The 144,179-nt window shown below is 38.3% G+C and overlaps 1 protein-coding gene across 5 annotated transcripts; it reads left to right on the top strand.

The window, feature by feature from the left end:
- Positions 1-56,096: 56,096 nt before the first annotated feature.
- USP25 (ubiquitin specific peptidase 25) lies at positions 56,097-134,604 on the top strand. Of its 5 annotated transcripts, none has more exons than XM_063305479.1 (26): positions 56,097-56,260; positions 78,499-78,576; positions 80,587-80,731; positions 84,142-84,265; positions 85,304-85,466; positions 89,912-89,998; positions 91,575-91,712; positions 95,416-95,492; positions 96,614-96,687; positions 97,317-97,465; positions 102,369-102,496; positions 105,520-105,615; positions 106,631-106,792; positions 108,015-108,220; positions 109,133-109,203; positions 110,032-110,260; positions 110,971-111,165; positions 111,488-111,615; positions 114,424-114,537; positions 117,307-117,402; positions 119,863-120,041; positions 123,180-123,258; positions 123,651-123,730; positions 130,335-130,458; positions 131,347-131,542; positions 132,282-134,604. In XM_063305479.1, exons 1-26 carry the CDS (start codon positions 56,216-56,218, stop codon positions 132,452-132,454), a joined length of 3,336 nt encoding a protein of 1,111 aa, XP_063161549.1. In that variant the 5' UTR covers positions 56,097-56,215; the 3' UTR covers positions 132,455-134,604. The 5 variants fall into 5 exon arrangements, with proteins under 5 accessions (XP_063161549.1, XP_063161546.1, XP_063161550.1 ...); XM_063305476.1 differs by having other exon boundaries at positions 111,485-111,615; XM_063305477.1 differs by having other exon boundaries at positions 56,126-56,260; positions 78,483-78,576; positions 111,485-111,615.
- The last annotated feature ends 9,575 nt before the right edge of the window (positions 134,605-144,179 follow it).

Genomic DNA, 144,179 nt, shown 5'->3' with positions numbered 1-144,179 from the left:
TGGAATGAAGAGATGTATAATCAGTGAGTTTACAGCCAGTCAGAGAGTCAACATGAGGTCACTATTAGTCAAAGAGATGATAAATTTTAGGAGGGATGTTTAATACTGCAACCTTTTGACTTTTCAAGAAATCAAATAGCAGGCAATCAGGAGTTTCATCAAATAAGTGAAATGGGGAAAGCAGAAAACAAGGCTTCTTGCTTGACCTATTTGTTAAGGGCTCTTTCCCTTTGCACAGATGGCATGGCAGAAGCCTTGAAATGAGATTATTTGCTTTGTAAATACAGCCAGCATCTTGTTGTGCCCATCAAAAGGGCTTGATAAATATATTGAGATTATGTAGGAGACACATCATTTGACCAGGAAATTACCTATGAGGTAATGTACAGTAAGTAGAGCAAAGATGTTAGGGAAGAGGACTTTATTAAAGGGAATAATGTGATTCAGTGTTCAGTGATTCAGCATTTTATAAAGTGTTCCTCAGAGAGACAGAAATTTTCAGTACAATGAGGGACAGCTGTATTGCCTCATCACCAATTCCCAGCTATGAAACACTGTTTTCTGATAGTTTTTTAAGGGGAGGGGAGACACCTTTCCAGTACAATTATGAAGTAGCCTTTAACCAAGAATGATAATATATAGAAATTAAAAAGCTCCATGCATGGCACTTAGTTATTTAATTTGTAGTCATAAATGGCAAACCACTTCTGAAATCTTGCCAATAAAACTGCAGGGACTAGTCCAGGCAGTCACCCAGAGTCAAGACTGACTTGAAGGCATCAAAAAATAAAGTCTGGATTGTAATGAAATTTCAGTGATCAGACATGGAACGTTGTTTCTTAAAAAAACAACAACTTGCTTGTTTTTCTTCTTTGAACATACATAAGCTTGTGTTTGAACCATCTCTGTACCTCCATTAAACATACTGTGCATATGTCTATTTGTGTATGCTGGTACTGACAGTTTTAACACTGAAGTCAAATGGAAATAGTTGCCAAATTTTTTGGCTCTAAGTTATGGTCACAAATGAAAAGAACAATTCATTTTTAAATGTATAATGAAAAGGTGTGGGAAACACTATATACATTATTGAGTATGAAGTAAAAGGAGGCAGAGCAGAAATAGGTAACCTGGTGAACCACAGCTCCCTCAATTCCTTACCATTTATTATGCTAAATAAAGTTGATAGGATCTGAATAACTTAGTAATATCAAGTTTGTCTTGGTGGAGACAACATGCTTTTACAAGAAATGCAGTACTAAGTGGATTATTTGTTTGTTTGTTTGTTTGTCGTATTTCTTTACTGCCCATCTCGTAACAATGACTCCATAAAGAAATTGTATATTTATTTACCAAAGATGTGGAATATACATGATACAATATACAGAGTATATTCCTGTTCAGAACTCATGAACCCCAGTTTATGGACTAGAAAGAAAATTAGCATAAGTAATATCCTATTTTCTTTATATATCAATTTACTGTTCTATGTGTCAGCACATATTTCTTCTCAAAGCTTTTAGGGCAGCTAAAAGTAGCTGAGTATATAGATAACAGAATATTATATTCTTGGAACAGAGCTGGGAATTTTTGACCTTGTGTACAAGATGTATACTACCATCATTCATAAATAGGTTCTCTGTGCTTCTTATAGTTAAATTTGTAAAAAATGTTAAGCAAAAGGATTTTCTTTCAATAGTTTGATGTGATTTCATTTCCAGAAGAGAACTGGGAGAAGCTTGATGATGTGTTCCGCTCAGTATTTAGATGCACATGGTTTGAAGAAACCAGGCTTGGATTATTGTTATGCAGTGTTTTTACAATAGAATTCATTAGAGTTTTCTTGCTTTGTAGTTCTAGGTTTGCTATAGATTACGTACTTCAGTTCCTAGAGCTATACTTGTCCATTAATTTTTTCTTAAATCAGGAGTAGGGAAGACGTAGTCTTATATATCTGATAGAATTAAAATTCCCAGGAGCCTTCGGAAGCATGGCCAACAGTGATGGATGCTGGGAGTTCTGGAAGGTCAGTGCTTACATATCCCTGTCTTAAAAGATCTATTTCTTTTTACTACTTTCCCTATTGAAAATGATAAAAAGAAAGGAAAGGGAGGCTGACAAGCTGAGAAAGAGGGACAAAAAGTTTCAAGTTCTCATGCCCCTGTCATTTTAATATTTGGTTTGGCCATTTTCCACTAAAAATTCTGATGATCATGAATTCGTTTGCATATGACATTATTCTCCTCCACAGTGATAGAAAGATTTGTTCAGTCTGGCTGGAGTTTGATCTTTAGAGTTCCAAAAAGGATTGTGAGAGATGAGAGAATGTGAAGAGCTCATTGCCAATGACTCTTGATAGAACAGAATCAAAGTACAGTCTGATCTCTGATTCACGGTCAGCAAGGAGCGTGCTGTTCAGCATATACTGCACACTACAGACATTTTAAACATTCAGTGTTGCAAAGGGAGGAAAATAGAACTTACTCAATTGTATAAAGTGCATTAGTACTCATGCATCTTCTACATGTTTATTTCTAGATGTGTTGGAGAATTCTTAGAGCAGATTTGGTGGTGTGAAATGAGAGGAGAAAGGGTGTGTCTCTTGGAGGAACTGCTTGCGCAACTGCTTGTGCAACTTGAGATGTCTCAGCCCTCACACCATACACCATTCAGTGCTATTTGTGTGTGTGTGTGTGCAATGACATTAGCATTTTACCTGCTGATAGTATAAGATAGCTATATTTTTAAATCTGGAAACTTTGAATTAAAATGGCCTCCTAAAGATCATGTGTGGGTGTATTAGGCTACATTTGATCTTTGATGTTGAAAGTTACTTCAGCTTTACCAGAACTGGTTTTGTATGTGCCTCTTTAAATTAAATTTAAAATTGTTTAATTACATAATGAAACATATTAAAGTTAATATGTTTGATATGTTTAATATGTTTCATTATGTAATTAATTATACATTATATGCTTCATTATATAAGTCTGCTTTGTAAAACAGCTTGTATGCTACAAGTGGAAAGAGAAGACAGTTTAGACTTTTATATCAATAAATAAACTTTTGGGTAGCCTGCTTCTGATTTCTTCAGTTTCCTAATATGTAAGAGGTAACAATGTGAAAAAATTACCCTAAACTGTTGCTCCTTTGAGACATTGTCCTGCTTGCCCTTTAATTGTGATTATAAACAGCAGGCAAATACTACAATGAAAGACTAACATCTACCTGTCCAATATGAACCGTAAAACCCATGTGAAAGAATCCTCTCAATTTATTTATGAATGCTGTAAATAAAATTAGAGTATGTTTTTGAAATCCAGTTCTAATTCAGAAACATAAAACTGGAAGCATAGTCATTCCATACTTCTGTACAGATACTCACAGAGTTTAAGAACTGCAGAAATAGATCGTATATGAATGGTTATATTATCTACATTAAACTGGAATGGACAACTGTTCCTAGCAAGAGATAAAAGACTGTGACAAAGGTCACAAAATTTTGCTTACAACAAAGTCCAGTGGAATACATAAGAATAAATTACCTCAATAATTTTAACAAGTTTGCTAAAATTAGTGAGATTTTTCAAGGGGCAAACAGTGGAAACAGCTTCGAAACCCCCATACAGGTTCTTTATTAGGATTTTATAAGAATTAGGCTAGTAGTGGTTCTGAATAAAGCTTGTTGCCTATAGGTTTACATCTGAGTAGACATAACTAACATTGCCCTGTTTTCTTATTAAAAGTGTATGTTGTTTCCTTCTGAACATTATGAACTACCCAACTCCTTTTTAGAAAATCCTGCTCAGAAAATCAATTAGTGAATGGTTTTGGAATCTGATATATAAAGCAGAAACATAGTAACTAGAAGAAAGCAAGGGGAGGAAGGAATAGAATTCTCCTCTCTCTCTCTCTCTCTCTGTCTCTCCCTCTCTCTCTCACACACACACATGCACACACGCAAACAGACACACATAGAACAAGAGGCCAGACACATGGAAAATTTTAAAACCTGTAGAGAAAGACATGTTAAATACCTAATTAAAATGTGCATCTAAAATCATAAATAACGTGGACTATACATAGGGTATAGGTCAAATTTCTCCAAATGTGCTGATTTCCTTTTGGGGAAGAGTCAAACATACAAGATACTTTCCCTGTTTAGTTCAGTTTGCTTTTCCTAATTAGAAGCCATATTATATTTTCATTGCAGCAATTAACAGTGGAGGATCCTGCCAGACAACCTTGTAATGATTCAGAATAACCATCCAACTTTGCAGAAGGCAAGGGTGTTCTAGTATCTCTTTGTTATTGATGAAAGTTCATGTTTCAGCCAAGAACAAATTACTCCCTGATGCCATTATTCTAGCCTTATTTAGAGAACATATTGTGCAGTATATTATTATCCTAGCAATAAACAAAACGATGGCTCTCACTCAAATGTGTTTGAAATAAAAGATAGGCAGCTAGCTGCTAACAGTATGAATAAACTTACAGTGACATCAACATAATCAGTATAGAGTATCACACTCTTTAGCTCTAGGAACAGGATTATTTTCTGATAGTATAATCTGCTTATGTTTTTAAAATTCATCATTTCATTAATATGGCAAAATTATTTATATTTTTATCACTGCCCATCTCCCTCACACGGGGGACCCTGGGCGGTACACAATAAAACAATTTAAAATTCAATAAAAGCCTAAATAATATCAGTAATTGACAAATAAATACAGTCAAGTCCAAGTAACGGCAGATCTAATTCAGCCCATAAGGCAATAAGACCAGTCCCAGACAGGACTAGGGAACCAACCAGCCCCAAAAATGGCTCTCTCTCTCCCCACTCCAAGTGTGGTGGCAAAACCAGGTCTTCAATTGTTTTCTGAAGTCCAGGAGGGAGGAGGCCAACCTCACTTCTGGGGGAAGGATGTTCCAAAAGGTGGGAGCTACTGCAGAGAAGGCCCACCTCCTGGACCCCTCCAGATGGACTTCTCTAACAGACAGGGTCCATAGCATGCCCTCTCTGCATGACCAGGTGGGACGGGTTGATGTAACGGGGATGAGACGGTCCCTTAGGTAACCTGGACCCATGCTATGTAGGGCTTTAAAGGTGATAACCAACACCTTGAATTGGACCTGGAAGCAAATTGGCACCCAATGCAGCTCGCAGAGCAAAGGTATGTGTGCTGATCTTGAAGCACCTAAAATCGCCCGCACAGCCACATACTCTACCAGCTGAAGCTTCTGGATACTCTTCAAGGATAGCCCCATGTAGAGTGCATTACAATAGTCTATATGGGAGATGACCAGGGCATGAGTGACCATTCAAAGGGCCTCTCACTCCAGAAAGGGGAGTAACTGTTCAGACTATGCAACCAGGCAGAATAATATCAAAAATACTCTTTATTAAATAACTATTTACAATAAATAAGTCCTTGATATACGAAGACTTGGGTTCAACGAGCCCAACTGGGCCACAACAAGGCAGCAGAACAGGACTTCTAACTGAAACTGTTGGCTGGATGAGACTGGAACACAATGTCCTGATGAAGCTGAAGGCAACAGGTCTTGAACTGGAACAATACTGGAGCTGCTCTGGCTATGGATTACTGGATCACTGAAGACTTATGTTGGACTGAAAACAGCGCCTCCTTAAAGGCCGCTGGAAACACCCCCTCCTGCAGGATGTATTTACCATCGAGTGGACCCAACCACACATCACGTCCTGAGCTTCCTTCACCAGCCAGGAGGGACATGGATCTAATTGACAGGTGGTGGCATTTACAGTCTGGAGGATCCTGTCCACTTCCTCAGGTACAACAGGATCAAACTGTTCCCAGATAACTGGGTATGTTCCCCAGGCATCTCCACAGACCCTGTCTCATGCTTAATCATGGCTCTAGTTTGTGTCTGGTCATATTCAGTCTTTGTCTTTCTCCAGCAGTGCTCTAGACATCTCTTAACCCTCCTCAGAACCCTTAACACCTCTGTGAACCACAGGGAGTATCAGGTTTGATGGGATAAGAGAGGCCACACAGGCGTGATTCTGTCCAAGGCCCCAGCTGCCTACCTATTCCAGGCAGCAGCCAAGGCCTCCGCTGGACCATGCTGCAGGTCCTCAGGTATAACCCCCAGCTTCCTCTGAGACCCCATAGGGTCCATCAGTCACCAGGGGTGGACAGATCAAATAGGTCCTGCTTCCTTGAGACCTGTTAGAAAATATACATACTGCCAATTTTCAAAACCTTGCCTTACAAAAATAATGTTTTGGTGCCCATGGGCATTTTCTATCACATCTGTTAGAGGATCAGAATGGGACCTTCTTTCATTATCCACTAAACCTTTTTGGGGTAATTGAAATTCTGTAATTCCAGGGGAGGGTACTGCATCAAAATACATTAGCATACTACCTAAGCTAATCAGGGTATCTTGACTGTTTTGTGCACAAAGTCTAATGTACAAGAGATAGTGACTATTTCAGAATAGAGTATTCTACACAAAAATATGACTACAGTTAAAATAATTGCTTCACTGATTAAACACAAGGGTGAAAAAAGTGTGCCATACACTCCATGTGGTCCACCAACACCACTTTTGAAGCCCACAGAGCTCCTCCAACTTAAGTGGGATAAAAATATTGGCCTTTTTTTGTATTTTGGTGATACTGGAAACATTTAAGTAGTAAAATGGAAATCCTAAATTTTGCAGGAGCTTCAGAGATCTATTTTAGATCTTAAAAACTCCAACCTACCACCAAAGAAAAGCAGATCTGCCTCTTTCAGTTTTGGGATTATGTCCCTCAATGTGCCATATGACTCTGATGTGACCCTTTACCTGATGGAAATTGTACACTCTTGCCCAGAGAGGAGACCTATACTAAATATCATGAGCCAATTTCAACATGCTGTGCCTGGGGATAATCTTGAAACCTGTCTGGAAATTGCACTTGATACAAAATATGGCAGCTAGGATGCTGTTTTAAGTCATTTGGATCATATAAAGCTTGTACTGAAAAGTGGATTGTTTGCCAACCGCTTACCAGGTACAACTTAGGTGTTCATCTGGACTTTAAAGTCTGATTGCTGACTATCTACATGATTACCTCTCACATTATAAATCAGATTTAAGGGAGTCTCTTTTGAAGAAGACCCTGCTATCAGAGGTCCATCTTTCTAGTATGCAGGATAGGCCTTCTCCCCTAGTACGGAATGCACTGTTTTGATCTCTACTGTCTTACTGTTTAGTTGCTAGGCTTTTCACTGTTAAATAATTTTAGTACCGTGAATTTTAAGCTGTATATAAAACTTTTTACATTTTGTTATTGCTTTTAATTATTATGAGCCACCTTGAGTACTCAGCAGAGCGGAAAGGCAGGTTATAAACCAATAAACAAGCAGGCAAGCATTCTGTCTTAGAGATCACATCCAATATTGTTCATTCCTAAGGATCTTGTGTAAGAAGATTCTTTTCCCAGTCAGTATAAATCCATAGCCGTCTCTGTGACAAAATCTCAGGTTTTGTAAGAATAATTAAAATGATCCATTTATTTAGAATACTGTTTTTAAATACAAAGACTGAAGGAAATAGCCTTAAGGACAATTACAGACTCAAAAAAAGGAGGAAAAAATAAAAGAAAATGGATTAAAAGTTTTAACAAGTGGGCTAGAAAGAGCATAGGTCTCAGTATGGCAAGATTCCAAAGATGGTAGTAAGACACTTTAATTACATGATTGATGTGGACTTCAAAAGAAAGCACAGAATCCACAATGACCCTCAGGTCACAAGCATTAACTGAAGAATAAAAAGAACCACCACAAATGGAAACTACCAGTGATGACACCTGAGACCTCTGCCTCAGTGAACTAATCGATAACTACTCTGTTTTGTCTATATTAAGTTTAACAAAATCTGAAGCTATCCATTACTGAATATCACAGAAGCAATTATGCAAAACATTACACTTCTTTAAGCTCTGCAAGGACCTGGCGGGTATGGAAATAACTGCTGCATAAAAATGGCCTTGCAGACAATTGTCTATGATCCATGACCCATTTACGTACACTGAAGCTTACTCTCCAAAGCCAATATAACTATTTTAGAATAAAGGGGTTTTAAATTGGATCTTCTGAGGCTGCTGAAAAGTTTGTTTTTTTAAATAATAAAAACACATGAAGTCAGTAGATAACAATTGATACAATATCACAGGTAACATAGAAATCTTAAGAGGCAACATCAGTTAAGAATAAAAATGCAATAATTTTTTAAAATAAAAATCTCAGTTTGTAGATCATATTAAATTCATATGTTTCTGCCTATACTATATACTGCCATGCTCCTATTCCCTTCTACTGGAAGGAAGGGAACATTAAAATGAATGTGAGCTGTATCCTTGAGGAAACACATGGACCTTTGAATGCCTTCCATGAATGAGGCTGTCTCAAGAACAGAGGTACCATATCTGCAAAAAATCTGCATACCCAGATGAATTGTTGCTATATTTTTCTGCATTTCTTTGCTGCCATATAATGTTTCTATGGATTTTTGCAGCCCAGAGCTCATAGTCCTACCCAAGAACCAAGAATCTGCAAGGGAGGTTGTGCCCTTTGATAAAATGACAGGAATTCCTTTAGCTAGTCCTCATTCAGAGGCTTTGCTGAGCCTTTATGATTGACCTCAGGACCCATAGCCAAGGTATAGAGTACATTTTTGCAAAGGAAAATTCCTTGGCAGTAAAGTCTTCTTAAGAACAATTGGAAATATCTTTGAAATTGCTCTGTTACAGGAGACTTGTAGTAATTGACAGACGAAAAGACATGAAAGGGAAGTTCTGATTAGACTTTACAGGTTATACAGAACTCGGTATGGAGCTTTTAATTCAGATGGAGATCCATGTCAAACCTCTCATAGAATGAAGGCCTCCTGAAATGTAGATTAAGAGTGTTTCAGATTAAGGATTACACCCTGATTAAATGGGAAATATACGCAGAGTTATTTTAACTCTTGCAAGTGAGTAATTTTGACATTTTGGGCAAGTTTCCAGCAATAAACTTTTACATTTCAGAATAGGCTGATGAAGTTGATAAGATGGAGAAAATATATGGCATTCAGAAAAAGAACAAGACACTGAGGCAAATGCAAAATTGCACCTTAAGCTACTCATGGCCCCCCTCCCCCCAAAAAAGATACAAAAAGTGGCTGGCCTGCAAAAGCTCTGGACTAGATCCAGTGTTAAGCAAGTAGAAAAAAAATGTCTGTTTAATTTTGCTTATCTAGAACATAACAAAATTTGACCAAAGCATAGCAAAATGTTGTCAGGACCTGTTTCAGATAGACTGTGCTAATTTTCTGCTTGGTGGATGTACATCTTCACAATCTGTTGTAATTGATTCTCTTCAAAAGCCTGATCATGACCATGTGCTGCCAGCAACCAGGAATGTAAAAGCTCAGGAATATAAACATGGTCATTTTCATATTATTCCCAGATCTACCTTCCAGGTCGGCACACATGCATCAAAAGGGTTTATCCCTTGATACTGATGTGAGGAAAGTCTGTGACCTAGAAATGGCTATTAACTATCTCAAGCAATGGATAGATACTTAGCTTGCTGCAGATGTTCTATGGCAGTCCCAAAAGAAATGATTTATTGGTCTGGTGGGTTGTTAGGAAGATATTAGCAGGGTGCCACTCTCTCCCTTCATTTTTATCCCCCCTTTTTTATCTTCATGCCTCCCCCTTTTTAAAATGTTGCTCTTAGAAGGGAGTGAGAGTGAGATACAGTATCTGTGATTTTGGCATGCCCCCTCCCAGAATCTGATTCACAGTTTTTTTTTTAACGTTAGCTTTAATGAGATTTTTTTTTCTTTTGTGTTTTCTAGCTTTTTTATTGGTTTCTTTTGAGTTGGAATAGATACTTTAGTTTATATTTATAACTATGGTACTTTTCCTTAGAATTCTGCTCATTTTAGTTTTTTGCTTTTGACATTAATTATTATATGGTTTTTATAAGTTACTGATTGAGTTCTTTAATTAACAATAAATATAATAGCTTAACATCAAGTTTTTTTTTCCGTTTTTGAATGCTTGCAGTTAGACCTCAGTTCCACTCTGATCACTATTTTGAGAAACAATTATTTATTCTTAAATAATAATCATGTACGTGACTAAAACATTAAACTCTGAAAGCATAACTAAATGCAGGAATGTTTTGATTGCTGAACAAGAGATTTTGGTTTTTGAAGGATGAGAAAGAAAGAGATGTTTATGGCCTAACCAAGGATAAAGCTTGTATTTTACTTAATTGTTTTGCTAATCCCTGTATGACATAGGGCCTGGATATCTGAGAGACTGCTTGTCTCCAATAAGTTCTGTCCTCCCAGTATGTTCCAGCAGAGTGGCTGCTTTCCATGCCCCCTCCATTAAATTTGGTCATCTTGTGGGACCCAGGAAGTGTGCCTTCTCTGTTGCAGCCCCCACCCTCTGAAATAGCATCCCCCCCAAAGATAAGGATGACACTCTCTCACCTGGGGTTCCGTAAAGCTTTGAAAACCTGGCTTTGGTCCCAGGCCTAGGGTTGATGTTTATGATTCTTTTAAGGGCCCTGTTTTGTTTTGTTCATGTTGTTATTTATCAGATCATTTTAGTCTGGGCTGTCTGTCCAATTTTGTTTTTAGCTGTTTTTATGTTTTTTTCTTGTTTTGTACATTACCCAGAGTCCACTGGAGTTGGGCAGCCAATAAATTTAAACAAGCAAACAAACAAACAAATAATAACCAGACTTTTAGCCATGGCTGGCTCTACCATTAGGCTCTACCAAGATAGCAAATACTAAAGAGCTTTATTATTTGCTGTGTTAGCCATACCTCTTGACCTCAGTCATTCCCTTCTGATGGAGAACAAGACTTGGCCTGTTTGCTACCTTCTAAATTTACCTGCTGTCCCCTATCCAACATGGAAGAAAAATTAATCTGATTATTCTGAATGTAGAAATATTTGTCCCTTAATGACATTTCAACCAGTGCCTTTGCAATCAGTTTCTTCCTTCTTCCTTCAGTACAGCTGCCAAAAAAACTGACAACACAAACAGTATGCAGTAGATTTTAATTTAGAAATGGTAGATTCCACCAAGTGTAGGTATTTAACTAAATTTAATGGATTTACTATCATTGCCACTGGAATTTTCATCCAAAATAATTAACAGATAATCCAAAATAATTAATAATGTCATACTAAAAATTCATACTGACATTTCATTAGTATTATGAAAATAATGAGGTATCTTTATTTATTGCAATTATAGAATTGTTGGATTTTTTTAAAAAAAGTATTTGTAGGTACATGATTTAAAGCACACCAATAGCATATTGTCTGGTTCATAAGAAACTGGATGTACTTCCATTGTAGATCAACATCTTTCTGAAACTCTCAGAAAGATGGTAAATCCCAGAAAGCCAGATAAAAACTCAACTGAAAAGCTAAAAACAGAAAAAAAAATAATAATAAGACAGCATCCCATAGGTGGGACAATTTCCAGCCATAATTGTCAGGCAAAAAGAGTGAGCCATTAGAAACAATGTTAAACTTGAGAATTAATAGTGATTTGTTACTGAAAGAACTGACATTACTTAAAATGATTTAGCAGCATTCTTAGCATCTGAAGTTGATGTTACTGCAGAAAGCTGAAAATAGAATTCAAATTATACAAATATGTCTGTCTGTTCACAGTTCTTTCAGTAAAAGAGTGCTAGTGCTTCTTTTATATGTGGGCTGCTAGAACATTGTATCATTTGCACTGTACCATTTGTTAGAGAAGTAACATCCAGCATGTTTTAATAATCTAAGTATAAAAATTGTTTGCAACTGATTCATGGCTTCATAAGGTCAAAAGGCCTAGCTAAATGATATTCTGTGTCACAAGGTACATATCTGTGGCATTGGCACATGAGCATTCTCCTTTTCCGCAGCTACCAATTGGTATTTCAGGCATTTTTTTAAAAAAAAATAATTGGAACTAATGTACTGAAAAGGAGAGGTGAGTTGCATTGTACCCCACAACCAATGACTATACAATGAAGTGGATACTGAACTTGGGATGCCTATGCACAGAGATTTCTGTATATGTTGGCTTCTCTATATTCAACAAATGGATTGCAAAAGAGAAACTGCATGATGTCAAGGATAGAGCAAGTGTCAAAGCTGTCCTGCCCCTTGAATACATAGTTTCCCTTGGTTTGTAGAAAGTATGAAAGAGGCTAGTAAGTGTTTAATGTTAGGCACAATAAAATTACAACTTGAATAAGTTAGACATTTGCAGAGACAAAATGTGTGCAATATTCCTTTCTTTTTAATTCCTGTGGGATATTCATAAAACCACTGTCAATGCTTTTCTGAAAGTTCAGTTTGAACAATAATGTGACATGTTTACATCACACAAAATATCACTAAGAATAGCAAAACAGATATTACTCTCATTACCGTGTGGTGCCTGGTGATCTGCAGGACCGCATCTCCTCACTAGGGTTGGCCCAACCACTCCATTCATGCAAGGAGAAGCAGCTGGTTGTCCCCCGTTTTGGGGAGGTTAAGGGGGCAAAGCACAGAAGTGCTGTTTTTCAGACCTCAGGAATGACCTCCCATTGCAGATTCATTTGTACCCAATATTGTCTGCCTTTTGGAAACAGTTGAAGACAGTAGAAAGTAAGCTAAAAAAGAAAAATCCCTGGCAATTTCTCTGTTGCAAGTATTTCCATTTATTTTAAAAAATCCTCTTAGGTGTGCTAATTGCTAAAGGTTTGTTTGTTTGTTTGTTTGTTTTAATAGTCCCATGTTTGTAATTTGACTTCCTTATGCATAGCATCATTGAAAAAATGTGGCACATGAATAATAGAATAAAGACGATTTATGCAGCCATTCTTTTCTTATGAGTCCTACAAACAAAACAAAACCTTGAAGGGACTTAATTTTGTTATAGCAAACCAACTATTTGGCTGACTGGATTTTAGCTGATGCACAGATTCTTTCAAACAGTGGTAAGAGGCTTTTGGCATGACTTACCTACAAGCTTTGTTCATGACTTACCTACAAGCTTCTGAGCTATATATAATATACCCTGTTCTTATCTCCAGTGCTTCTCTGTCTAACACAACCTTTTATCATGAAGCAGGTTTAGACATCACACCAGATGCAAGACCGGTTCATAGCTTACATGGTTTATATGATCGCTTTCATAGTTTACTCAATAAGGTAAGCTAAAATCAAATAAAACAAATTATGGCTTAGGGTGATATGTGAACTCAATTCTGAGCTTACTCCTCTCTGTGGTCATAACTAATCTTCAGTTACACTATTTATTTTCACTTGTATTACTAATATTGATATTGATGGCCAATGTCTACATGAAAGCTGAATCATGACAAATGTCTTGACATGTTCAGAAGCTAAAAAAGATTCACATTGCAGACACCTCTGCATTCTTTTCTTATCAGTTAATGGAATGGCATTATCACCAGTTCACCCAGGGACTGTAAGAGCCTGATCAATTCTCCATCTTAATTAGCTGGAAAGTAAGTTGGATTCTGAAAGTGAAAGCTACCAAGTTGCTGAGATTTTTTAACTTTACCCTGTTGTCTGTTAATAAATCTTGTTAAAAATAAAGCTAGGAAATTCCTGCTTTCTTCTTAGAAGTCTGCCAAGGTCTTGAGATCAAACCCTTTTCCAAACCATAAAATACTGGTTTATGCAGTAGGACTATCTGTGGGCTGCAAAAATCCAGATGTCAACTAGATAGCAACACAGAATACAGGAATGCCTTTGTTCTTATCTTTTGGTCATTTGGATTTTAACAGCCCAGATTTGGTAGCCCTATTTTTATTTGTTTTTGCTTGCTTTGGATTGTACGATAATACCTGAAGTTTCCTGGTAATTAACAACTGAGTTAAAACATCCACAGCAACTCATACACAGGAGGTTGCTCACAGAACAAATTCCTTGCAGGATCATCTCCTCCTCAGAGCCATTTGCTCTGAGGTAATTGCACTATTGAAAGAATACACTCAAATACACTGCTGAACAAAGACATTCCCTGCAAAGGTTCATCACATAGGCTAGCACACATTTTGTGTTTGTCCTAAAGTTTATATGGGAAATACTATTAGAACTCTTTTAAGTCCAAAATTTGGGAACATTCAGATGATATAAGAAAACACAGAGTAGGAGATGTTCTAGGAAAGAAACATTGCATCTCAGAATTGCATTTTTGAGTCAAAGAACACTATGGAAGTCTTACCAGAAAGCATGATATTCATATTCTTTATCTTATCCTAATGGGATTGTCTTAGCTTTCACATTTTATTTCTTTTATAATTCTATGGATGTAAAATGTTCTAACAACGTTCATGTCTTTTGTAGTTATTTTTGTGCTCAGTATAGCAATATTCTTGTCTGTGACAAATAAGCCAAACATAGTGACATACCAACACTGCTACTCATAAATACATCTGTAGTGATATACCAGCATTGTTTCTCATAAATACATCTGTTTGTTTGCAAAGTTAAACAGAATTTAAACATCCACAGTGAATAATACAGAATAAGATAGACAGCAAGAAAACTATTTGATCAATAATAAAAAGTGATGGTGTTCCCTAATTAATCCCCAAATACACTCTGGAAAAACTCCATTTTAAACAATTTCCAGAGGGCTAATTGGGTTGGAGCTAATATAAATTCCAAAGGAATTTATTCCACAACATAGGCCCATTATTGGCAAGCTGGGGCAATGTAAACTAAGGTGTTTCCTCAGACTTGCTAACAGAAGAAGCCTCTTACAAACAATCATATCAAGTGCCTGAGTTACAGAATTAAGTCAGGCACTCAGTGTGGCATTGATAGTCCTGTAAGACATTAGAAACGGGCTATTTTTTTTAAACAAAAAAGCTACTGCATTTTGAAGTTAACTATGCTTGAAGCAATCATTATGATAATGTTTCCTTCTCCTGTGTTTTAACTTAGAACATTTCCACAAAAGAACTGCATTAATTCCAAGTCTCTGAGATCCCACAGTGTTGGCTGTATTTGACAGTTGAACCTATACATTTCTGATTCAGCAGTCCTGTGTCTGGAACCATAATATAAGTCTTTTTGTTTTTTTAAAAAGGATACAGCTTTGTGAAGCTAATAGCTTCATTTGGAAGAATGTTTGCCTCACCTCAGCTTCTGGCTCTTGGGCTTGATCTTTTCTAGCAGGTTTTTCAAGGGAAAAGGAACTTGATAGGTTTGTATTTATTCATTCATTCATTCATTCATTCGTTCATTTTCTATAGCCACCCATCTCAGCAAGTGACTCTGGGTGGCTTACAACGATGAAAACCATAAAACAATTAAACAATTACAATTAAAACGTAGGTTCCACTACTCGTAGGTTCCACTACTAACAATTGTTTCTTCTTGTTGTTTTATATTACCAAATAAAAGTGTACATGAAGCAAGGATGTGGATAGGATGTATATAGTAGAATATAGATTCTTTGCTCCATGTCCTCAGTACTGTCAGATCAGCATAAGAGAAGGTAATTGCAAATCATCTTCAAACTGATTTTAAAAACTGGAGAGTAAAATTGGTGGTGGTGTGGAAGTCCAAGTTATGCCATATTTTGCAGCTGTGAAATTTGCAGAGTTTTAATCTGAAAAAGGAACCAAAGACTGAATGAATTTATCACTGGTGCAAATTCAAATCATATATAGCAACAAAGAGATAAAAAAGTAATAGTTGACTTCCTATTTTTGGAAACATTAAGGCCACTTGTTTCTCACATATTTCTCTTTCTTGGACAAATCTCATAGATGACATATAGGAAAAGGTGTGAGAGGAGACCTAATGGCTGCCACATGGGAGAAGCGCACATGCCACCATTGTGTGTAATCAATTGTGGAAGACCCCATGTTGTCTTTGTGGATTGGAAGTATTTTTGATTTTTATATCTAAGACCTTTTTTATTTATGTCTTATGAGTTATAGTGCTGGATTAGGTCTATTCATATGTATTGCTTTGTTGAAGTTCATATTAAGTGATCCCTGTTTACGTATGCATTTACCCCTTGCCACTATGAGGATTTGTAACTCTTTTGTATGCATTTGTGTTTTAACTTGTTATAGTTGTTGCTGTTCATCTGATATGTCTGAACAGTGTAAGGAAGAAGTTGCATACACAGAAATGTTTATATAACAATTAACCTTCAATGCCAAACATTTTTAGGAAGTCCTATAACAGTGTGACTTACTGCCTAATAAACACACATAATAAACACAGTCCATGAAGTAATTATCAGCTGCATTAAAATGAACAATCAGCATAATAAAATAAAGTTGCTTCATTATAGCTATACCACCCATAAAATGGGGCTGCATATTATTCATTTTCAGTGCTTTAAAGAGAACCCAATATATGATATTTTGGCTCTACAGCTGCAAAAGCAGAACACTTTGTAGAAACCAGCTTGACTTAAACAAATAAGATTAATGGGATGCCTTTTATCATTTTGGTTAAATTAACAACTGCACTACTTGAGGAATGATGGCCAAGTGGCTGAACTCGTTAAAAATAAATCATTGATTTCACTTTTAATAATACTCAGCCTACTTACTGTAACCCATAACTCAATTATCCCTTTAGTCAGCAGTATTTATTTAATGTATATATCTGGCATGCTGTTGTTTTTTATTACTTACGTAAGAAGCCTGTTCATAGTGTAAAAATACTGGCTCAAAATTACATTTTTTAAAAAAAGCTAAACTTGCCATAAAAGAGGAAATATTTTGTTATGTAAATCAATTTATGTTCTGAAAGTACCACCTAATATGCCCCCAACTGGAATTTCAACAATCAATATTTTGATTCATTTTGAATATTTGTCCCATTATTCTGAGCCTCTAAACTGTACTAAGTTGAATGAAGGATCTAAGAGGTTTTAGGTGATCAAATCACCAGAGTTGTTTAAGATAGGCAGCCATACAAATCTTTTAAACAAATAAATAAATAAATATCAGAGACAGCATCCATCAGTGGCCATTATCTTCTGTCAGCAAGTAAAGACATTTTTATTCATGCAAGCTCTTGAAGGCTAGAGCTGATTTGGCTGTTCAGATTAATTTTAAGTGGATGCTACCTTTAATTGTTTAATATTTGCATGTTAATTTTCTTTTACCTCCATTTTAAATTAATCAATATAATAATTATTCTATTTTCTACTGTCTTGAATGCCATTTTGGTGGAAAGGTAGCATACAGGTTTACAAACTTCAGGCATGTTAAAATAGTTCACAGTGCCAGTCAGTGTAAATTATTAATCTTTGTTTTGCTTAGCCCAGGAAGAAAAAAATAACAGCCATCTTGTTTTTATTTATACCAGGGGGCCCCAAACTCTTCAGCTCATCAACCCCTTCATGAAGTTTCAGATTGTTTATTGACCCTCAAACATTTATTATATGAAAATAATTTAATAAATACTATTTTAACTAATAGTACTACAAATAATGATAATAGATAATAATGATGACTTCATAAAAATAGGTAATATTTAAGATACGAAAAATATATAAGATTTTACATATTTACTGAAACTATTGATATCATTAATGGGAAGGATGCATCTGATGGGCATCAAGAGCACTGATATTTGGTTGGAGATTGGTGAGTTTTAGTTGTAAGTCAACATACTCTTCCAGGTTCAGCCTGTTCCTATTGACCCCCAGACTTTTATCAACCCCTTGCATAGCCCCGTCGACCCTTGGGGATCGATACTGACCACTTTGGTGAACCCTGATTTATACTAAGTTAGGAGCTCCAGTGATGCTACTTTTAGAATAGAATGTTGTTTCATTGTGGAAAGAGGAGTAGTGTTTGGAACTGTTGAAATCACCTTTTTAAAGAAGCCCAGAGGAAAGATCACATACTCTTTTAGTATTGTAGAATAATTTAAAACTGATGTGTTGACCAAGTAGAGTGCAAAGCAAAGTAGCAGTAAGGTATCAGCCAAATGCATTTCTAATATTTACTTTTTAACATAATTTCTCTTAGATAGAGAAGTAGATTCTGTTTTGAGTACCCAAACCATCAGACCTCTGGCTTTTTTTTTTTCCATTTCCAACTTCTTATTTGATACCATTTGCTGAAAATCTCCTGAAGTTTCCTTAATCGCTAAACATTTCCTTTAAATTATTTGGATCAGAGTTGCTGGTAAAAGAATTATCCAATTTGGAAAGAAAAGCTTCTTGGCTTGCTACTGTGGATATCTTCTATGTTTGTGCCAGCTGAACAATAAACCTTTCAGAAGTGTGCAAGTGATTATAAAGGGCTCAGCATAATCTTAAAGCCAATATTAGCTCAGATCATGGTTTGGCAGGGAAGTCAAATATGAAATTAAAATTCCTGGTATTAGAAATACTTTCCCAGCTTTTCATAAGACCAAGCAAAAGATTTCTGGCCATATTAGACATCCTGTATCCTCATTAATATCTTGTGCTATATAGTACAAAGTGGGTGCTACCTTTTCAATTTTAATTGCTTAATAATGTGTTTGAAGCCTGGTGTCCTTAGCCAGAATTGCACAGCCTCTTGCATCAGACAATAAGTTTGCAACTTTGCAGAAAATATTGGTAACCAGTTTTACCAAAATACAAGTTTATTTCTGAGACAGAATAGACACATGGAAAGAAGCAGTGATGTTTTCATAATGTCAATGTCTATTCATTCAAAATGTTTAAAATTGGCAAAAAGCAGGAGAATAGTTTAATATCTTGAGTGGCTAACCATTATGAACAGGTAAAAGGATGTTTTGCCACAGCCCATAGGGTGAAAGATGAGAAGTCTCAGCCTTCCTTTCCCCAAAGCCTATTGGTTTTCAGATACCCTGGCCTGCCTTCTTCCTTTGTGTAGCTGCTTTGTAACTGCCATCTTCTTGAGAAATACTTTACTTGGTGTCTTCCCTCTTAATCTTGGTGTATAAGAGAGCTATGATTCCCATAGCCTACAGTCTTTCTTGTGGGGAAAAAAGAAAACAAAAGGATTATTAAAAAAAAAAAACTCAGATAGGTAGACTCACATAAGAAATAATCAGTGGGGATGTAAAAATATAGAATTGTCCCAAAACACAGCAATTTTAAAAAGAATTTCCCATAGAAAAATATACAGAACAATATAATCTAAAGAAACCCTGAGATGATGCTGGTTTTTTTCCTCTGTGAAAGCACTCTGGTGTAAAAAGGTTTAATTTGCATAAATCATGCAAGGATTCAGCATGTACAGAGAACATCAGAGACAAGAAATTAACCTTAAATATGCAGAGAACCAAAGAATAACCTAGTGCAATGTTAACTAGACATTTATCTCTGCCTAGCCAAGTAACAGTTCCTGGAATCTGAAGTCCCTTTCTGATTCAGTTTTATCTATACTTGCTTTCTGGTTTTCTGGAAATTTAAAGCTAGAATCTGAGGTTAGATTGGCTCTTTGTCTTTCTCCCCCACCTCAGCACTCAGCTTCTTCCTCTTCTTTCCCTAAGTTATCTCTTTGTAAGACTTGGGTTTAAAAGGTCCAAAAACCTATTTATCTAGAGAAGGGTGTAAGGGCTCTTCCTGTATATGTACAGCAGAGCAAGCATCCTCTTTCCCCCTCAGTGAGGTACATTCAAGCCTGGATGAATGTGGATTTCCTATCTGGGACACATCTTTTAATCCTGCGATTGCATAATTGAGGTGTCATTATACCAGCTGATTTTTTTAAAGAAAGAAAGGAAAAGTAGATACCTTGTGTGTATGCTCCATCTGCTATGCAGCTGTGAAGAACTGATGCATAACTTAAAAGCCTCCACTCTCCCTCCAGAAATCCTTTACGTTTAGATGTGATTGGATTATACAAAAGTTGAAATACTGGAATATCCTCTGATCTCATTTAAATTAAAGAACTATTATTTATAAAGCAAGATATAAGGCCATCATAATGAGAGCTAGACAAGGTATTAAATTAAATAAAAGGTATTAAATTAAATTTGGGGGAGGGGCACATCCAAAATCATGGCATAAATTGATACATTATACTTTTTTTAAAAGTAATTTTTATTAAAGAAGTTTTCAGCAGAATAAAAACAATTCAAATTTTGAATTGAAGAAAAGAATAGGGAAAAGTAATAAGAAAAAGAAATAGAAAGAAAAAGAAAAAGAATAAAGAAGTGGCTTTCAATCTTCTTAACAGCAGTTATAATATTTACATTTATATTTTACCCTCTCTGTCTATGGTTACATCATACTTTCATTCTTTCCATAATCTACCCTTTCTAACCATTAAATCTGTAAATCACCAGTTCATTTATTTTCTTTTTCAGCAAAAAGTCCACAAGGGGTTTCCAATCACATGGTACATTTTTAAAGAATTAACTAAATGATTATCAATATCTGATCTATAATTCCTGTACAAACTACAACAACTCATGAAATGTATTTCCATAAACAGTACTGGGGGGATAAATGTTTGGATAGATATATGGCTTTCTAGGTCTAATCCAAAATAAATCTTCTATCATTAGAGGAGAAGCAAAGGAGGAGATGCAGAGCCATTGTTTATAAATGACCTGAGTTCAAGATTATCAAGCAGCTATATGTATTTTTAATAGGGAAGCAGTAGTTTCAGTTAATTTCAGTACAGATTTTATACGAGATATGAAGATACCTGGTTATGTTATGAAAGTTAAACATGTTTGTCAGTTTGTCTATAATACATAACTCTTCTGTCAAAAGTTTTTAGGTTGGTAAAATTCAATACTGCATTCTTCTGTACGCAAATATTGGTAACATACAATGAAGAATTTTTAATTAAATTATATTATCACTGTTATTGTTAATCAGGTTTTATTCACTGCAGTAGGATGCCTTCAGATGTTGCAACACACTAGAGATTACTGTGACTCATACTTTTATTTTTGTGCTTCTAATTGAACATTCCAAAACAAATAAATAAATAAAAAAAGACTCCTCACATCTGTAGGGTTGCTGTGAAAATAGCTTGCACATCTTCATTTATAATATAGTGTAATGTAATCTTGACTCGGTGCTCGCACAGGGGACTTTTTACTTCACACAGTCTTAGAGCCAGTTCAGTGTAGTGCTTAAGGCATCAGGCTAGAAACTGGGAGACCACAAGTTCTAGTCCCGCTTTAGGCCCACAGCCACTGGATGACCTTGGGCCAGTCACTTTCTCTCAGCCCTAGGAAGAAGGCAATGGCAAACTGCTTCTGAAAAACCTTGCCAGGAAAACTGCAGGGACTTGTCCAGGCAGTCTCCAAGAACTGGACATGACTGAATGGATGTTTTTTAAAAATGTAATCTTATACAATGCATAGCAGAAGACTAGCTGTGTATGCAAGAAGAAATGTTTTGTTAGAATCCAAGTAAGAACATTCCATTCCAGGAGTTTTTGTCAGCCATTGCACAGATTGCCTGTGCCATGGCAGAAACAAAATCCCAAGCATTTTGCCTATTTCAAACTTCAGCATAAATAAAAACCTGAAATCACTTTGAAGGTTTCAGCCATGTTTTTATTTTCCAGTTTCTATATTATTTCAGTGCCTCGGTTTTCTGATATAGGTTTTATTTTCGAACTCTTATTGTTGTACTGTGTCTAAATAGAAACCCCAGCAAAAATATTCTGAAACCTCACTCTGCTCCTCATGTCCTGCAGAGGCAGGTACAAAAATGAAATAAAACATGTATGCCTATTCATGGGGAATTCATAATGCAAACATAGGACAAATATGGAAAATCAGGAAAGTTTAAATTCCTTCTGATTGCTCATGAGTGTTTAATCCAATTTGCACAGGTTCATGCAAGTGCAATGGATGCACAATTATTTTTTTCTAGATCTGCACTGGAACAGATTTTGCAATTTTTGATGACTGAAAGTTTCAGTAAATCAGCAGTTAGTTCTGTTACTGACATGTATTTCTTTGTTGGGTTTATACAAAGACTTGTTCCATAATGGGTAAGATTGCTTTAGATTCTATTATTCATGTCTTCTCCTAAGGGAATTCTCCTCTCAATGCCTGAAAGAAAGAATATGTGCAAGGGAGGAGAAATAAATAATAAAGTGTACCACATGAAGAACGGCTGCATGATCAAAATGTGCTGATGCAAGCACAGGCCGCTAATAATTTCTCAAGATCAGGAATAATGACATCATCTTCTACCCATCCCCAGCCTACTTGGAAGGAAATTTTTGCCTATTTGTTCTTGCCACAGATTAAAAGTCGTGTTTTCTGGCTTGTGCTGACCACAAGCAGTGCTCTTTGGCTGTGGTCTACTGCACTTGTTTCACTGTAGGCAGATATCTCCACTTCAGTTAATTATAGTGCACTGCAGCAGGAACCATCTCCAGTCATTGGTTGCTGTCCTCTGTAGTCATTGCATTCTGGATGCTGGGCTACCTGCCTCATTCTGAAGGGACCTTGACAGGTGAACCTTCCCCCTCCCCACACATTTTTTTTCAAGTTCCCTGATGGAACAGTGAAAGGCTGTTTTGTTTTTAAAAAATATAGGTAAAATTGACAAGAGCTCTGTTAGTTTCACTCCTCTAGTTCAAGTGATATGAAGAATAGTGGTATATCTTTCTTTATTGGTCTACTGGTGAACCAAAAGTCCAAAGTTTAAGAGAGAGTCAATGAGAAAGAATTATACAAAAAGTCAACCAGTGGAAACTATGTGTCCTCAAACATCTGTTCAGAGAAAGAAAAGTGATTAGTGCTTGCTTTGCCAACATGGATTGAGTTTTTAAAGTTGTCTTTAAAAGACAGTTTACACATGAGAGTCAAGCAGTTTACACATTTAGACAATTTACACATGAGAGTCAAGCAGTTTAAAGCTGCAGTGCAGAAAAACCCATTGTTTGATATATTGGATAAATCACATGATTGACAATTTATGGCAAAAATAGCAACCAAGCATCAAAACCATAAATAGCTCATTGCAGTGCTGAATGAAAATCAAAGACCAATAGAAGAGTTGGCTTTCAAAGCAGGTGTCTTGGCATTTTATCCTAGCACTGGTTTTGAGCTGATTGAGAATTTTAAAATTCTATAAGAATATGAATTTCCAGAGTCCACTTTATCACAAAAAATGCTTGAGATTAAACGACCTATAGTCATTCTTTGATCATGTGTGGGCAAGCATGTGTCCTACAACTCTTGAAGTTATTATAGATGCCCTTATCAATCAAAAATTAATCTTATGAAGAATAATTCAATCAAATAATATATGCTGGGCCACTTTGTAGTGAGCAGAAGATTTGGGTGATATTATCTCCTTGCTGAAATCCATCAGATGGATTGCTGTTACAGCTACTTCTTGACATAGGGTATGGACCCACCGCTTCTTGACCTCTTGGCTAAGATCAAATGTGTGTGTAGGGTATGAATCCAGTGTTTTTCTGTGTCTTCAGATCTTTGAAGTCTACAGGTTCCCTGCATCCCCCACTTCCCCATAGCATTATGCATGTTAGAGAAAAAAAGCTTCTTTTAGTGTGGGATTGCTTTTATTGGATTGGAACAATAATAGTAAGAGAATGCAGCATTTTTAATTTCACTTCTCTAGTTGCTTAAATAGCAGCGTTATATACACACAGAAAATTTAAGAACTCCGCAATTCCCTAGAAGAGTATATTTCATAATTAAGTGACATTCAGGTTTAATTTGAAACCTAATCTCTATATAGCTAAATTAGAAGAAACTGCTGGTAGGCATACTAAAAAAAATAGAGTTGATTATATACTTCATTGGTGTCTGATTAACATTTGCTTTCTGGGAATGGCAAATATTACATATTTCAATTGCATTTCATTTTTTATTCATTTCATAAGTGTTCCTGCTTTTTCTTATTTCCTACATAACATTGAGATGTTTACTGTGTTCTCGAATAGTACAGAGGTGAAATAGATTTTGTTTAAAACATTATAATGACATTACAAAAATGGTATTTCTTTATATAGCGTTTTAATTTTATTTTTCCAGTTTCATCCATTGCCCTGCCATAATGAGGCATTGAAAAGCAAATAATTAGGTACTATACAGTAATAATAAAAATATATATCAAGGAAGAGTGAATGGGTCAAGAGATAGGGAAAGGCTGAGAAAATCATGGTTGTTTAGAGTTAATGAGATCCCCAAAAAGAGAGAAGTGAAAAGTTTTAAAGAACAAAAGACAATGTATGAAAATGGTATATGGACATGGTGAAAGCAAGGATAGAAAGGTATGGAGAGGTAAGTGAATAATATTGATATAAATTATTTGTATCTGTTTCATTTTCTTTTCTTTTTTATCTCAGGCCTTTAATTTCTCTGGCTTAGCATGTCCTACACATTTTCTGTACTCTGAAGAAACTTGCTTATTCTGAAGGGAAACAGTGGAATTAGTATGCCTGTGTCAACACAAAATATTAATTAATTGGATCAACATCATTATTTTATGATTTGCAAAATGTTCTTGAGAAAAATAATAATCATTTGGTGTGGTTTTTTTTAAATAGTGCTGTGCAAAAAAAAACCCAACAACCCTCCTCTTGCTTTTTTTCAAAGAAGGTCTCATTCAATTAGGGACAAGATCATTTGTTTCAAAATGTGTTTCAAAAAAGAACAGAAAGTCATTGTGGACAGCAGTGTTCTTGCATTTATTTAGTTGTAAGGTGGCCAAGAGGTGCATATCTTCTTATCCACAGCAGAATGATCTTGTGAGCAGTCTGCAGTCTCTTGATTTTTCATACTTCTGCTTAGTCCTGAAAAGACATCATACAGTAAATAATTCCTCTCACTGGAAGTGTGAGCAGCCACTGACTTAAGTGTGATCAAAAGATGTGCAACACAAAACAGTAGCAGTTATATGTGTCCTGATAAGGATCAGTAATTCACATAAGTGGCTGAACTGATGGTTGTCCTCTTACAAGTAGGTTAGTTTTAATATCTACCTTTATCAAAGACATTGCCTCGAAACTGAGCAGCCAAAATTTAGAATATCAGTTGGGCAAAGCAGACTATGTGATAAAATTTAAACACGTTGTGTAGTGGTTAAAACCTCAGAGAGATGGGAGACTGTGAATTCTAGTCCTGCCTTGAGCACAAAGCCAGCTGGGTTACCTTGGGCCAGTTACTCTCTCTCAGCCCTAGGAAGCAGGCAATGGCAAACAACTTCTGAAAAACCTTGCCAAGAAAACTGCAGGGACTAGTCCAGGCAGTCGCCAAGAATTGGACATGACTGACAGAAAAAAAAAAAAAGGTGTAAGACCTGTTCCCAGAAGTCCAAACCAGAATGGTAATGGTAGTGGAATCTGGGATCTGAAGTTGAACAGCCTGTGGGTCACAGGTCTCCTCTCTGCTATAAAAGCCTTGAAGTTAAGGTTGTTCTTTCCCCTAAAAAGTACATGTGCAGTGTGGAAACCCTTGGGCTCCCAGCCAAGAAGATCAGAAAAGAACCGCTTTAGTGTTCTGGAGTTTTTCCATTAGAGTTTAGTAGTTTGGTTTCAGTTTGGCAGGATTCTGTCTATAGGGTAGAACAATAAATACTATGGGAACCATAGACATTACTAAAATCAAGGACCTGATATATAATGGAAGTCATGGGTTGGATCTCATTTTTGTCTCCGGGCACTAGCAATGTGATCTGGAGTTAGAGGAATAGGTTTATTTCTCTTGTTATGCACAGATCATGCTTTGATTGCATTGAAGTTCCCTGCCATAGGGTAAAAGAACCCATTTGAATTACCCATATCAGATGCCTGAAACATCCACAGGGTTTTATGTGGCACTTGGCCAAATTCCTGAGGATCTGATGCACAATTTGACAGAGGATTTAGCCTCCTTTTATGAGAAGGTGGTTCCAGCCTTGAATCAGATTGTGTCTGTTCAGCCTCTCTTGGTATGTGGATCCCAGAAGGTCACCTAGTTTTCAGAGGAACTTTGAGAGATAAACTGCAGAAGAGACGTGTATAGCACCACTGAAGGAAGGCAAAGAGTGAATCTGACTAAACAGTTCACCATAATGTAGGTATTTTTCTGCTCTTATTGTATCCATAAACTGTTATCTTGTAACCTGTTCCTCCTAGGGAGGATGGGTCAGAGTGTCATCCTGTGAGTGCTGTGGGAATTTTTCAAGGCATCTTTTATTTGTCTTGAGTTGGACTCCAGGTGTTGAGGTTCTTTTGAATTGAATAAGGCATGGTCTGACCTAGTTATTTGGGTAGAGTTTGACCTTGACCCTCTTGGTCGACAGGAAGTGGACATGGTCCTTGGAGCTGTGAGCATGACTACCTGTTTATTAGATCCATGTCTATCCTGATCGGTTATGGTTTCCAGGGAATGAAGTGTGGCTGGGTCCATGTGGGGGTGAATTTATCCTTGAGGGAGGTAGTGGTTCCACATGCACTTAAGGAAGCAATTTGTTCTCTCCTCAAAAAGCCATCACTGGACCTTAGAGTTGGATAATTTCTAACCTGCTTTCAACCTTCTCTTTCAGGGAAAGATTGTGGATAATGTTGTGGAGAAGGGAGTCAGACTGCAGCTTCAGAAAGTTTGGAAAAATGGATAATTCCAATCCTTTCAATAAGGTTTTAGGCCTGAGTATAGTGCTAAGACAGCAGTGATTGTGCTTATGAATGATTTGTGACAGGACTGGTATTGGGGTGGTGCACCCATCCTGGCCATGTTTGGCAGCTTTTGATACCATCAATCATGGTATTTTTCTCAACCAGCTCAAAGATGGGAATTGGAGGCATGGTGTTGTAGTCATTCTTCTCCTTCCTCTAGGGCCAGTTTCAGTAGTTGTTGATAGGATGCAAGAGGTCCAGCCCTTAACCTTTGCTTTGCGGAATGCCTCAGGGCTTAATTTTCTCCCTGTCCTGTTTAACATCTCTATAAGGCCATTGAATGAATCATGTTTTCAGCATGGGGTTAGATATCATCAGCACACTGATGATATCCACTTATATATCTCATCCCTACTTGCCCAAGCAAGCTGTCAGAGTTCTGATTCTGTGTCTTGAGGCTGTGGGGATTAGATGTGGAGGGACAGACTCAGTGTCAACCATAGCAAGACTGAGTGGCTGTTGATTCTGAGGCCTCCTGGACACAGTGATAATCCATGTTTGGTTCTGAATGGAGTTACCCTCCCTCAGACAAATCCAATGAGAAATTTGGAAGTTCTATATTCATGACTCCTGCTTGTAGAGCAGATGGCAACCATGGATCACAGAGCCTTTGCACGAATCTATCCTGTTGTAATGGTTGCCTAATCCCAAATACTCAGTCTCACAAGCTCGGGCTTAAAGATAACTGATTTATTAAAGGAATAGTATGCAAATACAGAGAAAGCTGAGAATGAGCAAAAGCGCGCCAAATACAAACTTAAAAGCATTGCCTGTGAGCAAGTTCCGCCCCCATCCCTTGTCAGTGCATACCCCCTCCCAGGTGCTAGGAACCGTTAGACGCGCCTGGGAAAGTAACCTTGAGCAGGAGCGCAAACCCAAACATACATTCCAAACCCTCAAAACAACGGAGGGCGGAGGAATGGAAAAAGCCTGCATGGGCGAAGTAACACGGAACAGAAGATGACATGTGAAACGTTACAATGTTAACAGAACACTGAAATGGGTAACATGACATATCGCCCCCTCTCCAAAAGAATGCTATGGAGCAGGTTTATCAGGATAGGCAGAGTGAAATTGGGCTACTAGGCGAGGTGAGAGTACGTCAGGAGCAGCGACCCATTCAGGATGAGGGAAATGTTTCCAACGAACGAGGTACTGCAAAGTGGAGCGCTGGCGGCGAGAGGCTAGGATAGATGTCACCTCGAAATGTTGCTGGTTATCAATCATGAGAGGAGGTGGTGGAACGGGTTGAGGATGCCAGCGGTCCGACGGCAGGTAGGGCTTGAGTAAACTACAATGGAAAACAGGATGTAAACGTTTGAGGTTGTGAGGCAAAGCAAGTTTAAAAGTAACAGGGTTAATTTGTGCCACAATTGGAAAAGGACCCATGAACTTAGGGCCAAGTTTTTTAAAAGGTTGTGGGAACTTGAGAAATTTGGTTGATAAGTAGACTCTATCCCCGACAGTAAACGATGGTTCAGGCGAGTGCTTGGCATCGGCATGGCATTTGTAAGTAGTCTGGGCATGGAGGAGAGCTTGTTGAATGTTAAGCCATGAGTGTTTGAGAGAGTCGGCCCAGTCAGTGAGGGAAGCTGGCAGAGGTTGTGGATGGGGAAGGTCCGGAATAGGAACGAAATCGCGGCCGAAAACTGTTTTAAAAGGAACTTGACCAGTGCTTTGATGAACAGCATTGTTATAGGCGACTTCTGCAAAAGGGAGTAAGTCGACCCAATTGTCTTGCTGGTAATTAACAAAAGCTCGGAGATATTGTTCCAGTGTAGAGTTAACCACCTCTGTAGAGCCGTCCGTCTCTGGATGCCATGCGGTGGATAGGGCTTGCTTGGTGCCCAGGAGTTTCAAAAATGCCCGCCAGAACTGTGACGTAAATTGTGTGCCTCTGTCACTCACCAAACGGGCAGGGATACCGTGGAGGCGGTACATGTGGACAAGGAAGAGGCGTGCCAGCTGTTGTGCGGTGGGGATAGAAGCGCATGGGATGAAATGGGCTTGCTTCGAGAAAAAATCTTTGACCACCCAAATGACTGTTTTAGGTTGACTAGGAGGTAGATCAACGATAAAATCCATGGATATGTCCTGCCAGGGGACAGATGGGGTGGCGACGGGTTGAAGGAGACCCTGAGGTTTGCCCGTTTTGCGCTTTGTTGCTGCACAAACAGGGCACGATGTGACATAAGCTTTAATGTCTTTAAGCAATGTTGGCCACCAGAATTGCCGGCGAACAAGGTGAAGAGTTTTTAAATAGCCAAAATGTCCAGCCAGCTTGTCATCGTGGCAGCGCTGGAGTATAATTTTTCGCAAAGCATCGGGTACATAGAGACGATCGTTGTGCCAGGCCAGATCGTCGGTGAAAGTTAGAGTGTTTCGATTAGTTTGTAACCAAGTATCTGTTTTAAGGTGGAGAAGCAACTGTTGTTGCAAATCTGAGGGAATTGACAAGCTTGGCGAGCGGCTGGGAGGTGGAGCGGCTGGAGGCTATGTTTGCTGCGCTTGCGTCTGACTGCGCGTCACCGCTGCCAAACTTAATTGTTTTTCGGTCCAGACGGTTCCTTGGACCGTTGGCCCTGGGCCAGCATCTTGGGGTCGGCGGGAGAGCGCATCAGCTAAGAAGTTTTTCTTGCCTGGTATGAATTTAAGGGTGAAGTCAAAGCGGCTGAAAAACTCAGCCCAGCGAAGCTGTTTGGGGCTAAGTTTGCGACTGGTGCTTAGGGCTTCCAGGTTTTTGTGGTCAGTCCAGACTTCAAAAGGGTTGGAAGTCCCTTCTAATAAGTGTCGCCACGTTTCTAAAGCAGTTTTTACAGCAAAAGCCTCTTTTTCCCAAACATGCCATCTCCTCTCTGTTTCGGTGAATTTGCGGGAGAGGTAAGCACAGGGTTTTAAGGCGCCAGAGTGGTCAGATTGTAGCAAGAGTGCTCCAATGGAAAAATCAGAGGCATCCACTTGTACAACGAATGGTTTAGAGGGGTCTGGATGCTGTAAAATTGGCTCTGTGGTGAAGATTTGTTTGAGCACTTCGAACGCCTGTTGACAGGTCGGAGTCCATTTAAGGAGCGCTCCTGGGTTCTTTGAACGTCGCGTATCCCCCTGTCCTTTGGTTTTTAACAGTTCAGTAAGGGGGAGGGCGATTTCGGCAAAATTTTGGGCAAATGCCCGGTAAAAATTGGCGAATCCGAGGAAACTTTGTAATTGTCTCCTGGTACGGGGAGGCTCCCATGCCACAATAGCTTCCACTTTTGCAGGGTCCATTTCAATGCCCTTAGCGGAAATTCGATACCCTAGATAATCAATTTGTGACTGATGGAAGGCACATTTTGATAGTTTAGCATACAACTCTGCTTTTTTCAATTTAGCCAGCACCTGACGCACCAAGTGGATATGTTCTGACATGGTTTCAGTATAAATCAATACATCATCCAAATATACCAGTACCCCCTTAAATAGGTGGTCATGCAAGACCTCATTGATTAGTTGCATAAAAACCCCAGGTGCTCCCGATAAACCAAAGGGTAAGACTTTGTATTGGAAAGCCCCGAGAGGACAGTTAAACGCTGTTTTCCACTCATCCCCTTCCCTTATACGAATACGAAAATAGGCTTCTCTCAAATCCAGTTTTGAGAAGATTTTGCCTCTGGCCAGATGTGATAACATATCTTTGATCAGGGGCAAAGGATATTTATTTAATATTGAGACCGCATTGAGCCCGCGAAAATCGGTACAAAGCCTTAATGACCCATCCTTTTTTGGCCTGAATAGGACAGGGGCTCCTACCGGGGAGTTAGCAGGCTCAATGAAACCTCTAGCCAGGTTTTTGTCAATGAACTCCCTTAGCGTAGTGAGCTCTTTGGGAGACATGGGGTATATTTTTGGGTGAGGTAACTTTACATTTGGTAAGAATTCAATGGCACAGTCCGTTTTTCAGTTGGGTGGCAAGCGATCTGCTTCCTTTTCCCCAAATACCTCAGCAAGATCCTGATACTGACTGGGCAGTCCCTCAAGTGGTTGAAGCATTTGTACAGTAGTATACGCTACCCCTCCACCCTCCATGTCGTCCAGTAGATCTTTTTCGGGTACCTTGTAAAATCCATCCGCAAAAGTCACAGTTCTATGTAGCCAGTTGATAAAAGGATTTTGTTGTACAAACCAGGGCATACCTAATATAACCAGAGGACCCCCCACTGGAGCTACAACAAAGGGCAGTTTTTCCTGATGGGATTCCATCTGCAAGGCGACTAGCCCCGTGGAATGAGTGACTGCTTTCCCTCCCGCCGTAGTTCCATCCAATTGGGTGAAGATCATAGGTCTTGGCAAAGGAAACGTGGGCAGTTCCAGAGCCGCTACGACATCAGGGTGCATAAGGGAATGGGAGCAGCCTGAGTCGAGCATGGCCCAAACTTCTACAGTTTTGGTTTTTGATCCCAGTTTAACTTTTACAGTCAGTGTAGGGAAGTTTCCACTCACCGAATCATGGTTACGCCCGGTTTCTTCCACCTGCCCTAGGGCGCCCTTCAGGGCAGGTGGTAGGCTTTTCCCGCCGGCTGTTCAAATTGCAATTCTTCTTCCTCTTCTCCGAAGGGTAGTCCTGGTGGGTCCAGTTCTGTGACGGCAGCTTTCAGTTTCCACGGCAGAGCAGGCGACTTCCCTGCAGGTTTCGTCTGTCGTTCTTCTGGACGGCGTCTGGGGCACGACGTGGCTCGATGCCCTTCTTTTCCACATCTCAGGCATTGATCTTTGGAGAACCGTCGTTCCCTTTCCTCTTCCCAGGCTTTTGGTTTGGGGCGGCTGGCAAGTCCAGTCGTGCGCGCTCCTCTGGCAAGTCAGGATTGTCTAAGCTCTTTGGTATGGGCATAGGTTTGCAGGGCATTTTCTGCGCTGCCTGCCAACTGAATCCACCCGTATAGCGTCTTAGGATCGTCTCTTCCTAGTGCCCAATGAAGGATTTCTGGTTCTAGCCCCTGCTTAAACATTTCAATTAAAGTTGGCTCAGACCAGTCTTCTACCTTCCCTGATAAAGCTTTAAATTCCAGTGCATAATTGGCAACTGAGAGGGACCCTTGGTAGAGCTTCCTCAGGGCGTTTTTAGCTGTCTCTTGGGCTAGAGGGTCTTCGAAATGCTGTTTAAGTGCCCACAAAAAGTCATCGAAGTCCTCTAACTCTGTTGCCTTGGTCTGGCACAGTTGCACATACCAATCAGCTGCCCTCCCTCTCAGTTTGTTGGCAATAAAATTGATTTTGCCGTGTTCTGACCGAAAGTTCCGGCCCCAATCCTCCATATAATGCTTAGCATTAGTGATAAAGAAGGAGAGTGTAGTGGGATCCCCATCGAACTTCACTCCAAACGGTGGGAAGTTTCTTACCGGCTCAGCTGGCTGTGGCGGTTCCATGAATGTCAGCGTACGCCGAGCCCCCATGGGTGGCCGATCCCTAGGAGGTCTTGCCTCTCGCGCCCCCACCTGATGGGATGATCGAGTCTTGCTTCTTCCCCTGGGTGGCAGGGTGCTATGCCTTGGGTACTGTGGCGGCTCTTCCTCCCAATCTTCCGGGGTGGGCTCTGCACCCCTGGGGAGATCCTTAAGGATTGTCACTATTAGATCCATTTTGTCCTCTAATGCTCTCATACGAGCAGGAGTGACCGGCTCTTCCAGGGGTTGGTTGGTTACCACCACCCTCGGTGACAAGGGGATTTCGGGCTCCCAGGATAGTTGTGGAGACCCCCTCCCAGGTGCTCTTTCCATTACAGTTTTGTGTTCACTCCTGAGGCTCTCCTGCATGGATATCAGCAACTTATCTAATTGGACATCCCGCATCTCCCGACGTGCCGCTCTTTGCGCTCTCGAGGTTAGAGCTGGCTGGATCCTTGCTGACTCCTGCTCTTCCTCGCTCCCTTCACTTGCGCGAAGCTGATGTTCGGTCATCGCTAGTGTTCCCTCTTATCCAACGATTGGATGGGGCTAGCGGAAGATGGTTGAAATGATTCTCAGCTTTATGTAATGGTTGCCTAATTCCAAATACTCAGTCTCACAAGCTCGGGCTTAAAGATAACTGATTTATTAAAGGAATAGTATGCAAATACAGAGAAAGCTGAGAATGAGCAAAAGCGCGCCAAATACAAACTTAAAAGCATTGCCTGTGAGCAAGTTCCGCCCCCATCCCTTGTCAGTGCATACCCCCTCCCAGGTGCTAGGAACCGTTAGACGCGCCTGGGAAAGTAACCTTGAGCAGGAGCGCAAACCCAAACATACATTCCAAACCCTCAAAACAACGGAGGGCGGAGGAATGGAAAAAGCCTGCATGGGCGAAGTAACACGGAACAGAAGATGACATGTGAAACATTACAATGTTAACAGAACACTGAAATGGGTAACATGACACCTGTGTGCTAATTACATTCCTGGATTGGGTGGCCCTAGTCACTGTCACTGTCACTTATGTGTTGGTCATTATCATTGGGATTACTGCAATGAGTTCTACATGGGGCTGCCCATGAAGACAACTCAGAAGCTACAACTGGTCCAGAATCCAATGAAGGTAGTTATGGCCACTCCATGGAATGCCCATGTAACACCACTACTTTGTGAGTTGCACTGATCACCAGTGAACTTTTGCATGCAATTCAAGATGCTGGTTACCCAGCAGGGGGGTAACAAAGGGATTGATGATTTGGAGAACCACCTGTTGCTGGTTATCTCTACCCATCTGATAATATCTGACATGTTAGCATGCTCTGGGATCCATCACTCTGCAGTGTCATGTGGTAGGATCCTTCTCTGTTGCTATCTATGTCTGCTGTTTACTGTCCTATGGAATAGTATTTCCCTGATATTTGGATGGCCTGACTCTGCCAGGTCTGTCTTGAAGACCTGGCTGTTTCTCCAGCCATTCAGCCAGGAGATTTTGTGAACCTATCTGGATTTACTGTTCTTGGTTGTTGAATTGCTTCTGGCATAATATGCATTATGTCTTCTTACATGTTATGATATTTTATTTTTATATTGTTATCTGCTGTTTTAACTGTATGTCACCCTGAGTCACATGTCAAGTGGGTGGATATATAAACTGACTAAAGAAATAAATGTGACTCCAGTACTAAAAAGAGAGTTTTCAGGAGCAATTCCTAGCAATCATTTCCCTTCTTTTAATGCATTGTCTTATAATGAGTTTTATCACATTCTTTCTTTAACAAGATTATTTTAGGTCATTGCCACCTCCTTGTTTGACATGTCTACTAATAAATGTGATAATGAGTGAGAGCATCTATTCAAGGTATGTGTGAAAGTAGGCCTGAAATGACATTATTTCTAACTGGAAAATGTGTCTTAGCATAGAGTCATACTCACTAAAAAAACCCTACCCAAATCTTATGAACAGAAAATCTCTCTCTTTTGTTGGTAATCTATTCTTATCCTAAACCATATCTGGCTGTGCATTCTAACTGAAGATGCTAGAAGGAAAACCTAAGGCAGAAGAGTCAAATATTCAGAGACATACTCAGTCCATTACTGGCAGGGCAGAGTATGGAAAGTTGATATTTTTTCACTTTTCAAAATCTGATAATTCTAGGGCTTACATGCTGTCCCTCTGTCATTCTGGGATCTTACTGGGTAAATGGGAGCATTTGGAATCTTTTATTCCTAAAATCAGTACCAATCCCTGGTCCAAGATCCACATAAGCATGCCCTGATTTTGACCATCAGAGCATCCAGGTAGCCTAGAAATTTCAGTATTTCCCAACCAAGTACCTTGGGAATTGTAATTCCCAATATATCTGGAGGGCTCTAGATTGCACAAGTCTCTCTTGCCTCAGACATCTTTCTAGATACCTGTGGGTTTAGTGGCCAGACTAGCTGCCGCATGCTGGTGTGACTCAGGAAAAGAAGAACCAATGGGAGCAGCAGCTCAGGTATGGCCTTGGAGTGCAGCTGTGCTATCACGAGGGTAGATGAACTGTTCTGGCAGTTAGCCAGGCCTGTTGTGGCATGGATGGAGGCAGCATTTTATTTATTTATTTATTTATTTATTTTTCGATTTTTTATCACCGACCATCTCCCCCCAAAATTTTGATTAATAAAGCCTAGTATACAGGTATTGGGGTCTTAATCCTGTGAGGGAAACTCACCACCACAATTGCTGGGGGGAATTGCTGCTATTACTGTAAATAAGCCATAAAGGAGAGATAGATAGAGAGAAGAAAAATTAAGACACATATTGCCACATTTGTGTGGTGCTTTGAGACATTGAGGCCATAAGTGCCTTTGGAGAGACTATGCAGGAAGTTGGTGGTTAGAGAGAGACATCACTGTGAGTGTCCTGGGCCATTGGAGTGTGCAGGTGCTGATCTTGGCCCCAGAGGGAGGTGAGGGTGAAGACTTTGGCTGGAGGCTTCCCTGGAAGAGGCAACTGGAGACCCAGACAGAGGGTCAGGTTTCATCCCAAACTTAACAGATGGGACAGAGGAAGGTGACTGCCTGCAGAGGGATACCTGGAGACCTCAGGGAAGCCCCAGTCCAAGAAGGGCTGGGCAGAAAACCCAGAGGGAGGTGCATCATGCAATGTCAATGTAGAGGAATGACTGTTGAGGTCCAAAAAAGTACAAACAAAGCCTTTGAGCACACAACAGATTAAATCAGCCAATTCCCTTCTTATCTCTCTCTTTGTGAAAAACTGAGGGGAGAGAAGAGGAAAAAGGGGATGCTGGTGGCTACAAGATGGAGCAGGTGGTTGCTAATCAGTAGCTTTGGGACCGGGAGAGAAAGTTGGTAGTTTGAGAGACAGGATGGAGAAAGAAACTTTCTACTGGGAAGTTTGGACATACTGCTGTAAATTGTCCTGTTTTTCCCTAATTCCTGTAAATGTACTTGTACATAGTAAAGGAAACAAAAAAGCCTCCATAGTCTTTCTCTGTGAAGCAGTTGTTCTTCTTAAAGTCACACATATCCTCAGCCATAAAAGAACCATCAGTCATGTTGTGACAGAACCAGAGGAGTGCAGTTGTACTGTCATTTTAAGCAGGTACAGTATATTAAATCCCTGGAGTTTCTCACTCAACTACTTATATATTTCAACTAATGGCAATAATCAGTGGAGCTACTCTATGATTGTTCAGGGACAAGTTGGTTTAAGAATCAAAGGAAATAAACCAGGATAGCTTTTCATCTGAGTAAGTTTGTTATTTTAAGAAAAGGATCCTTTCAGTCAAAAGGACACACTGATACTGTATTGTTGCCATGAAACTGGGCACTGTCCACCAAAACAATTATGGTTATCACTTGCTGTTTGTACCATAACAGAAACAAATATCTGAAAAATAGAAATAAGTTTTGAGATCTTCTCAGCCTCATAATAATCTGTAAAATCAACTGGTGTTTTAGCTTTTTTTCCCCCTCCAACAGCCATTATAGTTAGTTTGATGGAGACAAATCTTGGTGAAATTCTTGCATTTGTTTTATCTCCAGTCTTTCACTGTACAATGATCTCACCAAAGGTCTTCAGCTTTGGTGGCTTTCAATGAATCAGTTTAATTCCAAGAGAGAGCCTTACATCACAACTCTCTCATGAGATGAGTTCAAATCAGGAAGTAGGTGGGCCAGGCTGCTGCAAAGAACTGGGAAGATGTATTAAGAGAAAACTGAAAACAACACCTACCCTCTGTACCACTTCACACAATGGAAAAGTAAGCTCAAAAAGAGCATTAAAAATTGATGGTAGTATTCTCCTCCTTCAAGGGCTGGCTCTACCTTTGCTCTGTGGACTGCCTCAGGCCTTGATTCACTACCTGCTCCTGGATTGGGAGACTCTCTCCTCTAAACTCCAGGGCTTGATTCTCTGCCCTTTCAGAATCAATTCCAACACCTGAAGAGGAGCCATTGTAGACTGGACTATGAATGTGAAAGTCCACCAGTGATTGAACCAGCAGTAGGAGCAGGATAAGGCCATTATGGAGAGGAACTTGTAGTAGCTGGGGCAAGATCTGGGAGGCAACAGGATTTTTGTCTTTTATTTTGCCCCGGTGGGAGTCAGTTAATCTTAGATGTATTTGAACATTTAATGGGTAGTTTCTTAGTACTGATAATGGTGGAGCAGAGACTTGAATATCTTCTGTAGGTAATGGACAATTTGATCAATCTCTCAAAGAAATGAACAGGTGGTCAGACCATTTTTGGTTATAGTAGGAAGCCTTGAGGAACCAAGGGAAGGGGGTAGAGGGTGAGTTACAACCATTTAAGAATCTGCCATCTTTAACTCTTCCTCCCAGAAAGAAGTACATGAATAAAAAGAAACACTGCAATGGGACTGCTTAGTAAATGCCTCTCAGTGCTCTAGGGCATGACCTTCACAAAGGCAAAAGAGACAAAGTATGTGGCTATCCAAGGGCAAACGTTTGCTCTTGCATTGTTGGCATTTCCCAATGGGAACCTTAGAATCATTAGGATAAAAGCCAAATGCTTGAAACAGGAGGATAAAATGTCCTGACAAACAATTCTAAGGAGTTCTGAGGAAGAGAGAGGTTGAGGCAAGATTTTAAAAGTAAAATTAAGAGTTTTATTAAAGCAGAAAGATGAGTAGCTTATCAGCCAATGCACTAATGAAAATGTGGAAATGGAAAATAAACTAAAGGGGATTGGCAGGAACTGCACTTAATTGTGTAATGTTTGTCGAGGGGGAAGGGCCCCCACAAAATAATCATAATCCTGAAGTTGTAATGTCTGTATCAGTTGAAGTTCTGACTGCACAATCTTAAAAGGTGAACATCCATGAAACTATTTTTCCCTAGTTAGAAATGTGGATTTGTTTAATGCCTACCGTGTCTGTCAGATGTTTATGGATTTACTTCACAACTCTCTTAAAACTACCTTGACTCTGAAGGTGTTTTGCTATCTGGTGGAGAAAGTGGTATTTTTCCTTTTCAATTAAACACTGAAAGGCAAGCTTTCTCTGCAACTCCTCTCTAGCACTAGATAGTTTTACCTCTGAAATAAACTTTTACTTGGTCATCTTAGAAACTTTTCACTATACAATATCTGATTTTTTTTAGACTTCTTTTTTACTCAGATTGTTGGGTAAGGCACAAATACACTAAAGATAGTGTGGGAGGCCACGTGCAAAGGCTCTGCTTACATTCACATTGCTAGCCCTTTGCTATGAAGAGCAAAGCCAAGAACACTAGATTTTGAAATGAATACCCTTTCCCTTGGGCAAGCATGATCTAATACTTGATCTTTTAGATAGCTGTACCCAAGACTAAAACTGATAGCACTAAAGCATATGGCATAGAAACATATGCTCACAATTCCATTAATCAAGAAGTACCATTGTGTCCTCTGGCTTGTAGTTCCTGTTCTCTGCTTTCCAAGTAAAGATAGAGTGTTCTGTTCTTTAGACAAATATTTTGTGTGCTACTTCAAAAAGATTCCATTATGTGAACATTCATCTAAATAAGAAATCCCTCAGTACTCTGAAATAGCACAATTTGAATGAACTATTAATGCAGCCTTCCCCAGACTGGAACCCTTCAGATGTGTTGAATTCCTGGATTTTCAAGCCAGCATGTTGGCTAGGAGTTGTAGCTCCATCCTATTCAGATGGTACCAAGCTGAGGAATGCTGCATAATCTTATTTTATGAGCAAACAATATTATTACTATTACTATTACTACTACTATTGTTATTAGGCTTCCCAGTCATCCCAGACTCTGTTGCTGGCAAAAAGATTCTGTAATTCCTTCTACCCTGTTATCATATTTAGTTTAGTTTGCCAAGTTACAAAGAGAACACATCTGCCAACCAAACATTTTAACCTGATCCTAAGATTGTTGTTGTTGTTTATTCATTTAGTCGCTTCCGACTCTTCGTGACTTCATGGACCAGCCCACGCCAGAGCTTCCTGTCGGTCGTCAACACTCCCAGGTCCCCCAGGGACAAGTCCGTCACCTCTAGAATATCATCCATCCACCTTGCCCTTGGTCGGCCCCTTTTCCTTTTGCCTTCCACTCTCCCGAGCATCAGCATCTTCTCCAGGGTATCCTGTCTTCTCATTATGTGGCCAAAGTATTTCAGTTTTGCCTTTAATATCATTTCCTCAAGTGAGCAGTCTGGCTTTATTTCCTGGAGGATGGACTGGTTTGATCTTCTTGCAGTCCAAGGCACTCTCAGAATTTTCCTCCAACACCACAGTGTCATGTTCTCTCAGCCTTCCTTATGGTCCAGCTCTTGCAGCCATATGTTACTACGGGGAACACCATTGCTTTAACTATGCGGACCTTTGTTGCCAGTGTGATGTCTCTGCTGTTGACTATTTTATCGAGATTTGTCATTGCTCTTCTCCCAAGGATTAAGTGTCTTCTGATTTCCTGACTGCAGTCAGCATCTGCAGTAATCTTCGCACCTAGAAATACAAAGTCTTTCACTGCTTCTACATTTTCTCCCTCTATTTGCCAGTTATCAATCAAGCTGGTTACCATAATCTTGGTTTTTTTGAGGTTTAGCTGCAAGCCAGCTTTTGCACTTTCTTCTTTCACCTTCATCATAAGGCTCCTCAGTTCCTCTTTGCTTTCAGCCATCAAAGTGGTATCATCTGCATATCTGAGATTGTTAATGTTTCTTCCAGCAATTTTAACTCCAGCCATGGATTCCTCAAGCCCAGCACCTCACATGATGTGTTCTGCATACAAGTTGAATAGGTAGGGTGAGAGTATACAGCCCTGCCATACTCCTTTCCCAATCTTAAACCAGTCTGTTATTCCATGGTCTGTTCTCACTGTTGCTACTTGGTCATTATACAGATTCCTCAGGAGGCATACAAGATGACTTGGTATCCCATACCACTGAGAACTTGCCACAAATTGTTATGGTCCACACAGTCAAAGGCTTTAGAATAGTCAATAAAACAGAAATAGATGTTTTTCTGAAACTCCCTGGCTTTTTCCATTATCCATCAGATATTGGCAATTTGGTCCCTGGTTCCTCTGCCTTTTCTAAACCCAGCTTGTGCATCTGGCAATTCTCGCTCCATGAATTGCTGAAGTCTACCTTGCAGGATCTTGAGCATTACCTTACTGGCATGTGAAATGAGTGCCACTGTTCGATAGTTTGAACATTCTTTAGTGTTTCCCTTTTTTGGTATGGGGATATAAGTTGATTTTTTCCAATCAGATGGCCATTCTTGTGTTTTCCAAATTTGCTGGCATATAGCATGCATTACCTTGACAGCATCATCTTGCAAGATTTTGAACAGTTCTGCTGGGATGCTGTCGTCTCCTGCTACCTTGTTATTAGCAATGCTTCTTAAGGCCCATTCAACCTCACTCTTCAGGATGTCTGGCTCTAGCTCACTGACCACACCGTCAAAGCTATCCCCAATATTGTTATCCTTCCTATACAGGTTGTCTGTATATTCTTGCCACCTTTTCTTGATCTCTTCTTCTTCTGTTAGGTCCTTGCCATCTTTGTTTTTGATCATACCCATTTTGGCCTGGAATTTACCTCCAATGTTTCTAATTTTCTGGAAGAGGTCTCTTGTCCTTCCTTTCTATTGTCTTCTTCCACTTCCGCGCATTGCTTGTTTAAAAATAATTCCTCATCTCTTCTGGCTAACCTCTGGAATTTTGCATTTAATTGGGTATATCTCCCCCTATCACTGTTGCCTTTTGCTTTCCTTCTTTCTTGGGCTACTTCTAGTGTCTCAGCAGACAGCCATTTTGCCTTCTTGGTTTTCTCTTTCTTTGGGATGTATTTTGTTGCCGCCTCCTGAACAATGTTGCGAACTTCTGTCCATAGTTCTTCCGGGACCCTATCTACTAAGTCCAGTCCCTTAAATCGATTCTTCACCTCCACTGCATATTCCTTAGGAATATTAGTGAGCTCATATCTAGCTGATCTGTGGGTGTTCCCTAGTCTCTTTAGTCTGATCCTAAATTGTGCAATAAGAAGTTCGTGATCGGAACTACAGTCAGCTCCAGGTCTTGTTTTTACCAACTGTATAGATGTCCGCCACCTTTGGCTGCAAAGGATGTAGTCAATCTGATTTCGGTGTTGTCCATCTGGTGAAGTCCATGTATAAAGCCGTCTCTTAGGTTGCTGGAAGAGTGTTTGTTATGCAGAGTGAGTTGTCTTGGCAAAATTCTATCAGCCTGTGTCCTGCTTCATTTTGTTCTCCCAGGCATTGCTTACCTGTCATTCTAGGTGTCATTTGGCTGCCCACCTTAGCATTCCAGTCTCCCGTGATGAAAATAACATCTGTTAGGCATGTTGTCCAGTAGGTGCTGCAGATCCTCATAGAACTGCTCTACTTCAGCTTCTTCAGCATCTGTGGTTGGGGCGTATATTTGGATCACTGTGATGTTAGATGGTTTGCCCTGAATTCAAATTGAGATCATTCTATAATTTTTTGGATTGTATCCAAGCACTGCTTTAGCCACTTCACTATTAATTATGAAGGCTACTCCATTGCTTCTGTGGTCCTCTTGTCCACAGTAGTAGATCTGGTGGTCATTTGATGTGAAGTGGCCCATTCCAGTCCATTTCAGTTTGCTGATGCCCAAAATGTCTATCTTTAATCTTGACATCTCACCAATAACCACATCCAATTTGCCCTGGCTCATAGATCTTACATTCCAGGTTCCAATGGTGTGTTGATCCTCAGAACATCGGATTCGCCGTTCACCACCAGCACCGTCGGCCGCTAGCCATCCTTTCGGCTTTGAGCTAGCTGAGTCATCACGTCTGGGGCTAGTTGAACTCATCCTCTGTTCCTCCCCAGTAGCATTTTGACCATCTTCCGACCTGGAGGTCTCATCTTCCGATGGTATACCGACATATCTCTGGTTGTACTGATCCATTTAGTGTTCACGCAAGAATACTGGGGTGGGTTGCCATTACCATCATCCTAAGATATTTACCACAATCATGCAAACAACGATAAACACATGACAATGTACTGATATATGCATCACAATATTATACCACTCTTTGTTATTACTGTCTTAGGAATACATTAAATACTTCCTTTCTGCATTTCATTACTCATCTGATGTTCTGAGCCATTTTAATTTTTATATCTACTTTCCTTTCTGAACGTTTACATACGTTTATCACATTTAAAGCCCTATATGGAAGGGGGCCAGGTTTTTGCAGGGCCTGCCTCTCCCTGACATATCTGCCCATCCCACTAGGTCAGATAGGGTGGGCACACTCCAAGTCCCTTCCCTAAAGTACTGTCATTCTGCAGGAGTTAGGAAGTGTGACTTTTCTGCCCTTTGGAATATCCTCCTGCTTGAAATCCAGCAGGCCCTATCTCTTAGCCTTCTGGAAGGCTTTAAAAAGCTGGATCTTTCCCCAAGCTTTGGGCTAAAGAAAGCTAAGAGCCAAGATATGAATATTCAGGTATGGAGGAGTCTTGTTTTGGGTTGCCAAGGGTTGCTTTTACATTGGTTGTTTGGTTATGTTTTGTTATGTTTCATTTTGCCCTTGTGAGCCACCCAGGGTAACTGTTCATAAGATGGGCAGTCATATAAGTCTTCTAAAATAAATAAACAAACAATTTGAACAGTATATAGCTTTGATTCATTGAGGTAAGTGTGTGTTTGTATGTGTGCGTGTGTGTATCTTGTCTCTTCAGAGAGAGATAAAAATAGATTAGATCCAGACAGACTGGCAGGTACTAGCCAATCAACCAGACATTGTGGTAGTAGACAAGGACCAGAAGACAGTGGTGGTGATAGATGTAGTAGTGCCAAGTGACCGCAACATCAGGAAGAAGGAGTATGAGAAGCTGGAGAAGTACCTGAAGGAGGAATTAGAGAGAATGTGGAAAGTAAAGGCCAAAGTGGTCCCAGTGGTGGTAGAAGCACTTAGGGCTGTGACTCCTAAGCTGGTAGAGTGGCTCCAGTGGATCCCAGGAATAACCTCAGAGCTCTCTGTCTAGAAGAGTACAGTGCTAGGAACAGCTAAGATACTGTGCAGAACCCTCAAACTCCCAGACCTCTGGTAGAGGACCTGAAACTGTGGAAGACACATACCACCCATAGGGGAGAGAGAGGATGGAGGATGGATAGATGGATGGATAGATCTACAATATAGGGAAAATGCCCATTCTATCAGACATATATAATTTTCTCTCACACTCTTCTTTTGCTTATAGTAGCTAATATGGGCTATATCTATGGATGAGCAGAACAGCATAAGAACCAAATTTCTTTGCTTCATTTATATCCAATGTTACACTGATGATGAGACGTAGCAAGCAAGCCTTCACGCTAAAGAAAAATCAGCTCCTAGGTATTATTAGTGGAACGATGTTATCTCCAGGAAAAAACAACAACAACTGGAGTATATTATAAGAAAAGAGGTAAGGGATCATCAGTGAAGTTGTAATCCTATTCTCCCCATGTATTGCACTTCCTTCTCCAGTAATACAAAGATGAACACATAAAAGAGGCATTGTTAATTAAAAATAAGCCATTAATGCAAGCATGGCTACAAACAGTGCATATAAAAAAAGCAGAGAAGAAAAATCTCAGGGAATCTTTAATGAAAGTTCTTTGCCTGCTTATCTAAGTATCTCAGGACTGTAGGGCAGTCCAATACTTATTACTGTTCCCTTGGAACAGTCAAAACTATATGTTGTGTTATTTCTTAGAGGGTTCTTACCACAAACTCAAAAGCAAGTTGCAAATTAGAATTCTTTATTATAAAATATTTTTAGGCACAGCACTCTCACAGTTCTCCATTTTGACTTACACTCCACTCCTCTCTTAAGTCCTTCCTATTCTAATCTGCTTCAATGTCTCCTAGGACTTGTAATCCTACACTACGCTATATACTGGCTTAACTAACACACACATATACATAGCTCCATATATATTTGTAGAATATTTTCATTCAATTATTGCCACAAGAAAAGAGTATAGTGTGGCATTTTTGCTTACCTATATTGAATTAGAACAACAACAAAAAATGGCTTCTCCAAATAAAGTACTACTAAAGTTCCTATAGTTTAAAATTTGACTAAATTTATTGATTATCTGTTATAGTTATTAATACTTGTTTCAAACTGTCTTTTAAACTGCTATCTACTGCCAATAAAGTTAAAATGTAACTCAGGATAGACAAAGCTTTAACAACTATCACAAGAACCGAGTGTTTGAATAAAGAAGCCAGAATAACCCTGAAGTTAATTTCTTACAGTATATTCTGTGTAATTCAATCTTATCACATTCAACATTTTTTTTAACAGTAACATTATCAGTGCATAAATGTTTGGTAAGACAGATTAGTTAATTGAACCAAAAACATCTACATTCAAAATTCATTAAGAAATGCATTAATTCGGATCTGCCCATATTTAAATGGTTTTCCGTACCTTTTTCTTTCCAATTTTGAAATTGCTTTAAGTACGTAGCATTTCTTCCTAAAAATCTTGTTTTAATCTTTTAAGATGCGGGGGACACCTAGCGGTGAATTGCATATGTATTTTTGATATGTGGGAAAAATATAAATCCAAGATATTGGATTGGTTTCATATATCAGAGATAATTATCTTTGCTAATTGTACTTTTAATAGTTCCTTTAAATTTCAGTGAATATAAATGCACATATTTTAGAGCTGAAGAGCTAGTTCTGGACTTTGTTCACCATAATAAAATTGCATATACTTTTAAGAACTTCTTTCAAAATTTGTACGGCTTGACTAGTGTTCAAATCAGAACACTATTGCTGAATGTCCAGAAGATGTCAGCATTCACCTGCAAAACAGACCTTTTAATATTTAATCATGCTGTGCTAATGATGTTTTTTGAACAAAAGTTCCCCTTTGCTAATCTATCCTAACCTGATGCTTCTAAAAGATCTGAGACTGCAAATCTGAGGATTTCTAGCTAATGTCCCTGAAGTCCTAAAACATATGACAGGTGCCAAGGTAGGGAAGACTATGTACCAAAAACAATTTCTCAGCTTTGCTCTTGCCCTTTAAAATTGCTCCTTATGGTGTTCCATGGAAGAAAACAACAACAGTATTTTTGTGGCTTCTAAAAGATGTTAGGTGCATTCAGCCTTTATTAGTGCTCACTCTAATTGAAAGTGTTCACTTTAGTTAAAAGAGTCAAAACAAATTTCAGGGAGACCAGCCAGAACAGGAAGATTCTTAATAATATGAAATGGGATAGTCCCTATAAAGCAAGGTTGGGAAACCTATAGTTCTCAAAACATTCCTAAACTACATTTTTTCTGAGCACACAATTAAGAGTGACAAAAAGTCTAGACCATAGCTTTGCCCCTTGCTACAACTATTAAGGCTACCCAGATAATCTGTTTACCGGCTTGACGTATCAGATTTTCTTTCTCTATGTTGAAGTATCTACCTTTTCACTCCCCCTTTTCATCCACCCACTGGCTCTTACTTCCCACAACTGGACCTGAAAATTTCTCTAGTTTAAATGGTATGTATTTTCATACACCAATAGAAAATTTATATTTACTGTGTACTTAGAAAAGCCAGTTTTAGAAGATGGTTTCAAACATAGTTTTACTGATATTTCAATAGATTTTTCCCAAGTACTTGATTATTTCTCTAAACCAGTGTTTCTCAATCTCAGCAACTTTAAGATGGCTGGCATGGGAATTCTGGGAGTTGAAGTTCACACATCTTAAAGTTGCTGAGGTTGAGAAACACTGCTCTAAACAATAGATATGAAATATAGAATCTTGCTGATTTTGTCATTGAATGTCATTTATTGAAATGTCTTCTTCTTGGATTGTATATAATTAACAGTTTGAAAATGTTCCATTGTCTTATTGTAATTGTGGAATTACAAAATAACACCATATTTAATTGTACAAATGTTTACAAACTCTAAATGCAAATGCTTCAGTTCAGAATATTATCTTACTAGCTTGATGAGCAGGAACTCCAGAATGTCTTTTGCACTGGTTGTGAAACCACACATTGCTTTCAATCTAAGAATAGTTGGGGTTGTAAATATTGCTGAAACCCAATAACCATAATATGTCAGCTCTCTAGAACAACGTTGCCAAGTAATCTGTCTCCTCTAAGTTTCCTAGACTAAGGAACAAATCAACAATGATAAACTAATTAACAAAAGAAAAGAAAAATACATGCAACAATATTAATGAAATAATAAAACTTCAAACTTAATAGTTATAAATAAAAATTCAACCAGCAATAATAGTTTAAAGTGAGGAGAGAAATAAATGGAAAAAGATCTGGAAAATTATTTTATAAACAGAACTCCAAAACTGTATGTTTGAAAGTCTTCTTCCTTGATCCTTTGCCAAACACCTAACAGTCCTTTGCTGAAAATCAGGTGTTGATTTCTTTTTCTAGTACTGTATATAATAGTAAGTTTTAGAATAAAGTATTGTCAATTTCTGAATTTGACCTGTTAATTCAGACTGGCAATTGCAGCCTTCTAGACAGAAGGCCAAAAAAAAAGATAAACAAAAGCCTCTTAGTGTAGACTTTGTAAATAATGTTTTCCTAGTTCTTGTGGATTTCTGCTTGTTCTTCAGTTGTGATATCTAGCATGATCTCTTGGTTCCTACTTCCTGCCCCTTTCTTGCTGCTCTCCAACCTTGAGAAGTCACTTTATGGAGATAATTGGCACTCTCAGATTTAAAGATGATAATTATCTATATGTTTGTATATTATTAATAAAATAACAATATTATATTGATCTCTGTAATTCAGGTTGCTAGAATAATAATAATAATAATAATAATAATAATAATAATAATAATAATACCACCAATTTGAATTATATAGCTTTTCATATATTAAAAGTGATAAGATGGAAATAAGGCTAACCATGGAAGAATTTCCTCTATCTGGGGAATGAATGGGAAGAGAGCAAGTTATAGGCATTATGAAAAATCTGGGTCTGAAGGAAGCAGGACCCACTACCCTATAAACCCCCAAAGAAAATAGTTTGAGAAGAAAATGTATAATCATGACTAGGGCAGCAAGAATTTGATCAGTCTCATGAAGACTACTGTTTGTAAGATATATCAAGGGATCTACATCATGAATCATTTTAAAAATAAGGAGGAAGTATTTGTGCTGTATATGGAAATAGTCCAGAAGGCAGGGCTTTGAGAGAGAAAAGGCCTGAAATAATGTTTGAACATCCTAGTGAAAGCAGACTGGCAGATTGTGGTAAAGGGAAAACACCAGCCTTTGGGGAGGACTAAGCCTCATAATCAGGGAGTATTTTCAGACTTGGTGTCTGAAGCCTGGGAGAAGAGGACTTTTGAGAAGAAGGAAAAGGAAGGACAAAGGTAGTGGCAAATACAAGCTGGTGGAAGAAACTCCTGCTGGACTTTGCTACTTGGGCTTGTAAAACTGCCCCAACCCTTCCAAGAAGCCTGAACCTTTCTCTAAGGGAGAATTGAACAGATCCCTCAGAGAAGAGCACTAGGTGGGAAGTAAAGGAGTTGTTACTATAAAGGAAAAGGACTGTCTACATTCCCTCAGTTGAGGCTGGTAATCCAGATTTGCCTGTTGGAGAGGGAAAGATAACAGAATATAAACTACTACTGCCAAAACAGCTTATCTCTTTCATTGGACATGTTACTAGCTTGAGAGACTGAAGCATCAAAGAAGGCTATATTTGTTTTATAGCCCTGTCCCTGAAACCTAAAAGAGATAAATTAATTATTAGAATGTTCCATTTTGAAGCAGTGCCTTCATGCAGAAGAACAAAGTGCTTTGCTTTGAAATCTGCATTTCAAATCTGCATCTGAAATCTGCACTTGGGAGCAACTGACTTTTCTACAACTGAAATGTCTTCTGCACATCTATACCCGCCTAAAATTGAAGTAGTGTTTGTTTTGCAGAGCACCATCAAAGGGGCACTTCATCAAGACTTCTTTAAGGCTTCAAGGATTTGCACAAGCCTAATTATTATACCATAAGGATATGCTAGTCTGAAAGGAGGGATAAATAAAGGAGAGGAGTTCAGCAAGACACAGACAGGTTTCTTAAGTCAGGGAAGTTGAGAGTAGGTGCATCTTCAGATGGCCACTGGAGCACAATTGGGCAATTTAAGGGCCTGGGCTTTTATTGTCCAATCATGTTCACCATTTTGAATTTAGTGACCATTGCTGCAGCCCCCTGGTTGAGGGGAAGCTTCTGTGGGTGAAAAATGAAGAAAAACTCTATCCACATCATCAAGATCTACAGTTGGAAAGAAATCTATGAAAGGACAGAAGTATGACACAGCATTCCTGTGACCAAATGTGCATATTGTATGAAATGTTGCTAAAGATGATAAACAAAAGTAATGAAATAATGAAATTTGCTCCATTTTAATGTAAGCATAGCTTTTTCCCCAAGTCAGGTGGCAGAAATATCCAGTGCAAAATGCTTAAGTGAACTCTCATTTGAAATCCAGGGGGAAAAATATTGATTAAACTAAGGAAATAAATAGACTTCTTTTTTTCATACACCTATTACTACTAATTTAACTTTTCTAGGAAATTAATATCAAGCTTAAGAAAGGAATTTTTAATGAACATGGAAAGATTTTCACTTCAAAGATGCGTTAAAAATGCATACATTCTGAGTCTCTAACATAGAGCTAATGTGCTGAATAACACTCTTCTTGGTGCATACCATGCCCTATCTTTTTTAAAAGCATAAACAAAATTAAATAGGATGGTAGAATGTGCAAAGCAAAAGACAAGGCTCCATTATTTATTTCCAGGAATGCTTCTGGATTCCTGATTGTATTTAGTGGGGAAATGCTAGTGGCTATAGCTCAATGTTTTTTTAATTAATTAATTAATTTATGTATGTATGTATTTATTTATCAATCATATTTTTATTACCACCCATCTCCCCCACTCAGGGGACCATTTTATTTGGAACTGTATCCACTTAATCAGAAAAAAAAGATCTTAAAATGAGGGAATAAAAGAATTGGGATGAGCAAGATTCTTTGGGTGCTTATTGATTAGTGGTGGAAAGTTTGGGAACAAAATGTAGGAATTCATTCTGGTTCTGGTTCTGGCTCTGCTGTTAGTGAGACACTGAACAAAGACCAGGAATGATGTGAGGCACATAAGACTCAACAGTTGCTGAAGGAACTGTTTAGTATATACCTGCTTCCTGCAAAGAAGATTGCACATTAGTTTGGTGAGGGTTTTATGTCTATGTATGCCCATGTGTCTTCTTGATATTGACTTTAGGGGTGCATGAAAGAAACCAGATAAGCTTTATGTGTTGATATGGATACTGGTGGTACACATTTACTTACTTTTTTTTTTTTTATCAACTGGTGTATTGTTGACAGAAGCTGTCAAAATAGTAACAGTGATGGTAGGTGCTGTTGATTTTTGTCCTATTGTAATGTTAATGAATGCTTCCTGCAATTGATCAATGCCAGCCACTTTTTAAAAGCAGTACATGCAATGTTATAAAATACTTGGAAGTATTTAAAAAACTCCATAATGTAATAATAGATGGAACATTCAATCTGGGAGGTGCTAATTGCTAATTAAATAATAGTGATAAAAAGACTAGCTGTTGTGTCCAGCACTTCAAGCTAAGAACAGAGTTTCTTTGTTTTGTCAGTTAAAGGTGTCTGTAACTAATAAATATTCCCCATTTGCCAACTTTTTCTAAGTTAGTTGGCTGGTAGCTGTCACTAGGCACTGCTACCCTATCTACTCTTGTATGTTGTGTTGGGATGAAAAATGAGAGTAAGGAATTGATACCAATGCCTATTGCTTCCTAAGGCCAGAAGCTCAGAACATGTAACACTTGAACTATTTGCTTCACTGCAATGTAGCCCATGGAAAATTCCAGATGGGGATACCTTATTCTAAGCTCAAAATAAAACACTTCTATTTTTATCATTTCATGAACAAACATAGCAAAGAACACTGTGGGAAGTAGTATTAGCAGTTTGTGTTCTAGTAAATTAGGGCTATCTAATCCAGGCTGCAAAAATCTGGGCTACCATAAGATGACGGCAAAGAGATGTGGCAGCTCAGATTTGGTGGCCCTAAGTAAAGAGTGTTTTGTGAGTACAAGATCTTCTATGGCAATTATTTTGTTTATCTGTTTGTCTCCAAACTTTGGGACTCCTGACAATTAATACTTATGATACAGAGATTTTATCTCTGTATCATAAGGATAGAGAGCCAGTTTGGTGCGGTGGTTAAGGCACCAGGTTAGAAATGGGGAGACTGTAAGTTCTAGTTCTGCCTTAGGCACAAAACTGGCTGGGTGACCTTGGGCCAGACACTCTCTCTCAGCCTTAGGAAGAAGGCAATGGCAAATTAATTTCAAAATCTTGCCAAGAAAATTGCAGGGACTTGTCCAGGCACTTGCCAGGAGTCAACACTGACTCAAAGGCACCTCCCCACCTCCAAAATAAGGATCTATATAGTACATGTGATAATTCCTGATCTCATAATGAAACATTTCTGTCCTAGTCTTCAGTATTTTTTACCAAAGTTTTATCCCACTGTGTTGGTTCAGACATCACACTAAGCCATCATGTAGCTTGTCTGTTTTTTGGTTAGTGTTACATTTCGTTGTGTTTATAAACTATGGTTGTGTATTCATCATATTATGTGAATATACCTACAGTAACTGGGTATGTTAAATAAACTGTCATGAGTAAGGATGGCGAGCAGCATTTCTTGGTTTTCTGAAGACATTTCTAAACGTATCTCCTTAATTGCTTGTTCCTCCCTCTTTCGATGGGAGTAGGAGTTTGTTAGGATTGATGTCCTAACAACCAGGAAACACACTGAGACAAGGAACTGGTCTCTAATATTTATTGCTAGTCCTTAACAGGAATCCTAACAAACTGAAGAAGCGTGGGGAAAACCCAGCCATATAACCCCCAAGGGTTAAGGCGGTCCCAATCTGTGTCTCTTTGAATAGCTGAACAATTCATCAGTGTTACGCATGCGCTTGACAGTCTGGATGGGAGCCCCCTGCTCGCCATCCTTACTCATGACATAAACTGTGCTTAAACAAACCATGAATTAGTGTAAGAGAGAAGTCAACTACAGAGTTCAGTGAGATTGAATGATATGGAATAGATTATATATTTGTGATATCATTTAGCAAACACTCAGATTTTTATTTTATTTATAAATAAATAAATAGTAGCCATGGAAGTGTGTCTGTTGTTGTTTTTTTCACAGTTTTACCACCAAAATTTATTATTCTCCAAGTTTCTATTTGGCCTCCAAATGTCATTGCAACAAATTACAAATCTTATTTCTATTTAAGTAATCTTATAAGTGCAGTCATAAAATCATTATTTAATAAAGCGATTACAATTAATACTTTGATGAAGAAGTTCCTGACTTGGCATCTTGAGAAAGCTATCAACCAGTATATTATTTAACTGTATAGTTAGCGGAGCATGAAACAGAAGATCAAGAAAATGACGTGTTACTGCATCTGACACTTCAACACATTATTTGGAATTAATTATCTTTAAAATGTCCTTAGTAGGTAATTCCAGAAGAGTCCATGGGATTACCATTTGTCAAGTTACTATTACATTATGAGCTTTCTATAAGTTATTTCAAATTTGCTCTAGTAGATTTTGGATGGAAATTGTAGTCATTTTGAAGATATGAACAGATAGAAGCTACAGATATATGCACACTTAATAAGAGTACGTTCCTTTGAACATAGCAGAAATTGCTTGTGATTAAATATGCAAACTATTGTTTGACAAAAATATAAATATTAGAACTATGTAAAATGGGTGAAGGAGGTGTTTTGCAAATAAAGTACAAATAAAGCACCTATCTTTTAATCATTACGGCAGCTGCATTTTTTACAAGGCTTGTATGCCTGATTCAAAAGCTGTTCCTAGTTGTGTCTCTACTTGTATCCACATGTAGCATTTCTTTTGCTGGCAGATGTATTCAATGTGCATGCATGCTGTGGTTACCTTTTGAAGGAACCGTGTGACCTTGCAAAATGTAAGGTTTTTTAAATTATTTTTTTAAAAAATATATTTTTGTGGAAAAAGTACAAATAAAGTCTTTAACTGCTATTGACTTAATGGAAATATCCATGCAGTTTTCTTGGCATCGGCATGAAAGTAGTTTGCCATTGACTTCTACCATTTTATTTTATTTTTCTTGCTTCTCAGTCTGGTCCGCAGTCAGAGGTTTCCATGGTTTGTGTGTATGTGTGTTCAAATGACAATTGCATTATGCTGCCTTTGTTACAGGCTCCTCTCCTTTTGACATACGTTGCAATGCTGTATATATATACAAAAGGTATAGAATTTGCTTCCCAATCTTGCAGTATCTCTGGAATTCCCAGCACTCTCCCATCCATGTACTAAGCAGGCATAACACTGCTTATCTTCTAAGCCAGGTGCCATCATATGTGGCAGATTGATCTAATTAACAACTTGAAGTACTTAATTCATGCAAATGAATTGCCAAGCACCTATTTTGTTGCCAAGCACCTATGTTGCCAAGCACCTATTTTGAATACTTTGCACAGTTGTAATTAAGATGTTGTTACTAATATTTTATTATTATATTGGTATTGGGGCCTGAAAACCCACAAAGTGGTGTATAAGACCCACAAAGAAAATTAAAGAAAAAATCACCAACCATTGGAAAAGGTTCCATTAATCACCCCTACAGAATCTGTATTAGTGTTTGTATGATTCATGAAATCCAGCCGTCATCTCCATCTCTTCCTCCTCCCCCTCTTCCTCCCAGAATTATCAATGTATTGACCACTGCATGGAAGCAAAGAGAGTTTTCTGTTACTCTCAGCTGACATCTAGTGGACATCCATATCTGTTCAGGCTAGATGCACCACTAGTAATTGTTATTGAACAGCAATAGTTTAAGGAAGGAGTTTTGGTCTGTATGAAAGACATGTTAATTTCTATGATTGCAGATATGTCAACTCCCATTCTGAACAGCACCTATTCTGTAGCTCAGTAAACTGATATTCCTATCAAAACACAGCAAATAAAGCAACTGCAAAAGCTGGGGTATTAGTCTCTCTCACAGCCAAAACAGCATTGCAGAACAGGAACATTGCCCAGCAACCAGACAGGAGGACATTTTCCCATAGCCGACCTGCCAAGCCATCTGGAGATGAGCAACTTGCTGCTTATCACAAGGATTTTTCTCCATGTCCCTAGATCATCTACAAAGGAAGTCTTGTGCGGGGATAAGAGGGAAAATAACACTTCCACACCAGATCAGCTGAAGATGATTTAGAGCTTCCTCACTGGTTGGCTAGCAAAAAATGGAAGCAACACTGTGAGGATATTTCCTCTAAAAATGTGGCAGGGCATCTTCATGCCACACATGGGTGGGTGAATAAGCCTATAACAGTCACAACAAGATTAATAGTCTTTACTGACTAGTAAAGAAAAGATGGAAGTATACCTCCCCCCACAAAAAAATCCAGAATTTAGGAGCTGACAGCTGACATTCTTAATGCTCTCCAAATGGCTTGCTTACCATGGCACAAACAAATACTACTAACTCTTTCTAGAGGACTTGTCTTCTCAATATTGCCCATCTTGTCACTAGCTCACCAGGCAGCTTGAAGTTGGCTTAGGTGATTCAGTTTAAAAGTGGTATTTTCCCTCTTACCATAAAATTTCCCAAGCAGAAAATACAGTGCACGTTAATGAAGTGCCCTGGGACAAGAGGATCACTAATCTGCTCAGATAAAATTAGCCCAGCAGGTCTGCTGTGGACCTGCCCTCTCCGATCCTATTGCTGGGAACTGACCTCCATAGTTATCTGAGTATTGCTTAACCTGTGAGAAAATCGCTCTTCACCTGCTCAGCCTATATCTACTTATGGGGGGGTGGGGAGGTGGTGGTGGACATAGGAATATTAGTTGAATGTGGATCTACTCTTCCCTTGGTGTTGGTGTATTTTGATACAGGTGTTTTGATTTTCTGTTTTTTCTGGCAGGCCTATCAGTACCCCAGGAGACTGACACTACTTTGAAAGCTTTCACAGATGCTGCCATCTTTTGATCACCCAGATTACTGCATATTGTAATCAGAACTCAGAATTCCAACTGTCAGAATCTTGCCATTGGAGACAGCACACAATAAAAATTACAGCTAAATCAATAAACAATTTAACCAAGGCTTGACTCCCCAACCTCAACACAGTCAGGAGAGCCAGAGTTATTGGTGGGTGATCCCCACTAGTAGGTGAAATTGAATGGTAGGAGTAAGATGGAAGGAAATCTACCAATCGCTGCTGTGAAACACATTAAATTGGGCAAGGACAGCAACTCTGATTAGCCTTATGGCTGACTTAATGGTTAAGCTATGGGGACAATACAAACCGCAACATCATGTGACCGTGTCACTTATTGATGGCAATCCTGGCATTCTCCATTACTATCATTAAGTGAGGACCTCCTCGCAACTTCCTGCCGGCTTCCAACAAGCAAAGTCAGCAGGGAAGCTGGCAGGAAGCTGCAAGTCCCAAGCAGCTTGTAAGCAGGCTGGTGGGCAGGTAAGTGGCTGCTGTCAGGTGCGGGAGGGTATGCGAGGGGCTGGCATGGCCTGAGTGTGGCAGGGTTTGGGGTGGCTCAGCAGGGTGCAGGCGGGTGAAGGAGGGGCTGGTGTGGTGCAAGCACAGCAGGGCTTGTGGTGGCTGCTGCAGGGTGCATGAGGGACTGAATGGTATGAGTGCGGCAGGACATTGGGTGGCTGCTGCAACATGTGCAAGGGTCCGGTGCAGTGCGAGTGCAGAGGGCTGGGGGTGGTTTCTGCAGGGTGGGGGAGACTTATCTGAGCAACTTGTGACCCCTGCCGGCTTTCCCATTGACTTTGCTTGTGGAAAACTGTCAGGGAAAGTCACAAATAGCGATCATGTGGCCGTGGGATGCTGCAACAGCTGGAACTTCTAGGACTGGTTGTAAGTACTTGTTTAGTGCCATCGTAACTTTGAACGGTCGCTGAATGATTGGTGGTTAACTGGGGACTACCTGTATACAAAAAGCCTGAGGGGCAGCAGAGGACAATGTCTATGGGCCCAACTTTTGATGACTGTGGCATATGGAAATTGCCTGCCTTTTTTTCTCCCTCTCTCCGACAACCAATCCCATTTATTTATTTATTTATGTACAGGACTTACATGGCCGCTTATCTCATACGATGACTTTAGACGGCTCACAACAATCCATAAAAATCATAGTTAAAAACAAAAGTACTACTGCTACTTTGCTTACTACTGCTTATTTCTTTTCTGCACATTACATAACATTGCCAACTAGAAAAGGAATAGACTAATAGGTGTGCATGTTTTGTAAGTCTTGGTCCATTCCTTACACATTCAGGATTACAACAGAACTTTTAATGCCCTTTTTCATAATTTCTCTCTAGGTAGTGCAGCATTGCTGGCCATTCATACAAAGCAGAACTCTTACCCCTCATCCACTTATGCTTCTCCTTAGGATGATAAAATGATAGGGATTTGGGCCCTTATGCTTAGGGGTTGTGCAAAACCAGGCAATTCAGTAGACAATTATTCAGTTCATCATAAATATCAAGCTGAGTGACTCTTCTAGCTTCTCAAGTTATGGCTGCATCTTCTGATTGCTTGTCAATGGGTGGCTGTATCTGCTTGCACAGGATGGTTCAGTGCAGAATCCTCCAGAAAGCAGAATTAAGCAAAACAAGTCTTTTTTTGGAGGAACAGCACCACCTTCATACTGTCACTCATCAGCCTTTCTCTGACCATGTTTGCATGACATAAAACAATCCAGCCCTCTGGTCAATTTCTTCCGCTTTGAGTGCCTGAAGCACATGATCAAATCAGACCTTTATGTGATGAAAGGGGGAGTTTGTTGCTCTGTTAACATTCACGTGATGGGTTAACTGGCCATTTCCTTATTTTAAAAAGTGGGCAAGCACTTATAAGAACTCGAAGAGGGATGAGAGAAAAGAGCTTATAGTTGGGCTGAAGAAAAGAACAGGAAAAAAAGGAAATTGCCACTATATTTAATTCCAGAAAAAGGGAAAAAAGAGGCTAACCTGGTACAAACTAAGTTCAGAGGAATTTTCTTGATATATCTGTTTAAAAGGAAACTACTCATCACATCTTATGCTATCTGTTCATGTAATGGTACTTTTAAATAAAGTTCCAATTATTCACTATCCGAGTAGCTCTGGTCAGGACCGCGCTCTAAGACGTAAGGAAGAGAAGCAGCGGAGAAATGGGAGGAGCCGAAATTCCCATTGCAGGGCCGGGCAGGTTTGGTTGAGGCCGCGGCGCCGTTGGCGCGTCTACCGCTCAGCAGGCGTAGGGCCGGCCCCGGCGCGCCCGGCTCTTCCCCGGAGTTGTTGCTGCTTGTTTGGGCGGCGCGTCACGTCACGGCTGCGTTGACTCAGCGGCAGCCTCCTCGCCCTCCTCCTTTTCCTCTTGGGTCCGCTCAGGCCTGGCGCTCGTTTCAGTTCTCTCAGCCTCCCCTCGCCAGCGCCCCGTCTTCTTCGTCACTCCCTTAGGCCGGCGGGGAGGGAAGCCGAAGCTGGGAAAGGGCCATGACTGTGGAGCAGAATGTGCTGCAGCAGAGCAACTCCCAGAAGGTAAGGAAAGAGCCGGCCGAGAAGGAGGAGAGCGACAGGGGCGGAGAGACCCCGCTTCGCTTAGGCCGCTGCAGCGGGCCGTTCAGCTGCGCGAGGGCCTCTCTTTCTGGAGCCTCCACCAAGGCAGGTCTGCGTCCTTCTTTTTCTGCTGACTCCGTGACCTTTGCGTATGGAGGGGGAGCTGTCGTGGGCTGGGTTGTTCTTTCCGACTTGGTTAGAGAAGGGGAAGGTAGTTGGGGCTTTGGAATAAACTGCTTTGGGCAGAGTTCCCTTCTGTAGTGATTACTTTTTTCTTCCTCTTCGTCGTCATCTTCGAGTGCTGTGAAGCTCTCCTTGTCCCTTATTTGTTCCGTTTCCCCACTCCTACTTAACCTTGTCAGAAGTGCCCATGGGTATCTCCCAGAGTATTGACCAATTGGGCATTTCTGTCCCGTCTCCGTGCTCACTATGCTATCTTCTTTCTCCAAAGTGACACTGTTTCTAAACATAAGAATTGACACCCATCCACATCCTCCACCAGGTCTTGTATCCTGAGACCGACCTCCTGCAAGTTCTGTAATACTTACAGACATGTGGTAAACATGACAGATATGTATTTAAAGTTTTTATTTGGGCTCTGAAAGGTACTAGCAATGTGTATGTTGAGAGAAGATGGTATTAAAGCAATCACTTTCTGTTTTGTTTCTTAACTGGAAAATCAAGTTGTTAGATGAAAGTGGAAGTTGGTTAGACTCAGGACTTCTAATCAGGAATTTTCCAAAAGAACATAGTTTAAGATGAGGCTTTTTGTTAGTAAAAAATATGGTCCAAATTAATAAATATCGGTTGCATCCTGGTTCATTTTTGGTGAAGTTTCTTAACAGGATCAAAGGTATTGGAAACAAAATTGTCTCAAACACAGCTGTCTATTTGCAAGAATAATTCTTTGTGATTGACAGGAATTTTTGGTTAAGGTAAAGGTCTACCTTTGAATTTTATTCTTCTTAAGAGATGTAGGACAGTTTATATGGTTTTGTTGCTACTTGTACTTCCATTTCATTTTTATAAAATTGTTGTGAAGTAGATCAGGTTGTGAAAGAACAGCTCTCCCAAGCTAACTCCAGCTGAACTTAGCTTTGAATCTGACCTTGATCAAAGCCTGGGAATTCTCTGCTTTATCATACTTAATATGATAGGGAGTAATTCATTGTATGATGTATGTATGTTATACACACACACACACACACACACACACACTCAGAATTCTTTTGTGATTTGGACTTGTTATGAGGACAGTTGTGATCCCATATAATAATTTGGTAATGGTATGGAATCTACATAAATTGGCACTTGGATGAGCTAATGTATGTTACGGTCACTGGTAAAATGGGTACTGAGCATTTTTTGAAGTAATGTGAAAAATAGAGGGAAGTCCATGATCCAGCTGGCTTTATAAATAATGTAATCCTGCACTATAAATTAGGCTACTAGCAATGCATTCCCTTCTATTGACTTCTACTGTCACAATTCTTTGTTTTATACTTTGTTCCCTTTTTGTAGATATCCTTAATTCCAAAAATGCCACATAAAAATAAAATACTTACACTAAAACAGAGAGTGCACCCTAACAAGGTTTAGAAATATATATTTTTTAAATCTTTAATAACTTGATCAAAATCCACTTTTGTGGTGTTCACCAAGTTCACTTAGTGTTCACACCAAGGACTCCACTGTTCACACTTTATTATTCTAGGCAGAATTTAATTATTGTTATCCATTTTTGCATCTTATACATCAGTGCTGTTTGTATTATTATCTCATAGTCCTATATATTAGAAATAGGGCATGTGTGATTTTGTAGGACCTGAATTCTCTTTACCAGTTTTTACAGAAATGTTTAGGACATTTGGACATTTATTCAGAATTCTACTATCTAGGAATTGGATTCTCACAATCATTACTACATTTAGAAGCAGAATTTTTTCATGCAGATGGTTGGTTTATAATGCAAGAGTAGGGTTATACACATTTACACTCTGTGCTTTCTTTGCATGCTATTGTTGATGGTAATTCTTGTCACCTGCAATATTAGTTGCCCCCACATTGGGCCCTTACTGGGAGTTCTTATATGCAGTTACAGAAAGCTTTCACCAAGGATTGTTGTTCCCTTCTATCATGTGGTTTCCCAGAGACCAACATTCTTCTCTCTCTGGGGGTCAGATGTGCCATTGCAACTGGTGCATGCTGATGGACTAATGAAACTAAGGTTTCCTTCAGCTGGTCTTGGAGTGAAATAGAGAGGAGCTGATTATCAGCCACAGCTGTCTAATGTACTGCTGCATTGTTCATAGTTTAGGGAGAAAAGGCTTTGAATGCAATTGCATATCTGGAAGAAAGTTAAGAGGCTGCAGGTAGAATTTTACAATCTCTTCCTGAAGCATGAGGGGAGACTGCCACTTGTATGTAAATCCTCTTGAAAAAGGTATGAGTAGATGATGAAATATCACATTGGAGAGATACAACTTGGTTGGTATGCATTCCTCTCTGCCCCAGTATCCACAGGCAAGGGTTGCTTTCCAAGGTTATATAGCAGTGGGCAACTACTGATTGGGGGGAAACCTAGCCCATGTTCAGTGCTTCAGATCAAGCAGCTCTGCTTCTCCTTCTCCTTCTCCTTCTCCTTTTTCTCCTCCTCCTCCTCCTCCTCCTCCTCCTCCTCGCTAACACATTCCTGTCTCTACTCGTACCCATATGGCAGGAGAGTGCAGTGGTCCTGCAGTTTGGACAGTGAGACTTCCAGTACAGCACAGGGGGAGGTTTTGATGTTCTCTTCCTGACTTTTTCCCATGCATGCTTATCTGACACACTGCAGTCCACACACAATAGAAGCTCAATGTGGTCTTGATCTCCCTTTTGGTAATAGAGCAGATTAGCATGTAGTTGGCAGACAAGTTCCATAATTATATTGGGCCACAAAACTGACAGCCTGTCTTTCATCCACTTTCAGAGTAGTTTAAGAAATAGTAGCTACCACAACTCTATCACAGCCAGGAGTCAACTGGTACCTGGGCATTGGGACAGTGCCTTGTTGCATGTAGTTCTGCAGCTGCACATTGGCAGGGCTGCGGGAATTAACACTGGGCTTTAACAGTGCCATCCTGCAGTTTCTGGTCAAGTGGTGTAGATAGACCCATTAATGGCAGCTCAGCCTTAAAACATTTAGAAGGCCACAAAGTCCTGTTAGGTTTGGAAAAGATAATCAAGGATTTCTTGGCATTCTAAACTTTTTATGGCTGAGCTGATGACCTTCTAGGACCAAACCAGGGAAAGAAAAATGCTGTGATAAGTATAACTGTACAAATGTAAATCAGAAACAAAATGCAATGTGAAATCTGTTACCTATTCAGGCATCAGAATCCCATGTTTGGAAGTAAATATTAAAGAGCTCCTGGGATTTTCTTTTGAGGATAGTGCAGTGACATGGGATAGCATTCCAGCAAGGAAGTAGTGCCGTTAAATGCCACTCCACTAGCATCTCTTTTGTATTACTTGGATCAGGGTAGTGAAATATTATAGTGCAGCTGGGGTTCGGGGGCGGGCTGGGAGTCCCAGCTTGAGACATTGTTCCTCCCTCTATTGCAAGAGTGGATACCTTGAAGGCTCTAAGAAACCTGCATGCCCATGCCCTTGACATGATGGCAGAAGCCAATCCAATGATTCTGCCTGTTCAAAGACCACCCAATTCTGTGGATAGACTTTCACCTTGCATGTTCCTTATATATATGCACACTCTCCCCCTTCCTTTTGCAGTATCCACTTCCCTCTGACATTGCAACTCAGGGTCACCCTCTCTCACCTAGTCTGGCGGTCCTGGCTGTGTTTCAGCAGTGGATCAAAAAGCAGAGGGGAGGTATTCAGTGTCAATCTTGCAGAAGTGAGAAGCTTTGCCTACTTTTATTAGTCTGGTATTGGACTCATGCAGGTGCAGGCCAATGCTGGCTCTGTTGCAAGGCACACAAATGCAAACAGTGATACAGTCTACAGCATGCATTATGCGTCAGGACCAAAGAGTACCTGTGACACTACTGCGTTTGGGGCCTACACAAGAAGACTGCAGTGTGCCTGCAAGTAATAATTGACAACAATACTGTGGATATGTTTACCGTTAGATGGTCTCTAGTCAGCCTGAAAAGGAGGCAAGGAAACATTTTTTTTAGTTGTAGATATACTAGACACATGGGAATTGGGTGGAGGGGTGCTCGGGATCCACATCATAGCCTGAGGTTCCCTACATTGATGGCTGACACTTTGGTTCTGTCATCATGACACTTTGAAGCTGACTAGCATGGCTGAAAGTTTGCAGTTGAGCAAAACAGGATAGATGTGGCAGCAGGCTGATCCATGGCTGATGGCTGTTCAAAGTTCTTGAAGCTCTTGCAGCAGAGAGATGGGTTGTGGATAATATGGGGCTGGTTGTAGAGGCAAGACCTGTGCACAGTGCTCCAGAAGAGCTCTTTGTCTGAGTTGTATGGGTACCTGAGTTTGGCTTCTTAGGGACAGGAATGACTGTCTAGTCACAGGCACCACTGCACATGGATAAGAAGGAACAAACAGCAGGTCATGCCTCTGAACTTTCTGGCTGCTGTGTGAGCCTTTGATTTTTTCTGGCTGCTGTGCCGTGATACAGAGTAGTTCAGTCTGAATGGCAACAGTGGAAGACTTACTGCCAAGTGGCAATTACAGTGCTCCACAATGATAGCAGATTGCAGCTGTGTTCTCTGGGTAATGCTAGTTGTATTGAAATTGATAATTGACCAGTTGCACAGCTTAGTGATGGTGTAGTGGTTCTGGATCTGTCCCCATATGACAGCTCGACTTTATTCCACATCATATACCTGCTGTACAAAGTGACATGGCTAGCATATTCAGAAGTAATCATTTTCAACAGGGAAATTTCCTTCTCCATGGTATAATGATGAAGAAACTCCACTATTCTCTTAGTGCAGAGCTGCTGCTACTTCCTTGTGTGCAGCATTGCCAGTCACAATACTGAGGACATACAGAGTCATCCATACATATTGGGGAAGTCGGAGAAAAGACAGGAACAAAGAAGTTCATGGGGACCTTCCATTGTGGTCAAGAAAAGACGGAAGTAGAGAATGCCCCAGGTATGGTTGCACTATACCCTGAAGCTGTGTGCTATAGTTTTTTGACAGGTGACAACTAGCCCTTTATGCATGGCATTGTCTCCTCAGTGTCTTAGTTTTATGAGCTTCATTGTCTCCCCAGTCTCCCAATAGTCCCACCTAAGCTCAGCAGATGCTCCAGCTGCAAGAGGGGATGCAATAGTGATGTTAGTGGTTGGTAATTAAGAAATAATATTTTACCCACCATGCTTCATGTTGCACCCACACCTAACCTGGGCACCTCATCTAGTTCCTGGTCACTGTGCCGATTATCATCTGGGCCGTGCTTAGAATGGCAGTCCTCAGGCTCATCCAACAACTATTCCATCATGTTGTAGAAGCTCTAGTCTGCAAGAATGCTTTCTGCTATAGTGGGAGACATGAGAGATGGAAGAGGAACATGGACTAGGTCTGGAAGCAGTGCATCAAGGTTCTGAGATGTGCTGCAGATGAATTGGGGACAAGAGCAAGGTTTCTAGGTGCATTGGCCAGACACCTGTGATTCTCATAGTGGATCACTAGGAACAGAAGAGAGAGTGACTGGAAACTTAGCACAATGATGCCTGAATAGGGTGAGCAACACAACATGTCTTTGATGGTCTTCAGAAAGTCATTACCATTAATCATTCAAGGCTGAAACAACTGATGATCACTGCTTCCTCGCCCAGCTATAGATTTGTGATGTCCAATGTCCTTGCTGCCTCTGGTGATTTCAGAAAGCAGTGTACTGTTGACCTTGCAACCTGTTCGCTCAACACCACTTGCTGTAAGGGGCTTTTGTGTGGCTGTGCAATCATAGGAACACTGAGTAAGGCAAAGAATAGGAAGAGAAGGTAATACCATAGGCCATGGGTAGCACTGATGGAAGAGAGAGGACGAATCACATCATTTTGACATTCTCCTTCAATGGACCATTAATAACCCGCATAAAGCAACCTGAAGTTGGTCACCACTTCTGCAGAGGATAAGAATTCATCTTGGCAGTAGTTTTGTACTAGACAGCCGGTAGAATAAGTAAGGGGCTTTGTGGACATGTGTTCTTAAAATGGAGACTTAAATAGGAGGTTCTCCTTGCAGCAGGTGAGGTAATTGCATGAATTATGCTTAAGTTCGATATGTTTTGTGTTGTGATTGTTCCACTTCAAGGAGTTATTTCCACTGCTTAATTTGTTTTTCTTTTTAAAGTGCCTACCTTGCTATAATGGATAACTTTAGCAGTCGGGAGCTGAACTATTAGACTTTAGAGGACACTAAAGTCCTCTAAAAGGTTTAGTGGGTAGTGGGATTAAACTGGAATTTCTATGTGGAAGCTTGTTTTGGTGGTTGGGACTAATACATTCAAAGTATTCAACAAACAATGCCATCTTGTTTTTAGCTGTTTTTGTAGAAAAATGACACATTTGTGTTTCTTTTTTATATGTCTATATTTTTTATTGAAAGTTTTAACTTTCATATAAAAGTTATATGAACTAAGTTTCATATTTGTCATAACAATACCCAAGTATTTTACTTTTTTTTCAATCTTCAGTTTTCTCCATCAGTTCTATTTTATCTTCTAATTTCATACTTTTTGTTAATATCTTCATCTTCTGATTGTTAATCTTAAAACCTGCTAGCATACCAAAGTCCTTTAACTTTCCCATTAATGTTTCCACTCCCTCTAGCAGATTTCCCAAAACTAATACCAGGTCATCTGCAAATGCCCTTAATTTATAAGTTTCTTTTAAAATCTTTACTCCTGCTATTCTCTCATCTTTTCTTATGTCTCTATTCTGTATCTCAAGAACTAAAATGAACAAGAGTGGAGACAGTGCACATCCTTGTCCCTTTTTGAATCTCACAAGGTTTTGTTTGTGTGTGTTTATTCATTCAGTCACTTCCAACTCTTCGTGACTTCATGGACCAGCCCACGCCAGAGCTTCCTGTCGGTCGTCAACACCCCCAGCTCCCCCAGGGACAAGTCCGTCACCTCTAGAATATCATCTATCCATCTTGCCCTTGGTCGGCCCCTCTTCCTTTTCCCTTCCACTCTCCCTAGCATCATCATCTTCTCCAGGGTGTCCTGTCTTCTCATGATGTGGCCAAAGTATTTCAGTTTTGCCTTTAATATCATTCCCTCAAGTGAGCAGTCTGGCTTTATTTCCTGGAGTATGGACTGGTTTGATCTTCTTGCAGGTTTTGTCAATTCTCCATTAACAATTATTTGCGCTTTCTGTGAAGTATAATCAGTCCTATCCATTTAATAAAATTATCTCCATGATCCATATGTCACAGAACTCTAAACAAGAATATCCAATTCAAATTGTCAAAAGACCTCACATTTGTCTGTCTTAATAGCAGGCTGTCAAAGTTTGTTGGAACAATTTCTGGGAGGTTCTGTAGGTGTCAGAGATGGAAGACATAGGGCTATATTTCTCAAGCAGGCCTTAACAATTTGTGACCTTCCAAAAGTTCTGGACTTCAGCTTGATTCACTGCTCACTAGTTGGTCAGTCAGTCATTGATGGACAAGGATTATATAATTCTTCCATATAGTGATATTTGTATTGCAAAATAAAAGTGAACATTACTGTATAAAATTATTAATATTTCTAGTTACTGCAGTTTGTTTACATTACTTATTCAGTATCCATCTTCACTGTGAGAAAATAAACGTGCTGCTCTGACAACATGCTTTTCTGGCTGGGCTAATTTTTTCTCATAGTTAACTTGAAGAAGAATGTTGTCAGGTAGGTGTTGCTACTATTGTTTATCTGTACATTGTTTTATAGACATTAGTCAGCAAGGACATTTTATGAAAGAGTAGTTGATTAGATGAGGTTAACATCATGACAATTGCAAGTGAATAGGATAGGACTTCCCTATTTAAATGTAAAAGGCTTTGATCTGCAAATATGTACTATAGACAACAGTACTATACATCTACAAATGGGTCATTCATTTACATATGGGTCAAAGCTGAGAAAATACTTATGCATATAAAATTGAATCTATGAAATATTCAATACAGTATATTAACTGTAACTGTTTAATACAATCTTGTGATATAAGTGCTTCATCAGCTGTACTGACTTCAAGTCTTCTTCCAGGTCAGATTAATTATTTCAGCTAGGACCAATAAAGCTTTGGATGGCTTGGACCATAATCTAAAGCATTACTCAACAATTTGATTGATTGATTTAATTTATATGTCGCCTGACTCCCAGTGACTCTGGTTTACAAAATGGTTAAAAATTTAAAATAAGAAAACAACATAAAACAAAACAAAACAAAAAAGAGCAAAGATGGCAAAGATAACTAACCCAGATGGGAACAAAGAAAAGAAGAAAAGGGGGCTTCAATCACATTTACCAAAGGCCTGGGCATAATTTATGGCCTTTTGAAAGTTCTGGACATCAACTCAATTGTTCATCATTGCCAGTGCTAACAAAAGCTAATGTGAGTTGAATTTCAACAATATCTGAAGGACCACATATTGTCCATCTCTGACATCTTCTCCCATACGTATTTTCTATAGGTTGACTCTGGAAACAGTTCTCCAGGTGTCTTTGTCAGATAAAATACTCTCTTCAAGAAGAGTTGCCTGAAACCTATATAGTTACCTTTTTTGATGCCAGGTAAATAAATTCCTTTTATCTGGAGGCAGATTAGGTTGGTCATCTGGGTGGTTAAGGACTACTTTTCGAAACAGGCACATTTTATTCCATGCGCCTCCACCCCCTCCGCTCAACAGCTGGCATGCCTCTTTTTAAATCACATTTACAAATTACACGGTACCCCCTCCCGCTTGGTCACAGATAGGGGTACACAATTTACTTCACAATTCTGGAAAGCATTTTTGAAGTTGATTGGCACCAAGCAGGCATTGTCCACTGCTTGGCACCCCCACACGGACGGCTCTACGGAAATCCTTAACTCCACCCTGGAGCAATTTTTGTGCTCCTTCATAAGCTACCAGCAAGATAATTGGGTAGACCTACTCCCCTTCGCTGAGGTGGCATACAACAATGCAGTGCACCAGAGCACGGGCCACACCCCCTTCCGGGTAGTCTATGGACGAGACTTCGTCCCGATCCCGGAGTTGCCACAGCCAGCTACCCCGCCTTGTTCCCCAGATGACTGGGCTGCTCAGCTAGCCAACGGTTGGCCAATCATTCAGCTGGCGCTCTCTGAAGCCCAAGCAACCTACAAGCGGTATGCGGACAACCACAGGGCTGTGCAGCCAGACTTCAAAGTGGGAGATAAGGTCTACCTCTCCACTAAATTCATTAAGTCTCTGCAGCCCTCAAAGAAGTTAGCCCCCAAGTTCATTGGCCCTTTTCCAATAGTGGAAATAATCAACCCAGTAACTTTTAAGTTAGAATTGCCACACAACTTGAAATGCATACACCCGGTGTTCCATTGTGCCTTACTGAAACCGGTTACCTCCTCAAAGTGGCACAACGAAACCCCCCCACCTCCTCCCATCATGATCGATGGGCAACAGCACTTTGAAATAAAGGAGATTCTAGATTCCTGAAGGCTACGGGGCACCCTTCAGTACCTGGTCTGCTGGAGACATTTCCCCCACCCTGAGTGGGTGCATGCCCGGGATGTCTCAGTGCAACGGCTTGTCAAACGCTTCCATGCAGCATACCCTTCCAAACTGGCGCCTTGAAGTTTTTTTGGGGGGAGGCAGTATGTCATGTCCCCCGTTGTGATGTATACATACATCACAATGGGGAACATGCCTTTCTGGGGAAGGGGAGGAAGGAGGAGAGAATCAGTGCTAATCCTATAAGCACTGAAAGACAAATACAAATAAAGGACAAAGGAGCCATACCTTTGCCCTGACCCGAGAAGCCATCATCCTATCTCCCTGACATCTCTACATTACCACGGGGGACACACCTGCTCCGGACACAGGAAGAGGACAGAGGTAATCAGCGCTAATCCCCCTGATCGCCCATCGAGACTCTGGAATCGCCCCCTGATTGCCCATTAAGACTCCAGATCAGGACTTTGGGACAATAGGGGGTGGGGAAGGATCAGGTCCGCACTGCGGGTATTTACCGGCTACCTCGCACGCCATGTGCTCATTCCCGTCTTCGTGTATGCGTTCTATTCCTAATAAACCAGACATCCTTAGCCCTGGCTAGTGAGTCTGTGTTCTTTTGGGAATAAGGCAACCATCACAATAGGTGACATTAGTATAATTCATAAGCCTTTCAACTCGTTGTGAGTTGCTTTGGCCATTGCTATTTTTGGGATGGTCCAGGAGTGATTGGGTAGCCAGGATTCTGTGGTTTAGCATGTTGTATGTAGATCTATGTATTTATCTAGCTTGCTTCATTCTTGGGATTCAGATGTCCTTGAACTATTGGTTAGTTTTTAGCAACTGCTGGAAAAGCTGCCCAGAGTCTTGGAAAAATATTATAATATATATATGTATGTATGTATGTCATGAGATTTGCAAGGATAAGATTTGCAAAAATATATAACAAATAGTGCAGTATTAAAAAAGACAGTAGTAGTACATTTGGTGGTAGTTAGTACAAAGGACTAGTAGGACACTCTAGTCCTTTGGATAAATTTAGTTGGGAAAATGGAACCTGGGATAAAACACTGCTTAAACCCTTATAATTTCTAGTAGCTAGAGAGAACAGTTGAGTAATTCTATTAGGTGTGGATTCACTGCAGTATTCTGTAATATATTCTATTCTTTGTTCTAATTAATTCAGAAGCTTTTTTTCCTTCTGTCTCCTTCACGCCAGCACTATTACAAGAATATTTTCTTTGCCACTATGGGTTATTCTTTAATGTTTTGTTGTTGCACCCAGCTTTTGTTTCTGGTGTTGAAATTTTCCTAATATAATCAGTAAAACCAGACAATTTTGCTTTTGATCTTTCTGCCATTGAATCTTAGATAATCAATTGATTTTATCTTTTGACACATTCCATTAGAACTAAACTAGAAGCTTTTTATTTTTGTCTAGAGCATACATCTTATTTACCTATACTATTGTATCATTAGATTTCCCTGACTACAGATTCTTATAATCTGTTCTGCCTCAGTCAGATCATGAGAAACATCCTCCTCTTTCACAAAATGTACAGTTGTACACTACTTTTATCAAGAAGGCAGTGTGGCAGTTTACATATTTTCAGATTACTTTCCCATTTCTTGATGTGAAGCTGTTGTGATGGTGATCACTGAGGACAACTAGATAATAGAAGATCTTTCATTATCATCTTCCACTGTCTGTACCAACAGTGGCCTTTTTAGAGGTTTATTATTTGTTTGCCACACTGTACTTTTCATTAACATAACCTTCAAAAAGTTTATATATTCTGTTGCTATATGGTTGTTACTATTGCTGGGAAACAGCAGATAATTTTGCCGTTGCTGATGCTTTTAGTGTAACAGAATAAACAGGTCTTTTGAATTTTTATTTAGAAGTAAAGACATTAAATTTGCAAAGCTGTCATAATTCCTAGTGCATAAGAAATATTTTGTTTTTGTTTTTTAAATGTCATTTTAAAAGGGCAAGAAAGAAGGGGAAATATTCAGTTATTTGCTAATTTTCCCCTATTCTTTTTTTTTTTTTTGGGCTTGTTAGTGTTGGGCATCACACACTAGCACATTTGTATTTTAACATCAGGTGCTTAAAGTGACATAGCCATTATTTTGAACAGCCATATTAGATAATGTCAGAAGATTCACTTAGTCTTGTCTTCTGTTCCCACAGAGGTCTGCAAGATGGCAATTCCATATATAGTGTTCAGGGATCTCAGTGCATATATGGGACAGAGGTGCCAGATAAAGAGTTTTTTAGATTTGTTAGACCCTGGGACACTTCTGGAGATGATGGGGTCTGAGAGCTCTGTAATACACCAGAAAAAATATCTTGAGGTCATGGAATCATAGAATGTAAAGATTGGAAAGGAACTAGAATATTATGTTATCCAACCTGCAGCCTAGTATAGCTATCTTGTAGTATAGCATCCTCAATAGATGGCCATCAAGCATCTGTTTAAACACTTCCTCAGAAAAAGAGTTCACCACCTCTCAAGACAGTCTATTCCACCATTGAATAAATCTTACCATTAGGAAACTTTTCCTGATGTCCAAACAAAATACATCCTTTATGTCTTCTGGAACAACTGTGAACTGTCTTCCACTCTTTAGCTGAAGATTGCTGTCTTGTCTCCCAAAGATAAATAAGTTCAATTCCTCCAAGTATATTTTATAAGTTTTTCTTTCCAGGGTCCCTAACATCTGGGTTGCTGTCCTTATCAATGTCCTTAAAATGCAGTACTAAACACCGTACTCTAGCTCTACTATTCAATGCATAGTGGAGAGAAGTAATAGTGTATACCTCTGTGTACATGTTTACCAAGTGTGCAGCAGCTGTAAAAATAACAAATCCCATGCTTAGAATAATTAAGAAAGAGATTGAAAATAAAACTGCCAACTTTATAATGCTGTTACACAAATCTGTAATGTGTATACAGTTCTGGTCACCATGTTTGAAAAGAAAAAAAAATAGAGTTGGAAAAACTGAACAAGTAAAATGATTAGGATGGATTGAAAAATGAGAAAAAGCTAGAAGAATTGACATTGAAAAAAAGGTGAGAGGGTGTAAACATTTGGAGATTAAAGAGGAAGGTTCATCTTCCTTTCTCAAAACTTGGGCTCTCCAGATATGCTGATTGGAAGCTGATTTAGTGCACACAAAAGAAAGCAATTCTTCATGCTGCATATAATTAATCTGGAATTAAATAATGCAAGATGCCTTCAACTGTTCGTCATAACTCTGGAGCTTTGCAGCTCCAGAGGGTCCTGGAGGAAATGGATTATCTAGACCCCTTTCAGTCAGGTTTCAGGCCAGGTTATAGGATGGAAACGGCATTGGTCGCACTTATCGATCTCTGGCGGGAGTGGGATGGAGGCAGTGCATCCATCCTCGCTCTCCTTGATCTCTCAGCGGCCTTCGATACCATCGACCATGGTATCCTTTTGGGGCGGCTCAGAGAGTTGGGGGTGGGTGGCGTAGTGTTACGCTGGTTCACCTCCTTCCTCCAGGGCCGATCCCAGTCAGTGTTGATAGGGGAGGAGAGATCGGCCCCATGGCCCCTTTGTGGGGTGCTACAGGGATCAGTACTCTCCCCTCTCCTTTTTAGCATCTACATGAAGCCGCTGGGCGAGATCGTCCATCACAATGAGATGAGGTATCATCAGTATGCTGATGATACTCAGTTGTATATCTCCATCCCGGGTGAAGTAAGTGATGCCATGACTACCCTCTCCGAGTGTCTGGGGGCTGTGGGGGCCTGGATGGGGAACAACAGGCTTCAACTGAGCCCTGGTAAGACTGAGTAGCTGTGGGTTAATGGTTCTTCTGTATCCAGGACATTAACATCCCTGGTTCTGGATGGGGTTGCACTACCTCAGACAGACCCGGTGCATAACTTGGGGGTCCTCCTGGACTCACGGCTCCTGCTTGAAGAGCAGGTGGCAGCTGTGGCCAGGAGAGCCTTTGTGCAGCTACGTGCTATACACCAGTTATGCCCCTTCCTGGACCGGGAGGCCCTTTGAACAGTCACTCATACCCTTGTTATATCTCATATAGACTATTGCAATGTTCTCTACATAGGGCTACCCTTGAAAAGTATCCAGAAGCTCCAACTGATCCAGAATGCAGCTGCGTGAGCTGTTTTGGTGCCCCCAGAATGGCACATGTAACACCACTGCTGTGTGAGCTGCATTGGGTACCAGTTTGCTTCCGGGTGCAATTCAAGGTGTTGGTTATTACCTTTAAAGCCCTATATGGCATGGGGCCAGGTTACCTGAGGGACCACCTGTTCCCCATTACATCAACATGTCCCACCTGATCGTGCAGAGAGGGCATGCTGTGGACCCCGTCTGTAAGAGAATTTCATCTGGTGGGGTCCAGGAAGCGGGCCTTCTCCACAGTAGCTCCCACCCTGTGTAACATGCTGCCCCCGGAGGTGAGATTGGCCCCATCGCTCCTGGCCTTTTGGCAGAGTCTGAAGACCTGGTTCTGCCGCCTCGCTTGGGGTGAAGAGGGCAATAGATCTACATGGGGATGGTTGCTATAGACCACTCCTCCCACACTGGTCTTGTCAGAACTAAAATAACCCCCAAGGTTGGTCATGGGGTTCCTAGTTTACTGAGAATAAACTGTTGATGAAGAAATGATTTGCTTACTTTATATCTGAAACTAGGATCCTGGTTTATTATATTTACTTTTTGTTTGGTTGAGACCCTAGCATTTCAGACTAACAATGCCAAATCCCAGTTTTGAATGTGATACTAAATGAGCTGTTTTCTATTTCTTTACCCACTTATGAATGGGAAGAACAAAGTGCTCAGATGGTATTTTGTTTATGATAAGGTGAGATAAGACAGTAATCATACTTTGAAGGAGAGAAAATATTTGACTAAAAGTATAATGTCAACGTACATCTGAAGTATTCCAAGTGTTTTCTTTAACAGACTTGTTTTGTGTTGTTTATTTGTTCAGTCGCTTCCCACTCTTTGTGACTTCATGGACCAGCCCACGCCAGAGCTTCCTGTCGGTTGTGACCACCCCCAGCTCCCCCAGGGGCGGGTCCGTCACCTTTAGAATATCATCTATCCATCTTGCCCTTGGTCGGCCCCTTTTCCTTTTGCCTTCCACTTTCCCTAGCATCATCATCTTCTCCAGGGTGTCCTGGCTTCTCATTATGTGGCCAAAGTATTTCAGTTTTGCTTTTAATATCATTCCCTTAAGTGAGCAGTCTGGCTTTATTTCCTGGAGTAAGGACTGGTTTGATCTTCTTGCAGTCCAAGGCACTCTCAGAATTTTCCTCCAACACCACAGTTCCAAAGCATCTATCTTCCTTCGCTCAGCCTTCCTTACGGTCCAGCTCTCACAGCCATATGTTACTACTGGGAATACCATTGCTTTAACTATGCGGACCTTTGTTGTCAGTGTGATGTCTCTGCTCTTAACTATTTTATCGAGATTTGTCATTGCTCTTCTCCCAAGGATTAAGCGTCTTCTTATTTCCTGACTGCAGTCAGCATCTGCATCTTAACATTAACATTAATATTAATATTAACAGACCTTAATATGGACAATTAAAGATTTATTGAACACAATGAATTTGAAATATAGTGTATAGGATGGGATTACAGCAGCATCCCAACTTGTCCCTCTGGCCCAACTGTACAGATATGGAATCATACTTGGCCATTTGTAGAATAGGGCTTCTTGCAACTCTCAGCATTTCCAGTATAAGATTACCACTCTTCCTTCCTACTCAGTGGTTGAGACTGATGTGTTATCCAAAGCCCAGCCAGACTGATCTCAGTGAGAAGAACTCTCCAATGCTCATCAGCCAGTCTTCCCTCTCTTCTACAATTTTATCATGGATAGTAGTAGATTTATTGCAGACAGACTTGGTGTTCAAATGTAACAGCCTTTAATTTTACCTGGGAAAGATTTATGGAGTATAATTCTGCAAATGGATTGATCACATCCAAAATTTGGATTTCTCTTAACATAAAGTTTTAAACCATGAAATCTTGCTTGTTTTGTTATAACAATGGACCTTCTTAAATGTGAGAAAAATGTTGTTTGATTCCTATATTGGCTAGATTTGCTAATTATTGATAAGTAAATTGATTTCAATAACAGTTAAGATTATCTTATATGTAGTATTAATCTAATGTTGCTTTGAAAATTCTTGTTCAATTTTACACAGCTAGAGAAAACACATTTTTAATTTCTTTTTCGTTTCTCCTTTTTTCTTACTTGGTTGTCCTTTAAAATATCTGATAAAAATAAAATAATAAAAAACAAAGGCATCAGTCTGAGACAGAGGAACTCATCAATCTGGATGCCTGGTTCATGAGTTGAAATTGTGGGCCTGAAATGGATTGGTAATCAACTTTCCAATTGCTCATCCTTGGAATGGCTTTTCCCCATCTTCTGAGTGCTTTCCCCTGCTTGTCACTACCTTTTGTCCCTAGTGCGTCTCTTAAATGTTCCTGTTTATTATTGTATAATTTAAATGAATTTGGTAGTCATTTTACTTGGTCTTATTTTTTAATTTTACTTTTTGTGGATTGTACCCTACCAGAAAATCTCTGGATAGGGAGGGTTGTTTATAAATAATTATAAGCATTTAAACATAATGTTTTCACCCTCCTAGTTTCCGTAGTCCATCCTATATTCATCAAGTTTTGTCTAGAAAGCTCATAATGCTTAATCCAAGGTCAGCATTCTTTGTTGCCTCTCATACTGGATTTTCCAAATCAAGAGAGAATGTTTATTGTCTGCGGAGGTATTATTGCATGGAGGGATTGTGACATGTCCTTTGGTTAGTTTTTCCAACATGTGTCTACAGGTGACTTGTGATGTCAGATTTGAACACGAACATTTTTTCATCCTTTTTTTTTAACTACATTTTATTAAGTTTCAAGAGAAGAATAAAAACTACTAAAAAACTAACAACCCCCCCCACACAAACTACAAGAAAAGGAAAAAAAGAACTAAAAAGGTGCAAAAACACAAGAGAACTTTTTTTTTTTCAGATTTACAAAAATATGTGGTTTCTGACTTTTTGCAGCAAGGATATACAAAGATTTCCATAATCAATCTCTTACTCTATATTAAACCAAAACACCAGATTATTTCTATAAATCATTCTACTTTAGCACGTAGTAAAAATCATTCAGTATCGTTAATCCTCTCCCTTATACTAAAACTTTTAAAAAATCATATAAACCTCCTAATCATCTTTCTACCCTCCAAAGGATAACACCTATTTAATTGTTCCCCACTATTCTATACATTTCTGTGTACTATAATAATCAAATTAAAAAGCACATAGGTTGTCTGCTATTATACTTGGTAATACAAGAGTTTTAGTAAACTTAATCTTAATAAACCCAAAAAGCATAGATAATTCAAAACAGGAAATCCAAATCTTTAAAAGCAAATAACATCAATCAAATCCTTAAAGCAAATGAGATAAACATTATTTAACCCTTATCCCACTTCAAAATAAACCAGAGCATTTACATATCCCTACAATGTGCACAGACCTTTTCTCCTGAAAGGATCAAACAGCCCAATTGCCCCCCTCAAAAATTACATGTTGTTTTCATGGCATTCCACCAGAAAGTCAATTTCACTTGTGGCTTACAAATCTCTCTCCCCCTTAAATTTCTCCAGTTCCAGTATCCAATCTTCATCCAGCGTCTCAATAAATATCCCAGTGTCACTCTTAAAACTATTCTATTGCTGTTAAATTCCTCAATTTTATCCACCACATCCCCAACTGATGGCACGTTTTAGGTCTCATATTCTCCACAATGTCCTGAATATCTTGCATAAAAGCTTGATAGAAGTCAGAAGAGTCAGAAGAGATCTGTTTAAAATCTTGGTGGAAGTCATAAAAAATCTGTTTGAAAACCTCCATGTTCTCACACAGTAGATTATGGCACCCCCTAGGAGCTTAGCTAGCAAAAGTTGAAGCTATGAAAAGTCCCAGAGTGTGTTTACACAAAGTGCAAGTGAGATAAGCAGACAGTTTTCAAGGGAAAGTAAAAACAGCTGAAGGTTCAAATCAGCCGATTCAACATGTAGGAAAATGCTAATATCTTCAAATTTAGTACAAAAATAATGACAGGAAGACAACTGTTTACTCTCAATCCTCCTTTGTATTTGATAAGAAAATGGAATCCAAAACTTAGAAACAAAAAAAAAAGTAATCCCCAAAATAATGATAAACACCAAGAGAACCAGCTTCTCCTCGCTGTAGAAAGCCTCTCTTGTGGTACATATACTTAAAAAAAATACAAATTTGTGTTTTAGAAATGGGGCGGCTGGACTTAGTGTCCCTTTAAGGCTACAGTGCGGCTTGGAAAGTGATGACGTCCCCGCCTTACAGCTAGCTCTTACCAGTCAAATGCGAACACTGTTTGCGATCTTCTGGCTGCAAGCAGCCATCCAGAGGACAGGTGGGATGATTCCAGGTATTCTCCTTTATCCAGAGAACATTTTTGGGCTTTGGGAGAACCTGCCTGAGCCCCAAAAAAGTTGCCGCGTTGTCAACTCCACCTGCTGAGCTCGCAGGCACAGCTGTTCGGTCCGCCATTCCCCACCAGAAGCCCAACATCTTTGCATTCTGATATGACCCCCATACAGAACTACTAACTATACTCTATATCATATGATTGAATCCTATATCTGGGATATTTGTTTCGGCTACAATCTGGAATTTAATTGTGGGACTTGATGCATCCCAAAATTTTATTTTTGTAAATACCAAGTTATTAAGGATCTTGATTGGGAGGATACTTCTTTGAAATCATATATGTATTGCTCCTCTGAACTAAGTATAGAAAGCACTGTAATCACAGTGTCACCAACTAACTTTACAGTACTAGAATAGAAGATCACTTTATCCATGTGAAAACATTGATGGCTGTAGATAAAAGCATTTAACTTGGATTCATCTGTAATTAGTTTAATGAGATTAATACCAGGTATTTATTGTTAACAGTTGCTGTAAGAATAGACCTGTTTTGGTTAATAGACTGCTGCACCAGTGTAGTAAATAGAAACACTGCAGGAAAGATTTCAATATATTGAATTTCAGGTATATTTATTTTGTGTATGTCATGGCCAATTAGGCTTGAGCTAAGTTATAAATAGTTCAGGATCAAAACTCAGCAGCAGTGGTACTGGATCCTATTCCAATCCATGTTCAGATGAAGAAGGGTTTTTTTTCGCAATCACGTTTTAAAGGACAGGGCAATTTTATTGTCAATACCAGGCAAGTGTTGATATTTTCAGTGGAGCTAACACAAATTGGAGACAAACTCGGCATCTTGTAAATGCAAGAAGATCCCATTTCCATTTGAGCATATCCAGTGCTGGTCAACTGTGATTACAGGAGCCAGGCTACTCAGACACACAGCCTACTATTGAATGGACCTTCTTGTGCAAAAGCACTTGCGAGACTGGTAGAAAATTCCAGGAGCTATAGTCCAACAGATCTGAGGGTACACTCTGGGGAAAACTTTCTTAAAGCCCCTTTCAAAAGTCCCATGACTCAGTACTTTTTTGTTCCTTTAGGTAACATGGAGATGTCCTCTACATGTTTTACATTTCAGGTGTTGTGAGAACTTGTAACTAAAAACACCTTATGGGCATGAGGATGCTATGCCATTTTTCAATAATATTTAAAATGTGTAAAATAATGTATAAGAGAGATACTGCTGTGGAAACATATTTAATTTGAACAAAGGGAAATAATGAAATTATTATTTAACAGGTCTATTCTTACAGCAACTGTTAACAATAAATAGCTACTTAATGCCTACAAATTAAATATTAAGCAGTAATAACTATTTAAAACCATAGCATTCAATTTTCTATAATTTCATTTTTTTTAATTTCTAAAAGATGGAATTTGAAAAATTCTATAATTGAATGTAATCTCCATGTATTAATTAAAATAATGATTTTTTAATAATAATGTACTACAATAGACTTCCAAACCTTATTCTGAATCTTATAAAAACACTGCCAGTCCTCTCTGGTGTCCAGTTTCTTACAGTTGTATATGAGAAAATCATAGAAGGCAATAGTTCTTTTCCTCTCTGGATTTCCAGCAAGTGGAATTCAAACACAGCTGTTAGGCAGGGGCTAGATGGGTTGTTGTTATTATGATTATGACAGTGTAGTGTTCCTATCTTTGTCCTGAACTTGCTTCATGCAGTTGTTAAATGAATAATGTTAGCACCCACTGATTCTCTTTTAGCAATCTATGTGGGAAAGTTTGATGTTTCATATTACACAGGCAGCACACAGTTACAAAGTTAGCAAAGTCTTGACTGAGTCTGGAGAATGAAACTCTACATGATACCTTCATGCTGGGTTGACATTTTACCATTGTTTATATATAAATAGGAGTGCTCAGTTTATATAAAAAAGAATTAGCTATGACTAGATGGATTTTTTTAATCAGGTGATAAAGCTAGATGTTAAGTCAAGAAAATGAGAAGTTGCAGAATTAGTGATATGTAGTCCATAATTTTCTATCTATGCAAACCTATATTTAAAGGAAATATTTCTGAGGAATTAATAATTGTAAACAAGGTACAGGATACAGTTATATAAACACAGAGCAGAAGTAGATATGACAGAAACAAAATACCTGCTGTTTTTTTAACAAGCTTTTGTTTTTGTTTCAATATCTTACTTTAATACCCTCAATTTAAATGTCTCCTGGAGACTGTTCCCATGCAATTTTCTTGGCCATAATACCTAAGTGACTTGATTTCTTCATTTTGAGATGTTTTTTTGCTTCCTAGTTTAGCTGCCCTGGAATTTTCAAGTGGGATCACTGCTCAATTACTAACCAGAGCTGAGATCATCCAGGGTTGTCACCTAGTTAAATGTTAATGCAATTAAGACTGGAAGAACATAATTCTTCTAAAGATTGTTAAGATTACATATTGAAATGTAGATTTTGTAGAAAGCTATGGATATGTAACTCAGTTTAATAAGGTACTGTACAGGTAGCCCTCAGTTAATGACTGCCCTGATTAACAGTTGTTCAAACTTATAGTGACATTGAAAAAATAGGTTTATGTCTGATCCTCAGACTTACGACAGTTGCAGTATCCCCCCAGTCATGTAATTGCAATTTGGGTGCTTGGTAACCGGCACACATTTACAATGGTCTCAGTGTCCTGTGGTTACATGATCATCATTTGCAACCATCACAGCTGGCTTCTAACAAAGTCAGTGGGGAAGCCAGTAGAAAATCACAAGTCACAGTTACATAACATTATGTTTAATGACCATGGGTGATTCACTTAACCACAGCGGAACTGACGTAAGTTGTGCAGTCATGTGATGTTTCATTTAATGACCATGTCATTTAGCAACTGAGTTGCCAGTCCCAATTGCGGTTGTTAAGTGAAGACTACATGTATTAGGAAATAAATTTTATAATTATAGTTCAGTCAGGATCTATAAAATCTGGGTCTCAGATCACTCAAAGAAGGCAACAGTGTACTGCCTTTACCTTTACCTTTCTCTATATAGCAAGCTGCTTTCAAAATCCTTTACAGATGCAGTCAAAAGTATTGGTCCCCCTTCACTTTTTACCGAAGAATTCCAATTTTCCATGAAGTAAGTTGAAACTGACACAAGTAAATGGCATATACCATTTTTTATTCCATAGAACAGAAACTCTTTTTGTTCGTTCATTCTACTTAACAGTTTAATACTGTTGGGAGTTTAAATATGGGTTATATCCTAACAGTCAGGAACCACGCTGAGACGAGGAATAGGTCTCTAGTGTTTATTACTGCTACATTAGACAGAAAATCCTAACAAACTGAAGAAGCGTGAGAAAACCCAGACAGATAAACCCCAAAAGTCAAGGCGGGTCTGATCTGTGTCTCTTTGAATGGCTGCTCAACTCCTCAGTACTACGCATGCGTTTTCCCCCCTGGATAGGGGCCCCCTCCTGCTCACCATCAGTGCTCATGACAGGTTATATGCTACCCTTTCAAAAGTTATATTTTGAAAAGTGACTTACACATCTTAAAATAAAACAAAAGGATTTTGGGGACCAGTCTTTTTCTCAAGCTGTTTTATGATACTTTATGGTTCCTTGGCAACTTCAGTTCATTTTTAGCTTGCTGATGATTTAGAATTTTGGAAAGGCAATTTTAAAACCTCAAATTTGGTTTTGATTCTAAAAGTATATACAGCCACTACCTACGATGTGGAAGTTTGTGCAGATATAGCAGGAGTCACAGTAGTTGTATTGTACTTTATCATGGGTATGTTGTCTGGAGATAATGGAAGTTGTAATAGCTTCTCTAAACTAACCTTCCTGTGCTCCCAATTTCAAACTGTACACCTCGATATTCTTAGACACATTGCTTTAAAGAGGAGAAAAGAAATCTAGTATTTTCTTCTTCCACTAACTAGCTTTTTTTTTGTTTGTTTGCTTTAATTTGTCTTCTATGCTGACCAGCTCTTTAATTCTTCAGCACCAGCAGACGTTTCTGAATCAGCTGAGAGAAATCACTGGTATCAATGACACTCAAGTACTGCAGCAAGCCTGGAAGGTACAGTGGTTTTCAAAGATAATTATATTTACATTTTTACATGTCTAAATTGAAATTTTTTAAAGTAATATATATATATTTATATTTATATTTAAATAGCAGAGCTTAATACAATACAATTCAATATAAGATCCTAAGGTGGATTTGAATGGCCTGAAAATAGGATGAAACTGCAGGTGAATTGAGGAAATAAAACTCAGATATATTCTATGCTTTTCCTTTTCCTCAGCCTCTAGTGTGATCTGGCTGATTTTTAATTATTTTTTTTGTTTGTTTTTTTGCCAGCTTCTCCCAAATTTGGTTCTGGGAGGTTCTGTTTTCAGAGAGACTACTGATAAACAGATGGACAAACACATAAGAGCCTCACACCCTTTTCCTAATTTTTTTCACACACGTTGGAATGGAAAGATTAAAAGATCTGAAATGATGGGTAGGGCATATCTTTCTCTTCCCATGTTTACATATACTTCAAGGCTCTGCAGCCACTTGCTGCTCAGACGTAGAAAGTATAAGCTTTTATTACTATCTATATTAAACTTCAGAACGTAAAATAAAGAAAATCTTACTTTAAAATCATGTATTGGGCCTTGGGGAATTTAATGTCCTTTGTCTATACTTAGACAATACTTATTATACTAATAATACTAAGACTGAAACAGCCCATGAGCACTGTGTCTATACTTTAAAAGCTGTTAAAGAAGGACTAACATAAATGAGGATTCAGAGAACATGAAACAGGTTCAGGAATGGGCAACAGGGATGATCAAAAGACTAGAAGCTAAGATCATCGAAGAGGGATTGAAGGCATTGAGCATGTTTAGCCTTGAGAAAAGACAATTGGAGTAGGTGTTACGATAACACTCTTCAAGTATCTTGAAAGACAATTGGAGTAGGTGTTATGATAACACTCTTCAAATACCTTAAAGAAAGTTACCTAGTCTGTACTCTTTGCTCCACAATACAGGATACAAATTAATGGTTTTAACTGATAGGAAAGCAGTTTCTGATAAATAATAGAAAATGTTCCTAAGAGTAAAAGCAGTATGACAATGGACTTAGGTGCCCACTGAGTGGTGTATTCCCTTTGTTGGTTGTGTTCAGGAAAAGGCTAGACAATTACCTGTATGGGAGGCATTGATATAGCTTCCTGCCTGGGCAGGGAGTTGAACTTGCTAATCTAAATAACAAGTTCAACAGTTTGAAGCTGTTAAAGAATGAGTAACATAAATGAGGATTCAGAGCAGATGAAACAGGTTCAAGGGTAGGAAACAGGGATGATCAAAAGACTAGAAGCTAAGATCACTGAAGAGGGATTGAAGCTTCAAACTCTAGGATTCTATGTTTTATAGAACTAGATATATATAATGTACATACTTTGTTCACACCTTTCCTTGAGGAGATCAAGGTGACATGTTACATACCCTCCTTTTTTCCTTGCCAAACAAAACTGTCTGAGGTAGGTTGGGCTGAGAGAGAGTGACTGGTCCAGAGTCATTCATTGAGCTTCCATGACTAAGCATGGACTAAAAGCTTAATTTTCCCATTCCTAATTCAGCATCTTAACCTTAACCACTCCACAACATTGGCTTTAAATATAGACATATAGGTGTGTTTAGTTGTGATTTTTCTACGTGCTTAACTGATTGTTTATTCAAATTCATGTTCAGCACTGAAGTTACAAGATTGATTTCAAACCTCCTTGCAAATGTTTTATTTAGGAAACATGTATACTGTGGGGAGCATCTAACTTGGGCGTTAAACAGTTTCATTTGCCACTGTAGAATATGGATATATTAAATCAGGAGATCTTTGGATTAAAGTTTGGCTTTCATTGTATTCTGTCTTAAACATGTTTATCTTCTTTCATATTATTCATCACAGTTATTTTCAAGTTGATTAGGTTTCTAATCATAAAATTATATCCATGGCAAAATTTAAGTGTACCTGGCCTTGATGTTAGAAGCTGCTCATAAAATGGTATACTGATAATTCATTGTTATGCATTTAAAGGATAGCAATGGGAACCTAGAATTAGCAGTAGCCCTCCTAACTGCAAAGAATGCCAAGATTCCTCAGCAAGAAGAAGCAACGTATTATCAAACAGCTCTTCCTGGCAATGACAGATATATAAGTGTAGGAAGCCAGGCAGATACAAGTAAGTGTTTTTTTCTTACCATATAACTACACAACTGAAGAAACTAGAAAAACCTGCTGCTGTCTCAGTTTGTACTGTACATTAATGAACTTTTTATGTCTACAGATTTATGAGTTTTATTTGATAATACATTTTCATTCCTTCTTTGCTTAAACTTGTCTTTTTATTTATTTTGCTAATATTCCAGAAAATACCATTACATTTTTGAGACTGTTTTGGGTTTATATTATTGAATGTATTTTCCTTACCAGTTTATTTCATGTATACTTTAGATTTTAGTACCTGCAGCTCTAAAACTTTTTGAGGCCAAAACATTGGCTCAAATTCTTTATGGGGCATAAATAGGAATTTATATGAAGACGGTGCCACAGGAAACAGTCCAAACAAATTCCTGCCATCAATTTTGGCCGCACCCAATGGTACATCAAATGCCCAGTTAAGGCTTGAGACAGGAATGCCGTCAATCCAAGTGAGGGCCTGGAAGCTGATGATAAATTATTAGCTAAAAATCCATTTTTTCCCAGTTGGTCTACTTCTTTAGTCCTAGTAGATAATTTCTCTTCACCCTGGAAGTAGGTGGTAGAATATAAGCTGGCTTCGTACGGACTCTCTCCTCTATTAATATCATTAGGCTATGATCAAGCCAAACAAGAAGTCATCCAAAGAATAAAGGACATGGAGTTCCAGAATGAACTCAATAGGCTCCCACAACATAACAGAATTTGGATAAATAGGGGCGTATGCCACCAGCAAGTTATCTCCTAAATTTAACATTTCCTAAGTTGAGAATCGCATTCTTTAAAGCCAGATTCAGTGTTCTCCCCTCTGCACTACTCCAAGGTAGATACAACAAAGTCCCCACAGCTGAGTGTATCTGCCCATGCGATGAAGAGGAAGTAGAAACCATTTTACATGTACTGCTACACTGTAATTTTATAGGGATATCAGGTCAACTTACATTTTGCCCCTAATAGAAAAACTCCCTGGGTATCCAGATAATTTTTACGTGAACTATCTACTTCAGGATTTAAAACCTTACATTATGTGTACAGTTGCCAAATTCTGTGTTGCTGCAGTGAAAATAAGACAAATCTAGACAAAGAAATAACTCCCTATTTTAAAAAGTACTTTTAAATTTGAAATATTTTAATTGATAAATTGTCAGGGGATATATATTTTTACTTTTATTTTATAAGTTCTTACCATATAATTTCTAATGTTTTAGGCTCACCCCATAAGGTAACAAATATATTAATACAGTAATAGCAGAGTGAATGCTGTATTATTATGTGTTATATTTTGTTAGTTTGTAGTTTATTATTGTATTTCCTGATTGTACTTGTTTTGTTTTTTTTTAATTTTGCTGGTCATTGACCGAATAAATAAACTTACTACTGACTATACTTTAGATTCCATATAATTTCTAAAGTGAGAAGAGTCTTAGCTGTTTTTAAGAAAAAAAGAAACAAAAACAGAAATGGGAGAGTATTTATTGCTGTTATGGTTTCATCATTCATTATTTGCGTATGCTACTTTCAAAATAATGGAAACTATAACAGTACCAAAAATAGTGGCAGTACAATTGATTTTTCCTGGCTGATGATTGGCATTAAGATACAGTTTTTAAGATTTCACTGAAAATTTTTCTAGAAAATGTATTGATTCTTAGTAACTAGAAGTCATTAAAATATATAGGTATGTCACATTCTAAGGTCTTATTCACACATAGCATTTTTCTCTGTATGTTTTTTATTTTATGTGCAGTAGTACACATGTACACGTTTTCCTTCCTTTTGAGGAAGGAAGAAAAAAACATTCAACTGTTTGCTGCCTGTATCCAGACAGCTAATACATTTTTGTTCATGTGCAGATGTAGTTAAAATCACTGAATTGCAATCAATGTTCATCATTATTACAGTGAAATATAGCCATACTGTTACTTGTTTCTGGACAGCAAACACTTTTAAATTTTATGTAAACATTTTAATTTTATGCATTTTAAACATTACAGTATTATGCAATATAAAACTGAAAGTTTGGGTGCATAATGTTACAAAGCAAATTTATTTTATGTTTTTAAAACTCTTTCATGTTAAATGATATTGATGCAAACCATTTTTGATTGATGTATAACATTCAGCGCTAACTTTGAATCAATAAGCACTCCGTACATTTATAAGTAAACCTTTGTTTATCTCGAATTTCATTTCAGGTATGTGTGATCAATAAAATGTGACAGTTAAGGGAAATCCAACAATTTTATTTTTTGGTTGGCAGAAATATTTGTTTTGAAAGAAGGATAGTAAAAAGGTATATATTCATTGTAGATAGACCTACAAAGTTTGACCTTGACATATTTTAGCAGATTCTGCATATTTGACAATACTCAGTATTGTCTGTTTTATTGTGGTAGAATGTTTCCAAAAGAAACGAAATGGAAAAAAAAAAGTTGCAAGGAGCACTTTGGTTAGACAAACATAAGTTTGTAATGACTATCAATCAATCAAATTTGTCACCTCCCATCTTCTCCGACCGGAGGGACTCTGGGCGGTTTACAATATAGAACAATAAATATATAATAAAATTTCAGTATAAAACACACTATAAAACAATTTCACAGAGCTACCAAATATAATAAAATCCAGATGGCTGTGGTCTCCTTCAGTCATTGCGTAGGATTGCTTTAAAACCCCTTTTTTGTTTGTTTATAGAAATGTATTAAATTATCTGATTGTAAGGAAGTTGTTTGTCTGTTTCTGGGTTTGTTTGAGATCCAGTGGTTCTCAGTTTCCCAGATTTCTGAGGACATCCAAATACTTTGGAAGGCATGATACTGTTTAGATCTTTAAAGATTCTTCATGATAAATGGGTTAAAAATACCAGACCAGCACAATAGCCATGATGAAGCTGATCACTTGATGAGAATTTACCTGATGAGATGGTGGCCTGAAGTTTTCTGTTTATAGTTATTTATTCACACTCCTTGTTCTTCACTTCTAGTCTTCCTTCTACTGAATATTGCTTTACTGTAGACATCCTAGACAGAGTTCTGTATTACTGATTGATTGATTGATTATTTATTTATTTATTGTTAAAATATTTCAGTTTCAAGGTGACAGACATCTTTGGCTTAATGCAGATGAGAGTTTTCATGAGCAAGCAAGTTTATGCCAGTAGAGAGGTAAAGTGATATCAAATATAATAGCTAATGAAGTCTCCATTGATAGTTCTAATGTAGTTAATAACTGCATATCTTGAATGCAAGTGAATGATACTACACTGCTGGGGGGTAAGTAAAATGTTGTGGGAATAGTGGAGACAGGTCTAAGATAGTTGTTAATCATTGCTGATATTCTGTGCTATTCATTCTGTGCATTTTTAATGTTGAGGAACCTAGCTTTGCTTTCCAGATGTAATTGATCTCACAGGGGATGACAAAGATGATCTACAGAGAGCTATTGCTCTCAGTTTGGAGGAATCAAACAGGACATTCAGGGAGACTGGAATAACAGATGAGGAACAGGCCATTAGCAGGTAAGTAAGTAAAATATATGAAAAGAAGGATTTTTTTAAAAAAAGAAAACAAATACATCTTCTTTGTTGTTTTACACAGATGTGATAACTTACCTGCTCTTTGGTCTTTTTTTAAAATTTGTTTTATTGCATTGTGCTCTAAATTCTGAAAATTCTAAAATTTATTCTCTAATATTTACATAGAAGTTGAAGTAAGCTAAGCTGTATTGGCATTAAAGTTTCTGGTTTTTCTACCTCATTAGCTATTGATTTCTCTTCCAAATCCTTGTATTTAGGTCAGACCTACCTTAATGTGGAGTTTTATGGATTTATGCTTTCTGAAAAAGTACACTGTCTGACATCACACATTGCACTAAGCCTGGTTTGTCAATGAAGCATGGTGGTTAGATTCATATTAGGCAAATCTGTAAAGTATGTTGTACAAGTCACAATTCATTGCCTTAAGATTTCCCAAAATCAACCTAAACAATCCACACTGTGTCTCACAACAATAAAATAATATTCAAGAGAAGTTAAATGAAAGGGAAAAAGGATTTGGGGAGTTTACTTTGTAGTTATAAAAGGTTTCTTCTGTAATGTAAAGAACATAAGCTAAGGTATTCTTGCACATTTCTACTAATTTGCTTTTAAAATCACAGCAGGTCAGATAGCAAAACTGTATTTATTCTCCTTTAAGAATATGCAAAATGTGCCAATCCCAGAATAAACTCTCTTGGTGAAATCTGAAATATTCCATTTCCATTCAGATCATAACTGACTTCTTCTGGACTATCCAAGGGCCTTTTTACATACATATATGTACAAAAAACCTTGCTCAATATAACCCATAATGGTCTAATATAGATAATTATTAAATAACCTATTGCTCAATTTATAATTTAGATTATGTAGAATGGGGGAAATCAGGAAGAGTCTGATAGTACCTTTTCTGACTAACAAACTTTATTAAAAGACATAAGCATGTCTTGGTAAAGATATGTGAAGATATATATCCAAATTGTTAGACTTTTTTTCTAATTATTTCATTTGTTTTCTAAGAGTTCTAGAAGCCAGCATAGCAGAAAACAAAGCAAGTCTGAAAAGAACCCATCCAGAAGTCTGGAGTGATTCTCCAAATCCATATGATAGAAAACGACAAGATATTTGTCCAGTGGGATTAAAAAATGTTGGTAACACATGTTGGTTCAGTGCCGTTATACAGGTAATATATGTATTCACTTATTTATTGTTAAACTGTTGTATTTCATAATGAAGAGTAAGTATTTGAAATGCACAAAGATACCGATATGCAGAAATGAATATAAAAAGCTCCCCCTCGGATAGTGTTATGTACACCTATTTTTATTTTTTAAGACACTGAAGAATTGGGTTATTAAATCAAAATTATTTGATAATAAGTGATGCAATACATTCTGTTTAGCAAGATTGTATTTTGTTGGGGAAAGGATCAGACCAGAAACTATATTAAGGCTTTGCTTCAATAATCAGTTTAGAGTTTACATGCATCATTATCATGCTAAACTGAACAACTCTAATGCTATAGCCAGTTATTTTGGACATGTATCAAAGGTTTTGGTATTTGGGAGTGAACCATGAGATCACTGGAAATAATAACTTTGGTATTTCCTGGTTTTGAACTCTAAGCTACTAGAAAATAAAATAGTAAAAGATATTAAGTCCTGTTTTAGAGTCATAATATCATGGTTTATAATTGCTGTGAGCTTTTTGGGGAACATCCTTTAATATGTAATACAGCATAAAATATATATTCCATGATTACAGCTATACTCAAGTAATTTAAGGAGCTGTATTTCTTGCAGACAATAAACTTGTGGCTTTCTGTAGGTGATTCCTGACTATATGAATGGTTGCTCTGTGAAATATATTTAAAAGTCTTGCCTAAATTCAAGAAGTAGCAGCTTCAGTCATTCTGTGATACAAATACAGCATGCATGTATGTGTCAGCTGAAGTATACCCTTGGCTATAAATAATAGTGTGCTCATTTTCCCCATATGAAGCCCAAACTTTTTTCTTGTGATGGTATTATCTTTTATTTGTCTATTAATTCAGATTTATTATAGCCACCCAACTCCAGTGGACTCTGTCATTTTGATGACTCTGTTATCTTGTCATGTAGAGAACAAGGCACAATATTTTTAAAGCTTATATGACATCTTGTAGCTAAGAAGTAGAAACTGAATTGGAGGCTTGAAAAGATGTCTTTAGTTTTTAAATATACTGAGAACTAATATTTAACTTAAACCTGGTAGAAAGTTTATAGCAGTTATTGTTCAGCACCACATGGTAAAAAATAGAATAATAATAATAATCTCAAAAATTGATATTTTAAAGAAGTATATTAGTATTGCAATTTTGTGGTAATAAAAATACATACGCATAGGTTTGTTTCTTCATTTTTATTTGCCAAGCATAGTGGGCTAATGTTTCAGCTAAGTATCCTAATTTACTTCATGTGTGATAAATTTGGACATTACCTACTATAGTATTTATTTAACAGAAGATTGATAGACTCCTTAGGTTGCATCAACTGTGTGACAATATTTCATGTTTTCCTTGGGTCTCTTGAAATCTGACACATTGTAGTAGAGTTCAGCAATGTGTAACATTACCTTTATTAATCAGTGAGTTGCTGTGTGGAACAGTACTAAAATTAAAACAAAAATCATATTCTACAGATGAAGATTTCCCTTAGGAAACATGGCTTAATGGAATATTAGTTGCATTGGCATGTGCTTATATGAATCATGTCCTTTTTTTTTTACCATTGTAACATGAGCCAAAAATTTATTTTTGTTCAACACTAGGTTCATGTGTGCCAGATAACCAAAGTTACTTTCAACATTCTGTTATACCATGTGGCAGCACAAATCTGTGAATCTATATCTCTTCCTGAAGACTTAATTCCATGTGATTCTATACAAATTTTATAGCTGACTAAAGCTTAGAACTTAGGTATCTATATCTAACTTTATCTAATTTTGTTATATATTTATAAATCAGTGTTTAATCTGAGGATAAGATTTTTTCAAAGATTATATTAAAAACTGTTTTAAATTCCCATCTTTGTACAGTCACTGCCTTTTTTGTCCCTCATAATTATGTAGCCAACAAGAATAACTCCTCTTTCTTGACAACAGATAACATTTGGCATCAATCTCAGTTTCTTAACCTTTTTCCCTCTTTTCATTCCTTTCTCTTACATTTAATGCAGGAAAATGTTGTAAAGAATATTTTTAAAAGTACCATATCATATTTTTTGGGGGTAAAAAGCTTATTGATGGACAATTAAAAGTGCAAATATGCTCATTATATGTCACTTGTCCTTTTTGAATGCTTTCCTCTGCCAGTTCAATTTTAATTTGTTAAGCATCCACAGAAGAGATTCTTTAGTAACCAAATGTATTTCCAGCAACACTTTATTGAAAATATTACAGTGACAAAAATGGATTCCTAATTTGTTCTTACATTCAGGCTTTTCTATTGGTAAATTACTTATGTGATTGATATGAATAAAATAGTTAAATGAATTATTTTCATGTATCTGGATATCTATTTGGATTCTATATGTATAGATATGTAAGGTTCTATATGTGTAACTATGTAAGGTTAGCATACTGGATTTTGTGTCCATTGTCCTTCTGAATCCACTCATTTATTCCTTTCCTCAAAAAAAAAAGCAGGAAAGGCAGAACCATTGACAGTACATAATATTTCTTTGTCTGCTTTTTCTGAAATACAAGCTGTGGCTTTCATGTAGACCCCAGTTAGCTCAAAAATGTTGGAAGCTCACATTGTGTACAGGTAACCCTCAAGTTACAACTGCAATTGGGACCAGAATTGCTGTTGCTAAGCAGTGCAGTTGTAAAGCATGATGTCACATGACTGCATTACTTAGTGATGGCAATCCAGGCAGTCCTAGTTGTTGTCATAACCCCAGACATGTAGATTGTTAAGCAGGAAGCTGGGAAACAGAGTCCCAGGTAAAGACTGTGGGGTGCCACAGAGGGGTGGGGGAGGCCCAGTGCAGGCCAGAAACAAGTTGGGGACGGGGTGCTGTGGTGCAGCACGAGTACAGGAAGGCTGGGGAAACAGCGTGTGGGGTACAGGCGAGCGCAGGGAGACTGGGAAAGGAGGTGCAGGGTGCATGCGTGCAAGTGCAGGAAAGCCAGGGAAAAAGAGTGTAGGGTGCTTGTGAGCACAGGGAGGCCAGGGAAAGAGAGAACAGGGTGTGTGTGTGCAAGGACAGGTAGGCCAGGGAAAGGGTGCGGGGTACGTGCTTGTGAGCGAAGAAAGGCTAGAGGTGGTAGACTTACCCAAGCGACTTAAAACCTTCCCTGCTGGCTTCCCCATTGACTTTGCTTGTGGGAAGCCAGCAGGGAAAGTCGCAAATGGCAATCACATGACCGCAGGATGCTGCAACCAGTCAAAAGTGTGAGCTGGTTATTTTGTTCACATGACCACAGGGGTGCTGCATCAGCCAGAACTCAAGGACCAGTTGTTACTCCCTTCGTTCAGTGCTGTCATAACTTTGAATGGTTGCTGAATGAATGGTCGTAACTTGAGGACTACCTATATTACATTAGAAGAGTAGAAATAATAAATTTATCTCTATATTTGAAGTGGTTTTTAATACCTATGCCACTTCATTCTAATGCATTTTTTCATGATCTGAGTTGAATTTACTGAATCTTGCTTCCAAGTAAAACATGCAGAGTTGTTACCTATTTGTAAGTATGTTTTCTCAAGTCACATGTGTTGAATATAATTTAGAAAAACGTGTTCATATTTGGAATATGGTCAATCAATAAAGTCTCCTTGGATGATCTCCACTCTAAGTACTAATCAGATTCTACCTGGTTTAGTTTTTTGAAATAAACTAAGGTAAGCTAGGTGCTGCTTATAATGCAATCCTATAGTTACACTTATACATAGGACAACTTTAAATATATCTTCTCACTTTAATTCAATGGGACTTACTTCCAAATAATCGCAACTATTTATTTATTGGAGTTTATAGGCAATTCCCATCAGAAGGACTCTGAGCATCTTAACATTCCCTTTTCTCTGTAAGAGAATTAAAATAGTAAAACTGTAACAAAAGGGTAAACTAATAATAATTAAACAGATTTAATGGCTACCAAGGAATCAGAAACATCCAAATATAATTCAGGGTAGGGGTCCCCAACTCATACAAGATCCCCCCCCCCACAATTCAAAATAACTTTGTTGGTTATAATTAAGATTTTAAAAATAAAAATATGTTGGAATAGTGATTAGATTTATCATACATTTTAATGGGCTTTCAAGCAAGCATAAAATACATCTGTTCAGTCTTCTATCTCGGACTTTAGAATATGCATGGGCATCCATATAGCACCTGTTGGAAACTTCAACATCTTGTCCTGGGATCACATGGCTGCCTTTTGAACTACAGTGTGAATAAATGCTAAGCAGTTCGTTCTTTGTCAGCTTGAATTTTTCAGATATTTTTTTTTTTTTAAAAATAAGAAGCATCACATGTGGCCTATACCAAGAACCAATTCTTTGCTTTTCAGGTTTTTTTAAGATTATATGCAACACATTTTCTAGGTATTTTACCTAAATCTATATTTCCTTTTTTTCAGTCATTATTTAACCTGCTAGAATTTCGAAGGCTAGTCTTGAATTACAATCTACCGGCAAGTGCTCAAGATCTTCCCCGAAACCAAAAGGTATAATTGGAAGACTATAGATTGACAATTGAATAACACACTGTGTGGCAGTAGGCAGTTGCAGTGTATTGTCAGATTTATTGTGTAGTATTGACAAGAAAAGTAATACCTTAGAGTACTCTTCTGATAATATTTCTATTGTATATAGGTATGTACGTATGCATATATGTATATATGTAAATAATATTTTGAAGAGATAGGAAGAGGTGATAATGTGCTAGCTGGGAAGTTTACAAAAGATTTTACAGCACTTTAAAGGCTAACAAGATAACACTGCAAGTAGTCCTCACAATGACCCTAATTGGGATTGGAATTTCTGCCACTAAGCGAAGCGGTTGTTAGGCAAAACATCACATGACTATATCACTTAGCAACGGCAGTTCCAGTAGTCCTGGTTGCAGTCATTAGGCGAGGACCTCATGCTTCTGCCCTGCTCAGCTTGCCTCCGCTTCAACTTCCCTCACCCACCTCTCTCTCCCCATCTCTGCCCTTTAGGCTGCCCTGCACTCTGCCACTGCCTTCCTCTGCTGCCCTCCCGCCACCCCAGCTGACCTTCGCCATCTTCTTCCTCCCAGTGCTGATGACACCTCCATGTGAAGGGCCAGCAGCTGCCTTGGCCAGGCATGTCTTGTCAGGAGGAGGAAGAAGATGGCAATGGTCAGCTGGGGGAGTAAAAATGTCAGCAGGGGTAAGCAGTAGTGGAGTGCAGGGCAGCCAAAAGGGCACAGATGTGGGGGAGATAGGAGGGGGGAGTTGAAGCGCATGCTGCAATCGTAAATGTGGCTGGGCTGCCAAGTGCCCAAAATATTGATCATAGCAGGGTGCTGCAACAGCTGTAACTTTGAGGACCACTTGTAACTATCATTTGTTCAGCGCTGTTGTAACTTCGCACAGTCGCTGAATGAATTTTCATTAAGTGAGGACTACCTGTCTCTCAGTTGGGACCATCTGCAGCATGCCAGATACCTTGACTGTACGTCAGTGTTAGTTTTATAGTTGTTTATTTAGAGTAACGCTAATGAGAGAAACAATTTGTTTCCGTTTTCTCCCAGAGATTTCCAATGTGAAATTACTGCTGATCTAAAAACAACAACAACTAAGATAATAGTAGATGTATAACTAGCAAGCTATTAAAATGGTAGTCCAGAGATAATTAATGGAAACACAAAGTTTTACTGTAAAGCAAGGGACTACAACTTTGAATTAATCTGTAATAAGAAATTGATTTTGGGTGTTCTTTTTGCTGGCTTTTAACTTCTTTATAGCTTATTGCTGATTGTTAGCTTTTGTCAGTGACCTGGAGTATAAAGGCAGGGATAGACAAATAATAAATGAATAATAGTTTGCTGATCAATAAGCTAATCAAGCTTGTTGATTTTTTTTTTTATGTAGAAAAGAAATAATGGTTTACTCTAAAATATATAGCTGTATTGGATTTTGGTAATATTCATTATCATATTAGTGAAGAGAACATATTTAGCCTTTTTGAAGAGAGTGGAATAATTGATTTATAGCAGTACTTCTTACAGTTTCATAAAAATACAAAATTCATTATTTATAACTATTTCAAATGCAGGAACATAGAAATTTACCTTTTATGCGTGAATTAAGATACCTATTTGCACTTCTTGTTGGCTCGAAAAGAAAATATGTTGACCCATCAAGAGCTGTTGAAATTCTTAAAGATGCATTTAAATCAAATGATTCTCAGCAGGTAATTTAAGTGCTTTCTATCTTACTTTAAATAGAAATAGCAATCAAAAATATGGTTGAGGAAATGATAACAAATAAAAAATTACCAAAAATACTTTTAGCTCATGAGAGTCTCAGACAGGTTTTTTTTAATGTATCAGTTAATTATTAATGCAACTAATGAGGGATTTCGCTAAGATAATTGTCAGTTTGTCCAGAAATTAATAAATTTGTGAATGTGTTCATTTTCATTTTGTGGGGTGATTTTCTTCTTTTCTTTTAGATAGAACCACAGAGGTAGAAAGCTATATAGGCTGCCAAGTCCACCATCTTATTCCTTATAGGACTCTAAGTTCAAATTAAAGCATCCAGAACAGCATCCAATAAGTGGGAGAAGAGTATCTGTCTCAAATACTGAGTAGTTCCAAGATTTTTATTTTTATTCTGTCTTGTAGGATAATATCTATACTGTTAAATTCATCAAATCTGCAGATTTGATAAATTTTCCTTCTATCATTTTTCCAGATCATTAATAGAAATGTTGATAAGTACATAAAGTACTCATCTAGGACTGAACTTTGTGGCACCCAACTAGTTACATGTCTCAAATTTAATAAGGAATGATTGATGAACGTTTTCTGTGTGCGATTCGAATCAGTTATATTGTCATGTCAACCAGCCACGTTTAAATAGTTTTGTAATCAGAATATTGTGGGGTACTTTATTAGATTCTTTGCTGAAATCAATATATATTAAACCTATAGCGCTACTGTAATCTATTAACTTGCCCAATTAAAAAGAGACTAGTTTATTCTATCAGGAATTGTTTATGACATGTTAATGCTTTGTTTCCATGGTGCTTACAGATCTATATCTTTATGATCTGCTCTTGAGTCTTCTCAGCGGTCTGTGTCTTTCCTTAAAGATAGAAAAAATACTTGGTTTTCGGTCATTGGGCACTTTGCTTTTCTTCCAGATTTCCCAAAGATGATAAATAAAATTTCAACCATATCAAGAACACATTCCTTCAGTATTCTGGGATGCAGCTGAATATTAGCTTTCTTTATTTTAAACCTGTGTGAAAATGTACTTTTGGTTGTTCTTAGCATTTTGTTTGTGAACTTAGCTTAGCATCCTTTGGAGATGTTTTCATGCTCTAGGTTTTCCAGTACAGCTGGAAAAATGAGCTACCTGGTGTATTGTTCCTTGGTAATCTACCTTGTTCTACCTCTTGAATTCCTGAATGTTCTGAAGACAAGAATCTGTATTTTTTTCTATCTTCATGTAATCTTTTTGCTCAATCACATTTAATTCTGCTACTGACTTCCTCTTTTTTTCCCCTCCTCATTGGAATTGTTTGTAATTGTGCGTCTAATAGCTCCTGTTTTAGCAACTTCTACCTGCATTCAGTGCTGTTTCTTGTTAACTACTCTTGCTATGGAATCTTACTTAAATAAGTTAAAGGTTGATTAAAATACAATTTCCTGAAATCAACGATGTGTGTTCAACTATACTAGGCTTTAGCTTCCTTTAAAATTCTAGCATTTTATGCTAGCGTTCTTGTTACTTGCAATGAACTTGATCTTTCATACTGGTTACAGTCAAGTAAAGAATAGCTGACCTTCTTGGCTTTTTCCATCTCTGTTAGAGAAAATCGTTTGCATTTTCTGGAAGGACAGTACTCGTAGATTACAGATACATCCCCCATCACTATTACTTTATGTCTTTTTGAAAAATGTGTAGTTGCTTATGGAAGACTACAGATTTCCTTAGTTGAGTGAGTGTTAGTAAATTCCATCAAGACTTTGTTTATTCTTCCATTTTTTAAAAAAATCCAGATTTATCTCCAAAGTCATTCATATAGTTTTCTGAGCATACATGGATATTTTTAGGATGTAGGTAACTCCTCCCTTTCTGATGCTTCTGTTCCTTTTAACGAATTGTGTCCTTCACTTGCTGTAACCCATGGGAGTCTTCCAAGCAGTTTTTAGTTATGTTAAATCATACTGCCTTTCTGTACTATGAGCTCATATTCATCTTTCTTATTTCCTAGACTCTGGGCAATTAGTATATATTCAACAAAGGCTATGAATTTTGTAGGCCCATATTTTTCCTTATTTTTGGTTTAATGGGTTTGTCCTAATGGAAGAACATGCTTACTTCCTTGGACAGAGCATAAATCTTTGTCCTTATTGCATGGGATGATCCTCAATGCAATAACAAGATACAATTCAGAGTTTATCTTTCTGCAAAAGACCATTTTACCAATCCTTTTGAGGTATAATCCATTTTATGCCATCAATCCTTCCTACACATTTCTTTGGATGATAGGCCATGATTGAAAAACCAAATCTCTCTTATCCACATCCTTTCTGAAGCTAGTAGTTATATTCTATTTCCAGTCCTTTTCATGGACCTAAATTATGGAGGAGAACCATAGCTGAAGCTTCAGGATTTTACTTTCTAGATATTTCAAGTTACTGTGATGTGAGTGTGGCTACTTTAAACAGTATGTAATGGTTGGTGAGAATGTCCTTGAGACAGAGGAGGAGAAGGAGGAGGAGCTGAAGACTAGGCAACAATCAGATAAGAGGCAGCTTAGCTCTAAGAAGGAATGGGGTGTGGCAAACATCTCAGAAGGGACCCTCTGTAGTTTCTTGGACTGTAAAGGCAAGGGGTGAAATGAACGTGAGATGCTTTCAGACTTGAATGATTATGTTACTTGCAATCTTACAATAAAGAAGCACTCCTGCTTGCCACTTCTTGTCTGGACTACTACCTTGAAGGGCTGACATCAACAGTACCATTCCTTCTGTGGATAAGCTGCCTCTTATCTCACTGTTGCCTTGTCTGCAGCTCCTCCTCCTGTCTCTCAAGGACATTCTCACAGACCATTACACAGTATCATTTTTGCCCAAATGTATTTGCAACAGTGACAATCATCAGTCGATTTAATACTTCTGTCATTTCCCTAATATTTGCTTTTGATAAAGAGGTCCCTTCACCTAACGGCCTAACCACCACACATTTCTGCTCCTCATACCAGTGAGTCACCAGTCACCATAACTTTGTATTCATTCAGGGCTCAGCTACATTCTCTGTTTTGCAAATTCTACTCTGTCTCCTGTAATTTTTATTTTTTTCTCTTAACGGCTTGAAGTCTTTCTCTTCCATGAGGTGCAGAAGATCTTATTGTCTTGTTTCTGATTGTTGCTCTTGTCTCCTGGGCTTGTATTTTCACTTTATGCTCTTCCTTGTAGAGATTTGTTTCATCTTTCAGCTCTTGGTCTAGTAGAATATAATCCACTTTAATGAGTTGGCCACTTAGTGCTCCATTCATTGTACTTTTTCTTCAAGTAATGTGTGTGCTACAAATATATGCCAAGCTATTTTGGGACAGTTGTAGAAATATGCCATGAGCATTGCATATCATGACTGTAGTCATTTTTGTTCATCTGAATTTCTATTTCTTTCTTCATTGCCACCAATGAAAACACTTTTATTTATACTTTATTAATCCAATTTCAGACTAGGAAATATATTAGGAACTCCCCAGTGAACTCCAATGCCAAACCTTTGTTAGTTCCCCAATGGCAAAATCCTGTTAGTTTTTCATGTTTGTTTACTATAGTGCCTTTTGCACTGCCAAATCTTGCACATTCTTTCCAGGGATTTTTCCTATATTTATTCTTCTATATCTGTGTTTGTTGATTCTTTCTCAACAGCAAGATGTCAGTGAATTCACACATAAGTTGTTGGATTGGTTGGAAGATGCCTTTCAAATCCAGGCTGAAGAGGAACAGTAAGTAACTCTTGTAATAACCTAAAGGCTAATTTATGATTGAGTGTCTTTTAATGTATCATCCACTCAGTGTTTAATGTCAGAAATCTCATGTAGTCCTACAAGTAGTCCTCGCTTAATGACCACAGTTGGGACCGAAATTTCGGTTGCTAAGCAAAGAGATAATTAAGCGAATCCGACCCAATGTTATGACCTTTTTGTGGCGGCCATTAAGTGAATCATCATGGGCATTAAGCAAACCATGTGGTCGTTAAGTGAATCACATAGTTTCCCATTGATTTTGCTTGCCAGAAGATGTCCGAGGAGGTCGAAAATGGCGATCGCGTGACCACGAGACACTGCAGTGGTCATAAATGCAAAACAGTTGCCAAGCGCCCAAATCGTGATCACATGACCTCAGGTATGCTGGTCCTCACACTCGTAGGTGTGAGAACCAGTCGTAGGTCGGTTTTTTCAGCACCATTGTAAGTTGGAACCATCACTAAACGAATGGTTGTTAAGCAAGCACTACCTGTATTCTTGTAATCCTATTATGACAGTGAAATACAATACAATACAATATTTTAAAATAAGAGTAGTTTAGATGAAAAATGTTAGTGGTACAGTCATGTAACATCAACTGTGAGAAGAGTGAAGCAGGCATATGTACCACCATATTCTTGTCCTAGATTGCCTGGATTGCTGTCTCTTCTTCCAGAGTATTGTGAAAGGAGTAGACGATACATTGTGCAGTTATTTCTAGATCAGCTTAGGAGTAGTATATTCTTGCTTCACTTTATCAAATGTATTATAAATACCACTTTCCATATGTAGGGAAATTATTTGGCCTACTTGAAGTGAAATAGTTTACAGAAATTAATATTTGAATACAGTTGGAAACCACTTCATGGATTCTGGTTGAAAATCTGGATACTAATTTCATGATGATGATGATGATGATGATGAAATTATCCTCAAATTAATTAAAATTGGCTACAATAAGTTATGAATATAATAGATTAAAGATAGTTCCATTGAATGCAGATGTTCATGTGCAACCATTTGATTAACATATAAGGAAAATATGTTTACTTCAAGGCAAAATTTGTACTTACTTTTTAACCAAGATATTGTATCTTTAGGAATGGAGAGAAGCCAAAGAACCCAATGGTAGAGCTGTTTTACGGACGATTTTTAGCAGCTGGATTTCTTGAAGGTACTACTGTTGAGTAGGCATATATTTGTAGTTCAATTCTCTTATTAACATTTTAATGCTCTTTGCATGGAACAGTGCCTTTTAGCACATAGCTCAACTGAACAAAACATCTGTTGTTCAAGAGCAAAAGAACATTATTGGATAGTTTAAGAGTTAAATCTGGAGTGGGCGACCTGCCATTCCATGATCCTCAAGCCTCCTCTGATCATGTTACCAAATTTCATAAATGCAGTTGCTAAAGAACTGGAAGTAGAGTGTTTGTCATTGTTAAGCAAGAAGCACCTAAAATCTTAACCTAAGCCCTAAAGTAGCCTTAAGATGGTTTTAGAAAGGATTCCTCCCCCCAACCCACATGAAAAGGTCCCACTTAACTTTTTATTATAGAATGTGCAGAAACATATATTTGCCCAGTTTGTACATTCTGAGAATTTTTGTTTGGGAGGGAGGATGGAGTCCAACATTTAATTAAAATTTCCACATGTCACATACAGTGGTTCACTTGCAGCAGACATTTGAAATCATGTTTAATAGATCAGTTGGGCCATGTTTAAAAACAACTTTACAGTTCAGAAGTAGTGTTGACTTTGTATGTTTCCTGTTGAAATCTTATACCTCCCTCTTCTGATAAGGGAAGAAATTTGAAAATACAGAGATGTTTGGCCAGTATCCACTTCAAGTTAATGGCTTCAAAGATCTTCATGAGTGCCTAGAAGCTGCCATGGTTGAGGGGGAAATTGAATCCTTACACTCAGAAAATTCTGGGAAATCTGGCCAGGAGGTGAGTGTTATCAGACATGTGGCAATACCAATAATAACATCAATAATACCTGTCCATGATGCTAACCAAGTTTAAAATATAGATGACACCAATGCAAAATATTTTGGCAAGTCATTTATTTACCTAAGCAACGAAGAGCTTAATATAATTTATGTGTATTTGGACCACAACCAATTCTGAAATTTCTGTTTGGAGAATGTAAGTCGGTAACATGAGATGTGAAAGCAAGGTTCTTTTATCTCCTTTATCCTCAGTTGTTCCAGCAAGCTGATAGAAAGTGATCACTGAACCAAAATTTCACACAAAGAAAATAAAAACAGTATCTGAACGACAAGCATACTGATGACATTAGAGAAAAACACTGAAATCATGATATAAAACCATTCATACAATTCATAAATAAATTGTAATATTAAAAAAATCAGATGAAAGTTGTATAATTTTAATGATTAAATTCAAATTACTTGATTCAAATTAATTCAAATTAAATTCAAATAAATGGTAAATCAAAAATCAAACTAGTCAAAACATAATCAGTGGCAAAGTTAGATTAATTTATATACAGCATACAATATTTAAATATTTAAAATTAAAGCCGCCCAGAGTCGTGTACGAGATGGGTGGCAGAGAAATTTGATGGATGGATGGATGGATGGATGGATAGATAAATTTTATTCTTCCTATTCCCACTGTGAGCATTTTTTTTTTTTTTGGTGCCTTCAAGTTATGTTTGGCAATTGCCTAGAGACGTCCATGCAGTTTTCTGGGCAACAGGTAGTTTGCCATTGCTTTCTTCCTAGGGCTGAGATAGGGTGACTGGCCCAAAGTTACCCAGCTGGTTTTATTCATAAGGCAGGACTGGAACTCACAGTCTTCTGGTTTCTAGCCGGATGCCTTTAACCCCTACATCCAACTTGCTCTTATAAGCATACTTAAACATAAATATTTAAGCATAAAGGAAAATACTGTATTTCCACTGTAGTGGTGATTGAAAACTCCTAGATGGCTTTTAAATTTAGAGAAAAGTGCAGAGAAAGTTAAGAAAGGTGAGGCATTCTAAAGAGGAAGAATATTTTATCAGCTAAGGAAAATCAAAGAATAGAATGACCTGACATTTTGGAACAGAGACTAAAGGCCTAATGTTATAAGGAATTCAGCAGCTTGGTCCCTGACATATAAGAAGCTCCCCATTTTTCTAGATCAGCATTTGTCATATTTCATATTCTGGCCACTTTGCTTCTTATGTCACTCCCAATTTTCATTGGTTGCTATTTGTTTGGATTCTCATTGTCTGTTCATTACATCACTGGTTCTATTAATTAAAACTGGTATTACCTTGGTGGATTGTTAAACCAGTTTTTTTAATTCTGTTTTTGTTAATGGGATTTGCTTGCATTGTGACTCCCTTATCAGTAACCAAGTAATAAATTAGTCCACTCAAAATGTTCTCTGCTTAGTTCCCCAAACCACCTTATTCTTGTGTTCATCCAGAGCTTCAGAAACCTTTTTAAGAATAATCAGTTTTATTATGGCATTTATCCAGCAAATCTCTTAATATTAAAAATTAGAAAATAAAGCTGAAATAATTCTATATTATTTTCATATTTTATTTCCAAATTAGAAATAAAACACAAATAATCTATTCATAAAGCAATATGATAGTGTAAATTAACATATATTCATTGTACCAATACATAGTAATGTTAATAAAAGCTAGTAACAAAGTTACTGTCTAAGTTAACAAATCTACATTAAATCTCACTTTTGTATCTGTGTTTTTCCATATCAGATTGCTCCATTATAACATAGTTGTCTATATATTATGTCTCACAACAGTTACATAAAAATTAAAGTATTTAAGAAATTCTTAACATTATTTGTATTTTTTTTAGTTTTATAAATTTCAGTAGTTTTAAAAGTTCCGTACTTCGTAAACAAATGGGCCAAGATACATTTAATTGTTGTAATTATGAGGAACCACAAATACACTACTTTTTCAGATTTGAAGTAGCTTCTCACAATGTGTGGTATCTTTGTGATTTATTGTTCCTTAAAGCGTACCATGAATTTTGGTTGTATGTAAGTCTCAGCTGACTTGAGAGAAAAGCCCAGAAAATACTTTATATAACAATGTTTGATTCAGTCCATTGCTCTTCAGAGGAAGTTTTTCAGATCATTTAAATAATATTTAGTTCAAGCCATTTAGATAAGCAATCTTACCTAGTCCAGGGTTGACCTTGTTCAGGTTCTGTCATTCATTAGACCTAATTCCTTGTACACAGCATATTTAAAGCATGAATGTGGTATGGTTTCATTTGACCTATATCTGAATACACCCTATCATTGTTCCACGTTTGTTCTGCACAGCAGCAAAAAACAAAAACAAAAACCAAATTAAGAAACTTAGGTTTTTTTTAAAATATTATTTTTAACATAAATAAAAAATGAAGTATTGGGGTTTTTTTGCTTGAAATGTTTATGCATAGTCTTTCTTAAAGCTATTATGAAGTGGGCAAAATAATATTCTCAAGAAGAACAAAATGGTAAGAGATTGTATTAAGCTTGTAAGAATTGTCTGCCCTTTAGCTTCCTTAAAGCTTTTTTTTTGTTAATTTCAGCAGAATGAATTGATAAAAATTAATTATATCATCCTATTTTGAGTGTTCTGTCTTTCAGATTAATTAAGTGTTGATGGGCAATTACACAAGGTTCACACAAAAAGATATTAAACAAGCAAGCCAGCCTTCAATACATTAATGTGGGGTATTCCCCACAGTCTTCATTGCAGTGAATTTCCATGTCTATATATTTACAGTGGTGCTTAAAAGTTTGTGAACCTTTTTGAATTTTCAATATTTCTCCTTAAATATGACCTATGATCTGTTCTCCACACACAAACATTATACTTGTTCATTTATTTATTGAGGAAAATATGTACAAATATGTAGCTTTGGATCATTTTCCTCAAATAAATGAACAAATAATGAGTGTTTAACTCATTTGTTTAACTGAGTTCTCTTTATCTAATTTTAGGACTTGTGTGGAAAACAGATAATGTTTTAGGTCATATTTATGCAGAAATATTGAAAATTGTGTTGGGGCAATAATAACCTCATGGAAATTTATAAAAAAATATAGTGAGGTGCCATATTTTACTTTCAACTACATAGACCAAGAACAGTAAAAAAGGAGACCAAATCTGAGAGTTGAGCAAAATGTACATAGAGATATTCTAGGAATTCATGTAATTTATTATATCATTCTGAGTAATGCAAATTTTCAAGTTTTAAATGTACCCAATAAGTCAGAATGTTTTCTTGTTCTTCACTGTTTATGTAGATAGAGTGTCTTAAAGTGTCATCTTCAGGACAGGTTTGTTACTAGAACCAAGATAAAAAACCAGGTTGCTCAGGTAGGAATGCATTAATAATATGAATAATACTGGACTTCAGAAGACTCCCCACTCTTTACTGTCACATTTAACAATTGTATGAAAACATAGATCCAGGTCTGTTTGGTTGGAATTTATAACGTTTTTCAAGCATTTCCTTTGGAAGATGATGGTTTCATGTCCTTGTCTGTATATGAGTGACCATTATGTGCACTTTTGTAATATATGGAATATAATGTCAGAACCTTAAAAATATAGATATTTGTCTTAACAAATTGGCAGCCGTACCATGAGGAAAAATTTCATGTCTGAACAGATATGGAAATGCCTCATACCTGTAATATCCAAAACCAGTTTTTTGGATCTTTCAACTAGGACAAGTGAAAATGTTCACTTTTTAATAACAGTTTAAACATCTTTTAGGGGCCACCTTTCCATTCTGCCTTAGCTACTTAGAGGAAATATGTGCATACATTTGATAGTGAGTTTCTTTTTGAATAGCAGTTTCTCAAATGTGTCTAAAGATCTCTCCACAACTATTGGGCTTTCTTTGTAGTTAACATTTTTCCCATTTTTTTTGTCCTGGTCTTCTCTAAGGTTCTAGGACAACACCTTTACTAAAGAGTTTCTCAGTGCAATTACACCATCCAAAATTCAGCCTAGTGAGTTGGAATAAAGAGAACAGATCTGTTCATTTTCTAGAAAAGCAGACACTGCAAAATTGAAATTTTATGCATCTGACACATTTTGATATAATGTTCCAAGGTCAGTAAATTAGATTAAATATATGTCTAAAACAAAGAAAAAGTATGGAGTGCCTTTTCCGATTTTAACATGTTATTTTAGCGCTTTAATACATTTTTAACTTTGAACACAAGTCAGATTGCATAGTATCAATTCACAGAGCTGTCACTAGGGAGTGAATAAATAAATGATTTGTTGGTCATTATATAAAAATAGATTGCTCTAGAACCATCAATTATTAGTACACACAAGGTGCAGTCTTTTTTTAATGAAACCAATTTGATTAAATAAGAATATTAATCTGGTTACTGATAGTACCACTATGTTTGTAAAGTGATTGTAATAATATTTAACTTGAAAATTTATTAGAAGGAAACCTAAAAATAGATTTTGGTTTCAGAAAGTTGTGGAAGGTAAAACAACTTATGCCAATAGTGCTATTTTTAATATAATTGCAGTTTCAACATAGTACTTTGTATGAACTTCCTGAATAACATTATATAGTTGACTGGCATTTAGATTAAGACCTGGATCTCATTAACAATAGAAGCATTATTTGCAAGCAAATACGATTTCCTCCACTTTTTTTTTTTAAATGTGACATAGAATAGTATTGCCTAAGGATGACAGTTGTAGTTCAACACATCTGAAGGCACCAACTTGGGAAGACTGGATTGCACTGATCTATACATATGTTTATGTCTAAGGTGTTATTTTTTTTTTAATTCAATGTGATTAAAATTCATTTTTTCCTGTTATTTCTCCCAGCACTGGTTTACTGAGCTACCTCCTGTCTTGACCTTTGAGCTCTCAAGATTTGAATTCAATCAAGCTTTGGGAAGGCCAGAAAAGATACACAACAAATTAGAATTCCCTCCGGTTTTATACCTGGACAGGTACAGGACTTTATAGAACTTGATAGTAGGATAATATAATCTGGGATGTAATACTCAGAGAATAATAATCTGCTCATCAGCTTTTTTAGTTGCTACATTTTAATATAGTGTTGTGCCAAAATATATTTTGCATTGTTTTTCATTCATTCCCATTCACTCTTATAAAAAAGTGAATTTTAGTGCTTGAACGTCTGGCATCGCTTTTTCCATGTAGGGCTCTAATCTGCGTTGGATGATCCTAAGCAGCATTTTGCTAGCATGTGAAATAAAGATATTGTATAATGGTTCGCACACTTCATTAAGTCTCTTCTTCTTTTTTTTTTTGGTATTGGAATGTAGATTGACCTTTTCCAATCAGTTGCCATTGTGTCATTCTCTAGATTTGCTGATATAGCTTAGTTAGAACCTTGTTTGATTTTTCTTCTGTCGCTTGCCATATTTCAATGGGTATTACATCAGTTCCTGTAGCCTTTCAACTTGGTAATGAGCAGAGTGATAATTTAACTTCATCTAGTACTAGAGGTTCTTGCAAATAGGGAATATCTTCTAAAGTGTCTTGGATGTTGCCATCTCTACTGTACAGTGTTTCAGTATACTCCTTCCATCTTAGTTTGATCTCCTTTAAATAGGTTACTATCTGTCCATTGGCATTCTTTCATATACCAATTTGAGGTTGGAACATCTTTCTGAGTTTAGAGACCTTTTGAGAGACTTTCCTTTTTTTCCATGTCTGTTTCCATCTTCATTGTCTTTGTACATGTTGTAATACTGCTTCTTGTCTTTTCTAACAGCTCTTTGAAACTCTTTATTAAGTTCCTTTCTGAGATTTTTCTCCTTTCTTGGCTTCGGCTTCTCTTCTCTTCTTGGCAATTTCCACGGTTTGTTCTGACATCCAGTTTGCTTTCTTCTCTTTCTTCATTCTTAGCAGTCTCTTTTCATATTCATCCTTACTGACTTCTTTAAGTTCATTCCGTAATTCCTTTGGTTGTTTATCAATGAGGTTCAGGTCTCTGAAGCAATTCCTGATGTTCTCCCTGACAATGGTGGGTATATGTTCAAGATCATATTGTGGAAACTGACTGGCTTTCTTCTTTTTTTTTTTTTCTTTAGCTTAATTTGCAACTTGCACATGAGCAGTTTGTGATCTGTTCCATAATCAGCACCTGGCCATGTCTTTGATCCTATAACTGAGCTTCTCTGCCTCTTTTTTAGCAATAATATAGTCAATTTGTTTTCTGTATATGCCATCTGGTGATGTCCATGTATAGAGGCATTTTTTGGTTGTTTGAAGATAATATTAGCTATGAAGAAATTATTGGAGTGGGAGAAATTGATAACTTGTTCTCCTGCTTCATTTCAGTTTCCTAAGCCCTACAGTCCAACTACATTTTCCTCTTTAACATTTCCAACTTCGGCATTCCAGTCTCCAGTCACAACCAGCACATTTTGCTTGCATGTTCTCTTGATTTCAAATTGAACTTGATCATAAGACTGCTCAACCTCTTCTTCTTCTGCATCAGTAGTTGAAGCATAAACTTGAATGATCATCATATTAAAGGGTTGTCCACTAAGTCCAATCAATATTATTCGGTCATTGATTGCATTGTAGTCAAGTACAGTACTATTCTTGCTATACCCTTCCTAACTGTAAAAGCAACACTGTTCCTTCTTTGTTTTTTCATGCCCTAAGTAATAAATAATGTGATCTTCTGACTGAAGTGTCCAATCTAGTCCATTTCATTTTGCTGATACCTAATATGTCAATTTGTAGTTGTTTCATTTCATCTTTCACTGTGTTACATTTTCCCATGTTCATGCTTCTTACATTCCACGTTCCTACAGTAATTTTCTCTTTGGCAAATTCCTGAAGATTTTGATCTAGCCACATCGTAAACACCATTAGTATTCTGAAAGTTTTCAGCCCTTCCTCAGCAGCATGTTGATTACCATCTGACCTGAGAAGCCCATTATCTGGCATTATATTGTCACTCATTCTATATTTTCTATCCATGTGCTTTTCTTGGTAGAAATACAGGAGTGGTTTACCATTGCCTTCTCCTGTGCAGTATGAATTTATGCCTTTGCCATTATCACTAAAGTGATCATCAGCCTCCAGCATCTTCCTGTATCACTGCTGCCTAATATGCAGTAGGTGTCTGCTTGCTTTAGCTGGGCAGCTGGTATGACCTTCAGATCTTGGGTGACCCTGCTGGGAATATATACTCTTGGCATATACTCACAACATTCTTCACTCATCCCTTCCAGGAATATTGCCACCACCCGAGCCATGATGAAGCAGCACAGCAGAACTTTGGGGGGCTTGCCTTTGTGGAGAAAGTATAATTGAACTCCAGTTAATGCCCTCCTTTACTTTCACGACAATTACAGCTTTTGTTCATCCAGTCTCTGCTATGGCTTCTAACTGTAGTTTAAGCACAGTTTATATCACTGTTGTAAATATGCATGCACTGTTGTACAGCAGAACTGTATTTTTTTTTAAAAAAATGTAAATCTTAAAAAATCTTACAAACATTTTATAAAATTTTGTAAAAAATGTAAATCAAAAATTGAAAACATTAAAAATTTAATATTCATAATTATTTCAGATCAATAATAGTGTATTTCAGAAGAGCAAATGTATTGGAGATAAGACTGAAAATAAAAGCTTTAGTGTGGATATTGGTGAAACAATAAATAAACATGATTTTTTTCTACTAGTTTTGCCACCTCTTTGCCATACCTTTAGAACACTGTTCAGAAAGAGTTGCCTTATGCTTCAAGATATACTTCAGTTTTGAGCATGTGATGGCCGCTTATTGATCCATGTATCTATAAATTATTTGACCAGTTGAAAATATAATATTGTCATTTTTGGAAAGCAAAGAACAGACTTGAACTTCTTCACCTATTTCAATTAAGCACAGAATTCTAGAATTAATTAGTATCAATAGTTATAGAAGTATTGAGAGCTCACATTTCGAAACCGTACTGCAGATGAATCATAATTGTTTTTGTTTTAAAAGGTATATGCACAAAAACAGAGAAACAACACGAATAAAACGAGATGAAATCAAGAGACTGAAAGAATACCTCACAGTATTGCAGCAGCGATTAGAAAGGTAACATAGAACATTCCCCAGTAGAAGAGAATATCTGTAGCTCAGGGTTGAATGGTGGAGTCCTTGGTGCTCTCTGAGCTTGGTTGTTTGCTTGCAGATGTTTCATTACTCAGCTAGGTAACATCATCATTTCACTGATGAAGTTACCTAGTTGGAAAAGAAATGTCTGCATGCAAACAAACAACCTCAGAGCACCAAAAAGTCCCTAGAATATTCTTCCAGTATAAAATGCAAGACATGATAATTTTCTACATTATACTCTATTTTGCTGTATCTCTTATGCTAGGCACACACCCAATAAAAAAACAGCTACAGGGACAAAAACAGGGACATCCCCTCTATGCTGGATGTCCCTGTGTCCCTGTGTATTGCTTAAAAATTGCTGGTTTTTAACTCTTGCATGAAGAACATTATTATAGGAAAAGGAAAAGGAAATGCACTATTACTGTATTTGCATTTGCCAAGCTCTTCCAATCCCCAAACCTGCATTTTCCCTCAGGAAAAAGAGTCACAACTCAGTAAACCAGCAAAAAGGGGAAAAATCCTATGAATTGAACTTGATTCCTGGTGACTTCATGGACATGTTCACTTAAAAGACTGTTCAGTATTTTGCAAGTACAGACTAGCTGTGGTTTGCCATATGATATTAGTTTAGTCCAGCATTGCTTGGAGATGACATGCAAAACGTATTTTATCACTGAATGAAAGTTAGTTGATATATTAATGGAAGTTAGCTTACAGATTTTTTTTAAAAAATTAAAGTTATTTGTGTGTATTGTTTCTTATGAGTTCAGGCCAATTTTAATTGATGCTTTTTGGCATCAAAATAATCCAGAAAGAACTAAATGACAGCTGCTTATCTCAAAGACTTTACTTGGCTGAAAAGCATCTATCTTGTTTGTGTTCTGTTGTATGTCTGTACTGCCCATTCTTAGAAATCACAGCTATATGGGCTGCCTATAAAATGTGTGTGTTTAGAACATTTTTAATGAGGAAATTTGGTATATTTTGGCAGATATTTAAGCTATGGTTCCGGTCCTAAACGATTCCCGTTGGTAGATGTCCTACAGTATGCATTGGAGTTTGCATCAAGTAAGCCAGTATGCACGTCTCCTATTGAGGATCTTAATACTAGTGCTCTTCCCAGTGGTACTCTGTCAACACAGGCAATGCCAAGGTAAAACTGCCTCAGATTTGTTGAATATTTCTTGTTAAATTTGCTGAAATCAGTTAATTAGTTGCCTACTAAATGATTAAGTAATATAGATATTTCCTTATCTATTTTTAAAAGAGATCCTTGAAAACTTTTTTGTGGGATATACAGCCTTATGCAGTTGGTACCACCAGTAGATTAGAGTAACACAGAATATCATACTCAGAAAAGTGCAATAATATATATATATTTAAATGCAAAAAAGAGGTATTACATTACTGAACATTTAATAAAACTGTTCACAATTAAAAATAATTTTATTGAATGACTTTATTGATTAGTCAAACGACCGTATCAAGAAGTTGGGCATCAGCCACTATAAGATATAAAATATAAAATATGGTACTATAAAACAGATAAAATGCAGTACAGTAAGAGAAAATATACTATGGTAAGATAAAATATGAAAAAATACAGTAGGGTAAAATAGAGATAAAATTGTAAGATAAAAATGCAAGATATAATAAATGAGTAATAAAATACAGAAACAATGTGAGTAGAAATGAATTCATCACCTTTACATGCTACCCCAATGTGTTCTATAAATTGCATTCTCAGTTGGACAGCCCTAACTATAAACTTAACAGTTTTATTGACCACATATATATTTGTGCCCTGGAGGAAGTAACATAGTCTTTTGTTACAGTCCCAGTATGTGGTTCTATCAATTAATATCTGAAGGTACTGAGCCCTTGCTGGGGCATATAGTTGGCAGTTAAACAGGACATGTGCAATGTCTTCTACTTCAGATGCTCCACAAATCAATTAAAAATGATAAATGTGTATGTTAACTTCCTTATTTTGTGAAAATTAATAATTTTTATAGTCAGAACCAAAAGGATTCCCAAAACCGGATTAGTAAATTTTGAGAAAAATAAAAGGATGGGGATGGCACCCTAGGGTTCCTTTTATAAGGAACATATTTTTTTAATAGTTTTTTTTTAAAAAAAATCATAGCAACTATTCTTAACACTTCATTGCAGTTTGGAACTCACTGAAATATAAATATGAACAATTGATACAAATATTCATTAAATATATTTATTGGTGATTGAATCCTATCGGTCAATATGGTATAGTCTAAAAATAGATCTGCAACTACTTTCTATAAATATATAGAGTGTTTGGAAATATACATTATTTTTGTTTACTTACATCGAATTTTTCATATTCTTATCAAATGTAGCACAGCAGAACAGCAAGGGCCTTCTACAGAAACACAAAGCACATCACCTGCACAACGATCAGTTATACACAAGCCATTCACACAATCACGGATTCCTCCAGACCTGCCCATGCATCCAGCACCAAGGCACATAACTGAAGAGGAGCTTTCAGTACTAGAGGGCTGTTTACACCGTTGGAGGAAAGAGGTGGAAAATGATACTAGAGGTACAAGTTGGGAGTCTGGGTTCTTGACCAGAAATCTGTAGAAATGCTGAAGTGTGTATTCTTTCAGTCTTATAAAAGCTCTTATCCTTTAATTTTCAGCTGGGAGAAAAAAAACTATCAATTGATTCTAACTTCTCACTGATTTTGGATTAGGGTCAAGTTGAGAAAGATAATATAACTACTCCCGGGTACCATTTGAAATGTGGATGAGTTTAAGCTCCACAGATCCTTATTAATTCTCAGTGGTGCTTTATATGACATTATATACATATGTTCCCTCTAAATGAAAAAAGGAGCATATGTAATATTACAAGTACAGCATACACTTCGGTGTTTACTAGTTTAGTCAAATTCTAGGTTAGGGACTGATCATGTTTTTCAGTTTAATTTTTAATGAATATTGTGATAGTTGAAGAATAGCACTTTATAGGGCAGGACGATGAATAGATAAATTATTTCATTTAACTTGGACTGTTTCTATAGCAATTCAGTTTTGCCTTAATCAAAAATGTATCCAAGGGAAGACAAAGAGGGAAACTTTTTATAACAGGGGGACTTTGAAGAGAAATATTCCTACCATTTCCCAGAAAATGTAATGTATCTTGTAAAATTGCATATGGAGACTTTGAGAATGAAACAACACTTAGATGATGTAATGAAAAATGGTACTTGAATAAATTAAATATATATTTAAATAAATTTATATAGCTACCCAGAGTTGCCTGGGTCAATGGGTCGCACCTATATAAATTGGATGAATTGATGGATGGATGGATGTGATGAAATAATATTTCATACTAATTTGACATTGAACAAGTCAGTGTAATGTTACAATTTATTTATAGAAATTCAATTTTAGATTATTCACAGTAATTGTTTTAGAAGATGACAGTTCTTCTCTTGTTACTTTAGACTTGCAAGAAAGCATAGCTAGAATACAGAGAACAATTGAGCTAATGTACTCTGACAAATCAATGTTGCAAGTAAGTACTCTCTTCATATGACAGATAATTTATTAGTTGTGCATTTTGTACATATTAAAGAGTCTAAATAAGTACATACACATTTATATTATTATCAGCATGTTCTTAATGTAAAATGCTTGTATTTTTGGAGATTTCAATATGAACCTCCAGCACAAGCAAGTCCTATTCATGTACTTTCCAGTCCCATTTTTCAGGAAATATTAAAAAATAAGACTGGTTCTCATAGTTTCAATTCGTTTAGTTGTAGTTCATTTTTGTTCACCATATGTGCTTTTAATATAAGTTCAAATTAGCTTGAACTTGAACATGTGCATGTATAAAACAGTGCTGAATTGATGTATAAAGAAAGCACAAGCATCCAGTCACCAACAAAAGTACAGAATGGATCATCTATTGTCTAAGAATCATATTGTGTATAGACAGTTTGCTAAATTCTTATGCAAATTCAAACTGGAACAGAAAGAAAGTATATATTAATACCTTGTTTAAACATATCTGTGAAATACTTCAGGCATTGGTAAGAGAAAGAAAATGCATGAGACGTTTTTATCTGACATAGTTAATTGACATCATTCATGTCTATTTTATTTTGTCTGTTTCAGCCATTCATAATCTGTTAGTATACAAGTTCATGGGGATAAGCAGTGGTCTCTACACTGGGAGCCTAACAAACTTTACCTGGAAAGTCTGCAGTAGAACCATAACTGAATTTGGCAGAATGCAGTTGCACAGCTTTGCACAAGCAGGAAAATAAAAACATGCTAGTGTTTTTATTAATTATGACAGAGTTGCTGTTCCATCATATCTTGATTTTATTTGATTTAGGTTCCTTATCGGTTACATGCGGTGTTAGTTCATGAAGGCCAGGCTAATGCAGGACACTATTGGGCATATATTTATGACAGTTATCAACAGAGGTGGATGAAGTACAATGATATTTCTGTGACAAAATCTACTTGGGAAGAGCTTGAGCGTGACTCATTTGGCGGTTACAGGAATGCAAGTGCTTATTGTTTAATGTATATCAATGATAAAGAACCACTCTTGATACAAGGTAATGTACAACATGTTGGTTTCTGTATGTGAATAGTTTCATACATTACAATAGTCATGTTATTAAACAAATCACATTATAATTCTTAATATTTCTTGAGACCTAGAGAGGCAAGAAAACTATAGTGTAATTTGGACATACCTGTCTCTTTTGTGTTTCAGTTTTTGTGCTGCTTGATTGTAAAAAAAGGCCTTTGTAAAAGAGGGTGTAATTCAGTGAGTTGTTTTCATTGAAAACTCAACCCTATAAAACAGATATGTACATGTACAATACATAGTGAACTGTAGGGGAAGGCAGGGGAAGAAATGTACTGTTCATTGTATTGCTTCCATTTTCTTCACTCCCTTTCCCTACAGTTTACTATGTTACCCACATAACCTTAAGAATCTACACCAGATTATTTCCAATGTTCTGCATAAGTGAGTCCACACTGGGGGCTAAAGTTCTTGCTGAAAAGGTGGAAATTTGTTCACCCAAAACTTTTCAAAGTATTAGTAGTAATGAATAAGAAGGGCATTTCACCCTTTTCATGACACATCACAAACCATGGTATAGATGGGAGGAAGGTAAATAAGACCCTTTAAAAAAAAAAACCTAGATAAACTTTAGTCCCCTCCTTTACTTAAAAAGTCTGAACGGTCTCCTGTGGGTGAAATTCATAAAGATATTTTGATATTCTTCATGGCATATGTACATTTATACTGTTACAGAGGAATTCAACAAGGAAACTGGGCATATGATTGTTGGGTTGGATACATTACCTCCTGATTTAAGAGATTTTGTTAAAGAAGATAATAAATGTTTTGAAAAAGAATTAGAAGAATGGGATGCACAGATTTCTCTGAAAGCCCAACAAGAAAAAACATCACATATGCCCAGGGTGCCTATACCTTCAACTGCCCAAGGTCAGTAAGGAAAGCAATGTTATAATTCTTTTTTTATTACTTCTATAAGTATTATCAGTAATAATATCAATCAATAAAAGCAAACATAGCCTACTATGCCATGAGTGCCCTGAACAAGAGTGCTCCAACTAGTCTTGATATCTCAATGTATACTGCCTTACATTTACTTTCTCCCAATAGCAGCTAATACTTCCAATAGAACATGGAAGCATGTATCTGTTTGCTGATAGCTAAATCAAGTCCCTAATAGATATCATACTAACATATTTACAATAAAAAGACTGTATTTATCCTTTTTTGTTTCTTATCATTCATGGAGAAGAACCAGAGTATTTGGAACAACCCTCAACGGCTGATATCACAAAACAGTTGAAAGAAGACTCTATACAAGCAATCACAAAAGCATTTACTGAACAAGAAGATAAGAATCCTGAAACTATTATGCACATGGTGAGATCCTTAATATTTGTGTTCTTTAATTTTTGCTTGCATTCTAAAGTCCCACTGGCTCTATTAGTACACTGACCCTAACAGAGCTTCCATTCATCTTTTCTGCCCCCTGCATATTGTCATCAGAGTTGTTTCCTTCCCTACTTGACTGTTAGAAACGATAGTACAACCTTCTGAATAATTACTGTTTTAGATTAGCTATTACTAGTTCGATTACATCATGCAAACTTAAGAACACTGTGCAAGCCTTGAATGTACCGCTAAGCATTCATGCACTGCTGTTAGTTTCTTTAGCCAGTAATTGTGGATCATGTCCAGGCCAGGTGCTGTCCAGCTCTTCATGTTCTTGACCTGCTGATGGATGTCTCCTACTGTGATGGTGACTGGTTCCCGTTCTGGGAGATTGCTGCGGTCTGCTCTCAGGTCCTGCAGCCACTTTGCGCTGGTGTTATGTGTCTTCTCTTTCTCCCATATTTTCTTTCAGTACCATTCAGTTTTTGCTGTTGGTGGCTCTGCTATTACTTTGTTATTGCACTGCAGCTGGGAGTACATCTTGGATGGTTCTTTGGAGAACAGGGCATTTATCTTTTTGGCCTCTGCTTCTCTAGTGTATCTCCTTAGCCTGGTAGACAGTGCTGAGTCTTTGTCTCTAGGGCTTCAGGTGGAGTCATGCGCTTGTATTTTTTTCAGTAGCCGAGTCTTATCCTTAATCTCCACATCCTTCTGTAGTTCTACCAGCTGACTAACTTCTGAGTTGCCTTGATCTTAGCCTCCACCCTCATTTTCCGGGTGGGTGGGTGGGAGGTAATATACTGCTGTTCTTGATCGTATAGCTAAGCATCTCCAAGATTATAGCGACTGTCGGGATACCAGTTCATTGGTTTGAGTTATACTGGTAGTAGGGATTGTTGTGAGAGCTCTATTGGCATCTTTTAGCATACTATCTGATGGTACTTCTCTGCTAAGCCTTGGTAATCAGTCTTGGAAGTTGACTGTAACTAGTTTAACCATGATTTATGCCTCATCAGCTGTTGTGCTCTTTAATGGAGGGGGTGGCAGTGACGTTCCAACTTCAGGTGTTGGCTGCACCTCCAGTTGTTCTTCCATGCCTTCTTGAGTCCAGGATGTAATGTATAGTTGGTCTATCTCAAGTTGTGAGAGCAGCTTCCTCTTCACTTTGTTGAAGTGTTGGGTAACTAGCTGTTTCTCAGTTACTGTGGATGTAGGTCTTCTGTCCATCCTTAGTTCCCTCATACATTTCATATATCCCCTCTCATTAGGTCTACTGTTATAGTAGCATTCCATCAATTCCAAGTTCTCTTGTCTCATTCTTGCATGGTTTGTTCCAGTAGCCCACTTATCTTCAGCTTGTCCTTTTTCTAGCATGGACCTTGTTAATCTGGGGAATGTCTGAGCAGCCACAACTCTCTTAGTTTGTGTCATTCTCATATCTGAGGTAGGCAGCTGAAGCATTTAGGGGCCAAAGGACCCCTACTGGTAAGGTAGGTAACAGCCAGAATTCAAACCTCAGTCTCCCATGTCAAAGGGTGGCACTCTAAACACTATGCTATCCATCTCTCTCTCTCTCTCTCTCTCTCTCTCTCTCTCTCTCTCTCTCTCTCTCACACACACACACACACACACACACACACACACACACTCGCATAGGAGCACTGATTCTCAGAAGGATAGTGTAAGCATTCTTGCTTCAGGTAACTTGTCAGGCTTGCATCTCTGTGGGAGCCACAGTAAGTATATATTATTTATAAATGTTTTAGAAAGTTGAATAATGAATGTTTAGAGACATATAAAGTATAGAAGTAATTTAAGCAGGTTGCTGTTATTTATTACTTCACTTTATAAACAGCTCTATCTGCAGAGGCTCTGAGGGTCTTACAAAATATCAACACCATAAGAGTAAGAATAAAAATAAATTAGTTAATATGGCCAACTAAAATTCCATGCTGATTTTCATTCATTTTCATTTAACTATTTAATTATTTCTTTTTTGATAGTACATATGAGCTTTCCCTATGATACTGAATCTGGTTAAAAAATGCTATCCATATTTCCTTCTTATTTCATTGTTAATTTTATCTGTTCTTATTTATAGTTCCTGACTATAAATAAGTATAATTTCTTTCAGTACTTCCTCTGAAGTATCAGATTGATTGTAATATGAAGTAATTTTAAATGGAAATTTCAGCTGAAATGCTATATTGTCATTTAGGCATTTTCACCTATTTTAAAATAATATCAATCCAAGGACTTTACATTTTTCTGTTTCAGCAGTTAGACATATAGGACTTTGACTTCAAGTGCATCAGCATCTGTAGCAAGGTCATGCCAGTTCCTTTAGTCTTTTGGCTAGGTATACTGTTCCAAAAGCAAGTTATTCGCAAACTCCATTTTTATGGTGTCTTATGGTTTCTTGCCATTTTGAGGAAGGAAACACAAAAACTGTAGGATAAACCCATAACCCTTAAAAAAAAAAAGACCAAAATCCACAACCAACCAACTTAACCCACCTCTGCCCTTGAAAATCCACGTGTATGAAATCTTCCCACTACTTCTTTGGTAAGTCTTCTCTCCAAAAGCTTTGTGTGGCCTTTTGCTTGTGGGTTTTTTTTAAAAAAATATTTTAGACATTCATGTCTCTGTTATAAAAAATAAATAATTTAAAATTAAGAATGCATATAAAAATAGAGTAAGATTGATAATATTCTCACTGCAGTTGCAATTTATCTGATAATTTATTAAATCTGTTATCAAATTTATTTTTTTCTCATTTTTTTTTTAAATCTACAGAATTCTCTTAGTGCCCCAAGTGGAACAGCTTCAAACCAAAAAGTTATAGAGGTGACAATTCCTGATATAGGGTCTTACATGGTTGAGTCACAGGAAGAGGGGTATGATGATGAGGTATTGCCTTCCACTTGGTCACAAACTATTACACCTTTCATGTGCTGTACATAGGTGCCTGCTAAGCCTTTGGCATGCTTGCACATGATAGAACTTAACTAGCTTTTGCTTTTTAACAACCTGGTGTTCATTTATTGAAATTGACCAAATCAGAAACTGCTGCTGCTTTTTTCTAATAGCACATGTATTTGCATGGTATAAAATTAAACTTGGGTCATCCATATATATAAATTTAGAATTTGCACATTGTATTTATGATACTATAAACCTGCTAATAAGGTGTGTCCTCACAACATTTAAATATACAAATCACAAATTCACAGTTGGGTATTACTACTACTACTACTATTTAAAAATTCTATACCTACAGTTTTTTTGAGATATAAAGAATAAAAACAATAAAGAAGTAAGGAAAACTAGACAGTTAAACGGCACATGCAAAGATAAAGCTTTAGTGACTAAAGCTAAAAAAGTGCATAGCCACTTTTGACACCCAAATGAAATCAAGAGTTTAGCCTAGGCTTTAAGAATCATGCTTTGTTGTTGTATACAAGAAGGGCCAGTCCCATGTGCCCAAGTTATATACCACTCACAATAGAATATGCCAAAAATGTGATCTCTGCATCAAGTAATATGTTACCCCACAACAAAGTTTGCCCACAATTTTGTGCATTTAATAGTCCTGATAAAAAGAATAAATATTGGTGTTCCTGTATATACCAGCTATGACTGCCATATAGTTACTGGTAGAACTTTCTAAAATTACTGTCCCTTTTATCCGTTTAAAACTTCCTTAAATCACAATCATCTTAAGCTTTTTGCTTTTAAGTCAAAATCCTTTAATATCCTTTTTTTTTCCCCCGTCTTAATTTCAAAAAGAGGTCGGCTCGCTGAGTTTGTTTATTCTTTCCTGCTGTTCGGAAGATCTCTCTTAAGTTGTAAATTAATTATATCCTAAAGTGTTAAAGAAAGTGAGGCTTTTGCAAGTCAAGTGTCCATAAAGGCTGCACATTTTTGAGCGTAATGGTGATCCCCCGGTTCCCAAGCCGCTCAACCCACAATTGACCACAAGAAACTCAATTCCTGCAGTCTCCTCGCGAGGAGCAGCTAACCAGAGCACAAGTGGGCAATCTTTTTATCTCCTCCAGAGAGAATTTCATTGGCCAGAGCTTGCTGCCTGGCCACCGATCTTCACTGCAGTGCTGTCCCCTCTTGCGGAGACACTTGCAGGGACATCTAACCCACCATAGGTCCTCTCCTGGAAGCTTATATAGTTACTGGTAGAGTTATGTAGAGTTAGTGTAGTGCAGTGATTAAAGACTAGGAGTGGAATAACTCACACTCAAGTCCACTCTCAGCTGTAGAAATGTCATGTTCACTGTTTCAATGTGCACTGTACATCGTAACGTTTCACATGCCATGGCGCTGACGCGTGTTTCTGTTTGGGAGGGAGCTGCTATGAAACCTTGTGCCAAGCTCTGTATCTATGTTCATTTCAATGGAATGTGTTTGGGTTATTGTCCTAACAACCAGGAAACACGCTGAGACAAGGAACTGGTCTCTAATGCTTTATTGCTAGTACATAACAGGAATCCTAACAAACTGAAGAAGCGTGGGAAAAACCCAGACATATAAAACCCAAGGGTTAAGGCGGTCCCGATCTGTGTCTCTTTGAATGGCTGCCCAATTCCTCAGTGCTACGCATGCACTTAACAGTCTGGATGGGAGCCCCCTGCTCACCATCCTTACTCATGACAGTTATGTGCTCTGTTCAAGGACTTTTCCCGCAGACCATCAGAAGCCGTTAGGAGCACCTGGGATTGGGAAGATTCTACGGGGGGAGGGATCTCATCTGTACCGAGGGTTTTTACTTTGCATTTGGCGCGCTTTTATCATTCTCGGCTTTCTTTGTGATCCTGCATACTATTCTTTAATAAATCAGATATCTTTGCATTCCTGCTCATGAGTCTGAGAGTGTTTTAGAATAGGCATTCATTACAGGAAAGTCCGTGGGCACCTTTAGGCCAGTTACTTTCAGTTAGCTGAGCTTCCTTCAGAGGGTTGTGCATGTGGCAATACAATAAAGGGAGATAGTCTAGTAAGCCACCTTGAACTCCTGGAATAAAACAAGGGAAAAATTCAACAAATAAATAAAAATATTCCAGAAATGTGACCTAAACAGAAATTACTGTGATGCTTTGGATTGTAGAATGCTAAGTTAGTTTCCTCATTGGAAGCCTTGAGAGGAGAAAATGACAGGCAGCTACACATCTGAAATGCATAAATAAAACAACCGCACATACCAAAAGGAGAAAAAAATGGATTTATTATGCACATAGAATATATGTATATAACAGCCCTCATTACATTCTGTAGCTTGTATATTTAAAATATAAAATATATCTTTAAATGTCCAGTTGTAACAAAAACTGTTCACAGTTCTGAATGCAGAGCTATGCTTCATTGCTCCCTGATACCTAGTAAAATGGCAGTCCCGTTTTACTTACCTTTAGAAACCTATTTGCATGCGCGTGAAGTGTTAAAAACACCTTTTTAAATGCCTGAGGTTAATTCAGACATAAATTTAGATTAGATAATTAAGGTGATAGAATCTGCAATTTTGTAACCCCTGAAGAAAACTTTAAATGTTTGCCACTGCAGTTTGTGCATGCAGTTGCTATATGACATGAGTATGTAAAGGTACATACTGACTTGAATTTATATTTTTAATTGCTCAATATATAAATATATATAAATCTCCTATGACAGGCTATGCTGACTCCGAACATGCAAGGCATTATAATGGCTATAGGTAAAGCCACGCATATATATGACAGGTGTGGGCCAGAAGCAGGGTTCTTTCAGGTACAACCAATACTTTCAACTTTTCCTTTTCTGTTTTTGTACTTTAATTTGTTCTTTGAATTTTAGTTGGTTCACCTTTAAATGTGTTTTGTTGAAATTTGATCATCCAAACTTGGTGGTGTTTTTATAACTATAAATGCAATTTTTACTTTCCCTTGAGATTAAAACTGGAAAGTTCAGTACAAATTCAGTAATGATTATAAGTGGAACAAATGATACTGCTTAAAAATTGGTGCCCAGATTCAGATATTAGGGACTAATGATAATGGTTTAAGTTAAAGGAGTATATGTTTTAATATGATTATTTTAATATTATTTTTAAGCCCTCCGAGCCATTAAGAAAGTAGGTTGCATATGCATTTGCTAAATGAGGAAGAGAGGCTTGGTGGTTGTCCAGTAACCCAAGCACAGAAAATTGCATGAAATTATATACCATATCAGTGCATTATTCACTAGGAGAAACAATTATGGCTATAAAGTTAAGTTCCTTAAAACTGAACAGAACCACACCTAGGCTTGCTATGTAATATAATTGCCTAAACCTGCCTCTTGCAATAAATTTACTGCAACTTCAAAATCCAGCAGTTGAATTTGTCACTCACATTTCTTCTCTAGATTTTTTTTTAACTAGGCAAATAGATCTGTTGATAGACAGACATATATCAATCTTTATTGCTTGGATTAAATCTGTCCTAGCACAAGTAACAACTGATAGATTTTCTTCTTTCCATCCTCTTCTTTCTGCCAATAGCAAGCATAAAAACATATATTTGTAAAGTGCAAAACATATGAACTGTTTTGAGCCCAAAACAGATGTGGGCTGTTTTGATCATTCTGGAAGTTCTCTGAGCTTGAATCGCTTGTCCTTGTTTCAAAACTGTTCAAAACTCAAAAACTCAAAATTCAGCATTGCAAATTCAAAACATTTTTATTTTGACACATTTTACACTATTTTTAAGTGTCAACTTTTTTTGTTAATATACCTTAAATTAGAAGCTCAACTAATTCAACAGTCTTAAAACATGATAGAATTTATATTCTTTTTGTGATAATGGAAACTAAATTAATAAATTTGTATTGGAGATAGCTAAAGAAATTAATAAAAGGAAAGATTCCTAATCCTTTAGACTTCTATGACTTCTAAAAAGCTAAATGTCTAAATAAAGTGATAATGGAGGCTGATTTTGGAGGAGGGGGGTGGGATAAGGATTTATTCCTATTATAAACTAAGATTCTAGTGCAAGAAATGTTTTTTTCTGAATATTTCTGCTCCATTATAGAAGATACTGTATGAAACAATGATGAATTTCAGTATTTCACTGCTTTTCCTCTCACACTTCCATTTTACATTATTACCTGCATGTATACTTTTATTAAAATCTGGGTCATATTTAACCCAAAATATATTAAATGGATACTTTATATCTTGTCTAGTTCTAAAGCTCTTAATTGGTTCAATTTTAATGTGAAACCTAGATAATTAAGATCTTCCTTGCTATATGCATAGCTGCAGAAAGGGATGGATGAAGGGATCATACGCATGGCATAACCAGAGACTTGCTGATAGCCCATCATATAAATCCAAAACAGGCTTGTTCTTCTTGTATTCTTCAATTTTTAAGTTAAAAGATAGCAACCCTGCTTAGAAATTATCACAGTATTTACGTTCTAAATATATATTTTCTAAAATTGACCTACGTTCCTAAAAAAATAAATAAGATTCTACATGAATATTTCAAAAGTTATATTGATTCAATGATATGTTCTTTGTTTTTCTTTTCTGTATGTGCATAGTATTTTTTTAACTGTATTAGCTTTCTATAGCTTTAGATCTGTATAAGAAACAATGGTGGTACATTCTTTTGAATTCTGTTTATTTTTAAGGAACATTTTTTTATTTTTTTAAAAATACTTCAGTTCTTTTGTATGTGTTCTGTATAAAGATTGTATCTGATGTCAATTGTTAGTTGTACTCTAGCAGATGCATATATATTAAACCCTGTTGGGATGCAGTCCAGTGCTAATGTAGAACTAAATTTGTTTTTATTTATTTATCAAATTTATAAAGCCACGCATCTCACCAGAAGTGACTCTTAATGGTTAAGGCTATGCAATACAGTACAAAACATTGGTCTGATACTGTGCTTTCCTATTTAAAAAAATATTTTCCATTTTTCTTAGACATAAAAAATGTGAGAGATAGAGATTTTTGTTATAGATCAGCACAAAAGCAGTCTGTAACAAAATTTGCAACCCAAACATTATTTCTAAAGAAATGCTAAATATCAAGCTTTACTTTAAAGGAACTGCAATCACACAATTGAACTTCTTTTTGTTATTTGTGACCTGTATGTATAATTTTAATCTGCATAGGGCCCATATCTTTTAGTGTGGCAAGATCTTTATTTTTGAAAGTGGACAATTCAGTAATACCTAATAAGTTCATTATTTTGTATTTAGGCAATAAAATTTGAATATGCAAGATTACTCAAACTGGCCCAAGAAGACACACCACCTGAACGTGATTATCGTTTGCATCATGCAATTGTATACTTTATCCAGAATCAGGCCCCAAAGAAAATAATCGAGCGAACATTGTTGGAGCAGTTTGCAGATCACAATTTGAGTTTTGACGAAAGGTAATTATGTAAGCAGCTTTGCATCAAAACACTTTAAGATTCTTAAGGAGAATAGAACTGTATTTCGAAGCAAATATTTGTAGCTCAGGGTTGAACTGTGGAGTCCTTGGTGATCTCTGAGCCTTGTTGTTTTCTTGCAGACGTTTCATTGCCAGACTAGGCAACATCTTCAGTACGGAAAGGGAAATCATGTTATATAAACAAAAAGCAAGGCCCATTCCCTTTTCACGCTGAAGATGTTGCCTAGCCTGGCAATGAAACGTCTGCAAGAAAACAACAAGGCTCAGAGAGCACCAAGGACTCCACGGAACTGTATTTAAATGTCATTGGTATAAATGATTCAGATTTTTTAATAAAGAACATTCTATAAAAGTATTTTTTTTTCTAATCCATTGTGATCCAGACAGTATTCCATTACCAAATATGGATATAGGCAAGTACCCACTTTCTGTCTCGCTTTTTCTTGAATAAAATAATAGGCAAGAGATAGTGGCCACACAGAGTAAGGGAGGCACCTGTTTAGTTCTTGTTTCCAATCAAAGCAAATATTTGTAGCTCAGGGTTGAACTGTGGAGTCCTTGGTGCTCTCTGAGCCTTGTTGTTTTCTTGCAGATTTTTCACTGCCAGACTAGGCAACATTTTCAGTGTGAAGAGGGAGTGGGCCCACTCCCTCTTCACACTGAAGATGTTGCCTAGTCTGGCAATGAAACGGCAAGAAAACAACAAGGCTCAGAGAGCACCAAGGACTCCATAGTTCTTGTTTCTTGTTCAGTTTACATTGCCACCAGTCTCTTGTTTGTCGGATAATGGTAGAGGCAACAGTACTAAATTTACAAATCTTAGTAGTTTAATCATACCACCCCTGTTGTTAGGAAATCCTTTGTTAAGCCTACTTTCTAGTAGTTTGAACTCTGTCCTGGTCCTGCCCTCTGAGGCAGCAGGGGGTAAGTTCACTCCCTGTCCTGTGACAATCCTTCTGTTATTTGAAGATTGTTACCATATCTCCCTTCAGTCATCTTAAGTTAAGCATATTAGGATCCTTTAACCATTCTTCATGGGGCTTGATTTCCAAACTTCTCACCATCTTGATAGTCCTTCTCCAATCTTATTCCAGTTTGTCAATGTACATTTTTAACTGTACCACCCACACCTGTAGACATTATTCCAGGTGGGTCTGACCAGGGCAGAGTTCAGTGGAACAATTACGTTCTGTATTCTGGAATTCATGCTCCTATTAATGCACAAGACAGCATTTGCCTTTTTAGCGGCTATATCGCACTTCCGGCTGTCAATCTCTGTGGTCATCAAGGATACCCAAATCCCTTTCTCCTGTATCACTGCCAAGCCAGGTCTCCCCATCCTATAGTTGTAACTTGTATTTCTTCTGCCAAGGTGCAGAACTTTGTATTTTCCCTGTTAAATTCCAACCTATTGGAAGGTCTGTGGTTTCCTGTATCCTCTTCTCTCCCTCTCCCCCTCCCTCCCTCTCTCTCCCTCTCTCTCTCAACATGACCCTTAGGTTTCTTCCATCCATGGGGACCCAAATGTTTTCCATAGTGTTCTGTGGCAAGGTTTTCTCAGATGGATTTGGATTGTCTCCTAGAGGGGAAACCTAGTACTGGTTCTTAAACACCAGTTCCTCTTGATCACATTGCTTCTTATGCTAAGTGTTAGTGAAATAAGCAGTATTATTAATACATTTTATTTGAATATTCCTTCCCACCTTTTTTTTTTAAACAGAAACAGTCATAGGTGTTCCTAGTAGAAAGAAATACAGTTTCATATTCAGTGATAATGAAAAGTTTAAGAAAATCTATGTCATATTGCAACTGCTTAGAAACAGTACTACAGCTCCACCTTGTGACACTTAATTATAACTTCTAGCTTAACAAAAAAAAAATAGGCTGGTGCACTTTTCATTAAAGTTATCCTACCTTACCTAAATCAAGCAAAGAAAAGTGTATGGTGTTTATTTGATAATGTTTATGTGTGTATGTGTGTGTGAGAGAGAGAGAGATTGAAATATTTTCTAAGTTGTGTTTATAGTAAAAATAAATACTGTAGAATGAAGGTTCCTAAAATGAGGGATAGATAATAAAAAATGAATAATTACAAACATGTAGGGGAAAAAGTAGGAAATCAAAGAATAAAAATTAAGACTGATAGTATAGAAAATACAATGGTACAGAATCAAGCAATTTTGGAGAATGTGAAAATAAAATACAACCTGAGTGTTTGTGCATCTCTTGTACATAATTATAAGGTCTGGAGGACCTTACAATTTTATTCTATCAGTAGCATAAAACCTGCCAAACAGGTAACCATGTCCAAGCCTAGGATTTCATACCCAGTTGTATATTTTAAAGGTGTATGTCATTTTCTTAAAGAAAGAAAACAAGGACAGTTTATTCCCACTATAGAAGGAAAAAAAAAGAGATGTTCATCTGAAACATTGCTGACTTTAGAGCAGCACTTTCAGACGATATTTTAGTATAGCTTACAATGTCAGCATTACTGGAGAAATGGTCATTCTTAATTCAAAGTTGCCAAATAAAAGTCTAAACAGCCAGTTCCTAACCTAGCCTTGTACTTAAACAGACATGAAAAATCAATGTTAAAATATGACTTCTTTTTCTATGATGCATGTTTTTACAAGAAAAGGGGGACGTTAATTTATCTCAAGAGAGACAGTTTGGCGTAGTGGTTAAAGACATTGGGCTAGAAGTTAGAAGACTGTAACTTTTAGTCCTACACTACATACAAAAAACAATTGGGTAAGTTTGGCTATTCATTGTCTCTTAGCCCTAGGAAGAAAGCAGTGGTAAACCACGTCCAAAATTTTTGCCAGAAAATTGCATGGACTTGTCCATATACCTGCCAGAAATCAAGCTGACTTGAAGCCCTCCCACCTGCCAAATTAAAGAACAACTTTATGCAGTTTTCCATCTGAAGCCTTGAAGTGGTGCAAAATCAACTTGACCTCATTTTAAAATAAATGTAGGGAATAGCAGGGCTATCTGAAACCAAAGCTATCAATTCTTTGCCTGGAATAATGTTTATTCCAATTATTCTCATGCTTGTTGCTCTGAAGCATGGCTAATATGATCTTCATTAATGCATTTTCTTTTACTTCCCAAGGTGCCGTAATATAATGAAAGTGGCTCAAGCCAAAATTCAAATGATAAAGCCAGATGAAGTCAATATGGAAGATTATGAGGTTAGGATTCTGTTTTGAAACTTATTTAGGAAATTGGAAAGAAAAAATGTATTTTAAAATCCTGCAGAAAAGGGAAGCTCCCCAGTATAGCCACAATTATTTTATAATCATTTGTTGGACATTTTTGGAAAACTAGTGGCTAATGCTACCTGGGTTTAATTATTAACTTGCTTGCAGTCAGCTTTATGTGTTAAACAGGAATTAAAAAGGAGTGGAAAACATAAGAAAATCCAAGTCAGTAAAATGTGTTGTACTTAAAAAAAGATTGGTTACAAGACATTGATTTGAATGGCTGTAGAGTTTTTGCTGATTTATTTTAAATAAATGTTAGGAAAGGAGAACAATTGTGAATTTAATATTTATTTATATATTTTTATATCATTTTTGTGCAGTGGTGGCACCAAGAGTACAGAAATTTCAGAGATACAACGATATATCTCATGGTGGGATTGGAACTTTTTCAAAAAAGGAAGTAAGAAAATCCATAAACATTTTTTAAAAATATATATATACTTGAAGCTTTACTCTAAAAAAAGAAAAGATTGCTAGGTTAAAACATAAATACTGTATTAAATCCGTAAACTTTATCGCATAGTACAAAATTCTCAGGTTATTTTCTCCACTACAACTTATCTTAATGGTAGATGATTCCTATTGTAGACAGTATATCAGTTTTACTCCTTTTTAGAGAAGGGTCAGGATATAAGTGAACAGTAGTACCTGAGCTTGCAGACTTTAGTTTCTTCTATAAACAGTGACCAAGAAATGCTGCTGCTGCTTTTTCTTTTTTGTTTCCCTAAAATATGAGGACATTTTTTAATTCAAAAAATTAAAAAATATATATATTTTTTGTTTTTAACAAAACACAAAATGGTTATGAAAGAAATTGTTTTATATTTGGAACAGAACTAAATCAAGAGATAACTTAATATGTAAAAGGATAGAGAAGCTTGTGACAGTATAGACAAATCTTCAGTTTTCATCCACGAAAATGGTAAAATTATAAAAAAATAAAACACATTTTAGGTCATCCTTATGCAGAAATACTGAAAATTCAAAAGGGTTCACAAGCTTTTAAGCACCACCGTATAATAGTGTTTCTGTGGGCCCTACACCGGTTACTGGTTGGTTTTTGACTACAATTTCAGGTGCTGATATTAACCTATAAGCCCTTTCAGGGACTAAGTATAGGCAGTCGCCGAGGATTGGACACAATTGAAAGGCAAACAAAACAAAAAAATCTGGATACCTGCATGTCTCCTCCAATCAGTATTCACCCAATCTTTTAGAACAGATAGGGAGAAACTACTTATAATCCCTTACTTTTTAGAACTTCAGGGAACTGAAGTTCGAAGGTGCTGCTTTTCTGTGGCAGCGTTGGTATCTTGAACAGCCTCCCATTGGTGATCAGGCTGGATCCTCCTTGCAGGTTTTCTGAAAAATATTAAAATCTCAATTGTTTCAGAGAGCCTTTTCTTAAATTTATACCTGATGTCATATTGTTTTCTTGTTGCTTTTCGTGTTCTATGTTTTTATGTAGAGGTTGGGTATGATTATACTGTAAGGTGCCAAGAGTTATCTTGTTTACAGCAAAGTAGAAATATGACTGACAAATAAATAAATAGTCATACATACACTGTGTGCACAATTATTAGGCAAGTGAGTATTTTGACCATATGCATCATTTTAATGCATATTTTCCACCTCCAAGCTGTATAAACCTGAATGCTTATTGGATATAAGCATATCAGGTGATATGTATTTGTGTAATGAGGGGGTGTGTGGTGTACGGAGATCAACACCCTATATCAAGGTGTTCATAATTATTAGGCAGCTTCTTTTCCTCAGGCAAAATGGGCCAAAAAAGAGATGACTGACTCTGAAAAGTCAAAAATTGTAAAGAGTCTTTCAGAGGGATGCAGCACTCTTGAAATTGCTAAGATATTGGGGCGTGACCACAGAACCATCAAACGTTTTGTTGCAAATAGTCAACAGGGTCGCAAGAAATGTGTTGAGAAAAAAAGACGCAAATTAACTGCCAAAGATTTGAAAAGAATCAAACCTGAAGCTACCAGGAACCTATTATCCTCCAGTGCTGTCATATTCCAGAACTGCAACCTATCTGGAGTGCCCAGAAGTACAAAGTGTTCAGTGCTCAGAGACATGGCCAAGGTAAGGAAGGCTGAAACTCGACCACCACTGAACAAGATACATAAGTTGAAATGGCAAGACCGGGCCAAGAAATAACTGAAGACAGATTTTTCAAAGGTTTTATGGACTGATGACATTAGAGTGACCCTTGACAGACCAGATGGATGGGCCTGTGGCTGGATCAGTAACGGACACAGAGCTCCACTTCGACTCAGACGCCAGCAAGGTGGAGGTGGGGTACTGGTATGGGCTGGTATGATTAAAGATGAGCTAGTTGGACCTTTTCGGGTTGAAGATGGACTCAAAATCAACTGCCAAACCTACTGCCAGTTTTTAGAAGACACTTTCTTCAAGCAGTGGTACAGGAAAAAGTCTGCATCTTTCAAGAAGACCATGATGTTGAGGCAGGACAATGCTCCATCACATGCATCGAAGTACTCCACTGCGTGGCTAGCCAGTAAAGGCCTCAAAGATGAAAGAATAATGACATGGCCCCTTTCCTCACCTGACCTAAGCCTATTGAGAACTTGGCCCTTCTCAAACGGGAGATGTACGGTGAAGGAAAACAGTACACCTCTCTGAACAGTGTCTGGGAGGCTGTGGTTGCTGCTGCACAAAACGTTGATCGTCAACAGATCAAGAAACTGACAGACTCCATGAATGGAAGGCTTATGACTGTTACTGCAAAGAAGGGTGGCTATATTGGTCACTGATTTTTTGTTTGAAATGTCAGAAATGTTTATTTGTAAATTTTGAGTTGTTTGTTTATTATTCTCACCTTAACAGATGAAAATAAACGAGTGAGATGGGGGAATTTTCATTTTTCATTTAATTGCATAATAATTCTGCACACTAATAGTTGCCCAATAATTGCGCACACATAGATATGCTCCTAAGAAAGCCAAAACCTCACTTTTACTTTCTTAAATATTCAGTTTGAGGCTTATTAACATTTTGGATTGACCGACAGCACTGTAGTTGTTCAATAATGAAATTCATCCTCAAAAATTGTTGTTTATTCATTTAGTCGCTCCCAACTCTTCATGACTTCATGGACCAGCCCACGCCAGAGCTTCCTGTCGGTCGTCAATACCCCCAGCTCCCCCAGGGATGAGTCCATCACTTTTGGAATATCATCCATCCATCTTGCCCTTCGTCGGCCCTCTTCCTTTTGCCTTCCACTCTCCCTAGCATCAGAACCTTCTCCAGGGTGTCCTGTCTTCTCATGATGTGGCAAAAGTATTTCAGTTTTGCCTTTAATATCATTCCCTCAAGTGAGCAGTCTGGCTTATTTCCTGGAGGATGGACTGGTTTGATCTTCTTGCAGTCCAAGACACTCAGAATTTTCCTCCAACACCACAGTTCAAAAGCATCGATCTTCCTTCGCTCAGCCTTCCTTACGGTCCAGCTCTCGCAGCCATATGTTACTATGGGGAACACCATTGCTTTAACTGTGTGGACCTTTGTTGTCAGTGTGATGTCTCTGCCCTTAACTATTTTATCAAGATTTGTCATTGCTCTTCTCCCAAGGATTAAGCATCTTCTGATTTCCTGACTGCAGTCATCATCTGCAGTAATCTTCACACCTAGAAATACAGTCTTTCACTGCTTCTACATTTTCTCCCTCTATCTGCCAGTTATCAATCAAGCTGGTTGCCATAATCTTGGTTTTTTTGAGGTTTAGCTGCAAGCCAGCTTTTACACTTTCTTCTTTCACCATCATAAGGCTTCTCAGTTCCTCTTCACTTTCAGCCAACAAAGTGGTGTCATGTGCATATCTGAGATTGTTAATGTTTCTTCCAGCAATTTTAACTCCAGCCTTGGATTCCTCAAGCCCAACTGGTCGCATGATGTGTTCTGCATACAAATTGAATAGGTAGGGTGAGAGTATACAGCCCTGCTGTACTCCCTTCCCAATCTTAAACCAGTCCATTGTTCCATGGTCTGTTCTTACTGTTGCTACTTGGTCGTTATACAGATTCTTCGGAAGGCAGACAAGATGACTTGGTATCCCCATACCGCTAAGAACTTGCCACAATTTGTTATGGTCCACACAGTCAAAGGCTTTAGAATAGTCAATAAAACAGAAATAGATGTTTTTCTGAAACTCCCTGGCTTTTTCCATTATCCAGTGGATATTGGCAATTTGGTCCCTAGTTCCGCTGCCTTTTCTAAAACCAGCTTGTACATCTTGCAATTCTAGCTCCATATATTGCTGAAGTCTACCTTGCAGGATCTTGAGCATTACCTTACTGGCATGTGAAATGAGTGCCACTGTTCGATAGTTTGAACATTCTTTAGTGTTTCCCTTTTTTGATATGGGGATATAAGTTGATTTTTTCCAGTCTGATGGCCATTCTTGTGTTTTCCAAATTTGCTGGCATATAGCATGCATTACCTTGACAGCATCATCTTGCAAGATTTTGAACAGTTCAGCTGGGATGCTGTCGTCTCCTGCTGCCTTGTTACTAGCAATGCTTCTTAAGGCCCATTCAACCTCACTCTTCAGGATGTCTGGCTCTAGCTGACTGACCACACCGTCAAAGCTATCCTTGATATTGTTATCCTTCCTATACAGGTCTTCTGTATATTCTTGCCACCTTTTCTTGATCTCTTCTTCTTCTGTTAGGTCCTTGCCATCTTTGTTTTTGATCATACCCGTTTTTGCCTGGAATTTACCTCTGATGTTTCTAATTTTTTGGAAGAGGTCTCTTCTCCTTCCTATTCTATTGTCTTCTTCCACTTCCGCGCATTGCTTGTTTAAAAATAATTCCTTATCTCTTCTGGCTAACCTCTGGAATTTTGCATTTAATTGGGCATATCTCCCCCTATCACTGTTGTCTTTTGCTTTCCTTCTTTCTTGGGCTACTTCTAGTGTCTCAGCAGACAGCCACTTTGCCTTCTTGGTTTTCTCTTTCTTTGGGATGTATTTTGTTGCCGCCTCCTGAACAATGCTGCAAATTTCTGTCCATAGTTCTTCCGGGACCCTATCTACTAAGTCCAGTCCCTTAAATCGATTCTTCACCTCCACTGCATATTCCTTAGGAATATTAGTGAGCTCATATCTAGCTGATCTGTGGGTCTTCCCTAATCTCTTTAGTCTGATCCTAAATTGTGCAATAAGAAGTTCGTGATCTGAACTACAGTCAGCTCCAGGTCTTGTGTAATGGTTGCCCTTATTCCCACAAAGCACAGACTCACTAGCCAGGGCTAAGGATTTCCGGTTTATTGAGAATAGAATGCATACACTGAAAAACACAGGAATGAGCACATGGCGTGCGAGGTAGCCGGTAAATACCCGCGGTGCGGACCTGGTCCTTCTCCACCCCCCATTGTCCCAAAGTCCTGATCCGGAGTCTTGATGGGCGATCAGGGTGCGATTCCGAAGTCTCGATGGGCGAGCAGGGGGATTAGCGCTGATTACCTCTGTCCTCCTCCTGTGTCCGGCGCAGGTGTGCCTCCCGATGTAATGCAGAGATGTCAGGGAGATAGGATGATGGCTTCTTGGGTCAGGGCAAAGGTATGGCTCCTTTGTCCTTTATTGGTATTTGCCTTTTAGTGGTTAAAGGATTATCACTGATTCCTTCCTCTTTCCTTCCCTTCTCCGGAAAGGCATGTCCCCCGTTGTGATGCATGTATCTTGTTTTTACCGACGGTATAGATGTCCGCCACCTTTGGCTGCAAAGGATGTAGTCAATCTGATTTTGGTGTTGTCCATCTGGGGAAGTCCATGTATAAAGCCGTCTCTTAGGTTGTTGGAAGAGAGTGTTTGTTATGTAGAGTGAATTGTCTTGGCAAAATTCTATCAGCCTATGTCCTGCTTCATTTTGTTCTCCCAGGCCATGCTTACCTGTAATTCCAGGTGTCATTTGACTGCCCACCTTAGCATTCCAGTCTCCCGTGATGAAAATAACATCTCTTTTAGGCGTGTTGTCCAGTAGGTGCTGCAGATCCTCATAGAACTGCTCTACTTCAGCTTCTTCAGCATCTGTGGTTGGGGCGTATATTTGGATCACTGTGATGTTAGATGGCTTGCCCTGAATTCGAATTGAGATCATTCTATCATTTTTTGGATTGTATCCAAGCACTGCTTTAGCCACTTTACTATTAATTATGAAGGTACTCCATTTCTTCTGTGGTCCTCTTGTCCACAGTAGTAGATCTGGTGGTCATCTGATGTGAAGTGGCCCATTCCACTCCATTTCAGTTCACTGACGCCCAAAATGTCTATCTTTAATCTTGACATCTCACCAATAACCACATCCAATTTGCCCTGGCTCATAGATCTTACATTCCAGGTTCCAATGGTGTGTTGATCCTCAGAACATGGGATTCACCGTTCACCACCAGCACCGTCGGCCGCTAGCCGTCCTTTTGGCTTTGAGCTAGCTGCGTCATCACGTCTGGGGCTAGTTGAACTCATCCTCTGTTCCTCCCCAGTAGCATTTTGACCATCTTCCGACCTGGGGGTCTCATCTTCTGATGGTATGCCGACATATCTCTGGTTGTACTGATCCATTTAGTTTTCACGGCAAAAATACTGAGGTGGATTGCCATTACCTTCCCCAGGGATTGCATTTAGTCTGACCTCCCTGACATGACCTTCCCGTCTTGGGTGGCCCTTCAGAGTTTAGCTCATGGCATCATTGAGGTGCTCAAGCTCCAGCACCACCACAAGGTAACGATCATTTGCTGAAGATCCTCAAAAATACAACTTGCCTAATAATTGTACATGCAGTGTAAGCTGGTCCCACTGTATTTTTCTCTTACAACATAAAAATCTGAGCAATCTTATTACTTTATTCCAATATTTTGTATACAAATGTAAATATTGATTATCTGGTTGTGTACACCAGATGTATATATTGTTATTAAAATGATTTTGATGGCTTTTGAAAATTTATTTTTGAAAATTTGTTTTCTAGTTTTAAAGAAGCTTTGTTGTATCTTATATGTGCATATCACAAGAACAAAGAACTATCATCAAATGGTTTGTATAGAGGGCACGATGAAGAATTGATATCCCATTACAGAAGAGAAAGTTTGCTAGTAAGTAAAATTCTTATTTGAGATTGCCTTGATTCCAGTAGTGTAGAATGTTCTGTTTTTTTTAATAAAATCATAATCAGTTTAAGAAAACATTATCAGTGATTTTATCAAATTTAATTCCAGCCTTGGTATTAATATGAGAGAAGTGAGGTAAATGCCTTGATTAAATCAATTTTCAGAGTTTTCAGCTTGTTGTTATCATCATCATCAGTGATAATGACCAAAGTAAACTGAAGCAATCTGTATCAAGAATAAGAATGTAGTTTGGGTGGAACTGTTACAATGGAATGACATTTGCAGTCTTGTTGCTATTGGCCAAACATAGCAAGATGATTGTTCCACCTCAACACATTTCAGGGCTGCTTGGTAGCCCAAGTGCCCATTGTTTAAATTCCCCCACTAACCTGAGTCATTTGAGTATTCCTCCTGCCTTTTCCTGTACCTGATAGTCTTGAGCTGGTTTCTACTAGATCACTGCTTCCACTGTCTCTAAGACAAGGCAGTGGAGCCAGAAGTCCTGTGGGAGAGAGGGAGAACTGTTAGAGCATGTTCTAACAGTTTTATCATGGGGGTGGGGATTACATAAATTAATTATTTTAGGAGATCATGACACCACAAATTTCGATAATCCCTGCTTTTATTCACCCTTCTTTATGACAATACATATCAGAAGACTTCTCATGTATATAGTCATGTTATTTGAAATGCGTTGCATTCTTTGTTACAGTGGGGTTACTGCTTATTCTTAAGTTTTTATATCTATACCTTCTAACTTTGCATGGGGAAAATATCTAGTTGAAAAACTGGATCTCTCTGGAAGTAGTGTGAATACTTACTGTTTTGTTTTGTTTTGTTTTGTTTTTTGTTTTGTTTTAATGTTGCATGAAGCAATTAAATGAGTGTGCTGCTACACAATTTGAATCTGGAGATGATCAACAGGTAAATAAGGGTCTGGAAATTATGAATGAGCTTATTGTCCCTTGTCTGCCTTTGTTGCTGGTGGATGAAACAGAGGAAAAGGATATTGTTGCTGTGGAAGATATGAGAAACAGGTGGTGTTCATATCTTGGACAAGAAATGGAGCGTAAGTTACTTCTAGATGTAATTTTTTAGACATATAGTAATGATACGATTTATAACTAGCCTGAATAAATTACATTTCCTGGATTTGCACACATCAGTTGAAATGCAAAGCAAAATATCTTGAATTTCTATTCACGTAGGAGTGATTTTAATGTATCCTTAAAGTTACTGTATGGGAAATGGGGAGAGAAATTGAGCTGTTATGGTGAAAGCAGTGTAATTATTGACACATTTTACCATTGATAGGCACAATCTATCAGGTTGACCATAAAGCAGAACAAATTTAATATATTCATCATAACATTGTATTATTTACATTTGTATATATACAAACTATGTATTATAACACCTAGACGTACATCATGTATTACAGTTAAGTATTTTGTGCTAGGTTGTCATATGAGCTGAACCACTGAATGATCCATCAGCTTCAGTGGACCAACTGATACTAGAGAGTGATAAGAAATGTTTTCTTATTATTAGCCTTATTCTTTAGAATGCATAATTCTCTTCATCCCAGAGGTGCCCATGTGGACTTGCAGCCACAGGAAAGCAGTTTTATAACTATAGCTAGAATCAGTCATCAGTCAGGGGTCTCATAAGGTGTTTTGCTTGTTTCTTGGTAATAGCAGTGAAAACAGAGTAAAAATGCTGTCCATATTCTAAAAACTATTTGCAGACTAAGAAATACAAAGTACTTGCAAGATGGAGGATAAATGCATACATTTTTGTCTTTACAGCTAACTTACAAGAAAAATTGACGGATTTTCTGCCAAAATTGCTAGATTGTTCTACAGAAATTAAAGGCTTCAATGACTCACCAAAATTACCTTCTTATTCCACCCATGAACTGTGTGAGCGTTTTGCCCGAATCATGTTATCACTTAGTCGAACTCCAGCTGATGGAAGATAAACTCTGAAGACCTTCCTTAAGCACACTGTATAAACTGTTTTTTTATTCTTTAACCCTTGCCTTCCTGTCACAGGATTCGCTTGTTGCTGCTATAGTTTTTAACTCTTTCATTTTAATAACTGTAAGAAAAGAAAGGACTGTACAGATGTTAACCAGACTGCAGGCAATATTGCTGAGAATCGCATGGTACTCAGTTCCTAGTCAGCCAAAATTCGTGCAACATTACAAGTCAGATTTATTTTGGCAAACCTGCTTTTTCGCCACTTATCTGTTACAGTATTATTTTACTTTTAACTTAAGATCCTTTACTTCATGAACAGTTTTCTGTTCAGTCTGGGCTATTCTGTTATTACATCAATTTTAAAGTGACCAGTGTAAAATACATGGTACCTGGTAGCTTGTAAATTACATCAAAGAATAAAAAAAGTTTTATTTATGGCTACTTTGGTTGCAAATGAATTATATTTTTTTTAATGGGAAAGGTATATTTGTGAATTATACACCTCTATTTTATATATGGTATATAGCATAATTGTTATATTGATATGATATAGAAGTGCAGGCAGGCATATGATCCTTGGAGAATTGTTGGTGTTTAAATTATAGGTTGAATATTTAGCATGCAGAAAGTTTCATGCCATTGCCCTCAGCCTATCAAGGTGTAATTCTCTGGTGGTGTCATTTGGCTGCCATTTCCAGAACCTAGTAGCTGTGTAAGCTAATAGATGACCCCGGTAGTGCCCTACCTGCCTATCTGGCTTATCTGCATCACAGAGATTTTGCAGGAGACATGTTCACAGTTCCTTAAATTGGAAGAATACCCATTGCACAAACAATCCAGAATGGAATTTTGACAGCAGACTCAAGGTAGAACAAGGGCAACAGGAATTACTCCAGTTTCCCATAATGTAGCTTCTATGTTTTCTATGTAGAAATATGATGAAAGGAAAATGAAATTCACATTTAAGGGTAATTTACATTATTTCTCATCTGTTGCTAGAAACATGGCTGACTTATTAGAAAAACACAAATTGATAGAGATTTTTAAGATTTTGAATTTACAAATATCAGTAGTATATTTGAAAAAACACTTTTCTATTATCAGTCATAATTTAAAATTTTAAATTGCACAACACTCCTAATGGCAACTCTTGCCAATTTTTCCTGTGCAAAGAAATGCTTATTTACATTAAATAACACTAACAGAAAAAAGCAGTGTATTGCTTTAATTTAGAAATGGTTTATGTTGCCAAGAGGTAACATTTTTTATATTTTCCAGCAAGCTTGGATAGAGTCTCAAGACTCCTTTGCAAATAATTTCTGCATTGATTGTGTTATTAGCAAATACATACAAATGAAAGAGGTTGAAAATGCTTCAGTAAGCACCTAAACATTAATATTTTCAATGTTAAGTCTTTAAGCAAGCAAACACTAAAGATCTCTCTTTTATAAGGAGCAATGCAGAACTGTTTTGACAATGTATATCTGTCCAAGGCACAACATGGTAGCTTCTACTTTGAGGAATGGAAACATCTGAATATGCATGATCATGATTTCTTCATTTTTTGCTCATAACTTGTTTAATTTCGAGGTATCACTTTTAGTTCATCTAATATGTCTTAAATTCCACAGTTTTTAGGGATTTGATAATATGACAAGAAAGGTATATTATAACAAGCAAAATATTATTTTATATATACCTTTGCAAATTACTCCATTCCCAAGATTCTGGGTAATATACAAAGGGAAATTACATTAAATCAAATTCAGTAAAACGTAATAGAGATCGTATAGGTCTATTGAATAAGACACAGGATCATTCTGTATAGCTGAATAATCTGCCTTTCCATGGAAATAAATGTAGCAGTATGCAAAAACTTACTTCAACTACACCCTGCCTTCCCTCCATAATGGAGCCCAAGGCAGCATATAACATTCTCAAAATTAATCAAGAAATTGACCTGCTTAATTTTCATAAGCTTGCTTATATCATGTGACTTAAGATTAAGTCCTGGATCTGGAGTCCTTTAAGACTCTTTATACTATTTTGTACTTGCAGTTTTGTAGTTCTGTTTCAGAAATGTATTATTGCTATGCTAATTCAAGTCATCAGTAACAAATTCTTCATAGAAGAGGATAAAAATAGATTTTTTTTAAAAAAATAGGCACAATGTTATCTTGACATTAGACTTTTCTTCTGGAATTACCAGTGCTTTATTTATTAAATATCTATTTTAAAAAAATGCATGATAGACAAACTGAACCAAAATATTTTCTTTACTGCTCTGTTGTTCCCCATCCCCACCTGTTGTGATTTCTTAAAATTTAAAATGCAAAAATCCATTTTAATCGACAGTAAAAGTGATACTGAGGCATTTTGGTGGTATTCTACTTTTGAATTAAATAATTCCTCATATTTGCTTTTGTTTCACAAGTGTAAGATTACTGAACAATAGCCTGAGTTGTCCTTTATTAATTATCTGTTATTTTCCATTTTGTTTCTCTGGGAGATCCTATTTCTTTATATAGGGCAAAGTAATTTCTTGACTAATGGAAAGTGCCTTTACTGCCTAAGTTTTACCATTCCTGAATAATATACAGATAGTCTTCAGTTTAGCGACCATTTGAGGTTATGACGGTCTAAAAACAAAAATAGCTTTGCGACCAATCCTCGCATTTATGACCATCACAGCATCCCACAGTCACATGATCGCCATTTGTGTGCTTTGCAACTGGCTTGTGACAAGCAGAGTTAATGCAAAAGGCAGAGGCAAAATTGTAAGTTGAGGTCACGTAATGTTTTGCTTAATGACCACAATGTTTCACTTAACCAAAGGAGAAGTGAGGTGGTAAGCCCATCACAGGTAAGCCCAACATTTTCCACTTAGTGACTGCAGTGTTTCGCGATGGAGTTGCTGGTCCCAACTGTGGTCACCAAGCAAGGACTACCTGTAGTATATTGTGCTGGAGAGAACTATTTAATCCCACTTTCAGCTGAATATGGAAAGTAATATTTAGCAATCTTAAAGTAGATGCAAGTATGGCTTATTACTTGAAGCTCAGAGGGAACTGGCCATTTCTGAGTGAAATATTTATTTATTAAATTTATATCATCACCCATCTCCCCCAATGGGGGACTCTGGGTGGTTTACAATAAAATAACACTTAAAAACATAACCACCTAAAAATTACCATTAAAATATACATAAAAACAAATGTAAAATCCAAGTGGAGATGGAACACAATCACTAAGAGGTGCTATGGTGCCAGCCATCCCCAGGTGGAGCTATCACTCTCCCCCTCCCAAGCAAGGCGGCAGAACCAGGTCTTAAGTTTCTTCCGGAAGTCCGAGAGCAAGGAAACCTGTCTCAACTCGGGCAAGATGTTCCAAAGGGCGGGCGCCATTGCAGAGAAGGCTTGCCTCCTGGACCCCGCTAGATTAAATTCCTTTACTGATGGGGTCCGTAGCATGCCCTCCCTGCCTGACCGGGTGGGATGGGTCGATGTTATGGGGACGAGACGGTCCCTCAGGTACCCTGGTCCCATGCTATGTAGGGCTTTAAAGGTGATAACCAACACCTTGAATTGGACCCGGAAGCAAACTGGTACCCAATGCATCTCGTGTAACGGTGTCAAATGGGCTGATTTTACACCCCTGGTAACTGTCCGTGCAGCCGCATTCTGGACCAGCTGAAGCTTCCGAATGCTTTTCAAGGGTAGCCCCATGTAGAGTGCACTGCAGTAGTCTATATGGGAGATGACAAGGGCATGAGTGACTGTTCAGAAGGCATCTCGGTCCAGGAATGGGTGTAGCTGGCGCACTACGCGAAGATGTGCAAAGGCCCTCCTGGCCGTAACTGCCACCTGCTCTTTGAGCAGAAGCCACGAGTTCAGGAGGACCCCCAGGTTCCGCACTGGTTCCGAATGGGGCAGTGCCATCCCATCCAGAACCAAAGATGACAACTTCCTGGAACGCGAAGGGCCATCAATCCACAGCCACTCTGTCTTACCAGAGTTCAGTTGAAGCCTGTTGTTCCCCATCCAGGCCCCCACAGCCCCCAGGCACCTGGAAAGGGTGGAGACCGCATCACTTCACCGAGGATGGAGATACATAACTGGGTATCATCAGCATATTGATGATACCTCATCCCATGGTGACGGATGATCTCACCCAGTGGTTTCATGTAGATGTTAAATAGGAGAGGAGAGAGTACTGAACCCTGCAGCACCCAACAATGGAGGGGTCGAGGGCCAGATCTCTCCTATCACCACCAATTGCGAACGGTCCTGGAGGAAGGAGGTGAACCAGTGCAAAACTACACCACCCACCCCCAACCCCCTGAGCCGCCCCAGAAGGATACCATGGTTGATGGTATCGAAAGCCCCTGAGAGGTCCAAGAGAGCCAGGATGGATGCACTCCCTCCATCCCGCTCCTGCCAGAGATCATCCATAAGTGTGACCAATGCGGTTTCTGTCCCATATCCTGGCCTGAAACCTGACTGAAAGGGGTCCAGATAATGTTTCCTCCAAAAATCTCTGGAGCTGCAATGCAACCACTTTCTCAACCACCTTTCCCAAGAAGAAGGTGGGAGACAGGGCAAAAATTGCCCAGTATAGTAGGGTCCAAGGATGGCTTCTTGAGGGGGTACACCAGCACCTCCTTAAAGGCAGCTGGAAACACCCCCTCCCTCAAGGATGCATTAACCATCACCTGGACCCAACCACAAGTCACTTCCTGGGCTGATTTTATCAGCCAGGAAGGGCATGGGTCAAGCTGACATGTTGCATTCACAGTCTGGAGAATCCTGTCCACTTCCTCAGGCCCAACAGGATCAAACCGTTCCCAGATAACAGGGTAAGTACATTCCCCTGGCATCTCCCCAGACTCCACTTCACACTTAGAGTCCAACTTAGAATGGATCTGAGCGATTTTATCCTGCAGATGCTGTGAAAACTCTTCCGAACAGCCCTGTAGGTGGGTCTCTGGATCTACCTGACCCAGAAGAGATTGAGTGATCTTGAACAGGGCCATCGGACAGCATTCTGCAGATGCAATAAGAGCAGAGAAATATTCACATTTCACCGCTCTTACCAGCACAAGGTAGGTCTTAATAGCGGCTCTAGCTTGTGTTCGGTCAGATTCAGTCTTCGTCTTCCTCCAGCGATGCTCCAGATGTCTCTTAACCCTCTTCAAAACTCAACTCCTCCATAAACCACGGGGAGTGACAGGTTGAACGAGGCAAGAAAGGTCGCACAGGTGCGATACTGTCCAAGGCCCCAGCTGTGGCCCTATTCCAGGCCGTGGTTAGGACCTCCACTGGACCATGCAGCAGGCCCTCGGGAATAACCCCCAGCTCCCTCTGAAACCCTACTGGGTCCATCAGTCGCCAGGGGCAGACCAATCGAATGGGTCCAGCCTCTCTGTGGACCAGGGTGGCACAATAGAATCTCAGGGTCACCAGGGCATGGTCTGACCATGACAATGGGGACAGACCTAACTCTCCCCTCAGATCACATTGCCACTGCTCAGACAAGAAAACCAAGTCCGGGGTGTGACCACTGTCTCGAGTCAGGTCCCGGATAATATCACCCTTACATTAAAAAAGCTACCTTGTGTGGATTTAGAAGATTGGACTCTCTAGTTCAGGGATGTGGTCACTGTGACAGAAGGTCTTCTGGATTTCTAGTAGTTTTTCCCCCCCACTAGATCTATCTAGAAATACTTTGGATGAAAGCTGGCAACTTTATGCAGTCTGTGCTGTCCCACTATCACCTTTTCTTTTAGAAACAATCAGAAATAATATATTCATATTTATAAGGAAAGACACATGTATGTAGTCAATCTCACAAATATTTTAAAAAATCTTGCAATAATAAATATCACACATAAAGATAATGAAAGGACAGTTATTAAAATTCTCAGTTGCAATTCCCTAAGCATTCTTAATTGCATTAAAGGTTCTCTTTCTTTTGAGATGAAAGCCTTTTTGTTATAAATAAGCCACCCAATTAATAAAAGAAAGATTAACTGTTCCCTAGCCCTCTTCTTTGCAGCCAAATGATACCAGAAGGTAACGACCAAAGCCTTGGTTACTGACATCCTACTGTCTTGAGGTACTACTTTTCAGAACACAATATGTACTTGGACTCTTCGTTTTGCCTTTCCTCATCTTTCCCACCAGGTAAGTAAAAAAAAAAAAGCTCTGAGAGGTTTTTGGAGGGTAGAATGGGAAAAAGAGACAGGAACTTTCTGGACATGCAGACAGGGTTCTCTATTTATAGTGATATTTAATACATGCACCGCTGAGCTGCCGATCAGAAGGTCGGCTGTTCGAAACCGCGCGGCGGGGTGAGCTCCCGTTAATCCCAGCTCCTGCTCACCTAGCAGTTCGAAAACATGCAAATGTGAGTAGATCAATAGGTACCGCTTCGGCGGGAAGGTAACGGCGTTCCGAGTCGTCATGCTGGCCACATGACCCGGAAGTGTCTATGACAACGCCGGCTCCAAGGCTTAGAAACGGAGATGAGCACCGCCCCCTAGAGTCGGATTCGACTGGACTTTACGTCAAGGGAAACCTTTACCTTTACCTTAATACATGCAGTGACCTTAGTTTAACAAACTATACATAAAAGTTCTTCGCAGATCATTTCAAATGGAGCTTTTTACAATGTCTTTATCTCTTCCTTCCCTCTCACACAGCTTCTTTCTGTGCTTTCACTTCTGTTCTGTTCTATGGAGGAGAACAAGAAGATGGGAAAGTAACTTTCCTGGGCTTCTTAGATTCCATCATCTTTGTCAGACTTTGTCTTCATCGACTTCTAGTCTGTTGTCTGAAAACTGCAGTCCTTTCCATCAGCTACTTAACTCAGCAGATTACTCGAGTCCATCTTGCTCCTGCTGAATCTCCAACTACAGATTCCTCCTTGATACAGTATCACTAATCCATACTGTACAAAAACAGCTCCAAGAATGCCCAACAATTGGCTTCATTACTTAATGCTTCTGCCATTTTTAAATGTTTACAGCTAGGTATGCCTGCATTCAGCTGTTCTTCAGGCATGAAGCTTCTCTGTGTCTATGACACTGAGCCTAATTTGGGTCCACAGGCAAAAAACACTAACCTTGAAACCATTATATCATCTCAAGCCCATCAGAGAAACTCACCTTGCCACAGAGGTGTAGCTTCAAATTGCTTGGAAGACTGTATTTTCCAACAGCTGCTTTCACACACCACTTCTCAGGAGGAAATAGATTGGCAAAATACCTGGAAGTGCCACTTAAAAAGCCTCAAAGCAGTAGCTTCTGATAAGTTGGATTGTTTTCCCTGTCCTTCTGTCAAGAGGAGATAGGGTCCCACAGGCCCAGAATGTAGAAATGCACAATCAATTTTAAACCATCTCAAGCATGAGGAAAGCTATTTCAACCTTATCTCAAATATTTTATCAATCTATTTTGAGATTAGAAAACTTCCAGTGAAATCTGAACAACCTGTCCTTTGTATTGTTACCTATCAGAAAGCCAGTTTCAGTACCCTGATGGCTTCAAGTGACCATTCCACAGAAAGGAGCAGGTTCTCATTAAGTGGGTTGAAATCAGCTTATGGGTCAGAGAATCCCCACCCTTTTGTGAATGAAATAATGAAAATAATTTTCATTAAATAACAAATACATTAAAATTTGGGATAGCCATTCTAACACTATAAAAGTCTAATTATAATTGTCTTAACTGCTGGCTTTAATAAACCCCACACATATTAAAAGTATGTCCCATAGTTGTCCAAAGAAAACCTTCCACAAAACAGTGTCACTATTGAAAAGACCTGTTATTGGCCATCCACCACCTGATTCAACCTGAAAAGCCAGTAAGTAAATGGCTTTCAGGGCATATATAGACAGCAATCCCAAGCTGTAGGCATTAAAAGTAAAAACTAAAGCCTTAAACTACAAAAGTACAAAAAGGCCACTGTAAAGCAGAGTTCTTCTTCATGGACTATAATTCACACATGGGTTATGCCCCTTCACAGAGCTTATGAACTTTAGTAGGATCTGTGCTTTCCATGAAAACTGTACGACTAGTGACTCCCTCTGAACCCGTTCAGTTTCATTTCACTATTATACTGTTAGAACATTGGTCTTTCAGCTCCAGTTCTTAAATACAGACTTAATGGACATTCAGAAATAATAGACAACCACTGTCATGTTCACCATTTTGATGTTCTGTTAACATCGTAACGTTTCACATGTCAACCCGTTATTCTGCGTCCTACATGCTTGAACGTTTGCTGGTATTTTCCATTGTTGCTGTGCTCTTTATTTTGCTACTTTGGAATGTATGTTTGGGTTTGCAACTCTGTTCAAGGTTACTTTCCCAGGCAGATGTAACGGTTGCTAGCACCTGGGAGGGGGTGGTTGCTAACGAGCGCTCGGGGCGGGACTGGGTTGGAAGCAAGGCTTTTAAGTTTGTATTTGGTGCACTTTTGCTCATTCTCAGCTTTCTCTGTATTTGCATACTATTCCTTTAATAAATCAGTTATCTTTAAGCCCGGGCTTGTGAGACTGAGTATTTGGGATTAGGCAACCATTACATTAAGCTGAGAATCATTTAAACCATCTTCCGCTAGCCCCATCCAAAGTTTGAATAACGGGAGCACTAGCAATGACAGAACCTCAACTACATGAGAGTGAGGGGAGCAAAGAGGAGCCGGACGCGACAAAGACCCTGGTAGCTCCGACCTCGCGAGCCCAAAGGGCAGCACGTCGAGAGAAGCGGGATGCTCAATTGGATGAACTATTGTTGGCGGTGCAGGGTGCCACAAGGGGTGAACTACAACCCAAGGTGGAAGTAAGAACGGGGAGGGGATCACCGCAGCCATCCTGGGAACCTGAAATCCCCTTATCCCCAAGGGTGGTGGTGACCACTAGACCCCTAGAGGAGCCCGTCACCTCTGCCCGCATGAAGGCAATAGAGGACAAAATGGACATGATAGTGACCCTCCTGAAGGATATTCCCAGAGGGTCGGGGTCCCTACAGGAAGATTGGGAAGAAGAGCCCTCTCAGCTGGCTTACCCGAGAGAGAGGTCCCCATCACTCAGGGGAAGAAGTAGGACTCAGGCTTCCCGACAATCGAGGGGAAGGGAGTCGAGAGCAACGAGGGAGAGGCCACCACTGGGGGCTCGACGCACATTGATGTTTGTGGAGCCATCGCAGCCGGCGGAGCTGATGAGGACCTTTCCACCATTTGGGGTAAAGTTTGATGGCGACCCTACCATGCTCTCTTTCTTCATTACCAATGCTAGACATTACATGGAGGATTGGGGGCGATGCTTTCGTTCGGAGCAGGGCAAAATTAATTTTATTGCCAACAAGTTGAAGGGGAAGGTAGCGGATTGGTATGTGCAGTTATGCCAAGCAGAAGCCACAGAGTTAGAGGACTTTGATGAGTTCCTGTGGGCACTAAAGCAGCACTTCGAAGACCCCTTGGCCCAAGAGAGAGCAAAAACCGCCTTGAAAAAACTTTATCAAGGAACCCTCTCCGTCGCAGACTACGCTTTGGAATTTAAAGCCCTGGCAGGAAAGGTGGAGGATTGGTCCCAGTCGACTTTAGTGGAAATGTTTAAACAGGGCCTGGAGATAGAGGTCCTCCAGTGGGCTTTGTGTCGGGACGACCCCAAAACGTTGTATGGGTGGATTCAGTTGGCGGGCAGCGCGGAAAATGCTCTACAAACGTTCACCCATAGCAAAGAACTGAGGCAAACCAGAGTTAGTAGGGGGGCTCGTGCCCCTGGATTTCCAAGCCGCCCGAAAACGAAAAGTTGGGAAGAGGAAAGGGAACGACGATTTGCGAAAGGGCAGTGCCTAAGATGCGGGAAAGAAGGGCATCGTGCCACTTCGTGCCCGAGGTGCAGACCGGAGGAGCGGCCGGTGAAAGCGCCGGGAAAATCGCCAGCATTACCGCGTAAGATGAGAGCTGCCTGCGCAGAAGTCGACCCTGCAGAACTCCTATTTGGAGAAGAGGAGGAGGAATTGCATTTCGACCAGCCGGCAGGAAAAGGCTACCACCTGCTCTGAAGGGCGCCATTGGGCAGGTGGAAGAAACCGGGCGCGACCACGATTCGGTGAGTGGGAATTTTCCTACACTGACTGTCAAAGTGAAATTGGGATCTAGAACCAAAACTGTTGAAGTCTGGGCTATGCTAGATTCGGGCTGTTCACGTTCACTAATGCACCCCGATGTTGTAGCCGCCCTAGAACTGCCCACGTTTCCTTTGCCACGACCAATGATCTTCACGCAATTGGATGGAACTATGGCTGGGGGGAAAGCGGTTACCCACTCCACAGGAATTGTAGCTTTGCAAATGGGTACCCATTGGGAGAAATTGCCTTTTGTCATAGCTCCAGTGGGGGGTCCTTTGGTTATATTGGGAATGCCTTGGTTCGTACAACAAAATCCTTTTATCAACTGGTTGCATAGAACTGTAACATTTGCTGATGGGTTTTATAAAGCACCAGAAAAGGACTTGTTGGAGGACATTGAGGGTGGACGGGTGGTTACCACTACTGTACAGATGCTTCAACCCCTAGAAGGACTGCCTAAGCAATACCAAGATCTGGCAGATGTGTTTGGAGAGAAGGAAGCAGATCACTTACCACCGCACCGAAAAACAGACTGTGCCATTGAATTTCTGCCCAATGTGAAATTACCTCATCCAAAAATCTATCCCATGTCTCCGAAAGAGCTGGCCACGCTGAGGGAATTCATTGATAAAAATCTAGCTAGGGGTTTCATTGAGCCGGCAAATTCCCCGGTGGGGGCACCTGTCCTCTTTAGACCAAAAAAAGATGGGTCTTTGAGGCTATGTACCAATTTCTGCGGGCTCAATGCAGTATCAATATTAAATAAATATCCTTTGCCCCTCATCAAGGATATGTTATCACATCTGGCCAAGGGCAAAATCTTCTCGAAGTTAGATTTAAGGGAAGCTTACTTTTGCATTCGCATAAGGGCGGGGGATGAGTGGAAAACAGTGTTCAACTGTCCTCTTGGGGCTTTCCAATACAAAGTGTTGCCTTTTGGTCTGTCTGGGGCACCTGGGGTTTTTATGCAACTTATCAATGAGGTCTTGCATGACCACCTATTCAAAGGGGTTTTAGTGTATTTGGATGATGTGTTAATTTATACTGAAACCATGACAGAACATATTCACTTGGTGCATCAAGTGCTTGCTAAACTGAGGAAAGCAGAGTTGTATGCGAAACTGTCCAAATGTGCCTTCCATCAATCACAGATTGATTATTTAGGGTATAGAATTTCAGCAGGGCATTGAGATGGACCCTGCCAAGGTGGAAGCCATTGTGGCATGGGAACCTCCCCATACCAGGCGGCAATTACAAAGTTTCCTTGGATTCGCCAATTTTTACAGGGCATTTGCCCCAAATTTCGCTGAAACCGCCCTTCCCCTTACTGAACTACTAAAAACTAAAGCTCAAGGGGATACGCAGCGCTCCAAGAACCCAGGCGCGCTCCTTAAATGGACCCCAGCCTGCCAACAAGCGTTCGATGCGCTCAAACAGATTTTCACCACTGAACCTATTTTGCAGCATCCTAACCCAACTAAGCCTTTTGTAGTGCAGGTGGATGCCTCTGACTTCTCCATTGGAGCAATTTTGCTGCAAGCAGACCAATCTGGCATTCTAAAACCCTGTGCTTACCTCTCTCGCAAGTT

The sequence above is a fragment of the Candoia aspera genome, chromosome 5 (genome assembly GCF_035149785.1).
Source record: "Candoia aspera isolate rCanAsp1 chromosome 5, rCanAsp1.hap2, whole genome shotgun sequence".
NCBI classification, from domain to species: domain Eukaryota; kingdom Metazoa; phylum Chordata; class Lepidosauria; order Squamata; family Boidae; genus Candoia; species Candoia aspera.
Note: the sequence above shows the minus strand (reverse complement) of the source record. Positions and strands in the feature narration are given on the sequence as shown.

Bases quoted from the DNA above. Each gene is read 5' to 3' on its own strand.
- USP25 (XM_063305476.1), top strand. From the start codon at position 56,216: ATGACTGTGGAGCAGAATGTGCTGCAGCAGAGCAACTCCCAGAAG. The intron at 84,266-85,303 runs GTAAGTAAGTAA...TTGTTTTCTAAG, and splicing joins GAGGAACAGGCCATTAGCAG to AGTTCTAGAAGCCAGCATAG. The intron at 123,731-130,334 runs GTAAGAAAATCC...TTTGTTTTCTAG, and splicing joins GAACTTTTTCAAAAAAGGAA to TTTTAAAGAAGCTTTGTTGT.